Source organism: Schistocerca americana, chromosome 3, assembly GCF_021461395.2.
Source record: "Schistocerca americana isolate TAMUIC-IGC-003095 chromosome 3, iqSchAmer2.1, whole genome shotgun sequence".
Taxonomy (NCBI): Eukaryota; Metazoa; Arthropoda; class Insecta; order Orthoptera; family Acrididae; genus Schistocerca; species Schistocerca americana.
The window spans coordinates 733,460,480-733,604,658 of NC_060121.1; positions in this window are offsets into that span (position 1 = coordinate 733,460,480).

The window sequence follows — 144,179 nt, forward strand, 5'->3', positions numbered from 1 at the left end:
CGTATGTCGTTCACTAATATCAGACCGGTTGTTAAGAGCGACGAGAGCAGGTAATAGTGAAGCTGCCTTTTTTTTAAATACCCAACCGACTTTAGTTTTGTACCTTTTTCTTTTTTGAGATATAAATCATACCACACACCTTAAAAGTGTCCCTACCGATGGGATTTCCTTCCTGCAAAATTACCATTTCCACCGATCATTTTCCTCTTCACAGCGGTGATATGACATTTGAGATGAGCAACATTAATGTTGCTACGGAATCTGGGAACTGTGCATTTAGAAATATGTTAATAGAAGCTGTTTATCCGTCCTACTCACTGTGACGCACTCAGAGCATTCGTGCTCGGCAGCCAGCCAAAAGCACGACCCGTCTCTTCGATGACGCCAACGCGTTTCTAACACAGAAAGCTAACACGGCAGCCCATGGTGTTTCAAAATCTAGCTGCTAATATCTCAAATTAATAGCTGTAATATCTGCGGCTCTCAGCTACAAGATGCTGCGATACAAAGAGTAGACAATGGTAGTTGTGTAGAGGCACCGGTATATAGGCCAATTAGAATCAGAGCAGCTAATGAGACCACTTGAACATTTAATGAAGCACCTTTGATACCTTGGTGGGCGTTTGCTTCCGTGATTCTTTATGGATCAATCACACATAGCCGATATACATGAGTCAGCAATTTACTGGAATCCGAGAGTTCAAGTGAGCTCTCGATAATTTCAGATTCACAGGCTTTGCGTGGAAACGAGGCCTCTTCAACGCTCATTACCAGGAGAGCATCACGCTCCTGTTTCTGTGGAGTTCTCTAATTGCAGAGCAAATGACACTGTCACGGAGTAGGTGGGCAAATCTATACATGATACAAATTTTACTAATTTACAGACCGTTACTAATGTACATTTCGGTGAAACGGTGATTAACACGTTTTTCAGTAATTCGCTTCAGAGACTACTTCTGATTTTTCGCGTTAAACTCTTTCACGTTGAAAAAGCACTCCACAGTATTATTTTTGGTTTTTAATTATTTCGGTGCATTTCATTTACTTATTTTATGAATGTTATTAATTTTACCTCGTTCGAAGTTGTTGTTTTGGTGGTCGCCTTTTATTTATTTATTTATTTATTAAACTATTTCACATTGCAAGATTAGAGCTTGTAAGACCTCTTGCATTTAATCGGACGTCCTTAGTGAGCCAATATTACAATGTTTATAGCGCATATGCTGTATAATAATAATAATAATAATGGTGGTGGTTAGTGTTTAACGTCCCGTCGACAACGAGGTCATTAGAGACGGAGCGCAAGCTCGGGTTAGGGAAGGATTGGGAAGGAAATCGGCCGTGCCCTTTCAAAGGAACCATCTCGCCATTCGCCTGAAACGATTTAGGGAAATCACGGAAAACCTAAATCAGGATGGCCGGAGACGGGATTGAACCGTCGTCCTCCCGAATGCGAGTCCAGTATGCTAACCACTGCGCCACCTCGCTCGGTAATAATAATAATAATAATAATAATAATAATAATAATAATAATAATAGTAATACCACAACAGATAAATGCAGACTTTGGAAACAACAAATAGAAACAGTAGATCACATCACAAGTGGATGTACAATACTAGCAAATACAGAATACCCCAGAAGACATGACAATGTAGCAAAAATAATACATCAACAACTTGCCATACATCATAAACCAATAAAACAACACGTTCCCACATACAAGTATGCACCACAAAATGTACTGGAGAATGATGAATACAAATTATACTGGAACAGAACCATTATAACAGATAAAACAACACCACATAACAAACCTGACATCATACTCACCAATAAAAAGAAGAAATTAACACAACTAATCGAAATATCCATACCCAATACAACAAATCGAAATATCCATACCCAATACAACAAATATGCAGAAGAAAAGAGGAGAAAAAATTGAAAAATACATCCAACTGGCTGAGGAAGTCAAAGACATGTGGCATCAGGATAAAGTTGACATTGTACCAATTATACCATCAACTACAGGAGTCATACCACACAATATCCACCAGTACATCAACGCAATACAGCTACATCCAAACGTATATGTACAACTACAGAAATCTGTAATTATTGATACATGTTGAATTACCCGAAAGTTCCTAAATGCAATGTAACATACACCGCATAGTTAAAAGGAAGTCACGCTTGATCAAGGTCCGCGTCAATTTCCATTTTTAACCAGACATAACGTCTGAGACAGGAAAGAGAAATAATAATAATAATAATAATAATTGTAGTATTGAATATGTTGGACAGAAATAAACCAGATTGAATATCCCGAGAAGGAAGTTACGCCGGTGATAAAGGATTCAGCTTTAATCTTCTCTTGGCTGCAGAGTGGAAATTTTGTGGTAAGGTCTTATGGGAGCAAACTGCTGAGGTCATCAGTCCATAAGCCTTCACACTACTTAATATAACTTGAAATAACTTACGCTATAGATAACACACACACACACACACACACACACACACACATGCCCAAGGGAGGACTCGAACGACCGATGGGGGGAGCCGCACGGACCGTGACAAGACGCCACAGACAGCGCGGCAACCTCGCTCGGCGCAGAGTGGTTTTGTACAATATGCAATGAAAGAGTCGACTGGAGAGGGGAACGGTGTTCTCTTGTCTTCAGTGATCGGAGTAGGTTCTGTCTGCACGCAAGTGATGGGCGTACACGTGTATGGCGTAGAATTCGTGAGCTGCCTATTGTCGAGTGCATTCGCCAACGACATAACTATCCCGTCTCAGGTTTCATAGTGTAGGAGGCTATCAGTTACAACTCGTGGTGCTAATTTGTGTTTTTTCAGGGTTAAGTAACCAGTGCCCGCTACATTGAGCAGGCTGTTATCTCCGTAGTACTACCACTTCTTCGGCAGGAAAGTGAAGTGTTCTCCCAGCACGACATTTCACATCCACATACGGCTGTTGCGATGCACAGTGGTCTTCGTAGTGTACTACAACCAATGACCTGACCAGCCAGGTCAACAGCTCTCGCACCAATTTAACACACAAGGAACGTAATGTAGCAGGAATTTAATAGTTCACCAGGGCCTACAAGGACAACTGCCGAAGGGCAACAAAAGCCTTAAAATGCTTGGGACAGTCCATCGCAGGATGCTATTCGGCACTTTTATGAATGTTTGCATTTGAGAATACAAGTTTGCGTTTCCATAAGCTGGGGATACACTGTATATTGATTCGACTCCATAATGAGATTTTCACTCTGCAGTGGAGTGTGTGCTGATATGACACTTCCTGGCAGGTTAAAATTGTGTGCCGGAGCTAGACTCGAACTCGGGACTTTTGCCTTTCGCGGGAAAATGCTCTACCACCTGAGCTACCCAAGCACGACACAAGCCATTTTCTCACAGCTTCACTCCTCCCAGTACATCGTCTCCTACCTTCCAAAGTTCGCAGAAGCTCTTCTGCGAACCTTGCAGTACTAGCATCATCCAGGCTGTGGCTAAGCCATGTCTCCACAATATCCTTTCTTCCAGGAGAGCTAATTGTGCAAGGTTCGCGAAAGAGCTTCTGTGAAGTTTGGAAGGTAGCAGGTGAGGTACTGCCAGAAGTGAAGCTGTGAGGACGGGGCGTGAGTCGTGCTTGGCTAGGTCACACGGTAGAGCACTTGCCTGCAAAAGGCAAAGGTGCCGAGTTAGACTCTCGGCCCGGCACACAGTTTTAATCTGCCAGGAAGTTTCATAGCAGCGCACACTCTGCTGCATAGTCTAAATCTCATTCTGGAAACATCCCCCAGGTTGTGGCCTTGCCATGTTTTCGGAATATCCTTTCTTCCAGGAGTGCTAGTTTGCAAGATTCCCAGGAGAGCTTCTGTGAAGTCTGGAAGGTAGGAGACGAGGTACTGGCCGAAGTGGACTGTGAGGAGGGGGCGTGAGTTGTGCTTGGGTAGCTCAGACGATAGGGCACTTCCCCGCAAAAGACAAAGGTCCCGAGTGTAAGTCTCGGTCCGGCACAAAGTTTGCATCTGCCAGGAAGTTTCATTGATGCGAATGTTTGGGCATCCTTTACTCTAATATGCGTCTTTCATTTGGTCTGAATTTGTTTTCATGTACTCCTACAACGACGAACTATCTGTCACATTTCTTTCCAGAGGTGTATGATGCTAAGTTTCGCGCAAGTTACAGCTTTTAGTGAGATACAAATAACCTTAAATCTAGTTAACGTGTGAAAACTGTGTAAGAATCTGAATGGGACACACATTTCAAAGGACTGAAATCTCAGGAAGTACAGTTCAACGTGACTTTGTGCCTCGGCACAACATTACTTGTGACTAATAGTGTGTTCTTAGTCACTCATTAGCTACTTCGAATGTGTAGACTATGAACGCAACATTGAAACCAACCGTTTCTTGAGTACGTGCTCGTGATTTTTGATATTTTTTTCTGTTCGTCACTCGCTCGATATATTACGGATGCAGCTCCACTAGTCCCCTGCGGCTATTCTGGATTGTTTCCTTGGTTTAAAAAGCAGCCACTGTACTTCCTCACCCTTCTCAGTTCACAGCTTAAGTTCCGTCTCTGACTGACGTCGCCGTCAACGTGACTTCAGACCGCAAACTTCCTTTGTCAACTTCGGAATACGACCGCCGACGTTCCTGTTTTAAATTAACGATCTGGTAACTTTTCCGCAATGTTCCAGTCACTTGTGGCTAAATGACATTCGTGAAAACTGCGTGTATACGGACGGAATCCATCCACAACATGAATTCATAATGATTGCACGTTACCGTAAATGAGGTTTTCCGAAACTCATTCACCAAAGAAGACGAAGTAAATATTCCTTAATTCCAATCAAGAACAAGATGAAAAACATTGAAGTAGATGTCCTCGGTGTAGAAAAGCAGCTTAAATCACTTAATAAAGATTGTACACCAGTCAGGTTCCTTTCAGAGTACGCTATTATATACAACCGCTCGCTCACAGAAAGATCTGTACCTAAAGACTGGAAAATTGATCGAGTCACACCAACACAAAAAATGGAAGTAGGAGTAATCCGCTGAATTACAGGCCCTTGTGACTAACGACGATTTGCAGTAGGGTTTTGGAACATATACTGTGTTCGAACATTATGAAGTACTTCGAAGAAAACGATTTATTGACACATAGAACGGATTCAGAAAATATCGTTCTTGTGAAACACAACTTTATACTCATGAAGTAATGAGCGCTATTGGCAGGGGATGTCAAATTGACTCCATATTTTTAGATTTTGTGAAGGCTTTCATAACCGTTCCTCACAAGCATCTTCTAACCGAACTGTGTGCCAATGGAATATCGCCTCAGTTATGCGACTGGATTCGTGATTTCCTGTCAGGAAGGTCACAGTCCGTAGTAATAGACAGAAAGTAATCGAGTAAAACGGAAGTAATATCCGGCGTTCACCAGGGATGTGTTTTAGGCCCTCTATTGTTCCTGATCTACATTGACGACATAGGTGACAATCTGACTAGCCGTCTTAGATTGTTTGCAGATAATGCTGTCATTTACCGTATTGTAAAGTCATCTGATGACCAAACCGAATTGCAAAATGATTTAGATAAGATCTGTATGGTGCGAAGAGTGGAAATTGATCCTGAATAAAGAAAGGTGTGAAGTTATTCACATGAGTACTAAAAGAAATCCGCTAAATTTCGATTACGTGATAAGTCATACAAATCTGAAGGCTGTAAATTCAACTAAATACTTCGGGACTACAATTACAAGTACCCTAAATTGGAATGATCACACAGGTAATGTTGTGGGTAGAGCAAACGAAAGACTGCGATTCATTGGCAGAACACTTAGAAGGCCCAACAGCTCTACTAAAGAGACTGCTTACACCACGCTTGTCCGCCCTATTCTTGAGTACTGCTGTGCGGTGTGGTATCCGCATCAGGTGGGACTGATGGATCACATCGAAAAAGTTCAAAGAAGAAGAGCTCGTTTTGTATTATCATGAAATAGGGGACATAGTGCCACGAACATGACACGTGAATTGGAATGGCAATCATTAAAACAAAGGCGTTTTTCGTTTTGACGGGATCTTCTCATGAAATTTAAATCACCAGTTTTCTCCTAAGATTCCGAAAAAATTCTGTTGGCACCCAAATACATAGGGAGAAATGATTATCACGATAAAATAATAGAACTCATAAGTCGCACAGAAAAATTTAAGTGCTCCTTTTTCCCGCGCGACGTTCGAGAGTGGAACGGTAGGGAGACAGTTTGAAGATGGTTCATTGAATCCTCTGCCAGTCACTTTTTTGTGAATAGCAGAGTAATCATGTAAATGTTGATGTGGGTGGTCACTGAGACTAAGACTATTAACAATCCAAGTTATGGATCTTCTGCAAAAAACAAAGTGCGTCAGTGTGTGTGAATTTGAAATCTTACAAACGTGTATTTTCGGTCCTCTATGCAGCAAGTAATGGGGTTCCATTTATTTGGGGGTGTGGGTAATTATGGTTGTAATTTACAGCGGATATCCAATTGTAACTGTACAGAAAACGCATATGACGTGAGAGATATATAATGTGTTGCAGTCAAAGACAGCGAACATGTGAAAATTATGATCTGTGGATGGTCTCAGATTTGTTCATCTGACATAAAACGTAAATATGAACACTCTGCAAAACCACACTCTCGAAATTCAAAAAATGGTTCAAATGGCTCTTGGCACTATGGGACTTAACATCTGAGGTCATCAGAACTTAGAACTACCTAAACCTAATTAACCGAAGGACATCACACACATCCATGCCCGAGGCAGGATTCGATCCTGTGACCGTAGCAGCAGTGCGGTTCCGGACTAAAGCACCTACAACCCCTCGGCCACAGCGGCCGGCACTCTCGAAGTTGTACATCTCACGAAAACCTCAAGAAACTGTTTCCTGTGAATCATTCCGTAACGACCACCAGGGCACTGCACACAGTACTTTCGTATGCAGTAACAGTGTATAGTCATATTAATGTGACCACCTCGTAAAAGTTTATTATCAACTTCTGCAGCGCGGCCCCCTGCGAGACGTGGAGGAAGAGAGTCAGTGAGGTTCTGGAAGGTACCGACTGGCATGTTTAGCCATGCCAACTCCATTGCCGTGGCCGGCTGGGCTAAGTTTCTCTGTTGAGGATCGATGGCGCTAACTGCTCGATCGAGCTAGTCCCACAGATTCACGATTGAGTTGAAGTGCAGGGATTTCAGTGGGCAGGGGAGTACCTTAAAATTATCCTGCTCCTCTTCGAACCACTTACGTACACTGCGAACTGTGTGACACTGCATTGTCCTGCTGGTAGGTGCCTCGTGTCGAGGAAAAACATACGGCATCCATCCCCCAGAGATAGATGCGTACTTGCGTTGATTAACTGTGCCTTCCAGAGTGATCAAATCACCCAGGCAATTCCACGAAAACATTCCTCAGACCGTAACGCTTTCTTCTCCGGCCCTGGCGCTTCCGACTATTGTTGCAGGGTTTTGCTTTCAGACGTTTCACACAGTACACGCCAACGGTCATCTGTCCAGTGGAGTGTGAAACATGATCCATCTGAAAAGGCCACCTGTCGCCACTCTGTCCAGTTGCAGCATTGGAGTGGAAGTTTCAGTCTTCGTCTCCGATGAGCAGCAGTCAACGTAGGTATATGAACCAGGCACCTGCTCTGGAGGCTCATACGCAGCAACGCTCTCTGGGCGGCCAGGTGCTCATCACTTGGACATCCATTCGCCTGTACACATCTGTTCACCCCTATCATCTATGACTCGTGGTGCACGACATTTGCCTCAGCGCCGGCTTTGGATAGTGCCATATTGCCATTCCCGGTATTATTAACACGGCGACATGCGAATAGTTTACAAACTTAACCGTTTCGGAAAAGCTTCCACCGTTAGCCCGAATGCCAATGATGATGATCTTTTCGACGTCCGATAAATCGCTCCGTTTCCGCAAATACGACAACGAGTGCAGTGTTGTCCGCATCCCCCCCAGTAGACTTTATATACCATCCACTGCTAGTGCTGCCACCTGCCGATTGTGAGTGGTTACTATACGTTGACGTCGAATAAAGGCGAAGGTGACATTAAAGTAATTGGACCACGTATTAACGCTGTGTCAGTATCCAATGTCCTCATGTGATCCACATATACTCTCCGCAAGTAGAAAGCACTCCTTGAACCACTACATTTTCCCCTCTTCCCTGTTCGCCGGCTGTTGTGGCCGAGCGGTTCTAGGTGCTTCACTTCGGAACCGCGCGACCGTTGCGGTCGCAGGTTCGAATCCTGCCTCGGGCATGGATGTGTGTGATGTACTTAGGTTAGTTAGGTTTAAGCAGTTCTAAGTTCTAGGGGACAGATGACCTCAGATGTTAAGTCCCATAGTCCTCAGAGCCATTTGAACCATTTGAACCTCTTCCCTGTTCCATTCTCGACAGTCGTATAGAAAATGTGATTGTCTGTAGAGCTCTCCGCGCCATAATTTCTGATTTTATCGTTGTTATCATTTCGCAAGACGCAGGAGGGAAGATGCAAGATGAAGCCCGACTCATCCCGGAATGTGCGTTCTCGGAATGTGTACAGAATACCTTTCCATAACTCTGTTGTGGAGACCGCCACAGGAATTCGTTGAGCGTCTCTGTAACGCTCTCGCGCCGAGTAAATGATCCCGTCACTAATGGAACCACTCTTCGTTGCATCTTCGTTATATCTTCTATTTATTCTACTTGATGGCGGTGCCACACTGGTCAACAGTGCTGAACAATCAGTGACACGAGTATACTGTGTACCACTTCTTTTGTGGATGATTTTCATTTCCATCAGATTCTCCCACTGATTCTGTGCTACTGTTTGTTTTATGTGCTGTCCTCTTTAGGGCCTTTCGAATGGTCACACCTAGTTATGACTATTTCAGATTCGGAATCGGTAACTACCTCTCTAGGTTTTAGTCTAATTAATGCGTCTTCACCACTGGCGCCTAGACCATCCTTGTTACATATATTCCAATCTGAGCTTAGTATTTCGCTGCTGTTCTGTTACTAAGTGGTACTAATTCTGGGCCGGCCGCTGTGGCCGAGCGGTTCTAGGCGCTTCAGTCTGGAACCACGCTGCTGCTACGGTCGCAGGTTCGAATCCTGCCTCGGGCATGGATGTGTGTGATGTCCTTAGGTTATTTAGGTTTTAGTAGTTCTAAGCTAGGTGACTGATAACCTCAGATGTTAAGTCCCATAGTGCTTAGAGCCATTTGGACCATAGTAATTCAGGCCCTGCAGTTTACTAGTGACATATTAATATTTTGTGTTTCTGATGTGCAAGCCTGCTCTGATAGTACTGCGGCTTATCTGGCTTCGATTTCGGCAGATATTTTATCATTGACCCTAAGAAGGGGTTCCTCTAACCTGTGATAACATGAATGTAGTGGATTTTTGGAGTGCAGTGGGAAAAATGACAAGGTTATTCATTTCGTGTTGGATGACTTTATGGGGATGCATCGAATGTTTACTGGATAAAGTCGTTTTCTCGCGACGTGCACTGTGTATTGTTTTCATCCGAACAGATTACAGGTCGCGGTTGCCATCAGCCACATCAAAGGTGTCTGAGGAGGGCACAGATCGAAAACAAAACTGTAGTGATTTGATAGTCGACAGCTGATAATCGGTTGTTTCTCGTTATTCATTTCGCGTAGCTGTGGAACAATGCACCATCACAAACCGTCCAAAGGCAGCGTGGTTTCCGAAACCCACTGACATTCCTTTTGCACTGTAACACTCATGAAATGTAGTTGCACGTGACATACAGCATCACAGGGTGTTTCACAATACCTATTACTGGCTTCTAGGGTTTTTAGGTGGGACTTAGTAGATGAAACGAAACGTATGGCGAGGTCCTCCCGGCGGGTAGACTTGATCACCTGATACAAGTCTTTTGAGGTGACGTCACTTCGACGACTTATGCGTCGATGAGGATGAAATGATGATGATGGAGACGACACAAACACTCAGTGCTTGAGCGGAGAGAATATCTCCAACCCAGCCGGGAATCGAACCCGGGCTCTCCGGCATGACAAGCCGGCGCGCTGTCCATTCAGCTATGGTGGCGGACAGTAGATGTGGTTTTGATGAGGAACTCATGTTCAGAAATGTACCCTTTGGATATGAAATTAGTATGAAGATGAGAACACCTTCAAATCTCTGCTTCAGGAAACGCACACAAATTTGGAAGAAGGCGCCGTCATCAGTCCCAGTTGTAATTACAACATCACATTCCATTTTAGATCGACAACAACAACGGCTGTGAGAAATTTGTACATTCGCAACTATGAGGACTGACTGGTGCTCCACGGACGCGCCACACTCTGGACTTTGAAAAACATGTCCTTCGTTACGTAGAAGAGAACCCAATAGCGAGTACTGGAAACGTTACCCATGCCATGAGCTCATGCACTGGACACAGGTCAGGGCTCATTGTTTCCATCGATTGTGCACCGATAAGTGGGAGATTTGAAAGTGATCTGAACTTCAAAGTTATTCTGGTCTTCAAAGTTACTTATTGGTCGTAAATATACGAGGAGTGTTCAAATAAAGAGTTACGAAACATCGTAAAAATCAAATCGGTTGAGTCTTGCTTATGCCGCTTTAGGATGACGTAGTGAGACATCTAGGCAATTGAAACATGCGTTGTCACCTCCCCTGAAAAATTCAGAGCTATGCCTTCAGTAAGGAAGATGATGCTCGCCGTCTTTTTCGTCGTCCGAAGTCCGAAACTCATCGAATTCCTCGAGCACGGGAAAGCCATTAACGGTGACGTGTACTGTGCAACATACCGTATCCTACGCAAGTCCATCAAGAAGAAACGGCCTGGGGTGCTCACGGAGGGCGTGATTCTGCTCGACGACAATACCGAGCTGGGAAGTTCAGTAGTATGCACACTGGACTCGTATTCGGGAGGACGACGGCTCAAACCCGCGCCCGGCCATCCAAATTAAGGTTTTCCGTTATTTCCCTAAAACCCTTAGGGCAAATGTCGGCCGTTTTCCTTCTCCATCCTTCCCTCATTTCAACTTGCGCTTTGTCACTAATGACCTCGCTGGACGTTAAACACTAATCTCCTCTTCCTCCACGATAGCTCACGGCCACAATTCCCCCAGGTCACACAAAGCGTGAAACGTCTCCTTAGAAAAATTAATCAATTAGTGTTTTGATAAACCTCTATGTTATTTGATTTTCAAACAGTTGAGCAAAACTGAACGTAGTCAGACATTACTCTCTTTACTTATTCTGATCAACACTAAAGTGACACACAATATTTTTAGCGCAACGCAATCTGACTTTCAAAAATCCCTACAAAATAATGGCCCTGACTAACAATAACCTATACCTTTCGTGAATCACTTACCTCACAAAAATCTTCGTAACTCCAACTACTAATATACAGCGCGCGCCAATACTGCCAGCTATATATATATATATATATATATATATATATATATATATATATATATATCAGTTCATGATATTCAGTATTACAAATTTAGTCGGACACACGTCCAGATCGTCCTCTCTCAAAATTCTGCCATCTCTCTCCCCACATCAAAAAATGGCTCTGAGCACTATGCGACTTAACTTCTGAGGTCATCAGTGGCCTACAACTTAGAACTAAATAAAACTAACCTAAGAACATCACACACATCCAAGCCCGAGGCAAGATTCGAACCTGCGACCGTAGCGGTCGCTCGGTTCCAGACTGTAGCGCCTAGAACCGCACGTCCACTCCGGCCGGCTCCCTCCCCACATCCACCACTGCTGGCGGCTCACCTCCAACTGGGCAACGCTAAGCGCTGTTCACATCCAACTGCCCAACACTACAATAGCATATACTCGAACAATGCAAACCAACCACAGCCTTCACACAGCACAGTCACTGATTTTCATATAGAGCGCTATGTGGTGTTACCAACATAAAAACCTAAACAGCCTACTTACAAGCGTAATTCATAGTTCAAGTGGGGTCACCGGCACAATGAGCATCTGCCATACAGACCGGCCTTGATGACCTATGTTTGGTCCGCTGGTCCGCAAAAAAAAAAGAAGGGAAGCGTTTCATCTCGGACGACGACCTGAAGGACCGTGGTGAGCTGAGTGTCACAGGCACAGGAGTTCTGGAATAGGGAGACCTTCGGCTCTTCAAAAATTAAAAAAGGCATAAATTGTGACAACTTGTCTCGATCGCCTCTGCGTTCAAAAATAGCATCCCTCGTGGACTCGACGGGGACGGTGAATGTGTTGAAGTAGGTCAGGGCTGCACTCCCAGCAGAGCCTCAGCCTGTAGGAAGCTCGGTGGGAAAGTGCGTGTGCCGCGGCGGTACGTGTAGGAGTGCGTGGGGCCACACAACCAGGAAGTGCGGCGCGCGGCGCGCGGCCCGCGGCTCGGCCTTGCATCCTTGGCTGCACTGCGCCCGCCGCCCGGTCCCGGCGGACGGCCCAAGGCTGGCCGCCCGTTGCGACACCGGCTCGTACTTCTGCCGCCGACACTGCTGGAACGCACGTTTCGCTCCGCGGCGCTGGGACGCCGGCCGCCGTCGCCGTCTTCTGTGCCCAAGTGGTGCAATTTCACAGGCTTCAACCAAGTTTTCCCTCGGAGCGACAGGTTCGCGTTTTGGAGATATACACTCGACCTAAGTCGAAACAAGGCCCCGGGAGTAGACAACATTCCATTAGAACTACTGACAGCCTTGTGAGAGCCAGTCCTAACGAAACTCAACCGTCTGGTGAGTAAGATGTATGAGACACGCGAAATTCCCTCAGACTTCAAGAAGAATATAATAATTCCAATCCCACAGAAAGCAGGTGTTGACAGATGTGAAAATTACCCAACAATCAGTTTAATAAGCCACTGCTGCAAAATACTAACACGAATTCTTTACAGACGAATGGAAAAACTGGTAGAAGCCGACCTCGGGGAAGATCAGTTTGGATTCCGTAGAAATGTTGGAACACGTGAGGCAATACTGACCCTACGACTTATCTTAGAAAATAGAGTAAGGAAAGGCAAACCTACCTTTCTAGCATTTGTAGACTTAGAGAAAGCTTTTGACAATGTTGACTGGAATACATCTACATCTACATCTACATCTATACTCCGCGAGCCACCTTACGGTGTGTGGCGGAGGGTACTTATTGTACCACTATCTGATCCCCCCTTCCCTGTTCCATTCACGAATTGTGCGTGGGAAGAACGACTGCTTGTAAGTCTCCGTATTTGCTCTAATTTCTCGGATCTTTTCGTTGTGATCATTACGCGAGATATATGTGGGCGGTAGTAATATGTTGCCCATCTCTTCCCGGAATGTGCTCTCTCGTAATTTCGATAATAAACCTCTCCGTATTGCGTAACGCCTTTCTTGAAGTGTCCGCCACTGGAGCTTGTTCAGCATCTCCGTAACGCTCTCGCGCTGACTAAATGTCCCCATGACGAATCGCGCTGCTTTTCGCTGGATCATGTCTATCTCTTCTATTAATCCAACCTGGTAATGGTCCCATAGTGATGAGCAATACTCAAGAATCGGACGAACAAGCGTTTTGTAAGCTACTTCTTTCGTCGATGAGTCACATTTTCTTAGAATTCTTCCTATGAATCTCAACCTGGCGCCTGCTTTTCCCACTATTTGTTTTATGTGATCATTCCACTTCAGATCGCTCCGGATAGTAACTTCTAAGTATTTTACGGTCGTTACCGCTTCCAATGATTTACCACCTATGGCATAATCGTACTGGAATGGATTTCTGCCCCTATGTATGCGCATTATATTACATTTATCTACGTTTAGGGAAAGCTGCCAGCTGTCGCACCATGCATTAATCCTCTGCAGGTCCTCCTGGAGTACGTACGAGTCTTCTGATGTTGCTACTTTCTTGTAGACAACCGTGTCATCTGCAAATAGCCTCACGGAGCTACCGATGTTGTCAACTAAGTCATTTATGTATATTGTAAACAATAAAGGTCCTATCACGCTTCCCTGCGGTACTCCCGAAATTACCTCTACATCTGCAGATTTTGAACCGTTAAGAATGACATGTTGTGTTCTTTCTTCTAGAAAATCCTGAATCCAATCACAAACCTGGTCCGATATTCCGTAAGCTCGTATTTTTTTCACTAAACGTAAGTGCGGAACCGTATCAAATGCCTTCCTGAAGTCCAGGAATACGGCATCAATCTGCTCGCCAGTGTCTACGGCACTGTGAATTTCTTGGGCAAATAGGGCGAGCTGAGTTTCACATGATCTCTGTTTGCGGAATCCATGTTGGTTATGATGAAGGAGATTTGTATTATCTAAGAACGTCATAATACGAGAACACAAAACATGTTCCATTATTCTACAACAGATTGACGTAAGCGAAATAGGCCTATAATTATTCGCATCTGATTTATGACCCTTCTTGAAAATGGGAACGACCTGCGCTTTCTTCCAGTCGCTAGGTACTTTACGTTCTTCCAGCGATCTACGATAAATTGCTGATAGAAAGGGGGCAAGTTCTTTAGCATAATCACTGTAGAATCTTAAGGGTATCTCGTCTGGTCCGGATGCTTTTCCGCTACTAAGTGATAGCAGTTGTTTTTCAATTCCGATATCGTTTATTTCAATATTTTCCATTTTGGCGTCCGTGCGACGGCTGAAGTCAGGGACCGTGTTACGATTTTCCGCAGTGAAACAGTTTCGGAACACTGAATTCAGTATTTCTGCCTTTCTTCGGTCGTCCTCTGTTTCGGTGCCATCGTAGTCAACGAGTGACTGAATAGGGGATTTAGATCCGCTTACCGATTTTACATATGACCAAAACTTTTTAGGGTTCTTGTTTAGATTGTTTGCCAATGTTTTATGTTCGAATTCGTTGAATGCTTCTCTCATTGCTCTCTTTACGCTCTTTTTCGCTTCGTTCAGCTTTTCCTTATCAGCTATGATTCGACTACTCTTAAACCTATGATGAAGCTTTCTTTGTTTCCGTAGTACCTTTCGTACATGATTGTTATACCACGGTGGATCTTTCCCCTCGCTTTGGACCTTAGTCGGTACGAACTTATCTAAGGCGTACTGGACGATGTTTCTGAATTTTTTCCATTTTTGTTCCACATCCTCTTCCTCAGAAATGAACGTTTGATGGTGGTCACTCAGATATTCTGCGATTTGTGCCCTATCACTCTTGTTAAGCAAATATATTTTCCTTCCTTTCTTGGCATTTCTTATTACACTTGTAGTCATTGATGCAACCACTGACTTATGATCACTGATACCCTCTTCTACACTCACGGAGTCGAAAAGTTCCGGTCTATTTGTTGCTATGAGGTCTAAAACGTTAGCTTCACGAGTTGGTTCTCTAACTATCTGCTCGAAGTAATTCTCGGACAAGGCAGTCAGGATAATGTCACAAGAGTCTCTGTCCCTGGCTCCAGTTCTGATTGTGTGACTATCCCATTCTATACCTGGTAGACTGAAGTCTCCCCCTATTACAATAGTATGATCGCGAAACTTCTTCACGACGTTCTGCAGGTTCTCTCTGAGGCGCTCAACTACTACGGTTGCTGATGCAGGTGGTCTATAGAAGCATCCGACTATCATATCTGACCCACCTTTGATACTTAACTTAACCCAGATTATTTCACATTCGCATTCGCTAATAACTTCACTGGATATTATTGAATTCTTTACTGCTATAAATACTCCTCCACCATTGGCGTTTATCCTATCCTTGCGGTATATATTCCATTCTGTGTCTAGGATTTCGTTACTGTTCACTTCCGGTTTTAACCAACTTTCCGTTCCTAATACTATATGCGCACTATTTCCTTCAATAAGAGATACTAATTCAGGAACCTTGCCCTGGATACTCCTGCAGTTTACCAATATTACGTTAACTTTTCCTGTTTTTGGTCTCTGAGGACGGACGTTCTTTATCAACGATGATAATGTCCTCTCTGGTAAGCCGTCAGGTATTTTATCGTTTCGCCCAAGGGGGGGTCCCTCTAACCTAAAAAAACCCCGTGTGCACGCCACACGTACTCTGCTACCCTAGTAGCTGCTTCCGGTGTGTAGTGCACGCCTGACCTGTCTAGGGGGGCCCTACAGTTCTCCACCCAATAACGGAGGTCGATGAATTTTCAACCATTATAGTCGCAGAGTCGTCTGAGCCTCTGGTTTAGACCCTTCACACGGCTCCAAACCAGAGGACCGCGATCGACTCTGGGCACTATGCTGCAGATATTAAGCTCAGCTTGCACTCCGCGTGCGATGCTGGTTGTCTTCACCAAATCAGCCAGCCGCCGGAAGGAACCAAGGATGGCCTCAGAACCCAAGCGGCAGGCGTCATTCGTTCCGACATGTGCTACTATCTGCAGCCGGTCACACCCAGTGCGTTCAATAGCTGCCGGAAGGGCCTCCTCCACATTACGGACGAGACCCCCCGGCAAGCACACCGAGTGCACACTGGCATTCTTCCCCGACCTACCCGCTATTTTCCTGAGGGGCTCCATAACCCGCCTAACGTTGGAGCTCCCTATAACTAATACTCTCTTTCAAATTCTAAAGGTGGCAGGGGTAAAATACAGGGAGCGAAAGGCTATTTACAATTTGTACAGAAACCAGATGGCAGTTATAAGAGTCGAGGGGCATGAAAGGGAAGCAGTGGCTGGGAAGGGAGTGAGACAGGGTTGTAACCTCTCCCCGATGTTATTCAATCTGTATATCGAGCAAGTGGTGACCCGTGGTCTAGCGGTAGCGTCTTTGATTCACAATCAAAAACGTCTTCGGTCCCGGGGTCGATCCCCGCCACTGCCTAAATATTGATAAATAATCAGCATTGGCGGCCGAAGACTTCCGGCATAAGAAGTCAGCCTCATTCTGTCAACGGCCTTGTCAAAGAGGGCGGAGGAGCGGATAGAGGTTCAGGGCACTCTCTTGTCCTAGGGGTGGGAAATTGCCCCTAAAGGCGGAAGAATCAGCAATGATCAACGACATGAGGATGCAGAAGGCAATGGAAACCACCGCATCAAAGACACGTAACGTGTATCCACAGGACATGTGGCCTGTAATTGAAGAAGTGTCATGATGATCTCTCCATTGGCAAAAGATTCCGGAATAGTCCACCATTCGGATCTCCGGGAGGGGACTGCCAAGGGGGAGGTTACCATGAGAAAAAGATTGAATAATCAACGAAAGGATAACGTTCTACGAGTCGGGGCGTGGAATGTCAGAAGCATGAACGTGGTAGGGAAACTAGAAAATCTGAAAAGGGAAATGCAAAGGCTCAATATAGATACAGTAGGGGTCAGTGAAGTGAAGTGGAAGGAAGACAAGGATTTCTGATCAGATGAGTATCGGGTAATATCAACAGCAGCAGAAAATGGTATAACAGGTGTAGGATTCGTTATGAATAGGAAGGTGGGGCAGAGGGTGTGTTACTGTGAACAGTTCAGTGACCGGGTTGTTCTAATCAGAATCGACAGCAGACCAACACCGACAACGATAGTTCAGGTATACATGCCGACGTCGCAAGCTGAAGATGAACAGATAGAGAAAGTGTATGAGGATATTGAAAGGGTAATGCAGTATGTAAAGGGGGACGAAAATCTAATAGTCATGGGCGACTGGAATGCAGTTGTAGGGGAAGGAGTAGAAGAAAAGGTTACAGGAGAATATGGGCTTGGGACAAGGAATGAAAGAGGAGAAAGACTAATTGAGTTCTGTAACAAGTTTCAGCTAGTAATAGCGAATACCCTGTTCAAGAATCGCAAGAGGAAGAGGTATACTTGGAAAAGGCATGGTCAGACAGAGATTCCGAAATCAGATACTGGATTGTAAGGCGTACCCAGGAGCAGATATAGACTCAGATCACAATATAGTAGTGATGAAGAGTAGGCTGAAGTTCAAGACATTAGCCAGGAAGAATCAATACGGAAAGAAGTGGGATACGAAAGTACTAAGGAATGACGAGATACGTTTGAAGTTATCTAACGCTATAGATACAACAATAAGGAACAGCGCAGTAGGCAGTACAGTTGAAGAGGAATGGACATCTCTAAAAAGGGCCATCACAGAAGTTGGGAAGGAAAACATAGGTACAAAGAAGGTAGCTGCGAAGAAACCATGGGTAACAGAAGAAATACTTCAGTTGATTGATGAAAGGAGGAAGTACAAACATGTTCCGGGAAAATCAGGAATACAGATGTACAAGTCGCTGAGGAATGAAATAAATAGGAAGTGCAAGGAAGCTAAGACGAAATGGCTGCAGGAAAAATGTGAAGACATCGAAAAAGATATTATTGTCGGAAGGACGGACTCAGCATACAGGAAAGTCAAAACAACCTTTGGTGACATTAAAAGCAACGGTGGTAACATTAAGAGTGCAACGGGAACTCCACTGTTAAATACAGAGGAGAGAGCAGATAGGTGGAAAGAATACATTGAAAGCCTCTATGAGGGTGAAGATTTGTCTGATGTGATAGAAGAAGAAACAGGAGTCGATTTAGAAGAGATAGGGGACCCAGTATTAGAATCGAAATTTAAAAGAGCTTTGGAGGACTTACGGTCAAATAAGGCAGAAGGGATAGATAACATTCCATCAGAATTTCTAAAATCATTGGGAGAAGTGGCAACAAAACGACTATTCACGTTGGTGTGTAGAATATATGAGTCTGGCGACATACCATCTGACTTTCGGAAAAACATCATCCACACAATTCCGAAGACGGCAAGAGCTGACAAGTGCGAGAATTATCGCACAATCAGCTTAACAGCTCATGCATCGAAGCTGCTTACAAGAATAATATACAGAAGAATGGAAAAGAAAATTGAGAATGCGCTAGGTGACGATCAGTTTGGCTTTAGGAAAAGTAAAGGGACGAGAGAGGCAATTCTGACGTTACGGCTAATAATGGAAGCAAGGCTAAAGAAAAATCAAGACACTTTCATAGGATTTGTCGACCTGGAAAAAGCGTTCGACAATATAAAATGGTGCAAGCTGTCCGAGATTCTGAAAAAAGTAGGGATAAGCTATAGGGACAGACGGGTCATATACAATATGTGCAACAACCAAGAGGGTATAATAAGAGTGGACGATCAGGAACGAAGTGCTCGTATTAAGAAGGGTGTAAGACAAGGCTGTAGCCTTTCGCCCCTACTCTTCAATCTGTACATCGAGGAAGCAATAATGGAAATAAAAGAAAGGTTCAGGAGTGGAATTAAAATACAAGGTGAAAGGATATCAATGATACGATTCGCTGATGACATTGCTATCCTGAGTGAAAGTGAAGAAGAATTAAATGATCTGCTGAACGGAATGAACAGTCTAATGAGTACACAGTATGGTTTGAGACTAAATCGGAGAAAGACGAAGGTAATGAGTAGTAGTAGAAATGAGAACAGCGAGAAACTTAACAACAGGATTGATGGTTACGAAGTCAATGAAGTTAAGGAATTCTGCTACCTAGGCAGTAAAATAACCAATGACGGACGGAGCAAGGAGGACATCAAAAGCAGACGCGCTATGGCAAAAAAGGCATTTCTGGCCAAGAGAAGTCTACTAATATCAAATACCGGCCTTAGTTTAAGGAAGAAATTTCTGAGGATGTACGTCTGGAGTACAGCATTGTATGGTAGTGAAACATGGACTGTGGGAATACCGGAGCAGAAGAGAATCGAAGCATTTGAGATGTGGTGCTATAGACGAATGTTGAAAATTAGATGGACTGATAAGGTAAGGATGAGGAGGTTCTACACAGAATCGGAGAGGAAAGGAATATGTGGAAAATACTGATAAGGAGAATGGACAGGATGATAGGACATCTGCTAAGACATGAGGGAATGACTTCCATGGTACTAGAGGGAGCTGTAGAGGGCAAAAACTGTAAAGGAAGACAGAGATTGGAATACGTCAAGCAAATAATTGAGGACGTAGGTTGCAAGTGCTACTCTGAGATGAAGAGGCTAGCACAAGAAAGGAATTCGTGGCGGGCCGCATCAAACCAGTCAGTAGACTGATGACAAAAAAAAAAAAAAAAAAAAAAAAAAAAAAAAAAAAAGCCTTCCAATTCCCCTTTTCTGAAGGTTTTCCCAGATTTAGCTTATTTTTACACTATCACACACCTTCTCAGATTCCAAGAATACCAGATGCGTCTTCGGCATGGAATCTCGTTGATTGGAGTAGAATGGTCTTTATTTATGAGCCCCTCTTCGAAGTAAGCCCGATGACGAGCGACGACGTGTCTGGAGACTCCCCACAGAACTGTGAGATACGAGCCTGACTGTCACGTATCATACATCCTGGCAACCAGGGGTGATGGTCTGGAGTGCTATTTTTTTTCACAGCAGGTCATCGTTGGTTATCACCTATGGCACCCTTACAGTACACAGGTATGCCTACGATATTCTACGCCCCGTTTTGTTGCCCTGCATGGCATGCCACCTTGGGCTTACATTTCAGAGACATAATGCTCGGTCGGCCGATGTGACCGAGCGGTTGTAGGCGTTTCAGTCTGGAACCGCGCGACCGCTAGGGTCGCAGGTTCGAATCCTGCCTCGGGCATGGATGTGTGCGATGTCCTTAGGTTAGTTAGGTTTAAGTAGTTCTAAGTTCTACGGGACTGATGACGTCAGAAGTTAAGTCCCATAGTGCTCAGAGCCATTTGAACCATAATGCTCGCTCGCATACGGCGAGAATTTCTACGGTTTGTTTTCGTGTTTGCCAAACTCTACCGTGGCCAACAAGGTCGCTCGGTTTATCCCTGAATTGAGAACATTCGGATCGTTACGGGTAGGACCCTCCAAACAGCTCGGTATTTTGATGATCTGGTGTGCCAACTGGACAGAATTTGGTACGATATCCCTCTGGAGGAATATAGCAATGCCAAGCCGAATAACTGGTTGCGTAGAGGCCAGTTCTGGATCAACTTGTTATCGTCTTGCTCAATTGGTGAAGTTCTTAATCTTGTATAAATCATCCAATTTTTCTTAGACTTTAATCATTTGTTTGTCTTTACGTGAACGTCACATCTACGGATTTCCGTCCCGTTCGGATAACTCCTTCGTGGTGTGTCGTTATTTTTTCCTTAATGTATCTCCGACACCGAAATCTTTGGTATAAACTTGCGCATAACTCGCTGTGAACACCAGCACCTGTTGCAATTGCAGTCCGTGATTATCTGTTCTCGTGTGGAAGAAAGATTTTCTGTAGTGACACAAGATCGATAGTTGTGGGCAGGTACGCTGTAATCTGGACAAGTGGCTGCTCGAAACATGCACGATTGCCACGAACGCAGGTTAATTGGGGCACTGTTGTGCTACGAGGGACATTCATTTGAGCTTCCAAGTGACCTTTCGTAGTAATCGAGGTTACCATGACATATAAGGACTATGTGAGCCTTATTACGGGACACACGTGTCTCCCTTGTTATTCGATGTCTTCCTCGACGGCGATGGCATCTTATAGCGGATGATAGCACCACAAGGTCAGAATCGTGCCACATTAGTTTGAGGAACGTTGACGTCTTGGCTGGCAAATTCGTCTGTTCTGCACGCGATGGAACATATCTGGGACGCTATCGGGCGCTAGCTCCGCGTACACAAACCGTCAGCAGGTAGCTTGAGGGAAATGCGTGACCTGTGTCCAGACATCTGGTGCCACATACCTCCGAAAACTTACCACGGAGTTGTCGAATCTGTACCTCGCAAAATCGCTGCTACAGTGCGTTCCGGAAATGGAACAACACGCTATTAAGTATGTGGTCATAACGTTCAATCTTTCGATGTAAAAATGAGAGCCTCATCAGGCCGCAAAGAACCAAGGGACGTCTACCGGCTGCCGTGTTATCCTCTGCCTTGCGAAGTCATGCAGACGCGATACAGATGGGGGCACATGGTCAGCACATCGCTCTCCCACCTATTGTACAGACTATCCAGACCGTGGAGCTTTTACTCGGTCAAATAGCTTCTCAACTGACATCACAAGGTTGAGTGCACTCCGTAACAGTCCCCAACCTAGGAAAAATCCGTGGCAGTACCGGGAATCGAAGCCGGGTCCTCCGTACGGCAGGCATTTACTCTTACCATCCAGCTTCGGAGGCGTGTCGATCAGTGTAGTTTAGTCATAATAACAGCGAAGATAGTAAACGACCTTTTCGTGAGTGTTTAACTGGCTTTGTATAAAAAAGCCCACAACTGATCCTGTAAAGACATAGGTTACCAAATTTTTACTCTCAAAAATACATGTCGCTATTTATAAGTGCAATGGCTGAACAAGAATTGGTAAACACTGCAGAAGTTTTTGACTTACGTATCGATGAAAACTTAAACTATAATGTTGCATTGCACTGTGCTAAGATTCATGCAGGCCTGCTTACAAAAAAAACTTGCTGATAATATGGTGTTGGTCAGTTACTTATTTATCAGAACTTTTTTTATTAGACGGGAAAAATAATTAATGCCGTCTGTCATACAAAATCAGTTACTTTATGAAAAGCCGGCCGCTGTGGCAGAGCGGTTCTAGGCGCTTCAGTCCGGAACAGCGCTGCTGCTGCGGTCTCAGGTTCGAATCCTGCCTCGGGCATGGATGTGTGTGAAGTCCTTACGTTAGTTAGGCTTAAGTACCTCTAAGTCTAGGGGACTGATGACTTCAGATGTTAAGTCCCATAGTGCTTAGAGCCAATTAAACCAATTGAATTATGAAAATGTTTTTAAAAGTGTACATACAGTATATAAATCATAATACTAATTTTACCCTACTCAGGATATTGGTCTTTTCTTTCAAGAGCAAAAAACAAGAGTTATTACGTGAATCCTTCCGTAGGTAAGTAACATGAAGTTGTCTGTGGGGGGAAAATGGCGATGTCCCACTTCACTGCACTTTGCAGTCTGAGACTACGAAGTGTTGATGGCGATAGAGAACACGAGTGTCAGTAGAAATGAAACTTAAAAGAGTCATTGGAACGATTCTATCCGTCGAACAAAACTGTGTCATTCTCTTCCTTTGCTGTTTAGTAAATCGCTTCAGTTACGTCGCCTATCATCTGCTTTACACACGGCATTATGTCATTGGTAAGTTTCGGCAGCTCATATAGTAAAATAAATTGAAACCTTTCTGTTAAAGTATGGTGATTGTGCCCAATCTTTCACGTTTAGCGCTCTAGAAGGTCATATACCGTTCTATTCATTTCTAAAAAGAAATTCCAGAAAATTCTACAGAGTTCTTTTCGCTCTAGTATACACCTACAATCGTGAACACTGTATACACGACACTGATATCAGTTGTTTTGGATTAATGTTGCATGTTGCATTCTTGCAATTCAACTTTCGCCCAATAAGTGCTACATTTGTCTTACCGTCGCTGTATTTGATTCCAAATAGGAAATTTCATGTTAGTCAAATCTGGATGTGTCTACTTGGAGTGTACTTGTAAATTGCTCTTGAAATGAACTGAAAATAGCTGTGGCGCATGGAGGGAACTTGATCTATCTAGAGACTAACCATTAAATGGCAGGGTTTATCTTTAAATACAAAGGATCTTAAATTCTCCTTTTTATAAAGAAAGAACGCAGAATGGAACTATACGCTATATTAGGGACAGAAGCCACAAAATAAATTAAGTTCGTTTGACAACTATCACATAGAGCAAAGCGCTCCAGCTGATAAAAGTAAAGGTGCTCTTATTTTAAGGAAAACTTGAAAACTCTTGTTAATGAAGAACTATTGATCAAGTTGACCATGAACAAAAGAACTAGTTACTCAACCTTCAATGCATCACAAATCAATGAGAGAGGTTTCGAAGTGAAGTATCAAAATTTTCTTGTTGTAATAAAGTGGTAGTGAATAATTTTCAATAAAGTTACGAGGAGCGTTAAAAAATGATCCAACACATTTTTTTCTGAAAATCGGTTGATTTTATTGAGGATTCCAATACACCATATCATGCCCCACTCTTTTGGTTACAGAACTCTATTTTAATGCGAAGCCATTACGCCGACTGAATGGAAGGGTCTATGTGCCCGCATAGTACCAGGCTATTGGTCGAAGTCGGAAACAACGTCTTGCTGCATCAGTAACTGTTATGCATGAGGCGGAGCTATGGGCCTCATGGAAAAGGGGTGACCCGACTGAGTCACCCAATTTGACTCTTAGTATGATCACGAGGTGTGGCCATTAATTGCGCGCGTTGATGATGTAGGCTGACGTGGGGATCAATCAACAATACTTGACTGGAGGTATCTGGAACATCTTAGGTGATTAGAAATTTTATAGACTGTAATACAATTAAATACTTTGCTTTAATTCAGCATAAGCGGTGAACGTCGATCTTGACTCTGTAAAATAATCTTTACAAGTGCAGTTATAGACTGAAATCCGAATATTTCTTTATAATTTTGATTGCTTCACACATATAAATCAGTGGTCAATGTATAAACTGTATGTGGCGCCTGGCTAGGTCGTAGCTACTGACTTAGCTGAAGGCTATGCTAACTAGCGTCTCTGCAAATGAGATTCTCTGAAGCTATAACAAGCGAACCGTTCCTATTAAAGTCGGCTGTAGAACTGGGCAGTGCGCTAGCTTGTTTCGTAAGACCAGCCAAGTGTCGGCGCTCGGTCTCCTAGCGTTGACAGTGGCGACTCGCGGGTCCGATGTGTACTGACGGACCGCGGCTGATTTCAAGCCTACAACGTAGCCAGTGTGGTGCCTTGCGGTTACACCACAGCAACCTCCCCGTCATCCACGCACTGCTTCTCTCAGAATGAATCGTTCATTGGACAAAACAGACGGAAAACGGAAGGTGCGAGATCAGGGCTGTGGGGTGGATGAGGAAGAACAGTCCAATGACGTCTTATGAGCTTTTCTCGGGTGCGCTGGCTTATGGGAGTCCTTGAGTTGTCATGGTGAAAGAGAAGTTTGTTTCTCTTTTTGTGCCGACGAACACATTGAAATCCAACATTGGAGGAGTCATAGCTGTATGCGGGCGGTCGGCACGCAAGAGGTTGAGCATGTTTACGCGGCCTTGTTACGGCAATGACAGGCGCTTCGCCCAACGACTCACCGTGCTTTTGTTCACCGCCAGGGATCTGTAGACATTCTACAAGCGCCTGCGCATATCTGCGATGCGCTGGTTTTCCACGAAAAGAAACTCAATGACAGCTGTCTGCTTGGAACGCACCTCTGTCAAAGACGCCATTTTGAACCTAAAAAAATGTTCAAATGTGTGTGAAATCTTATGGGACTTAACTGCTAAGGTCATCAGTCCCTAAGCTTACACACTACTTAACCTAAATTATCCTAAGGACAAACACACACCCCCGAGCCCGAGGGAGGACTCGAACCTCCGCCGGGACCAGCCGAACAGTCATGACTGCAGTACCCTAGACCGCTCGGCTAATCCCGCGCGGCTTTTGAACTTAAGTGTAGGCCGCCAACCACCAAAATTTCATGAAACTCAGTGCAGCGCTCCGTCAGGAATGGGCTGCCATTCCCCAAGAAACCATCCAGCATTTGATTGAACGTATGCCTGCGAGAGTGGAAGCAGTCATCTAGGCTAAGGGCGGGCGAACACCATGTTGAATTCCAGCATTACCTATGGAGGGCGCCACGAACTTGAAAGTCATTTTCGGCCAGGTGTCTATGTACTTTTGATCACATAGTGTATGTGTGTATACAGGGTGAACGTTAATAAACCCGACAAACTGCAGGGGCAGATTCCTGACTATAAATGGAGGGAAAAAGGTCCTATGAAAATTTGTCCAGAAATGCAGCGTTGCTACAGTAATTGGCGCTGATGGATAAAAAGTTCCTCTGACCATGTACTGTGTGTTCCTCGTGTGTTGCAGGCTGTATGATTGATGCAGAGTACTGTAAGCAGCAGGATGATCCTGTATTCATGTCGGGAACAAGCCGGGATGGTGTTTGTGCACGGCCAAGCAGACGAAAAAGGTCGAGAGGCGGAACCCGGTCCTCCAAATCTGGTGTACGCGAAGGCCTGACGCCTCCCCGCATGTTCGTCTGTCGGAAAGGACCCACAATCACACAAAATCCCAAAAGGGCCTCAAATGTTGTGTAATGCTGTTCGTGTCTGTGAGGGTACCTGTTTTGGTACTGCCTCTCGACCGTTTTTGTCTGCTTGGCCATTCACAAACACCATCTCCACTTGTTCCCGACGTGAATACAGGACCATTCTGCTGCTTACAGTACGCTGCGTCAATCACACAGCCTGCAACACACAAGGTACGCACAGCACGTGGTCAGAGAAACTTTCATTCGTCAACTCCATGCACCGCGGCAGCGATGCATTTCCGGGCACATGTTTATAGGACCTTTTTTCCTTCATCTTCAGTCAGGAATCCGCCTCTGCAGTTTGTCGGTTTTATTGATGTTCACCCTGTAAATTTACTACCGCTACGCCGGAAAAGTCGTCCGGTCATAGATACTTAATGCTGCTCGTGCGAAGTGATTGCAGATCGCTAGGAACATAGGCAGTTCAATAAGTAACGCAACACATTTTTTTTCTCGGCCAATTTTGGTTGAAAAAACCGGAAATTTCTTGTGGAATATTTTCAAACATTCCCGCTTCGTCTCGTATAGTTTCATTGACTTCCGACAGGTGGCAGCGCTGTACGGAGCTGTTAAAATGGCGTCTGTAACGGATGTGCGTTGCAAACAACGGGCAGTGATCGAGTTTCTTTTGGCGGAAAACCAGGGCATCTCAGATATTCATAGGCGCTTGCAGAATGTCTACGGTGATCTGGCAGTGGACAAAAGCACGGTGAGTCGTTGGGCCAAGTGTGTGTCATCATCGCCGCAAGGTCAAGCAAGACTGTCTGATCTCCCGCGTGCGGGCCAGCCGTGCACAGCTGTGACTCCTGCAATGGCGGAGCGTGCGAACACACTCGTTCGAGATGATCGACGGATCACCATCAAACAACTCAGTGCTCAACTTGACATCTCTGTTGGTGGTGCTGTCACAATTGTTCACCAGTTGGGATATTCAAAGGTTTGTTCACGCTGGGTCCCTCGTTGTCTAACCGAACACCAAAAAGAGCAAAGGAGAACCATGTGTGCGGAATTGCTTGCTCGTCATGTGGCTGAGGGTGACAATTTCTTGTCAAAGATTGTTACAGGCGATGAAACATGGGTTCATCACTTCGAACCTGAAACAAAACGGCAATCAATGGAGTGGCGCCACACCCACTCCCCTACCAAGAAAAAGTTTAAAGCCATACCCTCAGCCGGTAAAGTCATGGTTACAGTCTTCTGGGACGCTGAAGGGGTTATTCTGTTCGATGTCCTTCCCCATGGTCAAACGATCGACTCTGAAGTGTATTGTGCTACTCTTCAGAAATTGAAGAAACGACTTCAGCGTGTTCGTAGGCAGAAAAATCTGAACGAACTTCTCCTTCTTCATGACAAAGCAAGACCTCACACAAGTCTTCGCACCCGAGAGGAGCTCACAAAACTTCAGTGGACTGTTCTTCCTCATGCACCCTACAGCCCCGATCTCGCACCGTCGGATTTCCATATGTTTGGCCCAATGAAGGACGCAATCCGTGGGAGGCACTACGCGGATGATGAAGAAGTTATTGATGCAGTACGACGTTGGCTCCGACATCGACCAGTGGAATGGTACCGTGCAGGCATACAGGCCCTCATTTCAAGATGGCGTAAGGCCGTAGCATTGAATGGAGATTACGTTGAAAAATAGTGTTGTGTAGCTAAAAGATTGGGGAACAACCTGGTGTATTTTAATGCTGAATAAAACAACCCCTGTTTCAGAAAAAAAATGTGTTGCATTACTTATTGAACTGCCCTCATATATAAACCTTTTTTATCTCACAAAGATGTCGCCTGGTTGCAGTTATTTCTGAAAACTTTCAATAACATGTGTGGCTTTGCTGGGAGCTAAGTATTAACGTTGTGAATCTTTATTATATTATGTTGTGTTGAGCTATGTAACAAAAGCTGTGTTTGCTGTAGATGCAAAATCGTTGCTATACTCGTACTTTAGAGATGAACTATATCCTCTGCATTCGTGAAGTTTTAATATCCTGTCACATATTCCTTTACACAAGGAAAGACCCTTTGTGTCATTAAATATCAAAGATTTGTTCGGGAAAAGTGTTTCCTTGTGATAACAACGGATATCTCGAATGTCGCAAAGAAACTGTGCATCATACACTTTATCCTGAAATTACTCGTTTTAAATCTGATATTGTATCACAAGTAAATTACGATACTCCATCCAAATATCTCGAAGTTTGCTTATGAGATAGCATGATATTCAAAACTGATAATTTCAGGATAAAATATGTGATACATACTTACTTCGCGACCTTCGACATTTAAAATTTTTTGTTATCATAAAAGCACAGAATACCTTATAAGTGGATCTTTTCATGCTATTGTATCAATGGAGCCTTTCTTTGCGCGTACTCCTTCGCTTCAAATGGATGAAGTCTTTCAGTTACTAGACAATTTCAGGACTGCTTCCCGTTGCTACGACGTATGCTGTACCTACTAAAAATGTTTTCTTATTTATTTTAGTAACATATTTCAACTAAATGTGTGTCTGTCCACCAATACTACAAGGTAGAAATTATTTGCACGTCGTTTACAAGACATGTTTTTGCAGAATTTTTTAGTACGAAGAACGAAGCCGCATTTCTTGGATAAAAAAATAAAACTCTCTAAAATAAATTTACGAGAGAATTATCACTGACACTACTCTAAGTCTACTGCCGGAGGTAACTGTGAATGTCTGTATCAACGTTTCTGATGTTTTTACAGTAATGTTTGTAAACAGTGTAACACGGAAGTCCTCGTATGAACTGCACTGGTACAAAAATACGATTAGTTATTTATACTTATTCATGGTAAAGATGTTCGAATGCAAAGTACAGAACTAGATATCAAGAAATTAGTTACATAAAAAAGGATGCGAAACACGAAAGAAATAAAAATATTGCACTTATAGCGCACATATAGATTGAAAAATGTATAAACGTAAGAACATCGAAAACATTTTAAAAATTCGGAGTTATCTATTCTTCACGACTCACGCATGAACTATTTCTATCTTTGGAAAGGACCGTATGTACCTCAGAAAACTTTTCATGTCCATCTCGTTGCGTAAATAAGTTAATGATAATATGTAGAAAGATATAACACATTATTACTGGCGAAAAACAATCAGTACTCGCGGAGTTGATTTGCGCTGGGTTACAAGCTTCTAACCGTCGCAGCAATACTGAGTGTATTCCTGAGAAATGTTTTTGTTTGTAACTACTATCCGATTCTAAACTAAAACTGTTTAGAATACCACGAGTGATGAGCCTATCGACAAGACCTCAGATTTTTTCAGCAGACAGCTTCTCAAGCGATTGGCCATTCAGGAAAGAGGCGCCGTTTCTCTTCTGAAAGGTGCCTCACCCTATAGTAGTTTCATCATATGGTGAATCATATTCGCCTCCATTGATATACCGTAATATAGTGCCTAGGCATAGGAGGTGCATTGTCAAATTCCATGCTGTGTTCATCGCTGCCTTTCAACGGTATGAGTTGCACAATCCTTCTGTAACACCCAGTTTTCTACGCCTAACACGGGACTTCAGAGATTCTTGCTCAGCTCACGCATGTGCTATCATTTCATACCTTGCCTTTATCGTAGTACTGTAAGTACCACATTATTTTCCTCGCATGAAATCAGAAGTATTTGCTGTCTGTGGCTTCCACTTCTAGCTGAAATATGGTTCTGCCTCGTGTCATCTTGTGACATCTACAGTAATGCAAGTAAAAAGATGAGCAGTGCCGACACGTGGAGAGATATGTCATTACGTGTGCTCGTAACTGTAAGAATGAGCTACGACCAACACACTATACCAGGCAGTTGTTAGGGCTTAGCCGATTAGTCATGGGCTTTGTCACAAATCGTACATATTTCTGTGGTATTATAAAGAGTGCAGATAATTGTACTGGTGAGTTAGGACAATATACTGAACAACTTCAGTATTTATGTCATTTGCAGGCTAATAATTATTGATATTACAAGTCGTATGTTTTTAGGGTGGTTAGCACCTCCAAGTACTTGCTTATTTTCCCCTCGACAGCAGGTCAGGGGTTAAAGTGTGGACGCGAGGACACAAAACGGTGGGTCTATACTGACAGGCATAGTCCACTTAGCAATGCAGTTACGACCGTGCAACAAACAACAGGTAGTAAATTATAAAATGCGTTTGCGGGAAGACTTTTCGACGCAAAGAAAAATAACAAACACATGACGTGTGTACGTATTAAGGCAACACATATAAAAATATCTGAACATATATCATAAAAATATCTGCAATTATATCCGTCACACCTTGTACGTGCCCTTTTTAATTTGCTTGCCTGAGAGAGTGATCGTAGATATTTATTTTTCGTGTAGCAGGAGCAACATGGTACATTGACACGGTTTTTCAAAGGATTTTTTTTCTATATAGATTCTCTGCAAATTACTTCGATGTGCAACAATATATGCAAGATATGTGTATTGAGGTGGATGTAACAAATTCACGTGACCCGATGAACTACTTACAGATGACACAAATAGAAATCGTGTCTGACCGCACAAGTGTTGAAGGTATTTCGTACAGCCACATTGCCAAATGCCACATTTAACCTCTAGGTACCTTTTCTCTCTTATGGCGCAGACCTTTATGACACAGTATTATGTATATCGTTTTGCCGCTCTTACTATTGTCAGACAATAGCGCTTCCTCCCATTGGTGAAGACCGCGATGACGGATTTGTCTCTCCAGGAGCTGTGGGTAATCCTTGCATTGGCGGTGTCTCACTGTGGAGCCTTATGGGGCTCAGAATAAATATGGGATACAATAGGCTTCACCGTATTTGGGGAGTGAGGAAGCATACGAAGTGCCACAACTTCTCACTCTATTGGTAACGAAGAGATGGGCGACTGAAGTGGTTAATTGATTACGTTAGTCTTCCGGCATTGGACGTTGTAAGTATCTCAAGCACGTGATTATTCACCACCGCGTTTTGCAAATATACAGTGGCGCAGCGCAGTGCTTGTTCCATGAAAATTTTGAAACGATTAATGACTAATGCCCACAGTCATCATGAATTTTCTGGTATTCGTTGTTCATTCCGAGTAAGCGATTGCGTGTCGGGAACACGTTTCTGAAGTGCACTATCCACGACTTTGCTACTTCTAAGTCTCACGTCGTCGAAGCAGGTATACTGCCTTTGTTACAGGAGCGCCGGAATGTTGCATCTATGTGTATACTGGTGTAACGTCGTGATCTGTTCCCATGATCCTCGCTGGCTAGGTGTCTTGCCGCAATGCTTCCCGGTATCGTTGCGTAATGTTATTCACTCATCTCGTTTAACGTCAGTCTTCCATGAACACATTCTAGCCGTTGACGAAAATTTCGCCATTGGATCTATCCCCCACAAATTGCCGCCTATATAGCTCTCTTGTTACACCTGTCTAACTCGTATAAAGTTTGAGAACAGTTTTATCTGCATGTTACGAACCAGTGTATTCTTACTCAAGTACTTTTAGTTTATCAGTAACACCCGCTTGGCTTTTGACATCTTATTGTGAGAGTGATGTTTAACGAAGACCTTCAGATTGCAAGTTGTGACATTCACTGAATATGAACGTTCTTACTACGTCAATCTATAGAAGGCGTATGCAGTAGGGTGATTCCTCCCATTCTTTTCAACTTATTGACATTGCACAGGATTAATACTTTCTGTTCGCTGCAGCGTGTATTCTAATCAATAAATAGTAATCGCTTTCGTTTAAGCTTGAAATGTAAACCGTCTGTCTAGAAACTTTTGAGACTAATTTTGTTCCAATGCGTATGAGCGGAGTCAGCGCAGTCTATTGTGATCCAGACGGAGTTTATTCGAAACATCCTACCATTTTCGACGCGAAAAAGGGCCATCTTCAGACCCGAAACGTAATCTCCCATCAACCTACAAACCACAATGACTCTGTTGGTCTATGTCATTGTGGTTCGTACGTTGATGGCAGATTATGCTTGGGACCTCAAGATGATTGTTTTTCGGGTTGAAACTAGTAGCTTGTTTTGAATAGACGACATTTGAATTACTATATGAGCTGTTGGTTTCAGTTTCCATTATTCACGTATCCTCATTAGGTTCTCCGCAATTTCCCCAAATCTGTCCTGGGAAATGCAGCGATGGTTCCTTTGAAAGGTGCTCCATTTTCAATGACCTCGATGCCTACGGTCGTTAAACCCTAATTTTACTTCCTTCAGCGTTGTTGTGTCACAAATCGTAATGGAACAACATCGCTAAATAAAGTGTTCGAGAGAATTTCCGGAATGTTTTGAAGACGAGAAAAGTGAGTGCAAAGTTTATCCCGCACCTCTTCACTCCTGAACAAGAAGCACGACACCTGGATGCCTGCCGGAACTGGATTGAATGCAGAACTCGAATTGATTTTTTCTGGAAAAATCCATCACGCATGACGAGACTTTGTGTCATGATACGACCCAACCACAAAACGACAACGCGCAGAAATTCACATGAAGGGTAAACGCTTTGACGACTTTACCGGCATTGAACCCAATGTGACGCGCACGCTGAACAAAGTCCCACAAAAGACTTTCCTGGCAGTTTAATATGGCTGTATGAACGTTCTGTGTGTTGCACTCAGGTGAAGGGGAGCGGAGAGGCACACTACGTAGAACACCTGAAACATTAAAATCACCATTTTAACGTTTCTCTATTTTTTTGTTAACCCAGTTTCGAAACTTTGTGGACCGACTTGGCATGTGAATTGTACAACATCTCAGTTTGTTCTCAATTTAGACTCATTCGTATATGAAGACATGGTAATAAAGTAAGTGAATAACCACAGCACTCGATAACAGATCTTGCATCTTTGCTGTGTCACAGTGTTATCACGACATGAATGTAGCATCTGCAGTTCGTTTAGAACGACGTATTTCACGTCGAGGGAGTAAAAGCATGGGACTTGCATCCGGTACGAGCGAGATTCGAATCCCGTTCGATAATTCGGGCTCTATTACCACTACTGCCGCGGCGTTTCTTGTTTTTTATACGATACGAAGCAGGTACAGTATGTACCGGGTGCTTACAGGCAATTGAAGTGCAGCTACACACGGAAGTCCAGTTGGGCTGTAATTATCGTTTGGCAGTGAAATTTGACAGATATGATAAAGCGCTGATGCGGAACCTATTTACGCTGGACAAAAGTTAGTTCCAGTTTTGGCCAGCAGGTGCAAGTTTGGCGCTGTCTATTTGTATGACATCTGGCCCTTTGCTATTAGCGAAACTGTGTTATGTGAAAAGCAGCACCTAGAGTGCCGCAGTGAAAAGTATGAGAAGAGGTCCGATATGATTAAATGGTTTAAAGATGAAGATGAACTTCGAAAACACAGGTGAGGTGGGTGATGCAGATGGAAAAGGAAGACGTCCCATCCCCGAGGTTCCTCTTGCTGTAGCTGACCACGCAGCACGTGCTACGAGTAGTGCTAGTCTCGTGCAGTGTCACGAGAATTGTCCATTCCATGGTAAACAGTACAGAAAGTTTTTCCGTCCGTATTACACTGCTTCCCGTACAAGATCCAGACCGTGCAGAAACTGAAACCTCATGGACCGCAGCAACGTTCTGAATTTTCTCTTCGGTTTCTGGCACGGATCAAAGTTGACGACATGTGTCCGGGCAATATTCTACGGAGTAACGAGGCACATTTTACACTACAGAGTGCAGCGACTACTCAGGAGTGCCGAAGTTGCGGTAATGTTCAGCTGGTTGTTGTGTACCATATGATAATTACAGCCCACACTGAACCTCCTGACAAGCTGCAGTTTCATTGTAACCATGCGGTATTAGGGAAGCATACCGTAAAAATAGTGGAGCTCCTCGTGCATTTGATGTCTGAGGGGAGCATATGCTGAGTATGAACGCCAATCTACAAGGGCAGTCAGTTCGTATCTTTCGCAATAATGCGGTGTACGACACTGCTTACGGCCAGGCATCGCCGAAGACTATTTGAATTTTTTCCACAGGGTCGGAACGGAGCAGCTGTTAACTGGTAAGTGGTGTTCTCTATAGATGCCTTACAGGCCTAATGGACGTCGGTAGCTCACAATTCAACATCACCAGATTGACCTCATATTTTAAGAAGGAAAAAAAAATCGCTCTGAGCACTATGGGACTCAACTTCTGAGGTCATTAGTCCCCTAGAACTTAGAACTAGTTAAACCTAACTAACCTAAGGACATCACACACGTCCATGCCCGAGGCAGGATTCGAACCTGCGACCGTAGCGGTCTCGCGGTTCCAGACTGCAGCGCCTAGAACCGCACGGCCACTTCGGCCGGCTAAGAAGGAAAAAGCACACTTACAAGATATCTGCCCCAGTAACCACTCACGTGCCAAAAATTAGGACCATAATTTGCTAGTATGTAGTTATGTCTTCCTGAAGGTACAGCTTTTAAACAAGTGCGCAGATCGGTTGTTTGTCAGGTGCTCCGCCCACTACAACCGCCTAATGTCCGAGCGTGAGGTACTGTACAGAGGAATGACAACCAGAAGGAAGGAAGATAAGAGGTTAATGTCCCATCGTCAATAGGATCATTAGAGACGGAGCACAAGCTCAGATTGCCGAAGGATGGGGAAGGAAACCGGCCGTGCCCATTTCAAAGGAATCATTCCGGCATTGGCCTGGAGCAGTTTAGGGAAATATTGGAAAATCTAAATCTGGATGCCGGAACGGGGATGTGAACCGTCATCCTCCAGTCTGGGAGTCCCGTGTGTTGGTTTGGTTCAAATGGTTCTCATCATTATGGGACTTAATTTCTCAGGTCATCAGTCCCCTAGAACTTAGAACTACTTAAACCTAACTAACCTAAGGACATCACACACATCCATGCCCGAGGCAGGATTCGAACCTGCGACTGCAGCGGCGGCGCGGTTCCAGACTGTAGCGCCTAGAACCGCTCGGCCACTCCGGCCGGCCCCGTGTGTTGACCACTGTTTAGTGACAACCAGAGTTCTCCTACTCGATGGATGTTGAAAGTTTGAGAAGAGGGAGGGTCATGTCCGTCGAACATGTTTTGAAATCTCGTTCTTGAACATATATTATTTTACACGTTTACTGCGTTATTTTACTGCATACTGTTTGCATTATGGCCCACATTTCAGGTGGGGCTGATATCTTGTAAGCGTGAGCTTTTCTCCTTAAAATATGAGGTCGGGTTCGTAATGTTCGCTTGTCAGTGAAGAATAAACACGTTTCTGCTGCTGCTGGAAGGACAATACTCGGTAGAGGTTGTATATTTACCTCACGAACATATTCGTTTATTAATATCCTGTAATCTGAGGAACTGAAGAATTCTTATGAAATGATGTTATCGATTTTCGATATACTATTTAATCATACCAATCACGTTGAAGAATAACAGATTCCTGAAAATCTACTTCACTTTCACAGTGTCGCTTTTACAGACCAAAGAAATAACGCAAAATAGCTGTTTTAATAATTAAATAGTGCTACGCTTCTTTCTTAACGATACACCCATTCATTTCATTAATATACATTACATTTGTGATTCACGACACGAAAGTGTTCTCAGCAAAGACATCTCTGGCACCAGCTCCAGGTTGGGAACCGCCCACTTTGACGCAATGAACAAAGGATTAATGCTTCTTCTTTCACCGACATTATCTAGTCAAACCTCTTACTCCACTCGCGCTCGGGCATTAGGTGGTCGACAGTGGGTGGGAGCCAGTAGCAACTGGTGCACGAAAAAGTTTAAAAAACTGCGAATTCAGAACTGCTTACGTCAGAATTATGGCCCAAATTTTCGCTCAGTATCGATTACTGTGTTTGATACCTTGTAAGTGTGATATTTCTCCTTAAAATATGAGGGCAGTTTGATTATGTTCCCCTGTCAGTGTAGAACAAACACGGTGTAGTCGTTGCTGGAAGGGCACCATTCGATAGAGGCTGTGTTATCTACTGAGGAACATTTTCCTTTCGTGCTGTTTAGCAGTTCATAAATCAGTTAAGCTGTCGTACACTAGTTGTTTTTAAATCTGCCCTATGCTATCATGTACTTCTATACATGACGTTGTAGTCGTAGGTCACTACGGTACTACATTATAGATAACTACATCATCGGCAAAAATTTTGAAGTTGTTATCAGTATTACCTGCTATGGTCTTTAATACGAAACATGAACAGCGGAAGTCACACTTCACAGGGGCACGCCTGAATGTACTTCTTTCTCGATAACTTTCGAAGATAAACTCATTAATAACGTTGGTACGTACCGAGTTAAATGCTTTTCGGAAGACACCACATTATGCAAGCACTTGGTTGCCTCAATCCGTAGCATTCTGTACATCAAGTGACAAAAGTGCAAGTTAGATTGCTCATGACTAATGACTTTTGTACCCATGTTGGTTAACTTGTAGGAAAGCAATTCTGTTGGAGATACCTCATTTACGTTTGAGCTGAGAATATGTTCTAACATTCTATTGCACATTGATGTCGATGTTATTGGGCGTAAATTTTTGTGAATAACTTTGGCTAGCTTTCTTTTACAAGGGTGTGAGCGTCATTCACACTAATAATCCATCAACTAATAATCAACTTTACTTATGTTCGTAGAGCAATGAAATTTTAACTGGTGCACTACTCCTGATTTCAGTATGCAAAGGAACATTTGTAAACGGTGTGGAGAAGCTATTCTCTCGCTTTGGTATTCTCAGTGTCAGTTCCATGGTCATCCACGATTGTGTGGAGTAACACTGAGACCCTTTACGTACGAACAGATTTCATTTGGAGTCTGTGAGGCTTGCTTCGGTAAGTATCTGCTCCGGCATTCGTTGAAGTCTTCATGCATTGTTCTTTTGTCAGCTAAATGCGCTTCATGCAGCATCGCTCTGTCTATAGATTTTGCTTTGTTTAATACCTATTAGGCAGTATAGGGAAGTTCTTTAAATGTTCTTTTACAATGGTTATACACTATGCAGGTCGCTCTCATCGCAAACAGTTCTACTATGTACATATATATCCAGCACTTGGTCATTTACTGTTCTAAACTAGAGTCACAGTTCCCGTACGCGCTTTGCCCAGAGAATAATGTTTAGTGTACTTCCTTAAGATGTGACACTGCTGCCTCTTTATGTAGTTCACTGAACAAGTAGGTCTTTCTACTTACAGTGGTTTGTTGTGACCAGGCGAAACTACAATCGTCTGGCCACAAGTGTGGGTTCTTTGTTTGCTCTGGGAGAAGGCTCATCAAATAAGAACACATGAAATATTACTTCACTTTATTACATTAATGCATAAAATATTTTAATACTTTTGACACACTTCTTTGTCACAGGAGTAGTGGACAATTTACAACTGTCATTGACTAATGAAGCATCACTTCATGCAGTAACTAAAAAACTGTTTTCTTGAGGCACAATGTTCAACATTAACTAAATATATTTCATCAGAAACCTGTACTCCTTGATGTTGACTAGTGTAGCTGAAATCTTGAGCTGGGACTAGGCACTCAGATGCTCAGCACTATATTGACCTCAGTGTGAGGGCACCGCTGGTGCTCCGAGGAGAGCTGTGGTCTTCAGGAGTGTCTCCCATGCGTCGTTCAACGTGAACGTCCTCAGAGAGGATGGGTCTATTTCCTGCCATTAGATATAATATGTAGCGGCAAATAGTGAGCTTTCAAACTACCTTCTTCTCCTTCTTCTTGCGTTACGGCCTCTGTAGGACCACGGGTAGCCCCTTAGTGGACTGCATTTTCCTCTTCTTCTCCCAGAACCTCTTCATTCTTTCTCTTCTTCTGTCCCGCTCTTCTCCCGAGATCTTCAGTGTCCGTTTCTCCTGTCAGCTCCACTGGTGACACTCTAATCTTTTCCTGTATTCTTCTCTGTCATTAATCTCCGGCATATTGGTCGGTGTATATTTGTTCCTCCAATTTTCCTTTCCTTCGACCTTGATCCCCAATTCCAACCAGTCTTTCCGAAGTTCAACACCCCACTTGGTTCCTGCCTTTCCCCTTGTCCTCCCTGATGTTTCCCACACTCTCTTCGTCGTTCTGTCCATACTCACCCTAACTACATGTCCAGCAAACCTTGTCCTTTTGAGTCTGATTTCCTCGAATATTGTTCTCATGTTCCGGTACAATTCTTCCCTAGGTCTTCACATCCACCTCCCTCCACCTCTTTTCGGACCTAGTATTTTTCTCAGTATTTTTCTCTCTTCTTTCTCTAGTTGTTCTGCCCCATTTCTTCCTAGTTTCATCGTCTCAGCAGCATATAATACTGCATTCCTCACCGTTGCCTTGTAGTGGCTTATCTTTGCCTCTGTGGATATATTCTTTTTATTTTATATCTCTCTCGTCATGCAGAAGGCTGACCTCATCTTCTTTCTCCTCTCTGTTATACCCTCCTTGCTCAGGTTAGGAAATCCTCATATCCAGGTAGGACTACCATTACAAAGCCGCTATTTGCGGAAAATGTAGTTCAGAGTGGTTATCTTTTGTTGGCTCCTGGGTACTTCCAAACTACCTGTTCAAGAGCAAACATTTCCTTAGTATTGTTTTGTAGCTCTGGCCCATTTCATTTGTCATCAGTCTTCTGGTGATGTGAAGCGGTCCACCGCGAATGGCTTTCAGCCAATGCCTTCAATTATTTATTGTGTGTATTTCAATCTCTGTACCTCTCTGCAGTTTTTGCCATCTACCTCATCACTTAAAAAGCAGTAATTTTCACAAATGGATGTTGGATGATTAAAGTGTCCTCGATTGACGGCTGTATAACTAATAATCTGGTGTGAGTCTGGGGGTCGACAAAAGGACCCATTTACACGTCTGTCGGTACCCTTGATGCTGAGTCTTTCGCAAACCTCTAGCAAAGAGCTTCAGTTTGTATCTCGATGGATTTGTTTCTTATGTATTGCGCAAAATACACCAATTCCGTTTCCTAATAGCCTATCCTCTTTGCTTCACCTTGTAATTTTCTTACATATTGTGTTTATATTTGACATGGGCGGGAAACTTAATTTCGCTAAAACACCTGACAGTGATGCAAAATTCCTAAAAATTTTCCTCACTCTTTGTAACCTCTCTCAGTTCCCTGTCTTTTGTTTTACTCGTAATGCAAACGTACGCCAATTCAAACTGACTTTTTGCAAGTTTCTGCAAAAAAAAAAAAAAAAAAAAGAAGAAGAAGAAAACGTGGCTTCAACGGCAAATGTGCACTGAGTCCCAGCAGCGTTGGACGTTGTGTATTATTGAAGGGGTGGGGGGAAAGGCCAGGTCGATAGCTCGACCGTCCCGTCGCTCAGCGCGCAGGTCGGGGTTCGTATCCAGCCGCGTGCAGTCGTGGCTAACATGCTGACCGCTTCGTTGCTCAACCACGGCCATATTCTTCTCCTGAGTCTCCAGAACGGTGCTTGACAAGCAAGAAACTTAACATGGCTATCTACTGACTACTAGTAGCTTGCAGCTCCGTTGCAAAATCGCGTTGTGCTAATATTCTCGCTGACCGGCCCCGTAACTCGACGTATACGGGCGGGGCGCGAGCTCCAGAGAATTCCAGACACACCGTCTGTGTCCATACGCAGGGTGTCTCAGCAGGAAAGATTAATAATGCGGAAGGGAACTGAAATGGTCATTCGAAGCAACACAACTAATTTGCTTTTCAGCGGTTTGATCCTGAAGTACACCTGAAAACATAATTCTGCCAATGCGTTGCTTTCTTATTTATTTTTACGTCCTGGCGTCTATCGTGTTACAGATTTACAACAATTTTAATACATTTGAACAGTTGACGGTAAATTATCAAGTGGTTCAAATGGCTCTGAGCACTATCGTACTTAACTTCTGAGGTCATCAGTCCCCTAGAACTTAGAACTACTTAAACCTAACTAACCTAAGGACATCACACACATCCATGCCAGAGGCAGGGTTCGAACCTGTGACCGTAGCCGTCGCATCACTTATCATAATGCATCTTTACGTTTTATTGAGGCTAACCGTACTTTTGTTCATCCACATTTTTTACGTAATCTTGTGACTCCAACTAATACTGTAAACCACAATGTAACGCTATCAGGTTAAGAAATCCTCATATCCAGGTAGGACTACCACGACAAAGCCGCTATTTACAGAAAATATAGTTCAGAGTGGTTATCTTTTGTTGGCTTCTGGATACTGGCAATGCCAAATTAATGAACTCTTTGTCCAGTCCTTGAAGACCTGAGCGATGTCGATCGGCCGCTGCCTCATCGTCTGCTTGGCGATATCATGTGGATGCGGTATGGGCGGTCATGTGATCGGCACACCGCTCTCGTGGCCGTTTTGCCTGTTTTTCAGACCCTCGTGCCGCTGATCGTCATTCAGTTACATCCTCAGTTAGCATCACTAGGTTGAGTTCACCCCGCACCAGTTCTCTTACCAAGGATCGAACCCGAGATGTCCGCATGGCATCCATTTACGTTGATCACTCAGCTCTGAATTAAATAATAATAATAATAATAATAATAATAATAATATGGTTACTACAAATATTGGAAATATACAAAGTAGATCCTAAATTGATACAGTTCCTAAACATAGTAATGAAAAATAGGAAAACCACACTTAATATCCAAACAAATTCAAATAATATCACATCACAGCCAATACAGATTAAGCGTGGAATATACCAAGGAGACTCATTAAGTCCTTTCTGGTTCTGCCTTGCTCTGAACCCACTATCCAACATGCTAAATAATACAAATTATGGATACAATATTACTGGAACATACCAACAAAAAATCGCACATTTGCTATACATGGATGATCTAAAACTACTGGCAGCAACAAATCAACAACTCAGCCAATTACTAAAGATAACAGAAGTATTCAGCAGTGATATAAATATGGCTTTTGGAACAGACAAATGTAAGAAAAATAGCATAGTCAAGGGAAAACACACTAAACAAGAAGATTACATATTGGATAACCACAGTGACTGCATAGAAGCGATGGAAAAAACAGATGCCTATAAATATCTAGGATACGGACAAAAACTAGGAATACATAATACAAATATTAAAGAAGATCTAAAAGGAAAATACAGACAAAGACTAACAAAAATACTGAAAACAGAACTGACAGCCAGAAATAAGACAAAAGCTATTAATACCTATGCTATACCAATATTGACCTACTCATTTGGAGTAGTGAAATGGAGTAACACAGACCTAGAAGCACTCAATACACTTACACGATCACAATGCCACAAATATAGAACACATCACATACATTCAGCAACAGAAAGATTCACATTAAGCAGAAAGGCAGGAGGAAGGGGATTTATCGACATAAAAAACCTACATTATGGACAGGTAGACAATTAAAGAAAATTCTTTCTAGAACGAGCAGAAACTAGCAAAATACACAAAGCAATCACTGATATAAATACATCGGCTACACCACTGCAATTTCATAACCACTTCTACAACCCTTTAGATCACATAACATCGACAGATACGAAGAAAATAAATTGGAAAAAGAAAACACTACATGGCAAGGACCCGTATCATCTAACACAGCCACACATCGATCAAGACGCACCCAACACATGGCTAAGAAAAGGCAATATATACAGTGAAACGGAAGGATTCATGATTGCAATACAGGATCAAAAAATAAACACCAGATATTACAGCAAGCATATTATTAAAGATCCCAATACCACAACAGATAAATGCAGACTTTGCAAACAACAAATAGAAACAGTAGACCACATCACAAGCGGATGTACGATACTAGCAAATACAGAATACCCCAGAAGGCATGACAATGTAGCAAAAATAATACATCAACAACTTGCCATACAACATAAACTAATAAAACAACACGTTCCCAAATACAAGTATACACCACAAAATGTACTGGAGAATGATGAATACAAATTATACTGGAACAGAACCATTATAACAGATAAAACAACACCACATAACAAAACTGACATCATACTCACCAATAAAAAGAAGAAATTAACCCAACTAATCGAAATATCCATACCCAATACAACAAATATACAGAAGAAAACAGGAGAAAAAATTGAAAAATACATCCAACTGGCTGAGGAAGTCAAGGACATGTGGCATCAGGATAAAGTTGACATTGTACCAATTGTACTATCAACTACAGGAGTCATACCACACAATATCCACCAGTACATCAATGCAATACAGCTACACCCAAACTTATATATACAACTACAGAAATCCGTAATTATTGATACAAGTTCAATTACCCGAAAGTTCCTAAATGCAATGTAACATATACCGTACAGTTAAAAGGAAGTCACGCTTGATCAAAGTCCGCGTCACTTTCCATTTTTGACCAGACATAACGTCTGAGAAAAGAAAGAATAATAATAATGATAATGATAATATTTGAAAACTAAATACGGAGAAATTGAGAGAACTTACGCGTTCAGGTATCTACGAGAAGTAACTGAACAAGACATTTCGGAGAAAGAAGCCTTTACGGCAAGAATTAGTCAGATGAAAACAGCATAGTGCATCACTAAGGACATATACAGCAAGAAATAAATATACATCAATACTAAACTTACACAACAGTCTACAGCAATTCGTGCAGAAGCACTTTATGCGGCAGTGTTTCACTCTCAACAAGAAGGCGATGATGGAAGCACTGGAAATCACATAAAGAGAAATATTAAGGAAAATTTTGGGACCAGTCAAAGAGCAACATAATGCAGAAAACGTCATAATAGTGATCTTTATATACTTATTGAAAGAAATGCAGACATGATTAGGAACAGGAGAGTAGCTTTCAACGGCCGTGTTCAACTGATAAATCCCAACAGATCAAGAAAAAAAAATATTCACTTATCTCCACGTATGCCACTGAATGTACCTACACAATCATATCATTGTATGACGTATAGGAGATAGGTCGTCATAAACACTGATGTGCATCAAAAACTGCCGCAGCATGCATGACGTTTAAATTTATTACTTCTTTGATACTAACTCTGTTCGCAACGCAATTCGCAGACAGTATCCACATAAGCCGCTGAATGTATCTACACAAATATATCATTGCACGACACATAGTTCAAGAGATGTGACGTCATAAACCCTGAGACAATTCCACATCATACATGAAGTTTTAATACATTTATTCGTTATTATTAAGACATTTCTACAGTAGAGTCAGCTTAAGGAAATCCCTGCACGTGGCAACACATTTGACAGCTCTCAACTGCGAAAACAATAGTCATCGTTAGAGCTATGGAAAGGCGTTGCCATAGAGAAGTTTACAAAATCGTGATATTTACAAATGGAGCCACTGTACTTACACATTTGTACATGATGCATATCTCTTTGTACAGCTGTTTCATAATTTCAAAGGTGTTTTCACGAATGAACTTTTTTGATATTTTGCTCCAAACACAGTTCATGTTTTTCTTTTTAACACAAAATTGGAAGAATGAACAGCCGGGGAGGGCCAGGTCTGTCAGCTAGTATTAAATATAGACGTATCACCACACTCCTACATATATCACCCACTCTTTACCACCTGCAGTCAGTTCAGGTTCACCTCTACCATCTCCTCCCAGTTCCTTTCCCTATAACCACTATCCCCCCCCCCCCCCCCGCCTCAACAGCCCCCCCCCTCCAAAATTCGAACCACTACTCTCAGTCCCCCTCCGCTCACATCTCTGCTGAGCATATAAGACATCTGCACTAATTTTCATTCATTGACACCCAAAAAACCACACTTACACACAAACACAAACACACACACACAAACACACACACACACACACACACACACACACACACACACACAAATACAAAAAAGAATGCATTCGAAGGTTGGCGACGCTTACAACCTGCACAGAAAAACAAATTAATAAACATAAATACTGTACTGAGTGCGGAACTCATGTAACTGCAGCTCTATGTCGGTTGAGAAGTTATGTGAAGTGATGGCTCAAATGGTTCAAATGACTCTGAGCACTATGGGACTCAACTTCTGAGGTCATCAGTCCCCTAGAACTTAGAACTACTTAAACCTAACTAACCTAAGGACATCACACACATCCATGCCCGAGGCAGGATTCGAACCTGCGACCGTAGCGGTTTCGCGGTTCCAGACTGTAGCGGCTAGAACCGCACGGCCAGTCCGGCCGCCGTGAAGTGATGAGAAGTGTAAATAACATAAATGCAGCGTACGAAATTGTGGTCTCAAAAAAGGCGAAAAACTGCCAAGAGTAAATGTACAACCAAGTTTCTTTCGACCCCAGCCTCGAGTAACAACAAAACGAGAGTCAGAAACACAACAAGTATATTGCACGCCAACTTTATAAAGAAATACTTTTTTTAATGTGTAAAACCAAAATGTACAAACATATCATGTATCTATATTTCCAAAATGACTACAGAATATGCTTTGTAAAGAAAAGCGAAAATGTCTGGTGTAAAGTACTCTTTAATTAAGTGCATTAAACTTAAGACGAAAAACCAATAATCACTGGTTGTAATATTTACGTCTGTTACCTGGAGCAGTGACGTAAACATCACGGAATACTGGCGGAGCGCTATAGCTACTCACGTTTGAGTCATCCGTATTTCTCGTATTCAGACTGACCGAGGTGACTTGGTGGGTAGCTAACAGGGATCTACTTCGAACGGCGCGTGTCTCGTATCCCCGACGTGCTATTTAGTTTCAGCTTCACCATGGCTTCCTGAAATCGATAAAAGGCAAAGGCCTGGGTGTCTCTTTTGAAATATAAGCAGCCGATTTCCTTCCCTACCCTTCTCTAGTCCGAAACTGCGATCTAAGGACCTCGTCATCGAAGGGGCGCTAAACCATCACCTTTCCCTCTTTTTCCCCGAATGGCAGAGGCGTCTGCAGTCCGAACCTTTTGAAGGCTTTGAAGGCTAAAAGTATTCTGTCCAGCCCACTGCAGTTTGTAATGAAACATTCGGAGAAATGAAATGTGTGTAGCAGGCTGCTTCTCGGAACCGCGTGTTCATGTTCAGTGGGCAAAGTTTGAACTGACTGAGCCACCCGAACGCGCCATACGACTGTGTCAAAACCTAGGTCTCCCAGTGACACTTCCCCTGATTCTTCAAACTCGACGGAGCTTCTCCTGGGCTCCGAGACGAGGAATATCGGACCTGCTTTGTAACAGGATCCAAGAACTGTGATAAATCAACAGTGATGATTTGTTGAACGTTACGGTCGTTTGGTGCCCCTGAACAGTTTCATGGATGATGGCCGTTTTGACCTGACGTACCACGCACTTCTCCCTCATCCCCGGCGCCGTAACATGGCCCTTCCTAAGCGACGGCACCAGTATGCAATAAAAAACGAGCAGTAACGCTCGTTCACAGTTTTTAATTGGGCGATTTTCAAATGATTGACTAAATTGACAATGTCTCTAAGTGTGACGTTCGTACTGTTCAAATGGCTCCTAGCACTATGGGACTTAACTGCTGATGTCATCAGTCCCCTAGAACTTAGAACTACTTAAACCTAACTAACCTAAGGACATCACACACATCCATGCCCGAGGCAGGATTCGAACCTGCGACCGTAGCGGTCGCGCGGTTCCGGGCTGAAGCGCCTGGAACCGCTCGGCCACACTGGCCGGCGGTTTCCTTCTTGTTCCAAGTATTAATGTGGGTCATAAATTTACAGATAACCAACGTTTATGGAAATGTGAACACTCAAGCTTCAGTTAGAAATTTGTACATTATGTATAACGGCGAATGAAAGAATATTCATGATGAAGAACTATCAGGCCGACTTCAGTCCGGAACCAAGCGGCTGCTACGGTCGCAGGTTCGAATCCTGCCTCGAGTATGGATGTGTGTGATGTCCTTAGGTTCAAATGGTTCAAATAGCTCTGAGCACTATGGGACTTACCATCTGAGGTCATCAGACCCCCTAGAACTTAGAACTACTTAAACCTAACTAGCCTAAGGACATCACACACATCCATGCCCGAGGCAGGATTCGAACCTGCGACCATAGCGGTCGCGCTGTTCCAGACTGTAGCGTCTAGAACCGCTTTGCCACTTCGGCCGGCTGTCCTTAGGTTAGTTAGATTTAAGTAGTTATAAGTCTAGGGGACTGATGACCTCAGACGTCAAGTCCCATAGTGCTTAGAGCCATTTGAACCATTTTTATCACGCCATCATTCAATTGTGACAGACGAACTGAAATCAGGGACTTACGAAAAAATTCAGTAGAGTAGACGTTTCACTATTGACGGACTGAGCTTGTGCTGTTCTGAAATTTCGTGATCAGGATGGGGAGTGGTAATTTGGAATATACTGTAGAAAACCTTTTGCGCGGCGGATTTCTCGACTGTTGACAGTGGACCACAAAAAATAGCAAATTGGAGGTGCACTGACTTCTCTCAGTCGGTACGACAATGATGGAGAGGACTTTTGATAATACTTAGCAGAGAGGTCATAAATGCTGCGGCCTACTGTCAGACCGTTCATCGAGCCTGCCACGACGTTAAAAAGAAACGGCGTGTATCGGTGTCCAACGGCATTGTACTTTTTCAGCCCTCTTCTCATCCTCGTACTGCGCCACTGGGGAAGGACTTGCGGCAAGTTTTTGAACACCCGCCTTATGGGCCCGACTTGGCGCCGAGCGACTACTTCTCTTAACCCAAATTGAAGGATTTTTTTTCTTTCTGTGGAAAGCTCTATGGAAGTGACAACGGATTGAAAGAGTTCATTACTGATTGGTTCAACAAATATATGACGGCTGAGTATACAGAAGGAAAAGAAAAGCTTGTCAAGCGCTAGCAACAAATATTTTAAATTTGAGCGGTGACAACGTAGAAAAATTGCTGAGACATCAAAATATCTTGTCAAATAAGTGTTCTTTCATTATATTGAACAAACATATATGGAGAAACAAAGTAAGTTTCTTTACTTTTAGAATGCCTCGTATATTGCCAAGCATACTCAGCACTAACTTCCTTCATCACAGCCGGCCAGAGTGGCCGAGCGGTTCTAGGCGCTGCAGTCTGGAACCGCGCGACCGTTACGTCGCAGGTTCGAATCCTGCCTCGGGCATGGGTGTGTGTGATGTCCTTAGGTTAGTTAGGTTGAAGTAGTTCTAAGTTCTAGGGGACTAATGACGTCAGAAATTAAGTCCCATAGTGTTCAAAGCCATTTGAACCATTTGAACCTTCATCACAATACGTCAGTAACTAAGCGTGCATCCTTAGGCATAAAGATTCAGTGAACTTGCGACGTAATGTTTCATTTCTTTGTTAAATTTTTGAAACACCAAGATTACGGTCGCCACCGGAGACTGTATATGTGGGTTTAGCTTCTCATCATCTGCCGACTGACTCCGATCGAGAACTGGAATGGGTATTTGGACTGGGTGACTATAAGCAGGTCTACTGAAGTAAGAATTACTGTTGGTTCTGTTTAGTTTTGATTATTTTAACCATGTAGATAGCTGTTACTATTCACTTAAAATTTTGCAGATGTACCTGAAGATGGGACATACGACCTGAAACAAAGTAGTGATTTCCTTTTTAGAAATAAATAATTTTGATAGCTGTAGCGGGTTTTACCACTAACAATGATTAACAGTTGTGGATGTCCCGTCAAGAGAAACGTGTGCCACTGATCTGCGTTAGTAATCAGTAAGTTCTCCGCACATCAGTATCGACATATAATCGTTAAAACTAATATACCAGATGGCATATCGTTTTTGGTGCCCCGTTTATATTTGAACCTTTGAATTACTGTTTATCTTAAGCACTTGTTGCTTGCAATACTTCACGAAAGTCTCTCACGTTTGTAATTGCAAGATGGTAGAGGTAAAATAGAGGATCTGACTCTGTAGTAGCCTAATTAAATGTACGTGCGCACATGCGCATCTCTCTCTCTCTCTCTCTTTCTCTCTCTCACACTCGCGCGCGCCCGCATGCGCATGTGTGTATGTGTGTGTGTGTTTGTGTGTGTGTGCCAAGAAAGAGAGAGACAGCGAGACGATGCAGAGCGTAGAATCGGGAGAATCCACTTACATGTCAGCTGTACGACAAAGCCGTCGTTAGAAATGCAAATGAGGAACTACAAATCCTCTCCTAAGCTCTAATGAATCTTTAGCCTTGGCAGCCATGTGCGAAGCGTTCCTCACTGGCTCGCAGGATTCTGCTGCTTCTTTTTTTATCTAAATTTTAACGACGTATCTTTTTTAAAGAACGACTAGATCTCAATTTTTCGTTAAGAAAGCGCATCACTTCTACATCTGCTCCTACCTCTGCTGCTTCTGCTAATATTTACCCAAATCGTGCACTAAAACAGATAAAAATACAAATAATTACATCTCTGTGTTATATATATGTGAGAAGTGGTACAGTATTTGGCTTTAGCTCTTGTAGTTTGCTATAGGACGAGATTTAGACTCTCATTGGTGTTTATGACTGTAATCTGTTAAAAAACGTTGCGTAGTACTACGTACATCATCTTATTAATGACCGTGTGAACTCATGGAAAGTTTGTATAACTCGGCCTAATTTCTCATTCTGCTCGCGTGACTTTCATTATTTGTATAAAGGAAGTTTTAGAACTTTCCTTATGCTTACTCCAGTGTTCTTCGACATTTCCACTTCGTGTCCTAGATCTGGTACAGACATGGGGAAACATTTTCCTGCCTGTGATATGCAGAGGTATTACCTCAAAGCCAACAGATGAATATCTCATTATCCATAACATTTTATTGCCTTATTTCTAACTTTCTGTTCTAACTGAAGCAAAAATACCTGCAGAATTTATCACGAGTGCTCCAATTAAAGCAAAATTCCTGCAGAATTTATCACGATTGCTCTAATTAAAGCAAAAATACCTGCAGGATCTATCAAGATTGTTATCTCACCGCTGTTTGTAAAGTATCTTCTCAGAAATTAGAACGAAGAAACGTTTCGATTAAAGGATAGTTTTGATTAAACGATAGTTGGTTTGTAGAGCTAGTATTGAGAAAATGCCACGTACAAATTTTAAGCAGGACATTCTTCTAGTGTTCAGGATCCCCACCAAATCAGAAGAGATTGGAAACATTAGTAAGTGGACTGCTATACTGGCAGGACGGTCAATATAATACAGCCCCGAAATGAGTTGGTACAATGTAAATGAAACAATAAAAACATCGCTTGAACATAATTCGACTCGAGCGCTGACCCAAACCACCGCTCAGATGAAAAGTTTCGCAAGATCATGACGCAACGGAGAATTTAAAGATCAACGTCTGACAAAACTATCAAAATGAACCTATATCATTATTACAGACATTTTCTGTTGTTCAAGAATTATGGCATTCCAACAACACTGTTGTGTTCAGTTCTGAATGAAGCACTATCGACAAATAGTTTTTGTCTATTCATATGAGGCCTGGTTTAGTTCTACCAGGTGTATGAACTCTCAGAACATGAGCCATTAAGCAAAAAAATTTTTAATCTGTACTTTGATTAGCCGCTGTATAACGTTAAAAACAGGTGTTCAGTGCACAATTTCAGAGTTTTTATGTTTTGATCACCCTATAAAACTTTTTAGTTTGAGTAATTTGAAAATGTTACGTAGACTGAAAGTACGCCTGAAGTGCGGGAAAGATTGTTTTGGAAATTAAAAGAACGGGAACGGATGTACCGATTCTATTCTGGATCTCGTGTATGACGCATAACAACAGCGTAAGGGAGATTTGCGAGCGTAGAGAGTTATATAGCCACTTGACTCTTGACCCATTCCGAATACTATTCGACCTGCGAAGTAATATTGGCAGATCATATAATACGGTTTATAGAGGAAAAAACAGCCATCCGCAAGGCTCGTGCTCAAGTCCTCCATATAGTTTATAAACTGGCTGTGATTACTTTCGCCCGTATGAAGGAAAACAATAATTCACTAAAAATATTAGAAGAAATTGTCAAATCAACTGAAACTTCCATTGTAGTTTTGATGGTGTTTGAATTACAGCTGTGTAAATATCCAATTCCGTCATTTGTGTTTATTTTATCGTACTGCACTGAAGGAGTCGTTTCGGGTAAGTTAACTTGTATATGGTCTTTCGGTCATCTTATTTCGCACTTCCTCCACTTCGTCTGTTTTTTACAGCTTCGTTGAGTGTGTCCGAAACAAGACAAAAATTTGTTTAAGAGATATTGATGAAATTGAAACCTCCTGATGACAGAGTATTACTCCGCGGAAAATGATTTTAGAAGAGGAAGAAAAGCCAAATAATTACTGAAGACGAAATTAGCAGTGTGGTCCAGCTGTAAGGATTCAGTCAGTGATAATTTTTTGAACAACAGACGAGATTCGCGATGAGTGGAAACATTTCATATGAAATTATATGATTTCTTATGTCAACATTCGGGAATGGTGTAGTATCTACAGGGCGAGTGACATGACAGTTCACTGCTGCCCGAAACAAAAATTGTGTAACAGTATTCCGTCGACTTGCGTATGTTCTATGATAATCCAAATGAGTTTGAGGCAGCAATTAATTAAAGCACTACACATTAACCCCCATTCCCACGAACCATGCACGCTGCGTTTCTGAGGTTTTTGCTTGCCTTAAACGATACGAACAGACGTACCATAGGAGCAACCGTATCGGAGGAGTATGGAGAGGCCATAGTGACGTGTTGTTCCTGAATAGGGGGAGCAACCTTTTCACTACCATCAGCGACAAAGCTCTGGATTATTAACCGATCGGATCCTGTGACACTGGCCATAGCGCTGCTAAGTTGTTGGGATGCAAACAACTGAAAACAAGATGAAAATATAGGCGTTTAATTTCCTGAGGGCATGCAGCTCTCCTGTGTGGTTTAATGATGGCAGCAACCTCTTGGGTAAAATATTCAGAGCTGAAAAAGCACACAGTCGGATCTCTGGGTCAGGTCTACTACGGACGATGTTGTCATAAGATAATACAAATCTGTGTTTCACTGTTCAGAGGGTGGAATGCTAAAATCCTTCCACATCTACATCTACATGGATACTCCGCAAATCACACTTGAGTGCCTGGCAGAGGGTTCATCGAACCACCTACACAATAATTTTCTATTATTTCATTCTCGAACAGCGCGCAGAAAAGACGAACAACTATATCTTTCCGTCGGAGCTATGCTTTCCCTTACTTTATTATGATGATCGTTTCTCCCTATGTAAGTCGGCGTCAACAAAATACTTGGGCTTGGTGATTGAAATTTCGTGAGTAGATTCCGCCGCAACGAAAAAGCCTTTGTTTTAATGATGTCCAACCCAAATCCTGTATCATGTCAGTGATACTCTCTCCCCTATTTCGCTATAATACAAAATGTGCTACTCTTCTTTGAATTTCCTCGATGTATTCCGTTAATTTTATCTGGTAAGTATCCCAGACCGGGCAGCAGCACTCTTAAAGAAGATGGACAAGCGTAGTGTAGGCATTCTCTTTGGTAGATCTCTTACATTTTCTAAATTCTGCCAATAAAACGCAGTCTTTGGTTTGTATACCCCAAAACATTATATTGTAAGCAGGCTGTTTAGGTTTTCATGTTGGTAACGCCACGTAGCGCTCTGTATGAAAATCACTGACTGTGCTGTGTGCAGTCTGTGGCTGGTTTGCATTGTTGGTCGCTATTGTAGTGTTGGGCAGTTCGCTGTAAACAGCGCGTAGCGTTGCGCAGTTGGAGGTGAGCCGCCAGCAGTGGTGGATGTGGGGAGAGAAATGGCAGAATTTTGAGAGCGGACGATCTGGACGTATGGCCATCAGAAAGAGTAAATTTGTAATATTGGATATCATGATGACTTTGGAACATTATTAAAGTAAATACATTGTTTGTTCTCTATCAAAATCTTTCATTTGCTAACCATGCCTATGAGTAGTTAGTGCCTTCAGTAGTTAGAATCCTGTATTTAGCTGGCAGTATTGCCGCTGGCTGTATTGCTGTAGTTCGAGTAACGAAGATTTTTGTGAGGTAAGTGATTCATGAAAGTTATAGGTTATTGTTGGTCAGGGCCATTCTTTTGTAGGGATTTTTGAAAATCAGATTGCGTTGCGCTAAAAATATTGTGTGTCAGTGTAGTGTTGATCAGAATAAGTAAAGAGAGTAATGTCTGAGTACGTTCAGTTTTGCTCAGCTGTTTGAAAAGCAAATAATGTAAGAGGTCTATCAGCACAGTAATTCATTAATTTTTCTAAGGGGACGTTTCAATATAGGTGTTTTTTTTTTAATTTAAATCGTTCGTAATTGTAATTCTTAGGTATTTAGTTGAATTTACGGTTTTTAGATTTGGCTGATTTATCGTGTAACCGAAGTTTAACGGATTCATTTTAGCACTCATGTGGGTGATCTCACAGTTTTATTATCTAGAATCAATTGCCAATTCTAGCACCATATAGATATCTTTTATAAGTCGTTTTGCAATTTGTTTTGATCTTCTGTTGACTTTACTAGACATTAAACGACAGCACCAACTGCAAAACGGCTGCTCAGATTCTCTCCTAAAGCCTTTAGGTAGATAAGGAACCGCAGAGGGCCTACAACACTACCTTGGGGAACGCCATAGATCACTTCTGTTTTACTCGATGACTTTCCGTCAGTTATTACGAACTGTGACCTCTCTGACAGGAAACCACGAATCCACCCACGTAACTGAGACGATGTTCCATAAGCACGCAATTTCGCTCTGAGTCGCTTGTATGGTACAGTGTCAAAAGCCTCCTGGAAATCTAGAAATACGGAATCAATTTGAAATCCCTTGTCAATACCACTCAACACTTCGTGTTTGTAAAGAGCTAGTTGTGTTTCACAAGAAAGATGTTTTCTTAAATCCGTGTTGACTATGTGTCAATAGACCGTTCTCTTCGAGGTAATTTCATAATGTTCGAACACAATTTATACTCCAAAATCCTGCTGCATAGCGACGTTAATTGTAAGGGCCTGTAATTTAGTGTATTACTCCTGCTACATTTCTTGGTGTGACGTGTGCAACTTTCCAGTCTTTGGGTACGGATCTTTCGTCGAGCGAGCGGTTGTGTATAGTTATTAAGTATGGGCCTATCTTGCATCAGCATAATCTGAAAGGAACGTAACTGGCATACAGTCTGAACCGGAAGACTTGTTTTTACAAAGCGATGTAAGTTGCTTCACTACCCTGTGGATATCTACTTTTAAGTTACTCATATTGGCAGCTGTTCTTGATTCGAATTCTGAAACATTTACTCCGTTTTCTTTGGTGAAGGAGTTTGGGAAGGCTGTGTTAAGTAATTTGATTTGGTAGCGCTGTCATCGAAAGTATTTCCATTGCAAGAATGCAGAGGGGGCACTGATTGTGTCTTGCCGCAAGCACGTTTTACATACGACCATTTTCTGCCATGTTTTGAGACCAAGTTTCGTTGTGGAAAGAATTATAAGCGTCTCCGCGCTAAATTTCGAGCCTCTTTGTAAGATCGCCAGTCTTGGAGATTTTGCGTTCGTTTGAATTTGGCATGCTTTTTTTCGCTGTTTCTGCAACATGTTCTGACACATTTTGTGTACCATGGAGGATCAGCTCAGTCGTTTGTTACTTTATTTGGTATAAATGTCTCAATTGCTGTCGATACTATCTCTTTGTATTCATGCCAAATCTGGTCTACACTTACACTGCTAATTTGGAGCCGGCCAGTGTGGCCGAGTGGTTCTAGGCGCTTCAGTCTGGAACCGCACGACCGCAACGGTCGCAGGTTCGAATCCTGCCTCGGGCATGGATGTGTGTGATGTCCTTAGGTTAGTTAGGTTTAAATAGTTCTAAGTTCTAGGGGACTGATGACCTTAGATGTTAAGTCCCATAGTGCTCAGAGCCATTTGAACCATTTGTTAATTTGGAAGGAGTGAAGATGGTCTCTCAGGAAGGTGTCAAATGAATTTTTATCTGATTTTTTGTGTAGGTACATTTCTCGTTTATTTTTGGAGAATTTGGGGTTACAATATTCAATCTCGCTACAATAACTATGTGTTCAGCAATCCCTGTATCCGTTTTGATGCTCGTTATTAGCTCAGGACTATTTGTTGCTAAAAGGTCAAATGTGTGTTCAGAACCGTTTACTATTCACGTGGGCCCATGAACTAACTGCTCGAAATAATTTTCAGAGAATGCGTTTAGCACAATCTCGGGTGATGTTATATGTGTACCTCCGGATTTAAACTTGTATTTTCACCAATATATCGAGGGAAAATTAAAGCCACTGCCAACTGTAATTGTATGAGTCGGGTATCTGCTTGAAATTAAACTTAAATTTTCTTTGAACCTTTCAGGAATTATATCATCTGAGTTGGGAGGTCGGTAAAAGGATCTAATTGTTTTGTTCCAATTTTTTTTATTCCGGTTGCCAAGAATGACCTCTGCACATACTAACTCACAGGAACTATTTACTTCAGTTTCGCTACAAGATGAACTACTTCTAATAGCAACAAACACGCCACCGCCCACTGTGTTTAGCCTATCCTTTCGGAACATTGTTAGGTTTTCGCAAAAAATTTGGCTGAACTTATCTCCTGACTGAGCCAGCTTTCAGTGAGTATAACGATTTGATCATCAGTGCTTTCTATTAGCGCTTGTAGCTCTGGTACTTTCCCAACCCAGCTACGAAACTTTATAACTGTTATACCTAGGCTTCCTGTATCTCCGTTCTTCCTTTTGACTGAAACCCTTTTTTAGTATTTTTAGCTAGGTGGGTAAGGTAGAGAATTTAAAAATATGAATAAATAGTTCATGAAATTTATTCGCAATTTCAGAATCTTTGACAGCTGCATTAGGTTAGAATGTATTACCTATTGGTGACACGAAAGTTTATGACGGATTTCTCGTTTGTCGTGAACGGTCAGTTTAGTCACTTTGGCTACCTGAATAAGCTTCTAGGTCCGCCCCAAACTTCCATATGTTATGAAAGCTCACTGTTGACCAAAACCAAAACCGATTGTTTGTAAATGGGTGGGTTGAAATTAGGTATAATGTAAAATAGTGAAGTTCTGTGATAGGAAAAACAGGATTTGCGGTCAGATGCACTCACGGTAATCAATATAAACAAAATATGAGTAGCACAGGAGTAGGACTAACAATGAATAAAAAAATAGGAATGCGGGCAAGGTAGTATGAACAGCACAGTGAACGCATTATCATAGCCAAGATAGACATGAAGCCACACCAAACGGCCAGCTCCGCAGATGAAGAAAAGATTGAAAGAATGAATAATGGAGTTGACGAAATTATTTAGATAGTTAAAGATGACAAACATGAATTGTGAGAGTGACTGGAATTCGACAGTTGAACAAAGAAGAAAAGGAAAAATGGTCGGACAACATGGACTGGATGAAAGGAATGAAAGGGGAGCATAGAGCACAATTTAATCATCACTAACACTTGCTTTAAGTATCATGAAAAAGGGTTATAGTTACAGTTATAAAATATGGTTACAATACACTCCTGGAAATGGAAAAAAGAACACATTGACACCGGTGTGTCAGACCCACCATACTTGCTCCGGACACTGCGAGAGGGCTGTACAAGCAATGATCACACGCACGGCACAGCGGACACACCAGGAACCGCGGTGTTGGTCGTCGAATGACGCTAGCTGCGCAGCATTTGTGCACCGCCGCCGTCAGTGTCAGCCAGTTTGCCGTGGCATACGGAGCTCCATCGCAGTCTTTAACACTGGTAGCATGCCGCGACAGCGTGGACGTGAACCGTATGTGCAGTTGACGGACTTTGAGCGAGGGCGTATAGTGGGCATGCGGGAGGCTGGGTGGACGTACCGCCGAATTGCTCAACACGTGGGGCGTGAGGTCTCCACAGTACATCGATGTTGTCGCCAGTGGTCGGCGGAAGGTGCACGTGCCCGTCGACCTGGGACCGGACCGCAGCGACGCACGGATGCACGCCAAGACCGTAGGATCCTACGCAGTGCCGTAGGGGACCGCACCGCCACTACCCAGCAAATTAGGGACACTGTTGCTCCTGGGGTATCGGCGAGGACCATTCGCAACCGTCTCCATGAAGCTGGGCTACGGTCCCGCACACCGTTAGGCCGTCTTCCGCTCACGCCCCAACATCGTGCAGCCCGCCTCCAGTGGTGTCGCGACAGGCGTGAATGGAGGGACGAATGGAGACGTGTCGTCTTCAGCGATGAGAGTCGCTTCTGCCTTGGTGCCAATGATGGTCGTATGCGTGTTTGGCGCCGTGCAGGTGAGCGCCACAATCAGGACTGCATACGACCGAGGCACACAGGGCCAACACCCGGCATCATGGTGTGGGGAGCGATCTCCTACACTGGCCGTACACCACTGGTGATCGTCGAGGGGACACTGAATAGTGCACGGTACATCCAAACCGTCATCGAACCCATCGTTCTACCATTCCTAGACCGGCAAGGGAACTTGCTGTTCCAACAGGACAATGCACGTCCGCATGTATCCCGTGCCACCCAACGTGCTCTAGAAGGTGTAAGTCAACTACCCTGGCCAGCAAGATCTCCGGAACTGTCCCCCATTGAGCATGTTTGGGACTGGATGAAGCGTCGTCTCACGCGGTCTGCACGTCCAGCACGAACGCTGGTCCAACTGAGGCGCCAGGTGGAAATGGCATGGCAAGCCGTTCCACAGGACTACATCCAGCATCTCTACGATCGTCTCCATGGGAGAATAGCAGCCTGCATTGCTGCGAAAGGTGGATATACACTGTACTAGTGCCGACACTGTGCATGCTCTGTTGCCTGTGTCTATGTGCCTGTGGTTCTGTCAGTGTGATCATGTGATGTATCTGACCCCAGGAATGTGTCAATAAAGTTTCCCCTTCCTGGGACAATGAATTCACGGTGTTCTTATTTCAATTTCCAGGAGTGTATATGTCTACACTTAAAGTGCAGCTACTCCCAGAGGTCTAGTGTGGGCTGTAATTATCGTATGGCAGAGAAAACCTGATAGATCTTCTAATGCGTTAATGTGGAACCGTTTTATATTGGAAAAAATTCATTCCAGTTTTGGCCACCAGGTGCAAATCTGGCGCTCTGAATGAACGAAATACATATAGAAACGTTTCCAAATATAATGGATTAGGAATGATATATGGGCAGAAAAGGACAAACAAGTAAGAAAGGCATAATGTTGTTTTTATCACTAACCACCCCTTACATAATTTTTTCAGAATGAGCACTGGAGACCTCGACGAGATGTTGCACGGCACCAGATTTTCGCTTCGTGGCCAAACTTGTGGCTAATTTTTTTCCATAGTAAATCGGTTCCCTATTAACGCATTAGCATATTGACCAAGTTTCGCTGCCGAACATCGGTGAGGAGCAGCACTTTCATTATAACCGTCAGGCACGTGGAAAATAATTGCTTAGACGAGGAGGTTTCAGACCGTTAATAGTAAGAGAGATTTTTCGAAACCATATTTGAAACTGCAAAACAGTCAGGGGCAGATGCTAACGCTCACCGTAATTTATTTGTTGTGGACTGCAGCATAGAAATGAAAAAATCTCTGAAAGGATGAAATTAAGGAAAACGGAGGTGGATAAGTTGTGAATTTCAGAGGAAACATTAGACAACAACTGGATGAAACGGATGAAGGTAATATAACAGAAGATAAATCAGTAACCTTAAAAAAAGGAAATAGTGAAGGCAAAGAGGAAGAACTAGGTAAAAACACAAGTAGCAGTGTAAATCTTTCAGTAGCAAACGAGATATCGACAAATGGGGAAACTGTAATAATACAGAAAATGAAACTGGCCGGATGCAGAGCGTGTTCCACTGTTTCCGTGACCAGCACGTTGCCCACATTTCTCAACTATTCAGAACATCCGGCCTTGTTCAAATGGTTCAAATGGCTCTGAGCACTATGCGACTTAACTTCTGAGATCATCAGTCACTTAGAACTTAGAACTAACTAAACCTAACTAACCTAAGGACATCACAGACGTCCATGCCCGAGGCAGGATTCGAACCTGCGACCGTAGCGGTCGTTCGGTTCCAGACTGTAGCTCCTAGAACCGCACGGCCACTCCGGCCGGCCTCTGGCCATGTGTTGCTGAGAGACTGTGACGCCACCATTCACCAGCCACTATTGTTGATGAATCGTGGCGCCGAGTTGAAGCAGCGTGGAATAACTTTGTGTAAGCGAAGCTCAGCTCCATTCGGTGCTGAGCCATCTTAGAGTCATTGTTGCTGCTAGAGGTGATAGCTCTGGGTACATTTCGCTCCCTTTATCCCTACCACATAATGCTATAATACTATACTCGCAGAGTAAGACAAATTTCGTTACTGGTATCGTGATACACCCAAACCTCGATAGAACAATATTCGTGGTGCCATTAAATGATACCGTAATGCATTTTTATGATATTGTTATAAAGAGATTCTGTTAATAATGACAGCTGTAGTACTGTTCCTTTAAGGTCAGTACTGTTGTACTTTTCTGACGAGAAATAACATTAACGATACCCTTGCACATATTCCCTTTATCTCCTCTAAGGCAACCAATTGTTGCGCTGACGCACTGGGGATTGAAGGTGCTACTTGCTGAATAGTTTCCAACTGACCTATTAACTTCGTCAGAGGAGGAGGATCCGCACTTATCACATCACTGTCATCATAAGAATTTTTGTCTCTGACTTATCAGTTTCCGAGTTCCAGTCGTTGTCCGAATGTTTTAGTCAAGTTTTAAGCGCATTTACGTACACAGACAGCAAAATCGGGAAAATAAACCGCGTATGAGCCCAACACCGTACTTATGACTGCAACTAAAACTCAGCAATGAACAGACTAAAACAGTTACTGCTGGCTCAAACACCTGATCTCTATGACTCTTTCTGCTAGCCATTTAGTACAGTTCAAGTGCGGCTAAACGCTATTCGCTACCTGCTTACCGTCAGCACAGTATGTAGCGAACCCTCTGAAAATGCATCGCTAAAGGTCAAAAATGCATCGCTAATGGTCAAGAGGTTTAACAAACAGTACGTACCATTATGGTCAGATTCTTAGAAACAGAAAATAATAAGATTCCAGAAGCTTCGCCTTCGTTATAGCAGGGTGTTGCTAAAATAACTTCATCGTTGTAATCAGTGTTAATTAACATAGTAAATATATATTGAAGAGCCAGAGAAACTAGTACACCTGCATAATACCATGTGGAGCCTCCTCGAGCACGCAGAAGTACAGCAACACGACGTGACATGGACTCGACTGATGTCTGTAGTAGTGCTGGAGGGAACTGACACCATGAATCCTGCAGGGCTGTCCACAAATCCGTAAGAGTACTAGGAGGCGGAGATCTTCTGAACAGCACGTTGCAAGGCATCCCGGATATGCTCAATAATGTTCATTCCTGAGGAGTTTGATGGCCAGCGGAAGTGTCTAAACTCAGAAGAGTGTTCCTGAAGCCACTCTTTATCAGTTATAGACGTCGGAATGCACAATGGACATGATGGATGCGGATGATCAGACAGGATGCTCACGCATGTGTCACCTGTCAGAGTCGTATCTAGACGTATCAGGGGTCGCATATCACACCAACTGCACACGCCCCACACCACTACAGAGCCTCCACCAGCTTGAACAGTCCCCTGCTGACACGCAGGGTCCACGGATTCATGAGATTGTCTCCACACCCGTACATGTCCATCTGCTCGATATAACTTGAAACGAGATTCGTCCGACCAGGCAACATGTTTACAGTCATCAACAGTCCGAAAGCCCATATCGATGATGTTTCGTTGAATTGTTCACATGCTAATGCTTGTTGATGGCCCAGCATTGAAATCTGCAGCAATTTGCGGAAGCGTTGCATTTCTATCACGTAGAACAATTCTCTTCAGTCGGCGATGGTGCCGTTCTTGCAGGATCCTTTTCCCGGCAGCAGCGATGTCGGAGATTTGATGTTTTAGCCGATTCATGATATTTACGGTACACTCGTAAAATGGTCGTAAGGAAAGATCCTTAGTTCATCGCTACCTCGCAGATGCTGTGTCCCATCGCTCGTGCGCCGACTATAAAACAACGTTCAAACTCTGTTAAACCTTGATAACCTGCCATTGTAGCAGCAGTAACTGATCTAACAACTGCGCCAGACACTTGCTGTCTAAGACAGGCGATGGCAGGCAGCGCCGTATTGTGCCTGTTTTTACAACTCTGTATTTGAATACGTATGCCTGCACCAGTTTCTCTGTCGCTTCAGTGTAGGAAATCAGCAGGGTCCATATAAATCTGTCGCTGTACCCGAGTTGATCGTTGTATCGCTAATCGGTGCACGAAGATTTGACTGTATTGAAATTTTTGCTACTGGCAGTGTATTTCATAAAAAATTATCGGTCCTGTTACGGAACCCTGAGGAAATCCGAACGTTGGAATACGCGAGTCTTGACGAGGCCGTAGAATTTCCTCTCTGACAAAACAGAAAGTTGTCTCGTGTTTTATGGGTAAACTTCAGACAGAGTGAGACAGTGATTTTAGATATGCACTGGTAGGCTGGCGGCCCTTGGAGCTATCGAGGCGCGAGATGCGGCAGGAGGCGGCCGAGCCCCCTGCTAACGACGGCGGCCGTTAGACAAACGGGGGCCGCGGTTTGGCTGCCGCACCACGTCCCACTTGCCGAATATCGAACCCGTGACCCGCAGCGTAACGGGAAGAGCCGGTCGTCGTCCTGGCGACGCCCCCGACTTCCGCCGCGCGCACTCTCTCCTACCACGTCATGACGCGTCGCAAACAAAGCCCCGCGGACAACACCGGAGGAACCTCTCCAGCTACAGAGCAGCCAAAATTAAGCAAAGATCCATCTTATATACCCCTGCCGTGGTATTGTCCTTGAAAGTATCACATCTCACACTCTTACCGCCATCGGTCGTGTGTTTACAACTGTTCATTTTCTTCTGTAGTCTAAGTAATACTTTTGGTAATAAAAATAACTTTATTTTTTCCTTCCTTTCCTAATAAGACAAGTGTGCTATGTGTTTGTGTTTGTGTGTGTGTGTGTGTGTGTGTGTGTGTGTGTGTGTGTTGTGATGAAATTAGTTAAAGGCTTTTATTTTAGAGGATAAAATTTACGGACATACAACTGAACACATTGAATACTCACTTCAGAATTTATATATGTGAACGTCGTTGTTTTCGGGCCGTTGACGTGTCTTTTTAGAATGTTGTGAGCAATGATATCGGTAAATATAGACTATAAAGCTTTTAGGGAGCTTTCTAACTGCAAACTGCTGTTATGTAGACGGCTTTCGGTAGGCCTGTCTCATTTGTCACAATAGCAAAAACTGACAAACAGTAATACGCATTTCACTGTCTCTCCTAAAATGGTGATTGGAAACTACTTAAAAACGCTGAAATATATAATTTGAGGGTGTGTTAGACAAAGTTTGGGAACGGATTCTTGCTACCAAAACAAAGAAGATCTTTGACTGTTGTGTATCGGGAAGTCACCCTTCACTAGTTATTATTTAAAACAACATATCATATCGTATTACTGACAGAAGCTGACCTGCCGATACACGCTTCCTGACCTTCTGTAGAAAAGCAACAAGAAGACTAAAGTGATTCATGCATGATTTAGCTTCTGTGTGTGAGTCACATCGTATGAAATGCAGTACGGATGTCCACTATGGAGGATGGATGAAGCGGACTAGACATACCGTCTGCATTTTCGCACGGCTTCACTGATTTACTTTTTAACTTTAGTGACACGTAAGAGGAGCAGTTAATTAAAGGAACTATAAAAATGCACAAAAGATCTATCAACGAATGATGGAAATCAACGAAATATTTTATCACTGTATGGAGTCTTGTCTTTCAAATGTCATGAATGAGTAGAAATATGTGTCCTCAAAGAGTTGATGATACTGTGAAAATTCCTAAAATTTGGAATAGTATGATTTCATTTCCGTAGCAACCCAGAATTGAATCATATCTGCATAATTAACTGATTTCCGACAATTGTTCGAGATGGAAATCAAAGCTATTCTTCTCTTTTGTTTTCTCTGACAGCACCACTTTCTGTCTTACCCATCACTTATTATATTTACGCTGAGCATCATTGCTTTGAATACTTTTGCTATCAGAAAACTTGTGTGAAATCTGCGGTTGTTTGCAGTAGTATCAGTGCGAGTGCAACAGAATATGAAGTTCAGGGTATTATTTCATTGTGCAAGTGCCCATTTTAAAGGCCACAATGTTTTTAGGTCTAATTTCGTTTGTCATGTTTTTTCCGGTTGTCAACACATTTTGCTAACGCAGTATGTTACGCAGCGAAGAGTTACCAAATTACTCCGGAGCCCTGAAGTTTTTAACCCGAGAAGCAAGCAAAAACAGACAGTAAAATAAAATCATTAGTAATTATGATATGTGCAAGCGTTTATGCCGAGAAAAAATATCCGATATAGTTAATATGTCTAGTTGACATTTTTTTGAATTTTTCCTGGGAGCCGAATATTAATTCATTGTAAAAGAGATGAAAACAAAAGTTTAGACAGTAGTTGTATTTGCGTCAGTTTGATGCTTCCCTTCACCATGGTTCCTAATAGTCACCGAAACAGTTAGATTAGTAATCGGTGACAGAAGAATCTTAGTTTCAATACCACTCCAGTGCGCAGATGTCATTTTTGATATGTGTGTCCTTCGCATGTGTGATATGCTTTGAATTTGCATTTATTCCTTCAATTGCTATTTGTTAACAAAATCTGTGCCATTAACTGCTATTGATGCACAACTTATTGTAGTCCCACTGGTATCTGCTGGTAACACTACAAAGAGATGTGATACTGAAGGAGCAACTGAATATGTCGCAATAAATTCGGTGTTCACCTTGTGATCGCCACAACTGTAAAAAGATGGAAGCAGACAATATAATATTCCCATATCATTCTAGACCTTAAATAAAAAAAAAAACTGATATTTTTAACAAGAAATTTGAAAATCAGATTTATGGGATTATAGGTCTTGTGCGTAACTTTAAACTTACAATTAGATTTGGGACCTAGCTCACGCTTATTTAACGTAGAAAAATAAATATTAGGCGTTTCTATTCAAGCCCGCAGAAAGTGCTGAATGGAATAGCGGTATTAATATTATGATTTTTTTCTATTTATTGGTATTCGAGGTAAACAAGAACACGTCAAGGCCTGTTTTGGAGCTAGGAGAGTAAGAAACAAAATTTATCGGTTTAAAAATATCGTATTCAATAGAAAAGTTAAAAATGTTGCATGAATTGTAGTTTTTTATTCTGTTTTCCAAGTAAAAATTGTTGACCCCACAAATTCCGAAAACAAAACCCTTCATTTTCGATTAGCCGCAACACAAGTAAACGTAATCTAAATTTTAAAACTGAACTTTTCGTAAATGAAACGGGATTTAAAATTTGCTCACTATGTAAATTAAAACAACAGAATTTGGATTAGTACTATAAAGAAAATTCGAAGTAAGAAAATTCAGCACTACATATGATGTTTGTTGTAGCCACTGAGTGAACAAAACATCAATTGACAGTCACCAACTTGGAAATTAATAATTTCCCTGTCAGACTGGTTTACTACTAGATTAACAAATCTTAGACATATTCCCATTTGTCTTCCTACACGATAGCATAGAACTTTTTTGGAAGTTGACCCGATTGTTTCCATTAACTCAATTTTACGGTACATGTAGTCAGAAGAAAGTTCTCTCTGCCAAAACATGCCTACATAAATTTTTAGAACCACTTTTCAAGATCAGTATAAATTAATATTTGCCTGTAGTTTATCTATCGCAGTGAATGTCGGAAATTACAGGCCGTATGCTGATATGAGAATAGCCGTCTTGCCTACACCAGTGCGAATAGTTCAGGGAAGTTAGCGAGTTCTACATATAAGGGATGGCGTTCGCCTCTACACAGCAGATTACAAAGCATATACATAGAAGTTAATTGAGTCTATCGATTACTCCGTCTCTTGCCGCCATCCTTGGTCTCCCGATACCGTTGTCGCCCGTAAACAGAGGTCGGCGATTTGTGTATGTATGCGGAGTATAAAGTAGCCTTTATGGTGTGTGTCCTAATCCGTCACCACGATTTAGAGCTCAGGCAGCCACGCCATGTTCCAAGGAGGAGGATTACGGTGCCTCCGACGGATGTTGACGTTCACACAATATAAACGAAGTCTTTAAAAATTGTGTACTACATTAACACTTCTCTAACATTCGTCTCTCGTGACGTTATTAACTCACTGTACTAGATTTGCTGGGTGCATAATATTAGATACATTAATTTTTGTGTTAACTCGTATGCAGTAGATCTTGTAAAGGGGTGCGACTGGCCGGACGCTGTGGCCGAGCGGTTCTAGGCGCTTCAGTATGGAACCGCGCGACCGCTACGGTCGCAGGTTCGAATCCTGCCTCGGGCATGGATGTGTGTGATGTCCTTAGGTTAGTTAGGTTTGAGTAGCTCTAAGTTCTAGGGGACTGATGACCTCAGATGTTAAGTCCTAATAGTGCTCAGATCCAATTGAACCATTTCTCTCTTGGGACGTAAACTCGGACAGAAGCTGGAATCAATGTGGAACGAGACTCATCCGATCAGGTGACTTTCTTCCACAGCTGCATAGTCTAGGTTTTAGGGCTTCGGCACCATGTTTTCCTATTTTGGGCATCTGGATCACGTATGAGTGGTTTTGGAATTCCAGCTGGCTCTGCAGTTCCCTGTAATGAACTCCACTTCGTGTTATTTTGGTGCTGGTAGGGTTCACAGTGACTTTTGTAGCTGTGGTCCTCGTATTTTTCGCCACGTTCTTCTTCAATGACCGTCTGTCACGATCACTCAACACTGGCTTTTGTTAGCGTTGCGACTTAACGGATAATTTTTTCCGTTTTCTCTGTATGCGGTATAAATCTTGGATGTGGTGCCTCCTGAAACACCAGGCGCTTTGGCAATCTTGGGACCGGAGGCACCCACCATAATAACGCCAACATTTTGCTCTCGTTCGAACTGACTTATTCCCGACATGAAGCACTCACAAGTACAGAGAAGACTGTTCTCACCACGACTGACGCTTGCAGCGCACTGAGGACACTGAAGGACAGGCGTCGTTCGTCGTCAAACATGCCACCGTAACTGCAGACGAGGCTGGCATCTGCGTTTACCTTCAAACATACATTTCTCGCAGTATTTGCATAATTTTGTCCAACTCCTGCATATACTCCGCAAGCCAATCTGTACCGTATTGCAATATTGTAAGCTTTCGTTCCTGTTTCTTTCTCGTATTTTACGAGGGAAAAATAACTGTCTGTGTACGTATGTTATCTCACCTGCTTTATTCTAATGATCCCTTTGCGAGACACCATGCAGGCGGATTAATAGTTGCGTATTTTTCTACAAATTCAATTTCTTTAAATTTAATCAACAGTGTCTTCCGAGAACTACATCGTCTTCCTCCCTAGGATTCCACATCTACATCTACATCTATACTCCGCAAGCCAGGTCACTGTGCGCTTTGCTGGAGGGTATTTTGTGTACCAGTGTCATTTCCGTCTTTTCCGGTTCACGCAGCGTATGATTGGTGGCAAGAACGATTGCTGGCAAACGTCTGTGTGGGCTCGGATTTCTCAATTTTACCCTCGTCGTCTTTTCGCGAGATATGCGTAGGAGGAAGCAATATATTGGTTGACCTTCCTATGACTCTACTTTCACTGAACTTTAATTGTAGGACATAACGTGATGGAGAACACCTCTCTTGCAGCGCCTGCCGCTGGAGATTGCTGAGAATCTCCGTGGCGCTTTCGCGCTTATAAATGAACTTGTAACGAAACGTGCTGTTCTTCTATGGATCTTCTGTATTTTCTCTATTAGTCCTATTTGGTTCGGAACCCATGTCGACGAGCAATATGCATTTGTTGGTCGAAGACTGTTTTGTAAGCTGCTTCCTCTGTTGATGGGCTACATTTCTTGAGTATTCTTTCCATGAATCTCAGTCTGGCATCTGCCTTACCCGCGATTAATTTTATGTGGTCATTCTATTTCAAATCGTTCAGTAATCATGCTCCTAGATGTACACTACTGGCCATTAAAATTGCTATACCAAGAAGAAATGCAGATGATAAACTGGTATCCATTGGACAAATATATTATACTAGAACTGACATTTGATTACATTTTCACGCAGTTTGGGTGCATAGATCCTGAGAAATCAGTACCCAGAACAACCACCTCTGGACGTAATAACGGCCTTGATACGCCTGGGCATTGAGTCAAACAGAGCTTGGATGGCGTGTACAGGTACAGCTGCCCATGCAGCTACAACACGATACCACATTCCATCAAGAGTAGTGACTGGCGTATTGTGACGAGCCAGTTGCTCGGCCACCCCATTGACCAGACGTTTCAGTTCGTGAGAGATCTCGAGAATGTGCTGGCCAGGACAGCAGTCGAACATTTTCTGTATCCAGAAAGGCCCGTACAGGACCTGCAACATGCGGTCGTGCATTATCCTGCTGAAATGTAGGGTTTCACAGGGATCGAATGAAGGGTAGAGCCACGGGTCGTAACACATCTGAAATGTAACGTCCACTGTTCAAAGTGCTGGCAATGCGAACAAGAGGTGACCGAGGTGTGTAACCAATGGCATCCCATACCACCATGCCGGGTGATACGCCAGCATGGCGATGACCAATACACGTTTCCAATGTGCGTTCACCGCGATGTCGCCAAACACGGATGCGACCATCATGATGTTGTAAACAGAACTTGGATTCATCCTAAAAAATGACGTTTTGCCATTCGTGTACCCAGGTTCGTCGTTGAGTACACCATCGCAGGCGCTCCTACCCGTGATGCAGCGTCAAGGGTAACCGCAGCCATGGTCTCCGAGCTGATAGTCCCATGCCGCTGCAAACGTCGTCGAACTGTTCGTGCAGATGGTTGTTGTCTTGCAAACGTCCCTATCTGTTGACTCAGGGATGGAGATGTGGCTGCACGATCCGTTGCAGCCACGCGGATAAGATGCCTGTCATCTCGACTGCCTCTGATACGAGGCCGTTGGTATCGAGCACGGCGTTCCGTATTACCCTCCTGAACCCAACGGTTCCATATTCTGCTAACAGTCACTGGATCTCGACCAACGCGAGCAGCAATGTCGCGATACAATCAACCGCAATCGCGATAGGCTACAATCCGACCCTTATCAAAGTCGGAAACGCGATGGTACGCATTTCTCCTCCTTACCCGAGGCATCACAGCAACGTTTCACCAGGCAACGCCGGTCAACTGCTGTTTGTGTATGAGAAATCGGTTGGAAACTTTCCTCATATCAGCAAGTTCTAGGTGTCGCCACCGGCGCCAACCTTGTGTGATTGCTCTAAAAAGCTAATCATTTGGATATCACAGCATCTTCTTCGTATCGGTTGAATTTCGCGTCTGTAGCACGTCATCTTCGTGGTGCAGTAATTTTAATGGCCAGTAGTGTATATTTCAGTGATTGTTCTGCAATTGTGTAATTATACAAGAAAGGGTCTCTGTGTTTTTTTCTTCGCAGTAAGTGACAGCCGCGCGGGGTAGCCGCGCGGCCTATGCGTCTTGCCACGTTCCGCGCGTCTCCCTCCGTCGGAGGTTCGAGTCCCCCCTCGGGCATGTGTGTGTGTGTGTGTGTGTGTGTGTGTGTTCTCCTTAGCGTAAATTAGTGTAAGTTAGATTAAGTAGTGTTTAAGCTTAGGGACCGATGACCTCAGAAGTTTGGTCCCGTAAGATCTTACCACAAATCTCCAAAACACGTGACATTGGTTTATGTTGTCCATTGTTATTCTCTGCGTCTTCCTGGATTTCGATACAGCTTTCTAGCGTCGCTTTGTTTACAAACATCATCCACGAAATGCCTCATGAAACTTCTGACGTTACTTATTAAGTCATTTATATATGATATGAAAAGTAATAGCGCTTTAACACTGCCCTGGGCCACGCTCGAAATTACTTTTATGTCTGAGTACTTCTCTCCGCTCAGAATGACATGCTGTGCTTGTTTGCTACAAAATCTTCAGTTCAGTCACAGAGCTGGTTTCATATTCCATACGTTCGTATTTTGTTCATTACGCAGCAGTGCAGAAATGACACTATCGTACATCGACGCATTACGAAGCCAGAAGTGTGTTTCTGAATGCATTCGATGGCTGTTGGTATGCCAACTTAAAGGGGATTCAAAACACCGGAATAAAACTCTTAAATTGGTCTCATTAGTATCTTGTGTGGGATTTCCGTTACAGATGGATTTCTTTTATCCAGAATCCTTGTGACAAATCTAAATCTTTCACTGAACTTCCATAATACTGAATTTACGAGATCGTCACAACATCTCATATCGCTCCGTAATACTACCTCTGAGCACTTACACAACGTGATGCACTTAAGACGTTCTTAGTCTTGGGCATTCCCTTTCATTTGTCCATATTTAAGGAGAGCTGCCTATTCATTACTGAAAGTGAAAATTATATTGAAATTTTTATGGAATTCGCCATGATCGCCCTGCAACGACACTCTCCAGCACACAGCAGCATCTCCAGGTAACAGTCTTACACACGGTCCAGTCACAGTTATGTGCCCACCACCTATGTTCGACGTGCAATAACCACTCACAGACGCCAGGCGGCAGGTTGCAGATGACAGCACTAGCAGTAAAGGAAGCGTTTAGAGGGGGGGGGGGGGGGGGGCTCGGAAGAAACAGTGCAGTCGTTGCCGTAGTGCTGAAACGGAGTGATTTATCTGACGTCCAAAATGGCTTGATCATTGGCTTTCAGGCCAAATGTAGAAACATTTCCACAACGGGTAAGTCTGTAAACTGTTCATGTGTTGCCGTAGTTAAAGTATAACGTGCATTTCGAAATGGAGCTGGCGCGGAGGCAACTGTGATGCACCACGGGCCTTAGACGTCATGTTCAAACAACGACTGCGGAGCGAATGTGTAGGCCAATTAACGTGCAACCATTGAGCAACTGACCCCCGATATGAACTAAGTGGCTACCAGCAGCGTCTCTTCAACGACCGTTCAGTGAATGTTGCTGCGTACGGGCCTCTTAGCAGGCGCCGCTTTTAATCCTCCATCAGACAGATGGCTATTGGTGTGTATCTCTTGAAACGTCTGAAAGCAAAGGGGTCCAGGTCGAAGGACGGTGCCTTGTGGTTTGGGGGATGTTTTCGTGGCATACCCTGCGTGATCTCGTCCTTCTGAAATGCACAATAGATCAACACAAATATTCGTGCATCCTTGGGGACCGTGTCCACCACTACATGCAACTTGTTTTTCTTCGGCACGATAGCATCTACTAGCAGGACAATGCAAAGTGTCACTCAGCTCGCAGACTACGTGCGCGGTTCGAACAGCGCCAGAATGAGGTTACCGAATTCCTCTGGCCATCAAACTCCTGTGATTGAAGCCCGGTCGAGAATCTGTGGGGCCACTTTGATCGGGCTGTTCGCGTCGTGGATCCGCAACCGAGAAATCCAGTGCAGCTGACCAGGACACTGGAGACCCCAAGGCTCCACATCCCCTGTCGGCACCTTCCAGAATCCCACTGTGTCTCTTACTACACGTCCGCGTTGCAGAAGGCTTCTGACTGGTGGTCACATTAATGTGACTGAACAATGTGGTCCTGCAGATCCTATCTAATAGACCGCTTACGTCTTTTCTGTCAAACATTCCTCGAGCTAGTCTTATATCATGGTTAGCTGTTGACGATTAGGTAGGGTGTTGAACATCTTTCCGAAATCTATAAAAATGAAGTCCACATTCTCAGCTGCGTCTATTGACTGAATGACGCCGTGTCTGACTAAAGAAATCCGTTTCACGCAAGTGTCTTTTACTGATGTGACGGATCGTCCATATCACACGTCAGGTTTGGAGTTGTTGGTGAGTACGCGGCTTAATTACAAGGATTTTTGTGTGAAATATTGCTGAGAGATTAATGGGCTGCCGGTATGTGGGAATTTCTTAGATGCTTTTATGTATGAAAAATGTTATGCTGTCCTTATCGCAACCTATGGACTGGCAGTAACCGTACACTGGTGACGAGTCCACGGCAGAGTCGCAGTAACGGGGCGGCCGCCAAGAAGCCCCCAATTGCCTTAAGCAGGAACGAAATATGATTTTAATGTTGAAATATCACAGTATTGTACAAAGTTTTGTAGGAAGACTAGTATTACGTACGCGCCAAGACAGATTGCTTGATATGATCTTGATTGCAATTAAAATTACTAACAGTGGCCAGTAAATTATGGTGTAATCGCTGAATGAGAAAAGGGGTAAGTTTTGTCTTTTTCCACCAGTGTTCACATTGGTTGAGGCGGCCGGCTACGAGTTTTCCCCGTGCATTAACCTCTTCATATCAGAGTAGCACTTGCACTCTACATTGTGTGTTATTTGTTGCTTGTATTCAAATAACTCTCACCCCCTACAGTTCTTACCATCTACAGTTCCGTGAAGTCTATTCACTGATGCTTTAACACATTTCCTATCATCCTGTTCCTTTTTGTTTTCAGTGTTTTCCACTATGTTCCTTCCTTAGCCGAGTCTGCAAACAATCATCGTATTCTTTACCATATCAGACCACTTGATTTTCAACATTCTTGTGCAGTACTACACCTCAGAGGCTTCGATTCTCTTCTGTTCCGGTTTTCCCACACTGTCCATGATTTGCTACCGTACAGTGATGTGGTCCAAACATACGTTCTCAGAAATTTCTTCCTCAAATTGGACTTCTCATGGCCAGGAATACCTCCTTTTTCAGTGCTAGTCTATTGTCAATGTACTCTTTGCTTCGCTCGTCGTGGGTAATTTTACTTTGAAGGTAGCAGAGTTCCTTAATTTGGTCTCCTTTGTGATTCCCATTTTAAGTTTCTCATTGCTCTCATTTCTCCCACATCTCACCACTTTCATTCTTTTCCGGTTCATATTCGGTCAATATTCTGTTCTCACCGGACTGTTAATTCCACCCAAGAGATCTGTGTAATTCTTCTTCACATAGTAAGTAATTCTTGACTAGTCATTGGTAGTACGATCTGCTGAGGCGAACTTATCAGTTTGTTAGATGGATAGGAATTTAATATTGATCAGTTTATTTTTACTGCGCGTGAAAATGACAGTCCATATACTCCCCGAAACAGCTATATATTAGTGCGAGCTGCAAATTTTAGCAATTCTGATAGTGACGATTTCTCTGTATCGTTATTTTACGAAGTCAGATATTTGAAATATTTCAGGGCTTATTAATTATCGATGTAGCTATTACTGGAATATTTAATATAAAGCATCTCTCGTGTGGCATTTGCCCTGCGGCGATAACAAGAGTTAGTGAATTCAGGTTCGTGTAGGCTGATTGTGGACTACGTATCTATAAACTAGAATAATATAGAGTCACGCAGTAGCAGGTTCGCCACAATTTGTAGTGCTGATGTTTGTAAGCAGGAGATACAGTGTAGTAATATATATATATATTTTGAATCATCAGTCTTCTAACTGGTTTGATGCGGCTCGCCACAAATTCCTGTCCTGTGGCATCCTCGTCATCTCAGGATAGCACTTGCATTGCAACATACGTCCTCAACTATTTGCTGGATGTATTCCAATTTCTGTCTTCCTCTACAGCTTTTGCCCTCTACGGTTCCCTCTACTACCATGGAGGTCATTCCCTGATGTCTTGACGGGTCCTATCATCCTCTCCCGTCTCTTTGTCAGTGTTTCCCACACACTCTTTTCGTCTCAGACTCTGCGCAGAACTTCCTCATTCCATACCTTATCAGTCCACCAAATTTTCAACATTCGTCTGTAGCACCAGATCTCAAATGATTCGATTCACTTCTGTTTCGGTTTCCTCACAGTCCATGTTTCACTACCAGTGCTGTGCTTCAAACGTACATTCTCAGAAATTTCTTCCTCAAATTAAGGCCTATGTTTAATACTAGTAGACTTCTCTTAGCCAATAATACCCTTTTTGCCAGTGCTACTCTTCTTTTGATGTACTCCTTGCTCCGTCCGTCATTGGTTATTTTGCTGCCTAGGCAGTAGAATTCGTAACTTCATCTACTTTCTGACCATCAATACTGGTGTTTAGTTTCTCGCTGTTCTCGTTTCTGCTACTTCTCAAAACTTTCGTCTTTACTCTCAGTTGATATTCTGTACTCATTAGGCTGTTCATTCCATTCAGCAGATCACGTGATTCTTCTTCACTTTCACTTAGGATAGCAATTTCATCAGCGGATCCTATCATTGATATCCTTTCATCTTAAATTTTAATTCCACTCCGAAACCTTTCCTTTATTGCCATAATTGCTTCTTCGATGTGCAGATTGAACAGTAGGGGTGAAAGACTACAACCGTGTCTTACACCTTTTTTAATCCGAGCATTTCGTTCTTGGTCGTCCACTCTTATTATTCCTTCTTGGTTCTTATACATATTATATATTACCCGCCCCTTCCTGTGGCTTACCCCTATTTTTCTCAAAATTTCGAACATCCTGCACCATTTTGCATTGTCGAACGCTTTTTGCAGGTCGACGAATCCTATGAACGCGTCTTGATTTTTTTTAGTCTTGCTCCCATTATCAGCCGCAACGACAGAACTGCCTCTCTGGTGCCTTTACCTTTCCTAAAGCCAACAGATCGTCATCTAACACACTTAGTGCTGTTAGCAGACTGGATTTATGTAAGAAATGGAGGCTGTTATGCTCAGCGTGCTCTGCTACGTGCGCAAATTATTTGGTGAATAGCTGTTGCCTCTCTCTCTCTCTCTCTGTTTGTGTGTGTGTGTGAGTGTGTGTGTGTGTTTGTGTGGTTGTGTGTGTGTGAGTGTGTGTGTGGGTGTGCATGCGTATACAGACCTGCTGCGCGCTGCAAGCCCGATGTGGCAGCGCTGAATCCAACAACACACGATACACCTGCAGTTCGGAGGGCGGTGCTCTCTACAGATCACCAGATCGTAAACTTCCTGTCCTGTGTGAGAGTAGGCGGAAATGCCGCTGAAGAGATAACGTGAGATACATCTCCGGACGGTCGTATTTCTGCCTTGTGCTGGATTCCGGGCAGGTCAGATGGGCGAGCGAAACTGAACTCTTGCATAGTAACAACACGTTTTGTCAGCACCGTTTGAGCTTACGCGAAAGCTTCACAAGCCGTTGTATTCTGCCAAAACGACAGGGTGTTTAACCTGGCAGGAAAATATCCTGTCAAGATTTTAGAAGAAGATTTCTGGGAAATTTCCTCTTCTAATAGCTGTTACGCATCTCGGCTTACGTCTTTTCTCTTCGGCTCTACCTCATAATCGTCATCAAATTAGTGGTCTATACTGTAAGATTCCGGTTTCCTGCCCCCATCCATGGAGTCAGATGGGGCAATGGTTGACGTACTGTACTCTCATATGGACGGAGAGAGCTTCACCATCTCCCGGCAATCATCATGTTTAGTTTCCCTACATCGTTTTAAGCGAATATCACGTTGATTTCTCGAAATCTTTTACGCCGCTTTCTTACTTCACTCTTACGCACAACAACTAATGTTTCGTCTGTAACGACTTCGCTGTCGAATGGAACTTAAACTAACTCAGACATTCGTTCCTTTGCGCCTTCATGGTCAAAGTAACCTTTGGCGATAACGTCTCTTCTCTGGATAATGGGCTACGGCTAATGCTAAACGCTACGTTTTGTGACTTACTCAAATATTTTCTCCTCATTGCTTGTTATCACTTGCAGCTACTACTCATTCTCTCCAAGCATAACATCTTTGATGTCATAATATGATTTTGTGTATTAAATATAATGCGAGAAATGAACATTTCTGCTAGGAGGGCCTCCATCTTTATTCCTTATTTATTACCTTAACCATTAGGCCACCTGAACACCTTAATTCTTTCTGATGTTTCCAATTACCATTTTCGAACCATCTGGCACAACTTTCCATTTGTCATTACATATTCAGCATGTCTGAACGGCTTTAATTGACATTATTTCATGTAATTGCGTCTTCAGTGATTTGATTCCCAGCGATCCATTCATTTCAGCGCATTTAATCATTCAGTTATTATATTATATGTGTAAATATGTTAAGCTGCTGTTGGTGATGCCCATTGCTTTTATACAAACAAAAACTAGTATTGTATATTCGGATAAATTTTGTTACGTTCATGACGTTCGGTGATGTAAGGATGTGCGTCGGAGTTTTCCATTTTCTTTCGGATTGCCGATATCAGTAGAAATGATATAAGTTGTATGTAATTTTATACAATAGTGTTGAAAACAATCTTATGAGCATGTGTCAAGTGATTTACCGACAACGACTGGATGCACGTTGAAACTGGAACATACATTTGTATGTAAATCTGTTCTGTTTATGGAAAGCCCTACTTGCGACGAGGGGCATGATTAAAGTTGTAGCTAGAATTCGCGAGTACTGTACCACTCACAAAGTGTAAATAAAATATTAAGACGCCATCTAACTACGCTTTGAATCGAAATGTTCCTTCCAAAGCCATACTTCACATACAACACCATGCTATTTCTCCGAAAGCAAGTAGCGCGTTCAGATCCGTGCAACTCCATTTTTAGTATGACATAGATCTTTGATATATGCTTCGAATGGTATCTCATATAAGAGTTTAACATGTGTGGGACTACGCGTTGGTTATAGTGCTGCTAGAGCTAGAACTTAAAAAGAAGTGGGTCGATTGTCTTTAATGCACTACTTTTCGTCGAAGTGCATTTATTTCACTCACAGATGGCACGAGCCATGTTACTAGGCGTGCACACGCATACTTTTGCCGTGAAAAGGAAAGGAGAGAACACAAATTTTGTGATATAGCTAGCTAGCTACACGGCGTTACCAGGATTTTATTACTTTTCTATGTCATCCCCTCCAGGGCTACACGCACCAGTAAGAGTTAAACAGAAGTCTCTCACCAAACAGCGTTGCGACCACGAACAGTGTTCATTATCTGTTATTTGTACGTGTCACCTTCTATTTACAGCCATTAACGTTCATAGATGTGCTAGCGGTATCTTGCCCTAACGTTAGATTTTTCTACATAGTAAATCATATGTCTACTATGTTTCCTGTAATGTCTCCATTGTTACACAGTCGTGCCTAAATGTCGCTAATTTCTTACCTCCTCAAGTAGGGGATCTTCCTGCAGTGCAATTGTCTCCTATCACTGAGTCGTATGTGCATCATGTTTCGCTGAAATTCCATGATGCACACCAGAGCTATCCTGGAACATACAGTACATTCCCCCAAAATATAGAAAGCACAGCGCCTGCAGTACAAGATATTTGTTCCACAGTATCGAAGATGAAGAACTGATCATACCTGTTACGGTACGCATTCCACCGTTTCCGGTCTTTCTCGCTTCGAATGATCTTTTCCGTCATAGCCCTGAATATGGACATCGCACACGCAAACGCAAACATACATTTATGCAGGTGGTCAGAAACTGTCAGAAGAACTTGTAAAGGTGTTACAAGGTAGTTTGCGCTGAGAGATAATTCTTAAGAAAAAAATTCGACACCTTGCGCAGTTTCTGAGTTAATTAGCATTGAAGGTAGCCGGTCAGGTCGTTGTGGGCGCAAATTCAAGATGCCCGCCAGAGACGGTGTTACAAAACGTGTTGTTCCTTTGGTTTCCTAAAGCCGAACGAGAGAGCGATACAAAAATTGGACATTGGATGGTACTAAGAATGTAACCCGAGGCAAAGGCTGAGCAGTCTCGTACGCTATCATCTACGCTGTGAGAACAACTGACACCAATTTATTGTATCTGACGGGCCGCTTCAATCTGCGCTCGCAAGGACGTGATTGATTGACCGCAATGCTAATGAACTTGGGAACGGCGCAACGTGTCGAATTTTTTTCTTAACGATTGTTTCTTAGCACAACCTATCCTACAGCACTCTTACAATCTTTTCAGACTGTTTCTGACCACCATGTACAGGATGTATCATAATTAATAGCGAAAACTGACATCGGTAAAAGTACACGACTACAGAAGCAAAACCGTTTCAGTAAACATAAGTCCTCAAATGAGCCGTTTGCGAGTGGAAGCTGTTAATGATGAAGAGTTTGAAGAGACTAAACGTCTGAGGACATCAGTCGTTTGCGAGATGATTGCACGTGTATGGTTCGACCCGCTGTTGAGTTTAGTTTGAAATATTGCCTTGGTACAAATTTATTTCAAATGGGCTCAAATTTCGCTCATGACTTACGGGGACCGGCACAGTTTGCTGCCGATGTAAGACAGAATCTAATCCACCAAGATGGTGAAAGAGGGATAGGAGAACCAGGGCTTGTGCACTGGGCTACAAATTCTGACGTCAGTCGTCGGCATATTACTGTCTCATCTGAAAAGTCGCTGTACAGGACTCCAGCTGTTACGACTGAAGAACTGCAGAAGCGAAATGTTCAATCTTGTCAAATTTTACGAGACATTCCGCGGATGTTTGAAAGAATTCGTAACTCACTGCAGAGACAGATGCGGTATTTCATCCAAACATGACGACATTACCTGTAACACAGCCTTTAGGGGATTGAAACGTACTGTAAATTGTAACGCGTAACGTGCTGAGATAGTATTGCACTTCTTGTTAATGTGCGTGAAGTGTGAAATTTGAGCTCAGTTAGATGGAAAATTAATCGAAAAATTTACATTACATATACACTTCTAGGTCCGCAGCTCGTGGTCTCGCGGTAGCGTACTCGCTTCCCGAGCACGGGGTCCCGGGTTCGATTCCCGACGGGGTAAGGGATTTTGACCTGCTTCGAGACGACTGGGTGTTGTAGTGTCGTCTTCATCACCATCATCATTAATCCCCATTACGGTCGGAGAAAGGCAATGGTAAACCACCTCCACGAGGAACTTGCCTAGTACGGCGGGGCGGGTCTCCCGCATCGTTCCCCTACGCTCTGTAAAGGAGTATGGGACTTCATCATCATCATCATACACTTCTACTAAGTGGGACAAAATTTCATACTGAAGCGAATTATTTCGGAAACTGCTCGTTCGCGGACACGTGTTTATTTGAAAGCTTTTGCTTCTACACTTCTGGAAATGGAAAAAAGAACACATACTTGCTCCGGACACTGCGAGAGGGCTGTACAAGCATTGATCACACGCACGGCACAGCGGACACACCAGGAACCGCGGTGTTGGCCGTCGAATGGCGCTAGCTGCGCAGCATTTGTGCACCGCCGCCGTCAGTGTCAGCCAGTTTGCCGTGGCATACGGAGCTCCATCGCAGTCTTTAACACTGGTAGCATGCCGCGACAGCGTGGACGTGAACCGTATGTGCAGTTGACGGACTTTGAGCGAGGGCGTATAGTGGGCATGCGGGAGGCCGGGTGGACGTACCGCCGAATTGCTCAACACGTGGGGCGTGAGGTCTCCACAGTACATCGATGTTGTCGCCAGTGGTCGGCGGAAGGTGCACGTGCCCGTCGACCTGGGACCGGACCGCAGCGACGCACGGATGCACGCCAAGACCGTAGGATCCTACGCAGTGCCGTAGGGGACCGCACCGCCACTTCCCAGCAAATTAGGGACACTGTTGCTCCTGGGGTATCGGCGAGGACCATTCGCAACCGTCTCCATGAAGCTGGGCTACGGTCCCGCACACCGTTAGGCCGTCTTCCGCTCACGCCCCAACATCGTGCAGCCCGCCTCCAGTGGTGTCGCGACAGGCGTGAATGGAGGGACGAATGGAGACGTGTCGTCTTCAGCGATGAGAGTCGCTTCTGCCTTGGTGCCAATGATGGTCGTATGCGTGTTTGGCGCCGTGCAGGTGAGCGCCACAATCAGGACTGCATACGACCGAGGCACACAGGGCCAACACCCGGCATCATGGTGTGGGGAGCGATCTCCTACACTGGCCGTACACCACTGGTGATCGTCGAGGGGACACTGAATAGTGCACGGTACATCCAAACCGTCATCGAACCCATCGTTCTACCATTCCTAGACCGGCAAGGGAACTTGCTGTTCCAACAGGACAATGCACGTCCGCATGTATCCCGTGCCACCCAACGTGCTCTAGAAGGTGAAAGTCAACTACCCTGGCCAGCAAGATCTCCGGATCTGTCCCCCATTGAGCATGTTTGGGACTGGATGAAGCGTCGTCTCACGCGGTCTGCACGTCCAGCACGAACGCTGGTCCAACTGAGGCGCCAGGTGGAGATGGCATGGCAAGACGTTCCACAGGACTACATCCAGCATCTCTACGATCGTCTCCATGGGAGAATAGCAGCCTGCATTGCTGCGAAAGGTGGATATACACTGTACTAGTGCCGACATTGTGCATGCTCTGTTGCCTGTGTCTATGTGCCTGTGGTTCTGTCAGTGTGATCATGTGATGTATCTGACCCCAGGGATGTGTCAATAAAGTTTCCCCTTCCTGGGACAATGAATTCACGGTGTTCTTATTTCAATTTCCAGGAGTGTACATGGAGCAGTCAAATAGAAACGAGATAGATGGAAAAAAGTAAGTGAACTGTTTACTATATCCAAAGTAATCGCCATAACTGTTAATACATTTATCCCACTGTGAGACAACACGGTCAATGCTTTCATGGAAAATATGGAAGTCGCATGGGGAGAAATCGGAACTGTATGAAGGATGTGTAAGGACTTCCCAGTGAAACACCTGCAGCGCAGTCGAAACAAGTTCGGCGGCATGCTGGCCATGCATTGCCATGCAACAGCGTGATGCTGTCCGTCAGCCCGCTGCTCTCTGACTATCTGGAGCACGGCGCCACAGTTACTGCACAGCGCTACACGGACACTTTGCAAAAATTGAAGGGTGCCATTAAGTCAACGCCCAGAAGTGTTAATGGACGGCATCATCCTCTTGCAGAATAATCCCCACCCCTCATTTTTCCAAGGTTGTTGCGACGCTGCAGAAATTTCACTGCGAAGCGCGTACACATCCTTGATACAGTCCCTATCTCTCACGTACGATCTCCATATTTTTGAGGCCCTGAAAACAGACGGTCGTGGCCGTGGATTTGCTTCGGATGAAGAGGCGCACGCCTGAGTACAGACACGGTTCCGTAGGCAACGTCAAACATTTTTGTATGAAAGCAATGGCTATGTTGTCTCACAGTTAGATAAATGTATTAACAGTTATGGCGCCTACTCTTTCCCATCTTTCTCGCTTTCATTTGACTGTCCTATATATCGTCGCATATGAACATCCTTCTTAGTTTTCGCTTTTAATTGTGATACACCCTACACATATTTAGCCATGTGTAAAAATGTTATATTACTGTGTATGGTCTCCGTAACACAGTCTCGAGTGGTTTTCCTCCCTCATCGTTTCCCCTGTAAATCCTGTTTGGTCTCCACAGGGTTCGACATCGACAGACCTTAAATTCTGATCGCTCTTATTAAACGTCACAATGAGGGAGGTTATTTTGAAAGCGAGGGTTGTTGGAGTACGTTACATATAGAGTGGTGTCCAATAAGTTGTTACCACTTGTGCGATATTGATTTTTATTTTATTTTACCACTTATATGGGATTGATGCACATTTTATTTCAGTATTTTTATTATTACTTTATTTTATTTATTTTGATATAAAAACACACACTATATAGATAAACCCAAATGACGTTATTGCACTTCTTCGATCTGTGCCCCTTGATTCCTAAAGTATGTGAGAAGTTTTTCCACCATAGAGGCCATAGCTGGTTCATAAATTTCCGTAGATTTACACCTGACGACTTGCATTATGCTTTCTTTAAGGTCATTGATGTCAGTAGGTCTTACAGCACGCAAACGTTCTTTTACCATTCCCCTTAGCCATAAATCTCATGGAGTCAAATCAGGTGGCCGTGGTGGCCACGTCAAAGTTCCACCTCTTCCAATCCAGCGTCTATCAAACGTTTCATGTAACTAATGTCGAACGTTCAAGAAATAATGTGGTGTTGCACCATGTTGCTGAAAGTTACCTGATGTTACGACACGGAGAGGAAGATTATCAACAACCAAATTCTGCCACATATCTAGGTAAGAATCTCCCGTTACAGTCTGAACATTAAAAAAAAAAAAAAAATGAACCAAGTACTCCACACTTCGAAATACCGCACCGTACGTTAACTTTCGGAGGGCATCGAGAGTGCTTTCTTAGTTCATAGGAACTGTCTGTACGCCAATGACGCAACTGTGAGTATTATTCACGTTGCAGCTACATGGATACTCTGCAAATCACATTTAAGTGCCTGGCAGAGGGTTCATCGAACATGCTGATGTGAAATTTGACTTCGTGTGCGTCTTTCTGATGACACTTCTGCAGTTCGTACACGAGCACTTTTATCACCGTCAGACAGATCCTGTATCATTTGAATGTGGTACGGCTAAAATCCCAGATCAAGGTGGAGACTTCTTAAGACACTTGTTCGCGCGATTCCGGCTTCCGATGCTAACCTCGTAGTTGACTCTTTTAGTCTCCTAAACATTGTGCCTTTCACGTTTATCTACTGTTCTTACATATCTCGGACGTTCACTGTTTCCTGTACATTCATTAGTCACAGACCTGCTGCGCACAAATTTCTCACGCAGTAGACACATAATCACACTGCTTGCACGATCCTTAAGAAAACATTGCTTAATTTTTTCTTCTTCTTACAATTAAAGGTGACCCAAACACTTCCATCAAAGCTGTTACCTTCCTTCTTTCTTCCAAAGTGAGTCCGGTAGCCATCTGTAGTCTACAACGAAAGAATATTTAATATTTTGTACACTACTGGCCATTAAAATTGCTACACCAAGAAGAAATGCAGATGATAAACGGGTATTCATTGGACAGATATATTATACTAGAACTGACATTTGATTACATTTTCACGCAATTTGGATGCATAGATCCTGAGAAATCAGTACCCAGAACAACCACCTCTGGCCGTAATAGCGGCCTTGATACGCGTGGGCATTAAGTCAAACAGAGCTTAGATGGCGTGTACAGGTACAGCTGCCCATGTAGGTTCAGCACGATACCACAGTTCATCCAGAGTAGTGACTGGCATATTGTGACGAGCCAGTTGCTCGGCCACCATTGACCGGTCGTTTTCAATTGGTGAGAGATCTGGGGAATGTGCTGGCCAGGGCAGCAATCCAAAATTTTCTGTATCCAGAAAGGCCCGTACAGGACCTGCAACATGCGGTCGTGCATTATCCTGCTGAAATGTAGGGTTTCGCAGGAATCGAATGAAAGGTAGAGCCACGGGTCGTAACACATCTGAAATGTAACCTCCAGGGATCAAAGTGCCGTCAATGCGAACAAGAGGTGACCAAGACGTGTAACCCCAATGGCACCCCATAGCATCACGCCGGGTGATACGCCAGTACGGCGATGACGAATACCCGCATCCAATGTGCGTTCACGTCGATGTCGCTAAACACGGATGCGACCATCATGCTGCTGTAAACAAAACCTGGATTCATCCGAAAAAATGACGTTTTGCCATTCGTGCACCCAGGTTCGTCGTTGAGTACACCATCGTAGGCGCTCGTGTCTGTGGTGCAGCGTCAAGGGTAACCGCAGCCATGGTCTCCGAGCTGATAGTCCACGCTGCTGCAAACGTCGTCGAACTGTTCGTGCAGGTGGTTGTTGTCTTGCAAACGTCCCCATCTGTTGACTCAGGGATCGAGACGTGGCTGCACGATCCGCTACAGCCATGGGGATAAGATGCCTGCCATCTCGACTGCTAGTGATACGAGGCCGTTGGGATCCAGCACGGCGTTCCGTATTACCCTCCTGAACCCATCGATTCCATATTCTGCTAACAGTCATTGGATCTCGACCAACGCGAGCAGCAACGTCCCGATACGATAAACCGCAATCGCGATAGGCTACAATCCGACCTTTATCAAAGTCGCAAACGTGATGACACGCATTCCTCTTCCTTACACGAGGCATCACAACAACGTTTCACCAGGCAACGCCGGTAAACTGCTGTTTGTGTATGAGAAATCGGTTGGAAACTTTCCTCGTGGCAGCACGTTGTAGGTGTCGCCACCGGCGCCAACCTTGTGTGAATGCTCTGAAAAGCTAATCATTTGGATATCACAGCATCTTCTTCGTGTCGGTTAAATTTCGCGTCTGTAGCACGTCATCTTCGTGGTGTAGCAATTTTAATGGCGAGTAGTGTAGTGTGATATGACTGGTGATATGTTTTTGATCAACCCTATATTATAAACAGGACATTTCTCATTCGTGGAAGATTGCTCCGAGAGTAAAAAAGTGGTTACCTTAGTCCCGTTGGAGCTACTGAAACGAAACACGGAGTTACCGGTCTCAGCAACGGAAGCAAGGCCGCAACAGGGGAGTGAAATGACAGTAGGGCGCGAACGTCCTCGTCGAAATTCACGGTAGAGGTGGCGACTCATTTCCGCAGGCTATTGGCGGGCCTGGCCGGGCCGCGTTGTGTTGCTCGGCACGTTGCGCTGGCTGTGCAGTGTTTAGCGGCCGGTCCCACGGCGCCTCAGCTTACGCGCATGAGGCGAGCAGAGGTGAGGCGCCGCGCCGCGCCGGTCCGATACCCGACTCGCTTCCGGCGGCGCTGCTGACCGCCGCTACCGCACAGCCCAATATTAGACGCCGGCTCGCCACGCCACACGAGGCGCCGCTGCCGCTGCCGCTGATAAGCGCGCAGCCCCTACCAGCCGCAGACATCACGGCTCGCGTACACTCTGCGCCCCAGGAGCGACAAACTGCACGTTGTCTGGGTCCCTAGGAAACTTGCGAGAAGTGACATGCTGTGTGATGATCTCTCTCTCCCTTTTTTTTTCCTGGTTTGATGTATCGGACGAATTCTTCTCATGAGTCGTGAGTCTTCATCTCAGAGTAGCACCTGCAATCTACATCCTCAATAATTTGCAGGATATATTCCAATCTGTCTTCCACTACAGTTTTTATCCTCTACAGCTCCCTCGGAAGTTATTCCTGATGTCTTAAGGGGCTCCGGAACGCCCTATACTTGCAATGTTAAAATAACGCTTATAAATTACATCTTTCCTCACAAAGTATTTGAGGTAGGAAGTTGAACTTTTTACAGATTATTTATTGGAATATAGGCTACAACTTAACACAGGGATTTTACAAAATTTTAGTTCAGTTATTAAAAATGATTTTTTTTCAATTGTAATGAAAATTCACAACATTTTTTTGCAATTTTTTATTTATATATTCAAAAATATACAGTTTTTTGGAAAAAGGCTGTCTTAAATTATGCAGAAGGTACTGTGTAACATTTACTGAAAGTTTGAAACAAATATGTTTGGAAGATTCTTAGAAAACATGTAATTAGTATGAGAAAATAAAGGTTTTGGGAATCGAGTGACAAAGATTGGATTAACGTTTTAGTGCATTCCAGGTCCATAGGGTGGATTATCTTCATCCTCTGCAAACTCCTCCTCCAGCTTCCTCTTGTTCCTCCTCCTGTTTACTTTTGCTTGTATTTCTAGACTCTTTACAGCCCTGTCTGCAGCCCGAAAGCGTTCCTTGTCTAAAGCAAGCATCGCTCGTTGTTGTGTTCGTAGATTTTGCTACCATTTTCTTCAGTTGCAGTTACTGCAACACTGTTCCAAAAGGTGGTCATGTATGAACACTTATCACATTTCAGTTGTATTTCACTAGCAAGTCCTACGTGCTTTATTATGGAGAGTTCCAGACCAACTTCACTACAATGAATACATCTTACACAGTTTGAAAAAATTCCTTTGAGAACCGACATATCAAATATTTCATTCACATCCGATTCGCCCATAAAACATTCGTAGTTTTCACTCAGTGAACCAAGCTTCTTCTGTGAAGTATTTTCTTTCCCACTTTGACTGCTATGGGCAGGTGTACTTGAGAGGTTAGGTTCACTCACTTGGTTATCGTCTTTATTGTTTACAGTAATAACACATACCTTTGGCTTTCCAACATTTCTCCTTTTCTTATAAGCCTTCAGAGGATTTCTAATAACTTTACTTTTACTCATTATTATACTTCAACAAAACAGAGACTCAAGTAACAGAATTAATTACGAATATTTTCGAGATAACGACAGAGTAAATAAACATGAAACAATCGACAATCACACCAGCGATATATATTGAACCATCACAGGTTAGCCACAACACATACTTTATCTCACATCACTAAAATGTACCTGATGAACACGGACGTTAATAATAACACCATTTGACAGCAGTTTAACAGCGCCACAGTGGGTCACGCCCATGTAGAACACATTTCAAAAAAAATTTAAAAATAGTTGTAGTCTTCGGAATTGAATAAATTATATATCTATTAAAAGGTAATAGTCTGCAGATTCAGAAAACTCAAAAAAGTAAAAATTGAACTTTTCATGATTTTGAGCCTTTCCGGAGCCCATTAACAGTTTTTGTATCATCCTATCCCTTCTTGTTGCCGGAAACTCTCCCCAATCCTTACGTTATAAGCCCACCTAGTTTTCAACATTCTTCTGTAGCACCACATCTACATCTACATCCATACTCCGCAAGCCACCCGACGGTGTGTGGCGGAGCGTACTTTGAGTACCTGTATCGGTTCTCCCTTCTATTCCAGTCTCGTATTGTTCGTGGAAAGAAAGATTGTCGGTATGTCTATGTGTGGGCTCTAATCTCTCTAATTTTATCCCCATGGTCTCTTCGCGAAATATACGTAGGAGGGAGCAATATACTGCTTGACTCCTCGGTGAAGGTATGTTCTCGAAACGTCAACAAAAGCCCGTACCGAGCTACTGAGCGTCTCTCTTGCAGACTCTTCCACTGGACTTTATCTGTCATCTCCGTAACGCTTTCGCGATTACTAAATGATCCTATAACGAAGCGCGCTGCTCTCCGTTGGATCTTCTCTATCTCCTCTATCAACCCCACCTGGTACGGATCCTACACTGGTGAACAATAGTCAAGCAGTGGGCGAACAAGTGTACTGTAAGCTACATCCATTGTTTTCGGACTGCATTTCCTTAGGATTCTTCCAATGAATCTCAGTCTGGCTTCTTCTTTACCGACGATCAACTTTATATGATCATTCCATTTTAAATCACTCCTAATGCCTACTCCCAGATAATTTATGGAATTAACTGCTTCCAGTTGCTGACCTGCTATATTATAGCTAAATGATAAAGGATTTTTCTTTCTATGTATTCGCAACACATTACACTTGTCTACATTGAGATTCCATTGTTACAACCTCTCGATATACTACAGCATCATCCGCAAAAAAGCCTCAGTGAACTTCCGATGTCATCCACAAGGTCATTTATGTATATTGTGAATAGCAACGGTCCTACGACACTCCACTGCGGCACACACAAAATCACTCTTACTTCGAAGACTTCTCTCCATTGAGAATGACATGCCGCGTTTTGTTATCTAGAAACTCTTCAATCCAATCACACGATTGGTTTGATAGTCCATATGCTCTTACTTTGTTCATTAAACGACTGTTTTCGAAACCCATGCTGATTCCTACGGAGTAGATTTCTAATCCTTTGTAACGCTACGCTCTTCTAGAGACCTACAGCACACCGCTGCAAGAAGAGGGGGGGGGGGGGGGGGGGCAAGTTCCTTAGCGTGCTCTGTGTAAAATCGAACTGGTATCCCATCAGGTCCAGCGGCCTTTCCTCTTTTGAGCGATTTTAATTGTTTTTCTATCCCTCTGTCATCTATTTCGATATCTACCATTTTATCATCTAAGATGCTTCGACTTTTTTCTGTTCCGGTTTCTCCACAGTCCATGTTTCACTAGAATACAATACTGTGCTCCAAACGTACATTCTCAAAAATTTCTTCCTCAACCTAAGGCCTATGTTTGATACTAGTAGACTTCTCTTAGCCAGGAGTGCCGTTTTTGCCAGTGCTTGTCTGCGCCTTTTATTTCCTCTTTGCTCCGTCCTTCATGTCTTGTTTTGCTCGCCTAGGTTGCAGAATTCCTTAGCTTCGTCTACTCCGTCATGGCCAAGTATCGCGTTGTTCTCATTTCTAGTACCTCTAATTACTTTTATTTTTCTTCGTTTTATTCTCAGTTCATATTCTGCAATCATTAGACTTTTCATTCCATTCAACAGACCCTCTAATTCTTCTTCACTTTCACTGAGGATAGCCAAGTCATCAGGGAATCTTGTCTCACCTTGAATTTTAATCCCTATCTTGAACCTCTCTTTTAGATCCGTCATTGCTTGTTCGATGTTAGGATTGAACTGAAGGGGGAAAGACCATATCTCTGTCTTACACGCTTTTTAATTCTAGCACTTTGTTCTTGATCTTCTAGTCTTACTGTTACCCATTGGTTCTTGTACCTACTGTATATTATCCATTTTTCCTTATAGGTTACCCCAATTTCTCTTAGAGAGTTTCCAACATCTTGCACCATTTCACACTGTCGACTGATCCTACGATCGTGTCTTGACTTTTGTACAGTGTTGCTTCCATTATCAACAGAAACGTCAGAAATGTATCTCTGGTGCCTTTACCATCCGTAAAGCCAAACTTATGATTCGTCTAAAAGTAAGAAACATTTGACGCACCACATTGCCGTACATGATTTCGAGCCTAATTCAAAGGTGCGGCAAATCTTTCTCCAATCTGTTTTGTTCATTACTTTTAGATGAATCACTTCGCAAAATATTTGACCGATTTTCCAATTTTTTTAGTTTTTATTTTCAGATGTTATTCGGAACGGATGACCTTATTGACACTTTATTTGTTTTTCTAGTGTCTTCTTTTCTCTAAATGTCCTAAATTTAGTAACTGGTTAAAAATATGTTTTACACGCTTAAATATCACACCAACGTAACTTTCATACGCAAAAAAGATAACCCTTGAGGGGATGAAGTCCTTGATACTTCATTTACAATTGTTCGACAAATAACCTAAAAATAAATACAAACCAAGAAACAAATTATAGGAATGCGACTGAAATCGGTAGATATGATGTACATGTGCAGACAAACAGATGATTACAATTTCAGAAAAACTGGGCGGTTTATTCAAGAGAAAGTCCTTTACAAATTCAGCAAGTCAGTAACATCATCGTCCACATCTAGCGCTTACGAAAGCAGTTATTCGCCATGGCATTTATTAACAGTTGTTCGATTCCTCCTGAGGGATTTCATGCAAAATTCTGTCCGGTTGGCGGGATAGATAACCAAAATTTCGAGCTGGTTGGAGAGACCGGCCTGCAATGCTCCAAACGTTCTCACAAATTATTTATTTGCTTCTTTAGCCTGACGAGATTATGGCCTTAAGGCCCTCTCTTACACCTGACCGGGAACAACACATACAGATATATTACCAAAACATTCATGAAAATGATAACAATCGTAGAGATAATAATAAGCATAATAATAGTAATAATAATAATAATAATAAACTATTATTATTATTATTACTATTATTAGTTAGGATAAAAGGCAATAATAACAGTAATAATAAAACAAAGTGCATTAAAAATAATATAGACTAGCTTAGAACAACTTAAATCATATTTAGTATTATCAGAAAAAGAAAGGATGAAGAACAAGAAAATTGGAAAGACAGTAACAGTGGCTGTTAGGAGAGGACTTGATTTAAATAAATACCCTGTAAGCGAGGAGAAGGGAAAAGTTGTAGGGGAAGGGGGGGGGGGGGATTGAAGAGTGTAGGCTACAGACCAGTATGTGGGAGAGATAGCTTTTGCGAGAGAAGGTGAGCCATTAGCTGCTTTTTGGGGAAGATTGTTTTAAAGTCGGGTTCCGGATACAGAAAATGATTTAGAAAACATGACGGTATTGTGTGGTGGTACTGAGGGGATCTCACTTTGTTGAGAACGAGTATTTCTTCTGTGCTGTTTAGATAGTAATGTAATGGCTGAAGATAAATAAGAGGAAGTCCGATGATTGAGAAGACGATGGAGTAAACATAAAGTATGGTAGTCCCTACGTTTATCAGCACGTAGCCACGACAATTGTTCATAGGCTGGAGTGATATGATCGTAATAACGAACGTCACAAATATATCGTACGCAAACATTCATCGCCAGTTCAAGCCTGCAACAGTTTTCTTACGAAAGTCCTTGAAGAATAGCATCGCCACAGTCGAGAATAGGGAGTATTAGAGATTCTTCTTAAGCTCGAATGGAAATACTTTTTTGTATTCCTGTAAACAATGAAGGGATTCAGAAACGTTCTTACAGACTGCAGTAGTGTGTTCAGTCCAGTCTAAGTGATTGTCCAGGTTTATCCCCAAGTTCCTTGCAGAAGGTGAAAAGGTTGTTTCGGTGCCATTTAAAATTAAGCACGGAAGAGATTCTGTGTGTGTGTTGTAATAAGTATTTTGCGGGCGACTAAGATTGCTTGCGTTTTGGAAGGGTTTAGTTTCAGACCTAAGTTCCGCGATCATTCTGATAAAGCAAGTAGGTCAGCATTTACATGATAGGTCTCTGTGTGCAGGTTTGCTGAACTTGCACTGAGATATAACTGAAGGACCTAGTAGATAGTGTCGGAAGTTCCATGCGGCTTTTCGCGGATGATGCTGTAGTATACAGAGAAGTTGCAGCATTAGAAAATTGCAGCGAAATGCAGCAAGATCTGTAGCGGATAGGCACTTGGTGCAGGGAGTGGCAACTGACTCTTAACAGAGACGAATGTAATGTATTGCGAATACATAGAAAGAAGGATCCTTTATTGTATGATTATATGATAGCGGAACAAACACTGGTAGCAGTTACTTCTCTAAAATATCTGGGAGTATGCGTGCGGAACAATTTGAAGTAGAATGATCATATAAAATTATTTGTTGGTAAGGCGGGTGGCAAGTTAAGATTAATTGGGAGAGTCCTTAGGAAATGTAGTCCATCAACAAAGGAGGTGACTTACAAAACACACGTTCGACCTATACTTGAGTATTGCTCATCAGTGTCGGATCCGTACCAGGTCGGGTTGACAGAGGAGATAGAGAGGATCCAAAGAAGAGCGGCGCGTTTCGTCACAAGGTTATTTGGTAAGCGTGATAGCGTTACGGAGATGTTTAGCAAACTCAAGTGGCAGACTCTGCAAGAGAGGCGCTCTGCATCGCGGTGTAGCTTGCTGTCCAGGTTTCGAGAGGGTGCGTTTCTGGATGAGATATCGAATATATTGCTTCCCCCTACTTATACCTCCCGAGGAGATCACGAATGTAAAATTAGAGAGATTGGAGCGCGCACGGAGGCTTTCCGGCAGTCGTTCTTCCCGCGAACCACACGCGACTGGAATAGGAAAGGGAGGTAATGACAGTGGTACGTAAAGTGCCCTCCGCCACACACCGTTGGGTGGCTTGCGGAGTATAAATGTAGATGTAGATGTAGATGAAGGTCATCAGCGTATAGGTGGTATCTGCAGTGGGAGAGAATAGTTGACACATCATTAACATATAATGAGAAAAGTAATGGGCCCAATACTGATCCTTGTGGGACTCTTGGTACAACATCCTTCCATTGCGATCTTTTAGCACCAACCATTACACACTGCTGGCGGGATGCTAGATATGAGTGGAACCACTGTTCATCGCTTGAAGAAAAATTTTGACGATTCATTTTAGTAAGCAGACTGTCAAAGTCAACAGTCTCGAAAGCTTTGCTGAAGTCGAGCCTGATGTTTGTCCATGGCATGTTTTAATTCGTCAGTCCCTTTTATAAGAGCAGTCGTTGTACTGCGATTTTGCCGGGAACCAGATTGGTATTCGTCTAAGAGGTTATTCAGTAGTTAATAATCGGTAACCTGTTCGTGGACTATGTATTCTAACGCCTTGGACAGTGCTGGCAGAATGCGAATGGGCCTGTAATCAGAAGGTTGTTTGGCAGATTCCTTCTTTGGTAAAGGTTTTATGGCTTGGAGAGCACAAAAACAACTAGTAGAAACTCTCCCTGTGTGCGGGAGAGCTTGCTGAAATATAAGCCCACGATGGCTTTCCATGAAGGGCAACAAAACGAGGCGTAGAATGTAATCGGCGTACCGCTGGGCTATAAGGGTGCCGCGGATGACAATCGTAGGGGTCCTGCTACGAATAGCAATTACACCCCAGGCCATAACTCCTGATTGTCGGACCGTATGGCGGGCGTCAGTCGGGTTGATATCTCATTATCGTACGGTGTGTATCACACACACGCGTCTTGGGCCTGATATCTTATTGACTGAAGTATAATTGTCTTCTGTGATGAGTACCGCTTCGAATTAAGCCTCGATGACCAGCGAAGACGAGTCTGGAGACACCCCGGACAGTGGTGGGATACCAACCTGACCGTCGCTCACCATACGGCCCGACAACCAGGGGTGAGTGTCTGGGGGGCCATGTCATTTCATAGCAGCACCCCTTCGGTTGTCATTCGCAGCACACTTACAGCACAGCGATGCGTTGACGATATCCTGCGGTTCGTTTTGTTGCCCTTCATGCAAGCCACTTGGACTTACGTTTCAGAAAGATAATGGTGTTGCTGTTGACAGCCCTCCCAGACCTGCGTGACGTTGAGCACCTCTTTGGAAGGAATGTCATTGCATCGTATCGATCTCATAGATTCAGTCTTTAGCAGCGCCACACACTGCTATGCACTGCAGGTTGCTGATCCACCTGATGATCTCCGTTTTCTCCAAATGAAAACCTTGTCCGTTACGGGCTGTACGTGCTGCATTTGCTACGACATGTTACATAGAGTAATATGAATATTCGTTGTTAATTACCTTTTTTTGAGTCATCAGTCTCCTGATGCGGCCCGCCACAAATTCCTCTCCAGTGACAACCTCTTCATCTCAGTGGAGCTCTTTAGCTGTTGCGTCCATCGATGGATGTATCCCAGCCTCTGTCTTCCTCCACAGTTTCCACCCTCTACAGCTCCCAGTCAGTACCATAATGACTGAAAGCTGAAACTGGACTACAGCAAATAAATTTGAACATTGTACAGTCCATAGGGGACAATCCTTTTATTTGACAAATGTGTGGAGGCTGCGGACTCGTGTGTAAACAGAAAACCTTTTTGTTATAGCCTATGATTTACCAAACTGATACATCCATTTTATACAATTGATATGTGAGCCGCGTTGACCCGTCTGATACTTCGAAGGCGACATCACGGTGATGCAGCGCGCGACATCGTAAGTGCGTAAACAGAGCCAGAAGAGAACATTGCCATTGTATATTTTGTTTATGTATTACACTGTCCAGTCACAATAACGTGACCACCTGTCAAAATCCTGAATAGCCATCTTCTACAGCACGAACGTGCAGGAAGAGAATCCGTGATGTTCTGGAAGGTAGCAATAGCCGCGCCGACTCCAGCGCCGTCGCTAGCTGCACTAGGTTTCTCAGTTGTGGATCCATTGTGCGAGCAACGTAATCGAGCTGGTCCCAAAGATTCTCGACTGGGTTTGAATCCGGGTAGTTTGGTGGCCATGGTAGTACGCTAAAGTCATCCTCGTGCTCTTAGAACCACGCACGTCCACTGTGAGCTGTGTGACACGTTGCTTTGTCCTGCTGGTAGATTCCATCGTGCCGAGGATAAAGCAAACTGCATATAGGGGTGGACATGGTCCCGAAGGATAGATGCGAACTTGTGTTAATGCACAGTGGCTTCCAGAATGACAAGTTCACACACGGAATGCCACGAAAACATTTTCCAGACCGTAAACTCCCTCCTCCGGCCTGGATCATTCCAGCAGTTGTTGTAAGGCTGTGACACACCAAGGGCAATGTCTCCGATGGAGCACAAAGTATGATTATCTACAAACGCCACTTCTCGCTACATAGCAGATGTCCACCCGCAATATCGGTGTGCAAATTACAGCCTTTGTCACCGATGAACTGCGGTCAGTATGTTCATGAGCCAGGCGTCTACTGCAGATCCCCATACGCAGCAACCTTTGCTGAATGGTCGTTGAGGAGAAAATGTTGGTAGCCTCTTGGTTCATTTGGGGGTTCAGTTGATCTACAGTTGCACATCTATTCGCCTGTACGCGTTGCCGCAGCCGTCATTCACCCTTGTCATCTGTCGTTCTTAGTGAAACACAGTTGCACCGGCGCCATGGTAGTAGCGCCATTTTGTCATACGTGGTATTCTTTAACCACGGCGGTATGCAAACAGTTTACAAAGTTAGCCATTTTGGAAATGCTTCCACCCTTGATCTGACAGCTGGTTTTCCTGCCCTTTTGGATGTCAGATAAATCGCTCCACATTACAACGAGTGCACTGTTTTTCGGGTCCCCTCGACGCGGTTTGTATACCCTCAACTGCTGCTGCTACTACCTTCGGTCTGTGAGTGGTTATTGGACATTGACGTCGGATGTTGGGGATGGTCACGTTAATGTTTCTGGACGTTGCAGTGACGGACTCATCTGTAGAATAGCCTGAGGCCTAGGCTAGGTGGAAGGTGACAGTTTGGTTGTAAGTGGTGAAACCAATTAATTTGATTCTATGAGACTAACTGCAAATCTTGCTATGGCACTTGCTTTACGCATATTGGACCTCGGTGAGCGGTTTACGCCTGCCAATTTGATGACGGGAACAAAGCATACAGATGGTATCGGTAAGTTTAGTATTTCTGAAATATGTTTCAACTACAAACTTAACTTCTCTGTTTGAACAGTGGTTTCATGTTCAAATTAAGCCATGTCACTTACTTTGCAGATTATCTAACTGGCACTATGTTTGATTACAACTTTTCACTTGTTAACTTTTTGAGATTTTCTTTGATTACTGTAAACTATCGCACTGGTACATCTGCTATTCTGTAGTCTCTTACAAGGAGACCGAACTAACTAGATTCTCTAGCTGTGCATTTGCAGAGTTCCTTGGCTAGGTCAGTCTCTTTATGGATCTCGCCCGACAAAGAACCTAATTTGTGATGCTCGCCATTTGGAGAGTGATCGGGCGCTGCATGCACACGGTTTCTCCTCCTGCTGCGTGCGGCAGCAAAGTCGTGCCGTATGTTCCGCCGGCTTTCGCTCGTACCACGGTCGCGACCGCCCGCTCCTAACTCTGCCGTTTGGCGGAGAAAGTTGTCAGCACTGGGTGGCCCGGTGCTAACGCTAACGTTTGCTGCAGAAATGTTGTTGCTCAATCGAATCATCGGCAGCATCTCACTCAATGCCGGCACGGATTGTTTCTGAAGCCAATTTTTCAAACAGTCTGCCTTCATATCTACATCTACATGGTTACTCTGCAATTCACACTTAAGTGCCCGGCAGAGGGTTCATCGAACCATTTTCATACTACTTCTCTACCATTCCCCTCTCGAATAGCGCGTGGGCAAAAGGAGCAAGGAACACCTAAATCTTTCCGTTCGAGCTCTGATTTCTCGTATTTTATTATGATGATCATTTCTCCCTACGTAGATGGGTGTCAACAAAATATTTACGCATTCGGAAGAGAAAGTTGGTGATTGAAATTTCCTAAATAGATCTCGCCGCAAAGAAAACCGCCTTTGTTTCGGTGACTGCCACCCCAACTCGCGTATCATATCAGTGACACTCTCACCCCTATTGCACGAGAACACGAAACGAGCTGCCCTTCTCTGCACTTTTTCAATGTCCTCCGTCAATCCTACCTGGTAAGGATCCCATACCGTGCAGCAATATTCCAGCAGAGGACGGACAAGTGTAATGTAGGCTGTCTCTTTAGTGTGTTTGTCGCATCTTCTAAGTGTTCTGCCAACAAAGCGCAGTCTTTGTTTCGCCTCCCCCACAGTATTATCTATGTGGTCTTTCCAACTTAAGCTGCTCGTAATTGTAATTCCCAGGTATTTAATCGAATTGGCAGCCCTTAGATTTGTGCGGTTTATCGTATACCCAAAATTTATCGGATTTCTTTTAGTACCCATGTGGATGGCCTCGCACTTTTCTTTGTTTGGTGCTAATTGCCATTTTTCGCACCATACACAAATTCTCTCTAGATCATTTTGATGACTGATACATTATATACGACATAAAATAATGAGACATAAACCTACTGTTGTTGGTTGTTGCTGTAATTTGTTAGTAAGAAACATGAAAACGGAGGTCATGATAATATGTTGGATAGCTTTTCCTACTGGAAGTGTTACAAATTCAGAAAATGAGAAGGGTCAGATTTTAAACCAGAAATGTATATTTCTGAAGAGTGACTATATTGTTGATATGGATAAATAAAAGTCCAGTGGAATGAAGATAATGTTATCTGCAAACGTATAGTATCCTGAGAAAATTTAGGTAAAGTAAGTAGTCCGTCTTCAAAGAAGAGTTTGATTAAATGTTAGCAGGCATTTTTGTCTGTTGCTGGCATTTAATGAGAGAAGCTATTTCGTTAAAACAATCGCGAGATATAGAATCTACGAACGGACTTCTACGCTTCTTCAAATAAAGAGAACTCTAGTCTTTCTTCGTCAGTACAGTGTAGGATTACAAGCTAGTTGCACCACAGTCACAGACTCACCATCGTTCTAACAGGACATCCACACGGACTCAGTCACATTAAAGTGACTATCGCCCATGTTCGATGTCAATCTGCCGTAAATACTCACAGGCGGTAGAACTAGCGGAGGAGGATATATAAGGCTTTTGAACTATCCGTTCGGTCGGATACCGGAGAACTGTTCAAATTGGAAATACGCCTGGAAAACTTCAGATCGCATATATAAGGCTTGTCGGCAGGACATGCAAAACAGTGCAGTCGTTGTCGTAAAGCGTGAACGGAGCGATTTATCTGACGTCCAAAAGGACATGATCACTGGCTTTCGTACCAAGGGTGGAAGCATTTCCGTAAGGGCTAAGTTTGTTAACTGTCTTCTTGCCGCAATGATTAAAGTTTGCTATCCAAAACGGCCATCGAGGCAACTGTGGTGCACCAAGGACCATAGATCACAGGAACGAACGACAGTTGCGGAGATGTGTACGGGCGAACTGTTGAGAAACTGATGAACTAAGGTACTACCAACCGTTCAGCGAACGTTGCTGTGTATGGGCCTTCGCAGCTGGCACCTGGTTCATGCACTCATGCGGACTGCTGTTCACTGGCGACGAAGGCTTCAATTTGCACGCCAGTAACGCAACTGGACGCCATCTGGTGACAGGTAGCCTTTTCAGATGTATCAGGTTTTATGCTCCATCGGAAAGATGGCCTTTAGGTGCTTCGGCTGGAAATGTCTGAAAGCAAATACCTTGCAACAATCTTCAGAAGCGTCCAGGCATGCGTTATGGTCTGGGGAATGTTTTCGTGGCATTTACTGGATGATCTGGTCGTTCTGGAAGACACAGTGGATCGACAAAGCTATGCATGTATCCTAGGGGACCAGTAAGATGCTGTCTTGCCAGCAGGACAGTGCAACACGTCACACAGCTCGCACTGTACGTGCGTGCTTCTAAGAGCACCAAGATGAGTTTACCCTGTAAGTTGGCTGTTTTAAGTTTTTATGTTGGTAACGCCACGTAGCGCTCTGTATGAAAATTACTGACTGTGCTGTGTGCAGTCTGTGGCTGGTTGGCATTGTTGGAATATTCTCTATTGTAGTGTTGGGCAGTTGGCAGTGGTGTATGTGGGGAGAGAGATGGTAGAGTTTTGAGAGTGGACGATCTGGACGTGTGTCCGTCAGAAAAAGGAAATTGGTAAGACTGGAAGTCATGAACTGATATATATATATATATATATATATATATATATATATATATATATAATGACTTTTGAACACTATTAAGGTAAATACATTGTTTGTTCTCCATCAAAATCTTTCATTTACTAACTATGCCTATCAATAGTTAGTGCCTTCAGTAGTCAGAATCTTTTATTTAGTTGGCAGTATTAGCAACGCTGTATTGCAGTAGTTTGAGTAACGAAGATTTTTGTGAGGTAAGTGATTCCTGAAAGGTGTAGGTTATTGTTAGTCAGGGCTATTCTTCTGTAGGGACTATTGAAAGTCAGATTGCGCTACGCTAAAAATATTGTGTGTCAGTTTAGTGTTGATCAGAATAAGTAAAGAGAGAAATATCTGAGTACGTTCAGTTTTGCTCAGCTGTTTGAAAATCAAACAACGTAGAGGTTTACCAGCACAGACATTCATCATTTTTCTAAGGGGACGTTTCAGCCCTGCTCCCCCGGTTACCAACAACCCCCTAATTAAGCCCAATCAGAGATCCGTGGGACCACCTCAATCGGTCTGTTCGCGCCATGAATCCTCAACCGAGTAACCTAGCGCAGCTGACCAAGGCACCGAAATCGGCATGACTCCACACCCCTATCGGTACCTTCCAGACATCAGTTAATCTCTTCCTGCGTGTCCGCGCTGCAACTGGTCGTTAATCATGCTTTTCAAAGATGGCCACATTAATACGACTGTACGGTGTAGAATTAATTTCTGTCATATACCACAAAGGTTTGCTTCAAGTTCAATTTGCAACCAAGTGTTACAACTGTTACATTAGATTGAGTTGTCTTTCACTCAAGAGTCTGAAGATTCACAAGAGGGAGGAGTTGCTGTATGAGACTGGCTTCTCGTCGTTGACGCCTCCTTCTACAGCTGACTGTTCCACACAGCAGTCGACAGAACGTCCGAAGTTTCAGGGAAAGTTAGATACCACAGCTGAGACCATCTGAATCATCTGTTTTATGGAGATCAGCTCCAATTAAATCATTATACGGTTTACTGGATGGAGACCGATGGCCGGTACCTTCTCCTAAAATAATATTAAATTTATCTTTTCTTTTTATTTTATTTTTCCATGCAAATAAATGGTTCAAATGGCTCTGAGCTCTGTGAGACTTAACATCTGAGGTCATCAGTCTCCTATAACTTACAACTACTTAAACCTAACTGACCTAAGGACATCACATACATCCACGCCCGAGACGGGATTCGAACCTGCGACCGTAGCGATTGCGCGGTTCCAGACTGAAGCGCCTAGAACCGCTCGACCACAGCGGCCAGCTTTTCCCATGCAGTAAGCGGACCACCCTTGGTGCTAGGGATTCTGCTGCTGTCTTATAAGTTAACCTGCGGAAAGCTTAGTTTGCCAGGCTGCAGGCTTTATAATATATGGAGCGTGTTTCCTGTTGCTAACACAGGAATCTCTTACTGCAGGCAATTTAACACAACACCTGTGTAGTCAGTAGCGTAACGAAAAGCACTTCATCATCACTTTCCGTAAGAGGGAACAGACTACCTTCTTTAAATTCGAAATAATGCTTATGTCTTTCTTTTTAGTTTCTGGATACAACTACCTTCATTAGATCGTTTTTAGTTGTTCATTGAGGCATTTATTCTCAACATGCTGCTGAGCTTTTTATTACGAATACCACAGAGAGATTACTTTTGCCATTTTGTCTAAAACCCATTGTTGTCGAGGGAATGGAATGGAATGTCGTGTGGCGAGTCCCTCCCGGCGGGTAGACCTGATAGCCTGGTGTAAGTCTTTTGAGGTGACGCCACTTCGTCGACTTGCGCGTCAATGAGGATGAAGTGATGATGATAAAGACGACACAAACACCCAGTTCCTGAGCGGAGAAAATCTCCAACCCAGCCAGCATCCCGGCATGACAAGCCAGCGCGCTGTCCACTCAGCTACGATGGCGGACATTGTTGTCGAGATTATCATAGACCGCCTACAGTGTAGGTTCTACAAAGGAGTTGGATAGAATCAGCTGTCTCGTTGAACGAATTATCCTACCCATCATATAAAATGATTTAAGAAAAATGCAAAAGTCCTACAACATCGTATTTGGACCGCAATTTGAAGTTGTTCATTCTGAATAGCGGTCCAGTCTAGCATGTATTGTCACCATTGTTTCAACTTGCATTACATTTCAATTCTATTCACTGCATACGTTCTCTGTGCCTTCCTTAATCGGTCATAGCTAGACTACCTTGCGGTATGTAGAGCCCTGTGGCTAACGAATCTTCTTCTTCGAAAGCTCTTATGTTTCCATGTAGACGGGACACATACAAATATAGCCAACGGCCTTGCTGCAGTGGTACACCAGTCCCCGTTGGATCACCGAAGTTCGGCGCTGTCGGGTGGGCTAGCACTTGGATGGGTGACCATCCGATCTACCGAGCGCTGTTGGCAATCGGGGTGCACTCAGCCCTTACTAGACAAACTGAAGAGCTACTTGCTTGACAAGCAGCGGCTCCGGTCTCGTAAACAGACATACGGCCGGGAGAGTGGTATGCTGACCACATGTCCCTCCATATCCGCATCCAGTGACGCCTGTGGGCTGAGGATGACACGGCGGCTTGTCGGCACCGTTGGGTCTTCATGGCCTGTTCGGACGAAGTTTACATGTAAAAAAAGATGCAGCATTCATTTGATGCGATTGCGTATCATCAGTGTTACTTGATCCTACTAGTGTCACGATGCTTTGATTCTTTTGATAGTAAAAAATGCCACCTAAAATGACTGTCCGCGGACAGTAAAGAAAACGAAAAACTGTAAACATACGGTATATGAAAGATTGTCTTGACACCAAAAACCACAGAAAAGGAACCCTTTGATTCTATATTAGATTTGTGTCACAACCAAGATTGTCATAACAGTGCCTCTTGAAAAATATACTCATTCTGACTGTTAAATAGGAGTGCGGGTAAGCTACTACAAACAGCATAGTGAACGCATTATTGTGGACAAGATAGACACGAAGCCCACGCTGACCACAGCAGTACAAGTTTATATGCCAACTAACTCCGCAGCTGATGAAGAGATTAGTGAAATGTATGATGAGATAAAAGAAATTATTCAGATAGTGAAGGGAGGCGAAAATTTAATAATCGTGGGGGACTGAAATTCGATAATAGGAAAAGGAAGAGAAGGAAAAGTAGTAGGTGAATGTGGAATGAAAGAGGAAGACGCCTGGTAGAATTTTGCACAGAGCCTAACTTTATCATAGCTAAAGCTTGGTTTAAGAATCATGAAAGAAGGTTGTATACATGGAACAGGCCTGAAGATACTGGAAGGTATCAGATAGATTATATAATGGTAAGACAGAGATTTAGGAACCAGGTTTTAAACTGTAAGACATTTCCAGGCGCAGATGTGGACTCTGACCACAATCTATTGGTTATGAACTGTAGATTAAAACTGAAGAAATGCAAAAAGGTGGCCGGCCGTTGTGGCCGAGCGGTTGTAGGCGCGTCAGTCCGGAACTGCGCTGCTGCCACGGTCGCAAGTTCGAATCCTGTCTAGGGCATGGATGCGTGTGGTGCCCTTAGGTTGGTTAGGTTTAAGTAGTTCTAAGTCTAGGGGACTGATGACCTCAGATTTTGAGTCCCATAGTGCTCCGAGCCATTTCAACCATTTTGTAAAAAGGGGGGAATTTAAGGAGATGAGATCTGGATAAACTGGCAGAACCAGAGGTTGTAGAGAGTTTCAGGGAGAGCATTAGGGAACGATTGACAAGAATGGGGGAAAGAAATACAGTAGAGGAAGAGATGAAATAGTGAAGGCAGCAGAGGATCAAGTAGGTAAAAAGACGAGAGATAGTAGAAATCCTGGATAACAGAAGAGATATTGAATTTAATTCATGAAAGGAGAAAATATAAAAATGCAGTAAATGAAAGAGGCAAAAATGAATACTAACGTCTCAAAAATGAGATCGACAGGAAATGCAAAATGGCTAATCAGGGATGGCTAGAGGACAAATATAAGGATGTAGAGCCATATAACACTAGGGGTAAGATAGATACTGCCTATAAGAAAATTAACGAGACCTTTGGAGAAAAGAGACCCACGTGTATGAATATCAATAGCTCAGATTGAAAACCAATTCTAAGAAAAGAAGGGAAAGCAGAAGGGTGGAAGGAGTATATAGAGGGTCTATACAAGGGCGATGTACTTGAGGACAATATTATGGAAATGGAAGAGGATGTAGATGAAGATGAAATGGGAATATGATACTGCGTGACGAGTTTGAAAGAGCACTAAAAGTCCTGAGTCGAAACAAGGCCCCGGGAATAGACAACATTCCATCAGAACTACTGATAGCCTTGGGAGAGCCAGTCCTGACAAAACTCTACCATCTGGTGAGCAAGTTGTATGAGACAGGCGATATACCCTCAGACTTCAAGAAGTATATAATAATTCCAATCCCAAAGAAAGCAGGTGTTGACAGGTATCAAAATTACCGAACTATCAGTTTAATAAGTCACAGCTGCAAAATACTAACGCGAATTCTTTACAGATGAATGGAAAAACTGGTAGGAGCCGACCTCGGGGAAGATCAGTTTGGATTCCGTAGAGATGTTGGAATACATGAGGCAACACTGATCCTACGACTTATCTTAGAAAATAGATTAAGGAAAGACAAACCTACAATTCTAGCATTTGTAGACTTAGAGAAAGCTTTTGACAATGTTGACTGGAATACTCTCTTTCAAATTCTGAAGGTGGCAGGGGTAAAATACAGGGAGCGGAAGGCTATTTACAATTTGTGTAGAAATCAGATGGCAGTTATTGGCAGTTATAAAGAGTCGAAGGCATGAGAAGGAAGCAGTCGTTGAGAAGGGAGTGAGACAGGGTTGCAGCCTATATCCCATGTTATTCAATCTCTATACTGAGCAAAATAAAGAGTTTGAGGTTCGCCGATGACAGTTTAATTCTGTCAGAGAAACGAGGATAATGGAATATAGTCGAATTAAATCGGGTGATGCCGAGGGAATCAGATTAGGAAATGAGACACTTAAAGTAGTAACTTCACAGGAGCTGTGTATGCAGGAGAGCTTCTGTGAAGTTTGTAAGGTAGCAGACGAGGTACTGGCGGAATTAAGGCTTTGAGGACGGGTCGTGAGTCGTGTTGGGTAGCTCAGATGGTAGAGCACTTGCCCGCGAAAGGCAAAAGGTCCCGAGTTCGAGTCTCGGTCCGGCACACAGTTTTAATCTGCCAGGAAGTTTATCAATTTTTTCAGTTTAAATTTTAAAAAAATGTTGAGACTGGGAAGGATGGGCACGACACCAGCAGAGCGGAGCACAACAAAGTCAGCACCGGCACACTCATAATTTTTCGTTCGAGATCGTTTATTGAAGATCTCTTCCCTTGTTTTCTTTTGTTGGTGATGGAAGACTTGGTCTTTGAATGGCGACTCGATCACTCCTGTGAACGACGCTTGGTGATTTTTAGGGCGGCGACGATTTGGAGTACTCTGACTTTTGCGAGTGACTGTCGATTTTACAGCGGAGACTTGTAATTATTTGAGGTCTATACGGTCACAGACATTGGACGAATTAAAACTCATCTGGAATTACGAGCCTTTATTTGCGATAATTGGATTTAAAAAATCTGTTTGCCCGTATCGGTGATTATTAAAAATGAAAAACAGTAATATTTGATCGTATACGATCGTAGATATTGATTTATTTTTGAATTATAAGGCCATCATTTGTCAATGCGAGGGTTGACTGATTGAATACATAGTTAAGTCATTCTTATAACTAGGTAATGTTGACGACAGCATATCCTGTCATCACAGTTTTAGTAGCCAGCCTTGAGTGGCCGAGCGGTTCTAGGCGCTACAGTCTGGATCCGCGCGACCGCCACGGTCGCAGGTTCTAATCCTGCCCCGGGCATGGATGTGTATGATGTCCTTAGGTTAGTTAGGTTTAAGTAGTTCTAAGTTCTAGGGGACTGATGACCTCAGAAGTTAAGTCCCATAGTGCTCAGAGCCATTTGAACTATTTTGAAGAATTTACGAATCTTCTCTACGACTAGACAGAGAAGATAGCGCATTAGCAGTGCTGTATAGTAGCGTGAACTTCACGCTTCCATGCTGATTGGGTTAATTTACAGTTTGGCTGGTCTTCTACAGGAATCATTGAATCATTGCACCACTGAACGGTGACCTTAACAGTGTACCAACTGGTGATATGCTTTTCTATCAAGTATTTTTATTTCCTCTTCGTATTTATGACTGTGATCTGAATGTGACTCGACATATAATTTTTATAGAGAGGAAGTATTGGTCATTATACCTGTGAACTGTTTCGGATAGACTCAGGACACTAAGTTATACATTGCCAACTTCTGTCTACATAATTGTACTAAACAACCACGTGTAAGTGTACCTAAACTTATTTATCCTCATGGACAGTTTTTGTTGTAAATGTCACTAAGTTCAATCCTTAATTCTTACTTACATACCGAAGGACTTCATTTAGCACGGGTTTCGGACATACATGTAAAAACGTGTGATCGCACCTTGTGAAAATTAATGATAACCCGCTCGAAACAGCTATAATTTGTAAATGAGCAATAAGAAAAATAAAAGTGAATGTAACTAGTACATTTGTACATAGAATTCTACCTTTTGCCGTAAATTTTCGAGTGTCATGGTGTGAACGCTACAGTCTGTGGCATCTGGCCTGGTATTGTGAATCTTGATTGCCTGCGGCTGCCGCCACAACCACGGGGATGATCCGCGCGGATCAGACGTATCTGTGCCACTGATCCCAGGGCCAGCGGGCTGCGGGATTGCACATCAATGTTGCATCGCAGCTTAGCATCCGTTTGACGCGTGTCTCCGGTCCCTGCCACTATCTGTGATTGGTAGACGTGGATGCCGAAATCACGCCTAGCGGCATCTGCCACGTATTGTGTGTGCATCCCTTTTAACAAGTAGTAGATCTGTAAATCACCAGAATAGATATTCACGCAACGCATTTTTAAGCACATATGATGGTCGCTTCGTGGGCATTACGAGTCACATAAAAACTGACAGACTGCGAAATGACAATACTGCCGTCAGATCTCTGGTTATACTTGATCAGTGCGCAAAAAGGTAGTATTGATACCAGGCTCCGGGATTCGAGAGGATTCAAGCCTCGCCTGAGACAACTTTGTCAGGTATAGTCCTATACGTGTGTCTCGTAACGAGGAAAAAATTCTTTTAAAAAGTTTATATCAATACTATCGCCCGTCATGCTCATACTCAAGTGGATAATTTTTCCAATTTTAAGAACGTTTTGATCGGAAACAAGTCGTCCACTCCTCCACTGTACAAGAATGTTTCAATATTTGGCGTCAATTTGTATGTAGTTTTTGTTGTAAAGACATCCTAATGTCCCTGCATTTGATAAGGTATCAGGTGAAAAAATTTTATGCATTTACACATGATCCGGTTCGCAGCGCATTTTCTTGCATTGGTCCTCATCCTTTTTGAGGACGATGCACCAATAGTTGCAATACGAACAGCACACGTATTGTAAATAAATCACTGTGTCGCACTGTTTCACTTTCTGTCTGGTCAACACAGACCTGCATGCGATTTCTGTCAATACAGCGTATAAAGTGATGCTAAATATTTAAATATTCTTGTGCAGATTTGGAGAGGTTGACATGCTGCCAAAGAAAACATTAACTTAATTGGAAAAAAATTAGCCATCTAAAGATGGGGTGATTACCCGTAACTGGTTATGATATTCAAATTAAACTTTTTAAAAGTATTTGTGGCTGGATGCATTCATCACAAGTGACATTAAATGTTTTGTACTGAAGAAAAATTATCTTCCAAAGTTATTTTCAGAATCTCAGCGAAAGAAGACAGTTCCTTGCAGCCAGAATACGTTTTGATTTTTCTGTTCCGTAAGAAAGGATACAAGGAAGAAATAAAAACTACGGGCCTGCTACCCTCATGTCCGTAATTTACAAGACACTCGCTAACAAAATCGTTATCACCTGCGGAGAGAAACGGGCACTGGATTATAATCAAGCAAAATAATAATAATAATAAATTTTAAAAAATCTTCTGTTTTGAAATGGATAATGCGCAGTGGCCGATTTGCAAGTAGTAAACGAAAAAGGAGCAGAGTAATCAGTACGGTATACCATTTTGCATAGGACTCATGGATTTGTAACTCAATTGTAACTAATCTCTACTAACGCACGTTGAGAAACAAGGCACCTCAACTATGCTAGTTTACCGAAGAGGACGCACTCGTACAATAATATTACAGACCCAAGGACGGTGGAAAATTACATATCACCAAAAATATCCTCGGCGTTCCAGAGGAAGCTCTCAAACTCCTAAACTGCGAAAATGCTAACTAATACCTGTTAGTGTCATATGTCGGAACGGGCTTCGTTTGGCTGACGACGTTGTGATGCTTGCCTCTTGCGCTGAACTTCAACAAGGAATGAGATAAGTTAACAGAGCAAGTTTGAAACAAGACTTCAAAATCAGTTGCCATAAGGCTAAATTTCTGTATAATCAATTTAAGATCAGAAAACTGAACAAAAGAGCAATAAAATGAAAAGATCTTGAAAATAAACGTTGAAAACTATTCAGTAAATTCTGAATAGATGTTAACATTTTCCAAACTAAAAACAAGTAACAATAAAATCTAAGAACTATCTAGTGAGCATATTTTTGACAGTTGATAACAACTTAATGGACCAGAAATGAACTAAATAGAAGAAAAAAAAACAAAATGGAGTACCATCGATTAACTAAATAGTATTTCCAGAGCTCAGTTCCCTATGCAGCAAAACTGGAAACTTTATAGCTAGTTTGTTCTATCATTTTTGACTTAACAGTACTTAGACGTGGCCTTTCAATGCGAAAACTAGGTATCAATGGAGGTTACCCCACGAGAAATGCAAAAGATTTATGATGAAAATCCAGTAAGGGACAGGAAAATGAAAAAAGTGGAAGTAACTGGAGTGAGAGGTTTAATTATGATTCTAATCAAAATGAAATTACATTGAACAAGATATGTAGTCACGCAAATGAATGGTAGATGTATAACACCCGCCTTTAAACAACACTGTGCAAGTTACCTGAGTTGTTATTTTACTGAAAGTTTGACTGTGGTCTGTGTTGCCAATGTTTAATTTAGCCAACCAGATTTAAAATTAATTTTTGTGCTCCAAAATATACTATAATTTGTTAGACTAGAAAACTACATGGATAACAAATCGTTGTTGTTATGTCACACAAATCTGTAGTAACATGTCGCGTAGCAAGGTAGAATTTCGATTGCCGGTCCATAATTTCAGTGACTAGTGAACTGTCTGCATTGCTTATTTCATGAGAAATCTGTTGAACAAACCTTTATGTGTAATATGTTAGTTTAATAATACTGCCGGAGTTAGGCTACTTTTAGATTACTGGTTGACTCCTCATGAAAATATTATTCTAAAATTATGAGCTAACCAGGCGAACTCGGGTACTCGTCATCAACGATTTCGTCCAAATTCATGGTATATACAGCACTTGGCCAGGAATGAAAGTGATACAAGTGGGAAATCCTGATGACCAAGAGCTTAGAAAAAACATTTTTGAATTTTTGACGCGGATCGGCTGCGCATTAGAGCTACCGGTATTAGCGTTGTTCAGAGACAACGGCTGCCGTAGCGGAAAGAATACAGAGCATTAATTCGAGGGTCGTGAGTTCGAAACCCTAAACAGAACTCTTTTTTTTTTATTTTCCAGTTTTACATCACTTACATTGCAAATAAACTAAAATAATGTTCAATTCGAGTATATTGGATTTATTTACATTTTCATAAAAGGCACGAAAAGAAAGGCAATGGAAAATTACCAATAAATTTACAGGAAGGGATAGTCTGGGGTTAAAGAGTCATTCTTATATAATATTACTTTCGTTATTTTACAATTCATGATTAACTTATAATGGTGTGATATTCATCGTTAAAACAGGGAAAGCAGTAATTTTCTTGGCATCTTGCATACGTTTTAAACGCCGTATGATCACATGCGTAGGTTAATTACAATCCCTCCGCGGAAGATTACGTGCAGCGTTCTCGTGGACGTCATAAGTACGATACTATCTTTGAATGTCTTTTATAAAATTATTAATAAATATGGTACACTGGGTATTACTTCGATTTAATTGCAGTGTAAATAGCGTAAAAACTGAGGACAAAAAATAAGTGTCCGTATAGAGGCTCAACCCAGTGACCCCCTCAATTACCATCCCGTACTCTTTCCGATGCACCAACTGCTGCTTGGGAACTGCCTTACCATAAATGGCTCATGATTCGACGGAACCGCTCCAAAAGTGATATTTTTTATAAACGTTTGACCGTCTGAAGCTCCCGCTAGTGTCACTTTTAATTCTAGCCTATCTCTGCGTATACCACAAACTTGAACTAAATCGGTACTGACGAGTAGGCGCGGTCCGCTAGTAAGGCTACGGCCACACGAGCGTTTTTTTCACGCGCGTTTCTGCCGGCGTTCTCGCCGACTTTAGGCTACAGCCACACGAGCGTTTTTTTCCACGCGCGTTTCTGCCAGAATTCACGCAACACGCGCGGCCACATGGCCGCCTCTCTCACGCGGCGTGAAGCCCAGCGAAACGCCAGTAGTGCTTTGGTGCAAGCTGTGACAAAATCTAGTGTGCGCAGTTTAGTATCGACTATGAGCGGAAATACATCAAACAAGAACGCGGTTCTTGCAGTATGTGCTGCGTTAGTTGTACATAGACGTCGGAAACGACGGCAGGAAAAAAAAAAAAACTGGATTCATCCCATATTAAGCGGCAGATCAACTACTTCTGTTCCCCTGAAGGATCTGTACCATGGCAAGATCATTATGCAAACTTCTTCGGATGAAGACTAATTTTTGTACTGGCTTCTTAACATTTTATTCATGTATAAATTTCATTGTACACTGTTTATAGCAATTAATAAAATATTTACTGTCTGTAATTACCTAGATCTGATTTTTGCTTGTATCCATTCCATCCCATTTATCTCCCAGAACGGCCGCTGTAACTGCTCGCCACGATTCTCTTTTTCTTTCTCTAATTTTGTATTCCGGATCCCTTGTATTGTACAGCCATGGATGTTTCCTCACTTCCATAAAAATGATTTCACTGTTCAGACGCTCCATTCTGGCACTTTATAAAATACAAGAAGACTGCTACAGTGACAACGAAGCGAGGACGGCAAAGTCTGTCCGTAAACTGAAAAGCGAGATGCCGAGCAGGGTTGCCAACCATAGAACTTTCTTTTTCGTACATAAACAACTAAAATCTCGTACTTTGGCTTTCAAACCACGTACATTTATCATGCATTTGACATGTTGTTGTTGTTGTTGAGGTCTTCAATCCTCAGACTGGTTTGATGCAGCTCTCCATGCTGCTCTATCCTGTGCAAGCTTCTTCATCCCCCAGTACCTACTGCAACCTACCTCCTTCTGAATCTGCTTAGTGTATTTATCTCTTGGTCTCCCTCTACGATTTTTACCCTCCACGCTGCCCTCTAATACTAAATTGGTGATCCCTTGATGCCTCAGAACATGTCCTACCAACCGATCCTTTCTTCCGGTCAAGTTGTGCCACAAACTTCTCTTCTCCCCAATCCTATTCAATACTTCCTCATTAGTTATGTGATCTACCCATCTAATCTTCAACATTCTTCTGTAGCACCACATTTCGAAAGCTTCCATTCTCTTCTTGTCCAAACTATTTATCGTCTATGTTTCACTTCCATACATGGCTACACTCCATACAAATACTTTCAGAAATGACTTCCTGACACTTAAATCTATACTCGATGTTAACAAATTTCTCTTCTTCGGAAACGCTTTCCTTGCCATTGCCAGTCTACATTTTATATCCTCTCTACTTCGACCATCACCAGTTATTTTGCTCCCCAAATAGCAAAACTCCTTCACTACTTTCAGTGTCTCATTTCCTAATCTAATTCCCTCAGCATCACCCGACTTAATTCGACTACATTCCGTTATCCTCGTTTTGCTTTTGTTGATGTTCATCTTGTACCCTCCTTTCAAGACACTGACCATTCCGTTCAACTGCTCTTCCAAGTCCTTTGCTGTCTCCGACAGAATTACAATGTCATCGGCGAACCTCAAAGTTTTTATTTCTTCTCCATGGATTTTAATACCTACTCCGAATTTTTCTTTTGTTTCCTTTACAGCTTGCTCAATATACAGAGTGAGCAACATCGGGAGAGGCTACAACCCTGTCTTACTCCCTTCCCAACCACTGCTTCCCTTTCATACCCCTCGACTCTTATAACTGCCATCTGGTTTCTGTACAAATTGTAAATAACCTTTCGCTCCCTGTATTTTACCCCTGCCACCTTTAGAATTTGAAAGAGAGTATTCCAGTCAACATTGTCAAAAGCTTTCTCTAAGTCTACAAATGCTAGAAACGTAGGTTTGCCTTTCCTTAATCTTTCTTCTAAGATAAGTCGTAAGGTCAGTATTGCCTCACGTGTTCCAGTGTTTCTACGGAATCCATACTGATCTTCCCCGAGGTCGGCTTCTACTAGTTTTTCCATTCGTCTGTAAAGAATTCGTGTTAGTATTTTGCAGCTGTGGCTTATTAAACTGATTGTTCGGTAATTTTCACATCTGTCAACACCTGTTTTCTTTGGGATTGGAATTATTATATTCTTCTTGAAGTCTGAGGGTATTTCGCCTGTTTCATACATCTTGCTCACCAGATGGTAAAGGTTTGTCAGGACTGGCTCTCCCAAGGCCGTCAGTAGTTCCAATGGAATGTTGTCTACTCCAGGGGCCTTGTTTCGACTCAGGTCTTTCAGTTCTCTGTCAAACTCTTCACGCAGTATCGTCTCTCCCATTTCATCTTCATCTACATCCTCTTCCATTTCCATAATATTGTCCTCAAGTACATCGCCCATGTATAGACCCTCTATATACTCCTTCCACCTTTCTGCTTTCCCTTCTTTGCTTAGTACTGGGTTTCCATCTGAGCTCTTGATATTCATACAAGTCGTTCTCTTATCTCCAAAGGTCTCTTTAATTTTCCTGTAGGCAGTATCTATCTTACCCCTAGTGAGATAAGCCTCTATATCCTTACATTTGTCCTCTAGCCATCCCTGCTTAGCCATTTTGCACTTCCTGTCGATCTCATTTTTGAGACGTTTGTATTCCTTTTTGCCTGCTTCATTTACTGCATTTTTATATTTTCTCCTTTCATCAATTAAATTCAATATTTCTTCTGTTACCCAAGGATTTCTACTAGCCCTCGTCTTTTTTACCTACTTGATCCTCTGCTGCCTTCACTACTGCATCTCTCAAAGCTACCCATTCTTCTTCTACTGTATTTCTTTCCCCCATTCCTGTCTATTGTTCCCTAATGTTCTCCGTGAAACTCTGTACAACCTCTGGTTTAGTCAGTTTATCCAGGTCCCATCTCCTTAAATTCCCACCTTTTTGCAGTTTCTTCAGTTTTAATTTACAGGTCATAACCAATAGATAGAGTCCACATCTGCCCCTGGAAATGTCTTACAGTTTAAAACCTGGTTCCTAAATCTCTGTCTTACCATTATATAATCTATCTGATACCTTTTAGTATCTCCAGGGTTCTTCCATGTATACAACCTTCTTTCATGATTTTTAAACCAAGTGTTAGCTATGGTTATGTTGTGCTCTGTGCAAAATTCTACCAGGCGGCTTCCTCTTTCATTTCTTAGCCCCAATCCATATTCACCTACTTCGTTTCCTTCCCTCCCTTTTCCTACACTCGAATTCCAGTCACCCATGACTACTAAATTTTCGTCTCCCATCACTATCTGAATAATTTCTTTTACTTCATCATACATTTCTTCAATTTCTTCGTCATCTGCAGAGCTAGTTGCCATATAAACTTGTACTACTGTAGTTAGTGTGGGCTTCGTGTCTATCTTAGCTATAATAATGCGTTCACTATGCTATTTGTAGTAGCTTACCCGCACTCCTATTTTTTTATTCATTATTAAACCTACTCCTGCATTACCTCTATTTGATTTTGTATTTATAACCCTGTAGTCACCTGACCAGAAGTCTTGTTCCTCTTGCCACCGAACTTCACTAATTCCCACTATATCTAACTTTAACCTATCCATTTCGCTTTTTAAATTTTCTAACCTAACTGCCCGATTAAGGGATCTGACATTCCACGCTCCGATCCGTAGAACGCCAGTTTTCTTTCTCCTGATAACGACATCCTCTTGAGTAGTCCCCGCCCGGAGATCCGAATGGGGGACTATTTTACCTCCGGAATATTTTACCCAAGAGGACGCCATCATCATGTAATCATACAGTAAAGCTGCATGCCCTCGGGTAAATTACGGCTGTAGTTTCCCCTTGCTTTCAGCCGTTCGCAGTACCAGCACAGCAAGGCCGTTTTGGTTATTGTTACAAGGCCACATCAGTCAATCATCCAGACTGTTGCCCTTGCAACTACTGAAAAGGCTGCTGCCCCTCTTCAGGAACCACACGTTTGTCTGGCCTCTCAACAGATACCTCTCCGTTGTGGTTGCACCTACGGTACGGCTATCTGTATCGCTGAGGCACGCAAGCCTCCCCACCAACGGCAGGGTTCATGCTGCATGGGGGGGTTTGACATGTTATAAAACCAAAAATAAGACATGTGTGGCTACTTCATTATGAAATACCTACTTTTTATAATATCGCACCACGCATTGTTAGGCTGCATATGTTCTTTATTATGAAATACCTATTGAAATAATACCGCTCCACGCATTGTTGCATATGTTGGCATCGCTACGATTTCAGTTCGGTAATTGTCGGTAAGCGTCGGAGGAAAGGGCAGCGTGTCTCCCGCCCGTGTGGCCAGCGCCCCGCGTGGAAAACACGCAGAACGAATGCACCCGAGAGCGTTCGCTCAGCGTGGACGCCGAAGTCTGCGGGCCCGCGGCGTGCGAAAACGCCTCGTGTGGCCAGCCCCACTCAACACGCAGTGGTCTATAATGTCGGCGTGAACGCCGGCAGAAACGCGCGTGAAAAGAACGCTCGTATGGCCGTAGCTTAAGACAAGGTTTGGTGCTAGGGCCAGGAATCTATTCCAGGTAACATGACTTGGGCCAAAACCAGTGTGTACGCAACATAAAATAAACTATATAGGTGAAAGAACGCACAATAAATACCGGCACAGGTGTTTTACCATACAACAAGGAAAACTGTGTATTTCCTAGAGACGTCGATGCAAGCACTACTTCATCGCTGTCGTCGAATATTGCGCAGTTTCAACCTCAGCATTTACAAGGCTCACAAACAGCAAACGCGCCCATACATGCCCCTCCCCCTAGCCCTCAGGGAAAGGTAAACATTTATTGCAGTCAGGTGGTTTTCTTTCAAGAAAATGATTTAAGAGTCGGTATTACGGACGTTTTTAAGCAGCTCGGAACTGGAACTTGTTTATGGCTACTTACAAGTCGCCATTCGTCTTCTGAAATGAGAATGAGAAACGTACACTACACCCCACGCCTACCTCCCCCCCCCCCCCCCCCCCCACCTCCCGCTTTCCACAAACTATAGTACGGTCATCCTCGCACACAGCTCTTCTTCTAATTATCGGTTGCCATGAGACACTTTGTAAAAAGTTTATACCGTATTTTTACTATCGGAGCCAATAACCATACCTCACCGTACTATTACAGCCTCGTACACGTTCCGAGAATGTGCTCACTGCCCTCAGTTGACGCTGTCTCCACGCGTCTTGCAGTTTTTCCAATGGCGCGCTGTCGCATCTGTAACACAGGGAGACTTCACTCCAGATTTACCTAACCCTAGCCTTACAATTCTGTCGACCCTATACATGGACCAGTAAACCGCACAGTATTTTCACAGCTTACATTGTATAGTTCATATTTGGTACAAAATCAGAAATAAACATAAATAGTAACGGATTATACATAAAACGCAGGCAAACATATTCTATAAAGGACTGAAAATTATGACTAACGTGAATTGATTGTGTTACGCGTAGAACCAGGAAGTTGTATGTTGGTTTCGAGAGACGTACAGTCTTACGTCAAGACTTCCATGATCTAAACTAGATATTTTGTACGTCCGTAGCAAAACTATAGCCCGTTTTATTTTTTATTTTTATTTAATTGTCTTGATCACCTATCTTTTAGAATAGAACCACCGGTTTCGGCTGTGCAATAACCATCTTCAGACTTTACAACAGAAGTGAAAGAAGGCACATTACTAACTGTTGCATTAAGAGACTAAGAACAACACATTATGCCTCTCCTTCTGCTGCACTGCAGCAATTGATATCATGTAAAAGTAACACGAGCCAAAAACTGCCGAGCATGCTTCAACCAGTTATATATAGGACACAAAGCGATCCTAGAAGCCGTTAGTGCGTGAATAACGTAAATAAATGTACGAAGTACATAAAAGGAAATTCATTGAAAAGAACAGTTCTTTAATATATTCACAGTTGTATATAAGAACGTTTCATTTTCATATTTATTACTTACTGCAGTAATAAAAAAAACTGGAAAATGAGAAATATGACAGTTTGCATGCTCTTGAAGTTTAATTCCATCTTTTTGCTGTTACCAGTCACTGTTTATTTATATCCACGACGCGTTTCAAAGGTTTAAATCTCCATCATTAGGTGGATTTACATTTGTTGGTATGACATTTGTGTGTGTGTTCTGTTAGACTGTTTGGAGTAACTTGTGGCACTGTCTCCAGTGGTCACAGGTTCCTTTCACTGTCGTAACACATCACATGTGTACCGTCATATTTTGTAAACAAATTTGGCAAAATATTTGTTTACAAAATAACAATACAACACACACACACACACAAATGTCATATTAACAAATGTAAATCCACCTGATGATGGAGGTTTAAACCTTTGAAAACGCGTCGTGGATATAAATAAACAGTTACTGGTAGCAGCAAATTTGTTGTTTCATTTAATGTCAATAACAGTCACGGTAAAGCCTAACCTAAAATGTTCGCATTTAAAGTCTATCTTTTTCCTTGATATGTCTAAAGCCCTCACAATGTATTCAATTTTAGAACGATTTCTGTAATCAGTTTTTAGTTTTTGAACATTTTGTTAAACTCTGACAAATTTAAACTGTCAGAAGACGAATACATTTGTCCCGTAGTTAGACATTTTTTAAAATCTTGCTTTCTTAAATGCAGCTGAGAATATTTTAAAGGACTGTGCTTTTAAATGAATTTCTTTTTATTTAATCTGTACATTTCTTTATACGCTGTGCATGGATCAACGACCTCGACGATCGCTTTGCATCCTATATAGCCATAACTGGTTGAAACATGCATGGCAGTTCTGACTCGTGTTATTTTTACATGTCACAACGTGTAGGAGCGCAGCGGAATGAGAGGTATGTTGTGTTACTGTTACACCTTCTGTCATTCGTTTTTAATCTCCCTGATGTAGTATCTAGTAATGTAGTTCCTTTCACTTCCATTGTAGAGTCTGAATATGAGAATTGCACTGCCAAAACAGGTAAATCTATTCAAAAAGCTGCGCGATCAAGACAAATAAAAATTGTGTACGTCATGATCGCTCTACAGACTGTCGTTTCCTGATAAATTATGTTCTAGTTTCATTTCTTATAAGTGAAACCTATATCCGAAGTTACTTACTAGATAACAAGTTCAAAGAGTATCCATTTCATTAGTTACATATCTGTCTCTGTTACAAATAAAGAAAAATGAAATAACACGACAGCTGCCTCATCCACTCAGAAAAAACGATGTGCAAGAGGTTTTAATTTAAGGTTTCGTCGATATAGAGGTCATGAGAGCAAGGACAGAGAAGAAAACTAGCGACGGTCATTCAAAGAATGTGTCTCATCATTTCTTGCAGGGATTTAGGGACGGTAGGGAGAATATAAAGCTGCGCGGTATTAGCCGAGCGGTCTGGGGCGCTGCAGTAATGGACTGTGGGGCTGGTCCCGGCGGAGGTTCGAGTCCTCCCTCGGGCATGGGTGTGTGTGTGTTTGTTCCTAGGATAATTTATATTAAGTAGTGTGTAAGATTAGGAACTGATGACCTTAGCAGTTAAGTCCCATAAGATTTCACACACATTTGAACATTTTTTGAAAATATAAACGTAGTTCTCAAGGCTGGTATTTGAAAGATGCTTCTTCTGGATGGAAGTTCTTTGCTTCAGCTGTTGTCGTCCCACCTTTCTACGTCATCTCTGTACAGATTTGTTGCTCAGTCAGTCACTTTAGCTTTGTTTTCTCAAGATCACTAGATCCTCATTGTGTGGACTTTCTCTCTAGTGGCTAAAATACATTTTAGTCAGGTAAAGACCAAAATATCGATAGAGGGACCGTCAAAGACACTTACGTATGATGAAACTCGAGCGTCAGGCAAGCTTTATTAGAAAACAAAGCTACAAATTTCAAACTGGCACGCTGCCAGTGCTCGTGCTATTCGTCTGCAGGTGTTTACACAAGAATTCCATGAGCGAGGTATGCAGGAAAAATCAACAGGCATAAACCTGTGCGCACGCGGCCAACTGCGTTCGCACTAAAACAGGTACTGGTTAACTGGGCTCCGATTGATCGTATTGGAGAGCGTTTTTAACCGGAGTACGTCATTCCTAATCTCGTTTTACATCCTAGAACCGTGAACGCCAAAGTGCGTCAAGCAACTGTCTTACGTACTTCTTAGTTTCTAAGGCCGGCTGGAGTGGCCGTGCGGTTCGGGGCGCTACAGTCTGGAGCCGAGCGACCGCTACGGTCGCAGGTTCGAATCCTGCCTCGGACATGGGTGTGTGTGATGTCCTTAGGTTAGTTAGGTTTAATTAGTTCTAAGTTCTAGGCCACTGATGACCTCAGAAGTTAAGTCGCGTAGTGCTCAGAGCCATTTTTTAGTTTCTAATTTGTCTACTTTCTCTTCCGCATAGTGGAGTGTTACCCGCCGAATCCTCAGGTAGTTTTAATGCTTTTCGTATCAAACTTATTTAGCAGATATAGCCCTCAGCTGCTTTTAACTTTCAATTCGACACGATTGATTAAAGATGCTATAATACACTTATGGTCACTGATTTCTATCTCTGCGATCACTGAATCGATATGTTCACTATTTTCCATTTCCATTAGGTTCACTAAGTTTCCCTATCGGGTGGGCTGTCCCACCAACAACTCAAAATAAACAGTGACAGTAACTCTGTGATTTTTCTCTGAACGCTTCTACAGTTAACTAATACTAGGTACAAATTTCTACATAACGAATACAGATGACCCGTACACGGTTTCTCGTTGTATAAATGAAAATATTTACAAGACAGACGTGGAACTGATCCATATTAATGAACAGAACGCCCAAATCACAGTTAGTGCTGTAAACCGTCAATTAAATCGACCAAACGAACTTTCAAGTAATTGTCAATATCAGGGAAATTCTCCAACAGCCGTTTAGATAAGATGTTATTTTATTTTACTTTGAAGGCCAATAGCTTCGGCATTTCGATATGCCATCTTCAGGACTCATATGCATCTCTCCAAATTAAAGGCAATGTCATATAGTGCCATAAATCCATGGACGCCGTGAATTCTATCGTTTCACTAGTCTTCATTCGAATACTTCGAATGAACTCACGGCATCCAGGGATTTATGGCACTATATGACATTATCGTTTATCTGAAGAGACTCATACGGGGCCTGAATGTGGCATGGTGGAATGCCGAAACTGGTGGCCTTCAAAATAAAATAAAATAACATCATAGCTACAAGGTTGTTGGAGAATTTCATTGATATTGACAATTACTTTATCAGCCCATGTCCCCTGTCCATGAAGCATCAACGGAAAATGAAAAGTGGTTGCTGAGTAGAGTGGAATCAGTACCTTAGGGTCTTGATTTTTCTTTTTTTCATTTCTTTAGACACGGCCTCGTTCAGATTGTCAAGGTGTATCAACTCACAAACCATGCGCTATTACGTATCAGAAAATCTCCATATGTCCTCTGAAGAGCAGTTGCATAATCGCACGACCTAATGACTGATATCCGTTTGTAATACGATTCATTTGCTGAACTGTTGATGCTAAACGGTATGTCTAGAAACCATTTAACCCATGCGTGGATCAACTGCTAGAAGACGTGCGACTGGTATGAGTATTTTTAGCAAGACAAGGCAACAGCACGCGCCGCAATCACAACCTTGTCACCGTGCGTGAGAGTAAATCAGCAGAGACAGTGCAGTGCCCTGGCCGCCACGTTCGACGGATATCTCTCCCTGTAATCTTTACCTGTGGGGCGAATTGTAGGATCAGGTGTACTCAAGAAATGCTCGCATTGGAAGAGTACAGTAGAACATTGAAAACGCAGTTGCTGCTATCTCTCGGACAGAGCTGCTACGCGTGTCCCACAGATAAATCGAGCACAGATCGCCATCGACGTCAGCGGTGGCATTTCCAGCATCTTCTGTAATGTACATTAATAACGGCCAATCTGTCAGTTTTACTGTAAGTATTTTCTGGACCAGTCATCTTTAGGGCACACTGTGTTACGCCTGACTACCCGTCCGATGTAAGGAGGGGTTTCTCTAACATAAAATCAGCCATGTACACGCCACATCCTGTCCGAGTGCCTCTTTGTGGAATGTAGATCACGCCTGGTGTATTAAGGCTTACATTATAATTCTCCAGCCGATTTCGCAAGTCAAGAATTCCGCACCCGATATCGCTGCAGAATTGACGGGACACCTGTTTTATGTCGGTTTCAGACCAGAGATCTGCAGTCAGTCCTAGGGGCGAGGCTACAAACTGTGCTTTCACACCCGCGAGCGACGATAATGGTCTTCGCCACTTCAGGCCGTACGAGGCGGCGCGGTAGTTAGTACACTGGACTCGCATTAGGGAGAGCAACGGTTCAAATCCCTGCTGAGCCATTCGTGCTGTCCGAGATTAACTCAAATCATTTAAGGCAAATGCTGGGGTGGTTCCTTTGAAAGGGCACGGCCGATTTCCGTCCCAATCCATCCTTAATACGAGTTTATGCTTCGTCTCTAATGACTTAGTTGTCGATGTGACGTTAAACTCTGATCTCCCTTTCTTTTCACCACTTCACGGACCGACGACACAGGCATCATTTCTGCGGAAAGCAACGACCACTTCCATCCGGCTCCACACAGTGTTTTCGTCAATGTATGCACATTATTCTATTTTACTTATGTTTGGATTTACCTGCCAGTTATGCACCAAGAGCTAATCATTTGCAGATGTCCCTGCATTTCATTTTAAATTGCCCAACTACGTCACTTCCCTGTACGCTCTTGTGTCATCTATGAACAGCCTTGCTGGACTACAAATGTACGTGGACAGTACCATGTGCTGTTGATGTGGTTATTGCGTCGGACACCCGAGAGGATCTTTAAACTCAAGTCAAAAAATGATATGATCGTCTACAAAGATTTGACCTCCGTTTGAACATCCATAACGTTGAATACTTCGAACTTATTCCACCTCTTGGAACTTGCAAATAAATGGAGCTCATCTTATCAACAAGTTCCGATAGGTATTTAGTTTCTCGACTACAAAGTGACAGCTATGTGAATAAAGGATGTACGAGCAAGTGTCAAAGCGACCTGGATCCGATTCAGGGACATCCCTAGTATTCACATAAAAATAAAGAAATACAGCACAGTGAAGAGGCCAGTTGCATTATATGATACCAAGTGTTGGCCTACATCTAGAAGTGCTGAGCACTCACTACATGTAACGGCAATGCGGATAGTGAGAAAATCGGTAGTCACTTCCTTGCTCTACCACATCAACAGTACAACGACCCAATAATTAGCTGGAGTGCCTCCAATCATGAAAAGATGCAATAATGGGTATTTCGGTGCTATGGACACATCATACGGCCACCACCTACTTAAGTCATCACCTCAGCCTATCATCTCACTGTCGAAGGCCAGAGACAACGTAGAAGATCTCAATTACAGTGGCTAGACACTATAAGCGTAGCTGTATTATCAAGAAACCAAAATCTACAGGAAGCGTTAGCCCGTAAGGAATGGCGTGCATTGACCCAAAAAGCGGACCGTGCTCCAACTGGACGGCGCTAAGAGGTGATGATGTATACATCGCGAAAGAAAGCAGTACTGTCTCACTCCTTTAAAGCGCGTCTTTGGTAGTAGGGACTAGTATCAGCCAGACCGTTCGTACAACTTCAGTTGTCAAAGATCACACAAGGTGGATCGACTGTGGAAATTATGTGCACAAATGGCATGGATTAGACAGTTTTTCTTACTGTAAGTAATATGTTTACAAGACACTGAGCGAATTCTGGCTTCGACATCCAGTTTGACATATTGTTCCCGTTTTGGCTGAATGCTTTGTTCTTTTTTTAATGAAAATGAGGAAGTCCCCTGTGTTATTATACACACGGAATATTTAAAGTCGACTGACAGGAGGACATCGCCCCTTGAAAAGAACAATGCACTAACGCACTTCATAGTGAGATGGAATGAGAGAAAATTTTTTTCCCTTTTTTTTAAGGTTCTGTGCCTCAGTCTGTAAAAATCGAACCCTTATAAAACGGCTTTGTTGTCTGTCGGTCTGTCTGTGTGTCTGTCCTACTGTTAAGAAACATTTTTCTCGGGAACCAATGGACATATCAAGTTCAAATTTAAGTGACACATTAAAGCTTGTAGTCCCTTGTGGGCGTAAAAATTTTAAACTTCTATGTCAGTTTAGACAAAAGATACGGCCATTTACGTCACATATTTTGATACTCGAATACTCACTTTTAAAAAAACTAGACCTATAATTACGAAACCTAGCAAGAAGCGAGGTTTCATAGTCAAAGTAAAGGAAAAACTCCGAAAAATGTTAATTTGTAGGTATATAACCAAAAAAAAAAAAATTTATAATTTTTAATCTTGTCTGTCTGTACTTCTGTTAAGACCCTTTTTCTCTGGAACAAGTTGTCTTATTAAGCTCAAATTTATGCCACATACGAATGTCTATGGTTCCTTGGCGGTGTCAAAATTGTAAGTTACTAGGTCAATGCAATCAAAAGCTACGGTCATTTATATAAGATAATTTGAAACTAGAAAACTCACTCATCAAAATCTGTAGGATGCTTCCCGTTGACCTACAATCAGGAAATTTGGTAAGAAGCAACTTTTCACAGTTCAGGTAAAGGAAAAAATCCGAAATTGTTAATTTGTTATTATATAACACTAAAAAATACTTCTTTTATCATTTATTGTCAAACATGAAATTAAAACATTCTCGAAAGTCTTGGAATCACTGGCACCGATATCTTTCCAGTGTCAAAGTCTATAACAGGCAAGAATCATCAGTATCGTCGATTCTGTACAGGAACATAATTACGTTTGCACAGAATCCTCAGTGCGCGAATCCTACTCGCACCTGGCATATTTTTTGAAAAATATAGTTGCAACAATGTTTCCCTAATGGAACGGATCTTCTAGCATTTGCTACAGTTGTCATTTGAAAATTGCGTAATAAGCCGCAATCGCGATCGTTGTGAGTAAATAAATTTACTGGAACTTAAGGCGGAAATATCCTTTATCTATCGTTGCGGTCGGATACACTTCCTGTCGTCGTAATCGTCAGTTACCTAAGGGAAAAGAGTGCGGGGTGGGGGAAGGAGGAGGCGAAGGTCGTGTGTTCTACCTGTCTGTGAATTGTGCAACCTTTTTCTGTGTGCTACCGTGATTTAACTGTTTGTGTGGCATATTTTCTGAGGCGGAAAGTGGGAATCATTCCAGCATTTTCCTAAACAGGCTTCGGAAAGCACCTGAAAACCACAGTCAGGCTGGTCGGCCTATTATAACAGTGGTGATACTTGTTTGCACATTTAACTTGAAGCAAACCTTTGTGGCATAAGACAGAAATGAATTTTACACGGTACAGTCATATTAAAGTAACTGCCTATGAAAAGCCTGATCAACGACCTGTTGCACCGCGGACGTTCAGGAAGAGAGTCAGTGATGAAACTTCCTGGCTGATTAAAACTGTGTGCCGGACCGAGACTCGAACTCGGGACCTTTGCCTTTCGAGGGCAAGTGGTCTACCATCTGAGCTACCCAAGCACGACTCATGCCCCGTCCTCACAACTTAGGAGGCGAGGTACTGGCAGAAGTAAAACTGTGAGGACGGGGCGTGAGTCGTGCTTGGGTAGCTCAGATGCTAGGGCACTTGCCCGCAAAAGGCAAAGGTCCCGAGTTCGAGTCTCGGACCGACACACAGTTTTAATCTTCCAGAAAGTTTCGTATCAGCGCACACTCCGCTGCAGAATGAAAATCTCATTCTGGAGAGTCAGTGATGTTTGGAAGGTACCGACAGGGGTGTGGAGTCATGCCGACTCTAGTCCCTTGGCCAGCTGCATTAGGATCCTCGACTGAGGATGCGTGGCGCGAACAGCACGATCAGAGTGGCTCCACAGATTCTCGACTTGGTTTAAATCCTGCACTCACCCTCGTGCTCTTACAACCACACACGTACACTGCGAGCTGGGTGGGAGTTGCATTGTCCTGCTGGTAGATGCCATCGTGCCAAGGAAAAACAAATTCCGTGTAAGGGTAGATATGCTGCCTAAGGATAGTCATACTTGCGTTGGTCAGAATGACAAGCTCACCCACGGATTGCCGCAAAACATTCCGCAGACAACCTCCCTTCTCTGGCCTGGACTCTTCCGACGTTAGTTGCAGGGCGACTGCTTGCAACGTTTCGCGCCGATGAGGCATAAGACGCGTTTTATCTGAAAAGGCCTCTTATCACCACTCAATGGACTTCCATTTGCGTGTGCAAATTCCAGCCTTCGTCTCCTGTGAGCATCAGTCAGTAGGGCTGCATGAACCAGGCACCTGCTACGAAGGCGCAACACAGCAACGTTTACCTAACGGCCTTTGAGGAGACACTGTTGGTAGCCCCTTGGCTGGGCGGTCGGCTGCTCAACAGTTACACGTCTGTTTGCCCGTGCACGTCTCCGGAGACGCCATTCACTACTGTCATCAATGGCCCGTGGTGCACCACAGTTGCCTGGGCACCGGTTTTGGATAGCACTATTTTCCCATTCAAGATATACACTACTGGCCATTAAAATTGCTACACCAAGAAGAAATGCAGATGATAAACGGGTATTCATTGGACAAATATATTACACTAGAGCTGACATGTGGCTACATTTTCACGCAATTTGGGTGCATAGATCCTGAGAAATCAGTACCCAGAACAACCACCTCAGACCTTAATAACGGCATTGATACCCCTGGGCATTGAGTCAAACAGAGCTTGGATGGCGTGAACAGCTTCAACACGATACCACAGTTCATCAAGAGTAGTGACTGGCGTATTGTGACGAGCCAGTTGCTCGGCCACCATTGACCAGACGTTTTCAATTGGTGAGAGATCTGGAGAATGTGCTCGCTAGGGCAGCCGTCGAACATTTTCTGTATCCAGAAAGGCCCGTATAGGACCTGCAATATGCGGTCGTGCATTATCCTGCTGAAATGTAGGGTTTCGCAAGGATCGAATGTAGAGCCACGGGTGGTTACACATCTGAAATGTAACGTCCACTGTTCAAAGTGCCGTCAATGTGAACAAGAGGTGACCGAGACGTGTAACCAATGGCACCCCATACCATCACGCCGGGTGATACGCCAGTATGGCGATGACGACTACACGCTTCCAATGTGCGTTCACCGCGGTGTCGCCAAACACGGATGCGACCATCAGGATGCTGTAAACAGAACCTGGATTCATCCGAAAAAATGACGTTTTGCCATTCGTGCACCCAGATTCGTCGTTGAGTACACCATCGCAGGCGCTCCTGTCTGTGATGCAGCGTCAAGGGTAGCCGCAGCCATGGTCTCCGAGCTGATAGTCCATGCTGCTGCAAACGTCGTCGAACTGTTCGTGCAGATGGTTGTTGTCTTGCAAACGTCCCCATCTGCTGACTCAGGGTTCGAGGCGTGGCTGCACGATCCGTCACAGCCATGCGGATAAGATGCCTGTCATCTCGACCGCTAGTGAAACGAGGCCGTTGGGATCCAGCACGGCTTTCCGTATTACCCTCCTGAACCCACCGATTCCATACTCTGCTATCAGTCGTTGGGTCTCGACCAATGCAAGGAGCAATGTCGCGATACGATAAACCGCAATCGCGATAGGCTACAATCCGACCTTTCTCAAAGTCGGAAACGTGATGGTACACATTTCTCCTCCTTACACGAGGCATCACAACAACGTTTCACCAGGCAACGCCGGTCAACTGCTGTTTGTGTATGAGAAATCGGTTGGAAACTTTCCTCATGTCAGCACGTTGTAGGTGTCGCCACAGGCGCCAACCTTGTGTGAATGCGCTGAAAAGCTAATAATTTGCATATCACAGCATCTTCTTCCCATCGGTTAAATTTTGCGTCTGTAGCACGTCATCTTCGTGGTGTAGCAAATTTAATGGCAAATAGTGTACTTCAACAACGGTAGCACACAAACAGTTTAGAGACTTAGCCATTTCAGAAATGCTTCCACCGTTGGCTCGCAAGCCAATGAGCGTGTCCTTTATGTCGTCAGATAAATTGCTTTGTTTCTGCAATACGAAAACGAAAGCACTCTCATCCCCCCCCCCCCCCCGCCCCGCTCTTTCCCAACAAATCCAATGCTAGTGCTGCTACTTGCCGTCTGTGATTGGCTATTGCCTATTGACGTCGAACATTGGCGGTGGTTACATTAATGTGACAGGACCGTGTAGTAAAGAACGAAATAATTCTTTCAAGAAACGTCACTCTAAATTTAACGAAAGCGGAGGCGAAGACGTCCTGGATGATTAAGACTATACGTGAGCTAGTGGATGAAACAAGAACATTTGAGAACCTTAAAAATCAGTTAGGAACGTGGCAGTGTATGTTACTTAGCTGCGAAATTAACAGTTAGTGAAAACAGGGTAAACTAGAATGGGTGAAAGAAACTTGTATAGATATTCAGAAAGATATGATTGTACGAAAAATCGACGCGGATTACAGTAAGATCTAACAAAATTTGTATGAGTAAAATGTAGATATGTTAAGCTACAACGTGATGGCCCCTATTACATTCAGAAGAACGACAGACAAGTGGCAAGAATACATCAGCCTGTAATGTGATAGAAGAGGAGGAAGAAGTCGACGCGGAAGAAACAAGTTATTCAGTAATGTGCTGATTGACAGTGCACTGAATGATCTGAGCTCACGCAAGTCAGCTGGATCCGGTGATATACTTTCAAAGTTACTCAAATCCGTGGGAGGTGTAGAAACTAGAAGCGTTTTTGAGATTCTATCAAAAATCTATGATGTAGATGACTTGCCATCAGATTTACAGAGCAGCATTGTCATTACATTATCAGAGAAAGTAAATGGAGAGAAATGTGAAAATAATCGGTCCATGTTACAAGTCCTGCCGGTAAACTAATGAGGAGAATAGTATATAGGAGAACAGAAAAAATACGAGATTTACTGTACGCAGATTAGTTTGGTGAACATCATTTTTCGCAATGTAACCTAGAATAATCTGTTCCCGGTCTTTAGAGGATTGGGCTTAAAGTACAGAGACAGAACATCGATAGCGCACAAGAGTGATAATTACCACCAATGAACACAATTTCGTGTTAAGAGCGAAGAATGGTTGCAACTTATCGCCAACTTTCCAGATCAAAGAATCAATGAAGAAAGTGGTAGAACATTTCGGAAGAACAATAAAATTCCAAGGGCAGTAGATACCAGTATTAAGATTCGGAGTTGACTTAGACCTTCTCCTGGTTGGTAAGGAAGCCCTAGAAGACAAGTGGAAAGGAAGAGACATGGGTCGGTTCCATATTCCTAGATTTACGAAAAGCGTTTGACGCAGTGTCTCGCAGCAGACTATGAATGAAGGTCCGAGCATGTGGAATAGATTCTCAGATAAGTGAGTGGTTCTAAGACTAACTGACAGAACTCAGTAGGGTGTATTCGACGGCGAGTGTTCGTCAGAGATATCGTCAGCAGTGCACCAGGGAATTGTGATATGACCGCACTCGATCTCTGCATGCAAAACGACCTGACGTACAGGGTGAGGAGCAAAATGCGGCTGTTTTGCTATTGACGCTGTGGAGCACGGGACGGTGTTGTCGTCGAGTTATTGTAGAAGGATTCAAGATGACTTAGACAAAATTTCTAGTTGATGTGACGCATTACATCTTGTTCTAAATACAGAAAAATGTAAGTTGTTGGTTATAAAAATAAACCTAATGTTTCAATACATAATTGTTTGTGCGTTGCTTAACACATTAAAGTCTATTAAATATCTAAGCGTAACGTCGCAAAGCGATTTGAAACGGAACGAGCTCGTGGGGACGGTAGTAGAGAAGGAGAATGGCCGACTTCGAGTTTTTAGGAGAATTTTAGGAAATTGTAGCTCATCTATAAAGAAGGCCGCATATATGAAATAAGTGCGACCTATTCTTGAGTATCCCCACAAGATAAGATTAAAGTAGGGTTCGCACGGAAGCATATGAACATTCGTTTAACCTTTGGCTTGCAAGTTATGTACGTATTGCAGTAAAAAATGAAGAATACGTATAGTACAGTATATGGCTAAAACAAGCAAAGACGAAGGTATTCAAAAGCGGTAGAGAAGTGTATAATACCTTACTTAGCATCGAAACTGAGAACGACCCAGTAGTGGAAGAATTAGCCTATCAGGGAAGTACGAGAAGGCCGAAGCAAGAAAGACAACAAAAGTATATTGATACAGGCAAAGGTAAACTATACCGGTAAACTATACTGATATGGAAATGAAGAGGACGTTCCTTGAAGTGTCATCTAGAGCGCAACAATGCATGTAGTAAAGCGTAGGAACATCGGAAAACTGGAGAAGAAGAAACTGGAAGCGTTTGGGAGTGGTGCTGTCATAGAAAGTGGAAAGAAAAAACAAGTGAAAAAAATAAACTACGAGATAATGAAGTCCTAAAATTTACCGGACGAAGGGACAGGTCAGTGGGACATCTGCAACGGCATTCAGGAATGGTTAACGTTCCACTGCATGGAATAGTAGACGAGTTAAGCAGTAGAGCAGACGAAGAGGATAATATGCAATACAGGTTATAAAGGAGGTGTGAGGTGAAGAAGTTACGCCAGCCGGAGTGGCCGTGCGGTTCTAGGCGCTACAGTCTGGAACCGAGCGACCGCTACGGTCGCAGGTTCGAATCCTGCCTCGGGCATGGATGTCTGTGATGTCCTTAGGTTAGTTAGGTTTAATTAGTTCTAAGTTCTAGGCGACTGATGACCTCAGAAGTTAAGTCGCGTAGTGTTCAGAGCCATTTTTTTGAAGAAGAAAGACACAGAGGTGAAAAGATTAGCCCAAAATAAGAAAAAACATACAAACGCTGTCAGACCAGTCGAAAGACTGATAATTTAAAAAAAATATCTACAGTAAGGAAGTTTCTTTTCCAACAGCAAGTAAGGAAGCTATTTTGTTACATTCTACATGCCAAAGTTGTGAAGACGTTAAAGATGTGTCAATTTAATAGGAGTTGTTAAGAAAAACGAAACGTTATCGAGTACTGTGAAGCTACGAAGAGTTCGAGGATGACGGCAAAGCCACATAATGAGCGACGCAGAAGGGAGTGATTCATCATCCGGGTTGGGAGCATAAATACGTTCCAATGAAGTGGCGTAAAGGACAGTTGCTACCCAGTCAAATGAAACACAAATAATATGACACATTACATAAAGTTAATGACTTAGGAAAAAGAAGTATTAACAGATTTCACATCAGACCGCAACAGTACGAACGTTTGATACTGGAGAAAAAAATTTGGTGAGTCAAAGGAAAGCAATGTGCGAACATCACAGCGAACTGGTGCAAAGCGTAACTGGAAGTCATTTCGATGAAAACGACAGTCACGAGATACCTAGATAATTGCTGAATCTAGGCGAGACCTCGAATCTTACGTAAACCAGCTCGCTGCAACTTTCTGTGAAGAATTCGTTTCCAAAGCCAGCCGGCCAATATACGTAGCTTAGAAGTTAAGACGAGGTATGTGAGTATTTCCAAGCAGCAGTAGAGTCTGGCCAATCGGTGGGTTCAGGAGAGTAATACGGAACGCCGTGCTGGATCCCAACGGCTTCGTATCACTCACTAGCAGTCAAGATGACAGGCATTTTATCCGCATGGCTGTAACGGATCGTGCAGCCACGTCTCGATCTCTAAGTCAACAGATGGGGACGTTTGCAAGACAACAACCATCTTCACGAACAGTTCGACGACGTTTGCAGCAGCATGAACCATCAGCTCGGAGACCGTGGCTGCGGCTACCCTTGACGCTGCACCACAGACAGGAGCGCCTGCGATGGTGTACTCAACGACGAACCTGGGTGCACGAATGTCAAAACGTCATTTTTTCGGATGAATCCGGGTTCTGTTTACAGCATCATGATGGTCGCATCCGTGTTTGGTGACATCGTGGTGAACGCACATTGGAAGCGATTAGTCGTCATCGCCATACTGGCGTATCACCTGGCGTGATGGTGTGGAGTGCCATTGGTTACACGTCTCGGTCACGTCTTGTTCGCATTGACAGCACTTTGAACAGTGGACGTTACATTTCAGATGTGTAACCACCCGTGGCTCTACACTTCATTCGACCCCTGCGAAACCCTACATTTCAGCAGGATAATGCACGACCGCATATTGCAGGTCCTATACGGGCCTTTCTGGATACAGAAAATGTTCGACTGCTGCCCGGGTCAGAACATTCTCTAGATCTCTCACCAACTGAAAACGTCTGGTCAATGGTGGCCGAGCAACTGGCTCGTCACAATACGCCAGTCACTACTCTTGATGAAATGTGGTATCGTGTTGATGTACCTATACACGCCATCCATTGACTCAATGCCCAGGCGTATCAAGTCTGCTGTTCCGGCCAGAGGTGGTTGTTCTGGGTACTGATTTCTCAGGATCTATGCACCCAAATTGCGTGAAAATGTAATCACATGTCAGTTATAGTATAATATTCTTGTCCAATGAATACCTGTTTGCATTTCTTCTTGGTGTAGCAATTTTAATGGCCAGTAGTGTATATTTTATTAATGAAAATCTCTATTTCTTTAGGTTTTTATTTCCGATACGTATTTAGGAACGAAAGCTCGATCGTCAGGGTATTCGAGATCCACATGATGATATTCATCACGACCAGGTGTGCCTCCATAGCCGAATTGTTGGCGTCACTGTCTCAGGTGTGATGGTTCCCGATTCGATTTCCGGTATTTCCTCAGATCAGGGGTGCAGTCAGCAGTTTTGAGGCAACCGAAGAGCTGCTTGAATAAAGAAGCTGCGGCGTCATCAGGCAATAGCGGCTGGAGCGATTGCCGACTTGATGATCACATGCCCCATGTTTATAGACACGCCTCGTGCAGCCTTGTAGATTGCTGTCGGGCACTCGGAACAGGCCTAATCCTTGAGTGATGTTTACGTTTACGTGTTTTGAAGAAAACCTATCACTGGAGATACTAAAGAGACCAGATAACACAAACCAACTTGCTCATTCGGGAGTATATAAGATCAAATACCAAAACTGCCAAGGTTTTACAGAAAAGTTTTGTATGTCCATCCTTGTGACTGATGGCCTGAGGGACTTCGGCCGTTTAATTACGTGATAATATGAAACACCTACAGCCGTCGTTTTTATGTTATTTTATTATACTGCAACCAGTTTCAGTGACTCGTATACACGATCCCATTCGTAGCAAGCATCTGTGAACTGGCTTATGTAGAATACTGCAAATGCGATGTTTGCAGACGCAGATTTTACGGAGCGCAACAACTTTAGGCGAATATCTCTGGTTATACAGCATATTTGTTCTCAATGTTTTCGTATTTAAGATAATTAATGATATGCAATGAAAACAAAAGATCTTGCAATTAGAACAGTTTCTCCTTGGGCCACCATGAAGCAGGTTCTCGCAATAAGGCAGGTATTTAATAGCAATGTAGTGTTTTTCCGTTAATATAAAAACGTAACATCCCAAGGTATGACTGCTTCATCAGATCGCGACGAAAAGCCTCAAATGAATCTTGGGAACACAGACTGTGGAATGAATACATTTGTGCAGTTTTGTCACCAGACATTGAATGCCAGCACCCCTCCCCCTAATACAGGGTGATTCGGCTACCCGCACCACTGTCGTTTTATGCAGTCTGCAATTTTATAGCTGACCATCATAAACCACGCGCGAGATTTTCATATTCTCTCGCTTGCTACGCGCAAAGTTTTAGCCCTTCAGAAAAAATGAACAGGATGTTATTGTAGGAAGTTTAATGTAGATAAATTTTGTACTGCTATACGTTTTCGCTACAGATCTTAGTTGTCGAGATATCCATGAAAAATGTACAAAAGGGCCTTCAAACGCACACCAATTCCCACCGGTCAAGATTTCTAGTATTTTGTTCATTACACTCGCTTCTACCACTATACAAATATTTGCGCACGAATAATTTTCCACATTCGACGTAATCAGTTTTAGTTCAACGTAAACAAAAATCGGTTTTCGTTCGTTGCCCTAACGGGCACGCTTGTAACGTCCCCTCAGAAAAATTATAAATGACAGTCCTGATAAACCTCCTACGTTATTTGATTTCCTAACAGCTGAGCAAAACTGAATGTACTCAGACATTTTTCTCTTTACTTGTTCTGATCATCACTAAACTGTCACACAATAGCGCAACGCATTGTGACTTTCAATAATCCCTACAAAAGAATGGCCCTGACTAACAATAACCTATACCTTTCATGAATACCTTACCTCACAAAAATCTTCGTAACTCGAACTCCTGCAATACAGCGAGCGCCAACACTGCCAGCTAAATGAAAGATTCTAACTACTGAAGGCACTAACTACTGATAGGCATAGTTAGGAAGAACAAACAATGCATTTACCTTAATAGTGTTCAAAAGTCATATATATATATATATATATATATATATATATATATATATATATATATCCGTTTTCTGACGGAGACGCTTCCAGATCGTCCGCTCCCAAAACTCCGCCATCTCTCTCCCCACATCCACAACTGGTAGCGGCCCACCTCCAACTGCGCAACGCTACGCGCTGTTCACATCCAACTGCCCAACACTACAATAGCGAATATTCCAACAATGCCAACGAGCCACAGGCTGCACACAGCACAGTCAGTGATTTTGATACAGAGCGCTACGTCGCGTTACCAACATAAAAACCTAAAAAACCTACTTACACGCTTAAAGTAATAATGTTAACTGAGTAGCCGACTATGCTGGTGGACCAAAAAGGTCGAATATCAGGGTAGATCGTGTAGTCGGAAATTTACGTACAATGGTAGGAGGGAGTGCCACGGACATCATCGTGACGTGAGGGACAAGTGGGAGGGTGGAGGAGCTTTGAAGGTCGCTTTTCGTACATTTTCCTTTAGTAATTCATATGTGGTCTCCAATGAAAACGTATACCAGTATAAAACGTAACTGCGTTAAATTTTATACAAAAAGGTACCGCTCTTTTTTTTCTGTAGCAGCAATAGTTCGCGCGTAGCGAGCGACAGAATATGAAATTCTCGCACACGCTTTATGAAGGCCAGCTATAACACTGCGGGTTGTATAAAACGACAACAGTAGGGGCAGCAGATTCACACTGTGTAATCTAAATACTGACGATCATTTTTTTTTTTTTTTACAGCAAAATGGTGTCGTTGAAGATCATTCAAGAATCAAAAGCAACCACTTCAACGTGCCCCAGTGACCTCTGCTGAGGTGGATATTGTGAGCCAATAGTCACTGATTCTCGCCACTCCTAGTGGTGTTCCTCGGCGAGTCACTGTACCTGTCGCCTGGAAGGCGGCCTTGGCCCCTACTAATCTGCCTCGCCGCCTACATGGCAGGAAGCGACGGGCGACGGCGCCAGAGACGGCGACCGAAGTTCGTCCGGTAGGCGGACGCGACCGGCGGCCACCACGCATCCTGCCACGCGCTCCAGGAATTTCCTAAATGCGTCACGGTTTCCGTTCCGTGAACCGCTTCCGAAATCTTTCCAGTGCTTATTGAGTTTCGTACCGCATACTGCAATTTCAGTACACTTGCACTAAAACGCTCGCTTCTCTTTCCCATCTCACTCTATACTGTTGTCAGTATGGAACGGGACCTCTATACCAAACAGCCTCAGACTAATTTTATGTACTAATTTCAGTATTTTTTTCTTTATACAGGAATAGGAAACAGCTCAGAAGTACTATGAAAGAAAAAGAGAAAACAATAAATATATATTTTATTTATTTGCTTATCCTGGTAAAATCATAATCATCAGACACTCTTTTACGTCTGATCAGGCGTTCTACATATTTTACATTATTTTCACTAAGACTCACATGTTATAAGAAGTCTTCATTTAGTCTGAAGTCCACTGCTTCGAATTAACTGTGATAGTGGTAACAGTCGTAGAGTTTTGCACAGAGTATAACTTAATCATAGCTAACACTTGGTTCAAGAATCATGAAAGAAGGTTGTATACATGGAAGAATCCTGGAGATACTAGAAGGTATCAGATAGATTATATAATGGTAAGACAGAGATTTAGGAACCAGGTTTTAAATTGTAAGACATTTCCAGGGGCTGATGTGGACTCTGACCACAATCTATTGGTTAAGAACTGTAGATTAAAGCTGAAAAAACTGCAAAAAGGTGAGAATTCAAGAAGATGGGACCTGGATAAACTGAAAGAACCAGAGGTTGTACAGGGTTTCAGGGAGAGCATAAGGGAACAATTGACAGGAATGGGGGAAAGAAGTACAGTAGAAGAAGAATGGGTAGCTCTGAGGGATGAAGTAGTGAAGGCAGCAGAGGATCAAGTAGGTAAAAAGTCGAGGGCTAGTAGAACTCCTTGGGTAACAGAAGAAATATTGAACTTAATTGACGAAAGGAGAATATATAAAAACGCAGTAAATGAAGCAGGCAAAAAGGAATACAGACGTCTCAAAAACGAGATCGACAGGAAGTGCAAAATGGCTAAGCAGGACAAATGTAAGGATGTAGAGGCTTATCTCACTAGGGGTAAGATAGATACTGCCTACAGGAAAATTAAAGAGACCTTTGCAGAAAAGAGAACCACTTGTATGAATATCAAGAGCTCAGATGGAAACCCAGTTCTAAGCAAAGAAGGGAATGCAGAAATGTGGAAGGAGTATATAGAGGGTCTATACAAGGGCGATGTACTTGAGGACAATATTATGGAAATGGAAGAGGATGTAGATGAAGATGAAATGGGAGATACGACACTGCGTGAAGAGTTTGACAGAGCACTGAAAGACCTGAGTCGAAACAAGGCCTCGGGAATAGACAACATTCCATTAGAACTACCGACGGTCTTGGGGGAGCCAGTCCTGACAAAACTCTACCATCTGGTGAGCAAGATGTATGAGACAGGCGAAATATCCTCAGACTTCAAGAAGAATATAATGATTCCAACTTTTGACAAAGTTGACTGGAATACTCTCTTTCAAATTTTAAAGGTGGCAGGGGTAAAATACAGGGAGCGAAATGCTATTTACAATTTGTACAGAAATCAGATGGCAGTTATAAGAGTCGAGGGACAAGAAAGGGAAGCAGTGGTTGGGAAGGGAGTGAGACAGTGTTCAGCCTCTCCCCGATGCTATTCAATGTGTATATTGAGCAAGCAGTAAAGGAAACAAAAGAAAAATTTGGAGTAGGTATTGAAACCCATGGAGAAGAAATAAAAACTTTGAGGTTCTCCGATCACATTCCAATTCTGTCAGAGACAGCAAAGGTCTTGGAAGAGCAGCTAAACGGAATGGACAGTGTCTTGAAAGGAGGATATAAGATGAACATCAACAAAAGCAAAACGAGGATAATGGAGTGTAATCGAATTAAGTCGGGTGATGCTGAGGGAATTAGTTTAGGAAATGAGACACTTAAAGTAGTAAAGGAGTTTTGCTATTTGGGGAGCAAAATAACTGATGATGGTCGAACTCGAGAAGATATAAAATGTAGACTGGCAATGGCAAGGAAGGCGTTTCTGAAGAAGAGAAATTTGTTAACATCGAGTATAGATTTAAGTGTCAGGAAGTCATTTCTGAAAGTATTTGTGTGGAGTGTAGCCATGTATGGAGGTGAAACATGGACGATAAATAGTTTGGACAAGAAGAGCATAGAAGCTTTCGAAATGTGATGCTACAGAAGAATGTGAAGATTAGATGGGTAGATCACATAACTAGTGATCAAGTATTGAATAGAATTGGGGAGAAGAGGAGTATGTGGCACATCTTGACAAAAAGAAGCGACTGGTTAGTAGGATATGTTCTGAGGCATCAAGGGATCACCAATTTAGCATTGGAGGGCAGCGTGGAGGGTAAAAATCGTAGAGGGAGACCAAGAGATGAATACACTAAGCAGATTCAGAAGGATGTGGGTTGCAGTAAGTACTGGGAGATGAAGAAGCTTTCACAGGATAGGGTAGCATGGAGAGCTGCATCAAACCAGTCTCAGGACTGAAGACCACAACAACAACAGTGGTAACAGTAATAGCTATAGTAGATAAAAACACATCAGGCAAGGAATGACTGTATTGTTCACATGACACGTTTCGGAATTTATCCATCGTCAGATGTCTACAAAAAATCAAATACAGAAATGTAGATAGCTATAGAACTCAAGTTGACTGAAATGACTTGGCTCAAACTGTACTACACCTACCCAGAAGTGACTGCTGCACGTATACTGGGTGATCAAAAAGTCAGTCTAAATTTGAAAACTTAATAAACAACGGAATAATGTAGATAGAGAGGTAAAAATTGACACACATGCTTGGAATGACATGGGGTTTGATTAGAACCAAGAAAACAACCCCATATTGCTAGACGCGTGAAAGATCTCTTGCGCGCGTCGTTTGGTGATGATCGTGTGCTCAGCCGCCACTTTCGTCATGCTTGGCCTCCCAGGTCCCCAGACCGCATTTCGTGCGATAATTGGCTTAGGGGTTACCTGAAATCGCAAGTGTATCGTGATCGACCGACATCTCTAGGGATGCTGAAAGGCAACATCCGACGCCAATGCCTCACCATAACTCCGGACATGCTTTACAGTGCTGTTCACAACATTATTCCTGGACTACAGCTATTGTTGAGGAATGATGGTGGGCATATTGAGCATTTCCTGTAAAGAACATCATCTTTGCTTTGTCTTACTTTGTTATACTAATTATGGCTGTTCTGACCAGATGAAGAGCCATTTGTCGGACATTTTTTGAACGTTTCTATTTTTTTGGTTCTAATAAAACCCCATGTCATTCCAAGCATGTGTGTCAATTTGTACCTCTCTATCTACATTATTCCGTGATTTATTCAGTTTTCAAATTTATACTGACTTTTTGATCACCCGGTATATTGCATTTCAAGTTGTATGGGCAACGAACATTCGCAGATTACGTGCACAAGGGGTATTTGACTGTTTTCTGGAAATCTTCTTAAATGGTTAAGTATGTCATTTTATGCTCATAACATGCTTCTCTTCTTCGTGACTTTCAGTATTGTTTCATAAAAACATAAATAAAATCCAAAAAATTCGAAAGCCCGCTAAAACGCTCCATTCGAGTCATGTAACGCCACTGGCTGGCTCGCTGCTCCTACTGGTATAAAGCTAATTGACAGTGATGTCTTGTTTTGGAAAGTGGATTACAAATGGTATGTAGTGCACTACTGTGCAAATAACATCCATAAAAACTCTTAAAAAATAGTTCTCCGGTGCTTCAGACAACGAGATGGCGCTTAAAAATTGGTTGCATTGTACCAGAAAAATTCCACCACGTCGATGCCCAAGTTCCCTTACTTAATTAAAAAGTCTTGCACTCTGTAAAACTTCACTACACCGATTAGAAACAGAGTGTTATTGTTTTTTCCTTGGCGTTTACATGAGCTTACATTTGCAACAGCTGTTCACACACGTCATGTTAAAAAAAAAAATTCTAGTTAATGTGACCACACACCTTTTAATTTATTAGAGACAACGTTTTTTTATCTTCATAGTGTCCAGCTAGGATCCTTATTTTTTAAGTGTTTGGAGTTTCGTCATCTTACATAACATAAGTCTATTTCAGACACTCATGTTAGTTTACGCTCACCAACAGCAGAGCCCTTACGTTTGTGTTACCTGTTTGTTGTACATGCTTTAAATCTCTCTGCATACAAACCTTCATCGTCCTACACCTCATTGCACTGCGGGAGTATCAAAATATGTTCAATACTAGCAATTCTTTCAACAAAAAAAAAAAGGTTAATTGTTTTTGAGCAAAGTAGACGCATTTATTCTCAGTTGTTCATTTCTCAGATTAAAACTAATTTGAAGCCCATGAACCATGGACCTTGTCGTTGGTGGGGAGGCTTGCGTGCCTCAGCGATACAGATGGACGTACCGTAGGTGCGACAACAACGGAGGGGTATCAGTTGAGAGGCCAGACAAACGTGTGGTTCCTGAAGAGGGGCAGCAGCCTTTTCACTAGTTGCAGAGGCAACAGTATGGATGATTGACTGATCTGGCCTTGTAACACTAACCAAAACGGCCTTGCTGTGCTGGTACTGCGAACGGCTGAAAGGAAGGGGAAACTACAACCGTAATTTTTCCTGAGGGCATGCAGCTTTACTGTATGGTTAAATGATGATGGCGTCCTCTTAGGTAAAATATTCCGGAGATAAAATAGTCCCCCATTCGGATCTCCGGGAGGGGACTACTCAGGTGGATGTCGTTATCAGGAGAAAGAAAACTGGCGTTCTACGGATCGGAGCGTGGAATGTCAGATCCCTTAATCGGGCAGGTAGGTTAGAAAATTTAAAAAGGGAAGTGGATAGGTTAAAGTTAGATATAGTGGGAATTAGTGAAGTTCGGTGGCAGGAGGAACAAGACTTTTGGTCAGGTGAATACAGGGTTATAAATACAAAATCAAATAGGGGTAATGCAGGAGTAGGTTTAATAATGAATAAAAAATAGGAGTGCGGGTAAGCTACTACAAACAGCATAGTGAACGCATTATTGTGGCCAAGATAGACACGAAGCCCATGCCTAATACAATAGCACAAATTTAAATGTCAACTAGCTCTGCAGATGATGAAGAAATTGATGAAATATATGATGAAATAAAAGAAATTATACAGATAGTGAAGGGAGACGAAAATTTAATAGTCGTGGGTGACTGGAAATCGAGAGCAGGGAAAGGGAGAGAAAGAAACATAGTAGGTGAATATGGATTGGGGGTAAGAAATGAAGGAGGAAGCCGTCTGGCAGAATTTTGCACAGAGAATAACTTAATCATAGCTAACGCTTGGTTCAAGAACCATAAAAGAAGGTTCTATACACGGAAGAATCCTGGAGATACTAGGAGGTTTCAGATTGATTATATAATGGTAATACAGAGATTTAAGAACCAGGTTTTAAATTGGAAGGCATTTCCAGGGCCAGATGTGGACTCTGACCACAATCTATTTGTTATGAACTGAAGATTAAAACTGAAGAAACTGCAAGAAGGTGGGAATTTTAGGAGATGGGACCTGGATAAACTGACTAAACCAGAGGTTGTACAGAGTTTCAGGGAGAGCATAAGGGAACAATTGACAGGACTGGGGGAACGAAATACAGTAGAAGAAGAATGGGTTGCTCTGAGGGATGAAGTAGTGAAAGCAGCAGAGGATCAAGTAGGCAAAAAGACGAGGGCTAGTAGAAATACTTGGGTAACAGAAGAAACACTGAATTTAATTGATGAAAGGAGAAAATATAAAAACGCAGTAAATGAAGCAGGCAAAGAGGAATACAAACGTCTCAAAAATGAGATCGGCAGGAAGTGCAAAATGCCTAAGGAGAGGTGGCTAGAGGACAAATGTAATGATGTAGAGGCTTATCTCACTAGGGGTAAGATAGATACTGCCTACAGGAAAATTAAAGAGACGTTTGGAGAAAAGAGAGCCACTTGTATGAAGATCAAGAGCTCAGATGGAAATCCAGTTCCAAGCAAAGAAGGAAAAGCAGAAAGGTGGGAGTATATAGAGGGTCCATAGAAGGGCGATGTACTTGAGGACAATATTATGGAAATGGAAGAGGATGTAGATGAAGTTGAAATGGGAGATACGATACTGCGTGAAGAGTTTAATAGAGCACTGAAAGACCTGACTCGAAACAAAGCCCCTGGAGTAGACAACATTCCATTGGAACTACTGACGGCCTTGGGAGAGCCAGTCCTGACAAAACTCTACCATCTGGTGAGCAAGATGTATGAGACAGGCGAAATACCCTCAGACTTCAAGAAGAATATAATGATTCCAATCCCAAAGAAAACAGGTGTTGACAGATGTGAAAATTACCGAGCTATCAGTTTAATAAGTCGCAGCTGCAAAATACTAACGCGAAATCTGGTAGAAGCCGACCTCGGCGAAGATCAATTCGGATTCCGTAGCAATGTTGGAACACGTGAGGCAATACTGACCCTAAGACTTATCTTAGGAAATAGATTAAGGAAAGGCAAACCTACGTTTCTAGCATTTGTAGACTTAGAGAAAGCTTTTCACAATGTTGACTGGAATACTCTCTTTCAAATTCTAAAGATGGCAGGGGTAAAATACAGGGAGCGAAAGGTTATTTACAATTTGTACAGAAACCAGATCGCAGTTATAAGGGTCGGGGGGTATGAAAAGGAAGCAGTGGTTGGGAAGGGAGTGAGACAGGGCAGTAGTCTCTCCCCGATATTATTCAATCTGTATACTGAGCAAGCGGTGAAGGAAACAAAAGAAAAATTCGGAGTAGGTATTGAAATCCATGGAGAAGAAATAAAAACTATGAGTTTCGCCGATGACATTGTAATTCTGTCGGAGACAGCAGAGGACTTGGAAGAGTAGTTGAACGGAATGGACAGTGTCTTGAAAGGGGGATATAAGATGAACACCAAGAAAAGCAAAACGAGGATAATGGAATGTAGTCGATTTAAGTCGAGTGATGCTGCGGGAGTTAGATTAGGAAATGAGACACTTAAAGTAGTAAAGGAGTTTTGCTATTTGGGGAGAAAAATAACTGATGATTGTCGAAGTAGAGAGGATATAAAATATAGACTGGCAATGGCAAGGAAGGCGTTTCTGAAGAAGAGAAATTTGTTAACATCGGGTATAGATTTCGGTGTCAGGAAGTCCTTTATTAAAGTATTTGTATGTAGCCATGTATGGAAGTGAAACATGGACGATAAATAGTTTGGACAAGAAGATAATAGAAGCTTTCGAAATGTGGTGCTAAAGAAGAATGCTGAAGATTAGATGGGTAGATCACATAACTAATGAGGAGGTATTGAATAGAATTGGGGAGAAGAGGAGTTTGTGGCACAACTTGACACGAAGAAGGGACCGGTTGGTAGAATATGTTCTGAAGCATCAAGGAATCACAAATTTAGCATTGGAGGGCAGCGTGGAGAGTAAAAATCGTAGAGGGAGACTAAGAGATGAATACACTAAGGAGATTAAGAAGGATTTAGGTTGGAGTAAGTACTGGGAGATGAAGAAGCTTGTACAGGATAGAGTAGCATGGAGAGCTGCATCAAATTAATCTCAGGACTGAAGACCACAACAACAACATAGACTACAACCCACCATCGATACATCTGCTGCAATGAGTTCTTGCTAATGCTATTTTCAAAATTTCGTGTACAATTTTTAAAAGTTTATAACAGTTCCAGGATGTCAACGTGTGTTGTTATTGTTGCGCCACAGAATCCGTGTTTCTCGCGGTGCCTCTGCTGAATTTCTCGTACATCGGAAAGAAGCACTAAGATTTTCCAAGAATTATTTTGTGGTACTTTGGGTCGTACTTCAGGAGTGATAGTCGACAATCTAGAAATAAGATACGGGCGTATTTGCAAAAGTTCCACAATTCCGTAGTCTTGAGCGGGTTTAATGATGTTGCAGGGAGCTAGGAAAAGAATGTCCTTCGTTGCACATTTCGCCGCTGTAAATGAGTAGAACATAAACGCATTAATTTTCGTAAGGTTTCCGCTATCAGTGTTCACAAAATTAAATTCTGTTGTTACTTGAAAGATGTACTTGAAAGTTGTAAATACGTTTTCCATCGTTGAATAGCTAAATTAGTTGCAGAAAAAGTACGTAAAAACCTAGTAACTGCTGCCAACACTCCTGTGTCACACACATCGCTTTTTCTTGCTCCTACTCTGTTATAAAGACGCCTCAAATTAAATTTTCTGAAGTATCTCTTAAGTACAGACATCGGCATGTTACAGTTTAATTACATGTATGTAGAATATAGAACACAGATGGACTGCGCCATTTCATTTTGGTCGTCTAGCCGCGTCGATGTCACTCCAGCGTGGTGATTCCTGTGTGTAAGCAGGACTGTAAACGTGTACCTGCAAGCAGAGTAAAATTAATTACGTTATTTCATTTTTTCGCAGTGATAAAACTTTATATGACAACCCCCCTTGTAACATCCACAACGTGCAGGATGTAACAAACAAGTATCACCAAACTTTCAGGAACCATTCCCCGCTCGTGGAGGAAGAAAATACACTCATACTCATAAATTAAGGATACTTGCAGAATGTGGCGTCACACAACGTGGCACTACACAAAAGTGGCGCTTATAGCATAGACACATAGGGAACACACACGACACAGATCTGTAAGTCCACGGTATTGGTGATAAGTTGAGAAAACCGTCCTGAAACACATGTGCTACAGAACGCCACTGTTCCCTACGCATGTACCCCAATATCAGTATCGGATATGATCACCATGCACACCACGTACACAGGCCGCACAACGTGTTGGCATACTCTGGATCAAGTGGTCGAGCAGCTGCTTGGGGTATAGCCTCCCATTCTTGCACCAGTGCCTGTCGGAGCCCCTGAAGTGTCGTAGGGGTTTGAAGAAGTGCAGCGATACGTTGACCGAGACTATTCCAGACGTGGTCGGTGGGGTTTAGATCTGGAGAACAGGCAGGCCACTCCATTCGCCTGATATATTCTGTTTCAAAGTACTCCACCACGATGTCAGTTCGATGGGGCCTTGCGTTATCATCTATCAGGAGGATGGTGGGACCCACAGCACCCCTGAAAAGGCGGACATACTGGTGCAAAATGACGTCCCGATACGTCTGACCTCTTACAGTTCCTCTGTCAAAGACATGCAGGGGTGTACGTGCACCAGTCATAATCCCATCCCACACCATCAAAACACGACCGCCATACAGGTCCCTTACAGGGACATTAAGGATTGGTATCTGCTTCCTGGTTCACGCCAGATGAATCACTGATCAGACTATACCTGGACTCGTCCGTGGACATAACATGGGACCACTGTTCCAATGACCATGTACTGTGTTCTTGACGCCAGGCTTTACGGGCTCTCCTGTGACCAGGGGTCAGTGGAATGCACCTTGAAGGTCTCCGGATGGATAAACCATATCTGTTCAGTCGTCTGTAGACTGTGTGTCTGGAGACAACTGTTCCAGTGGCTGCGGTAAGGTCCCGAGCAAGGCTACCTACAATACTCCGTGGCCGTCTGGGGGCACTGATGGTGAGGTATCGGTGTTCTTGTGGTGTTGTACAGTGTGGACGTCCCGTATTGTAGCGCCTGGACACGTTTCCAGTCTGCTGGAATCGTTGCCATAATCTTGAGATCACACTTTGTGGCACACGGAGGGCCCATGCTACGACCTGCTGTGTTTGACCAGCCTCCAGTCGCTCTGGTATTCTACCCCTCTTAACGTCATCAGTATGTGTTCTTTGAGCCATTTTCAACACACAGTTAGCAGTAGCACGTCTGAAAAGGTCTGCACACTTACTCGCTGCACCGGACTCTGACATGCACCAACACACCTCTCCGTATTTGGACTGCTGCCAGCGCCACCGTGCAAGGACCGCAGGTCAAATGCACGGCATGGTCATACTCCGAGGGGATTTAAACCCGCAAACCGCCCACCAGAGCGTTCTTTCACCATGTATCAGCACTATCCTTAATTCATGAGCATGTGTGTATGTTAAATGGGCGCTGGTCCGGAAACGCTTTATTTCGACGTTACAGCTCAGTTTCTGCAACTCTTCAGTCCATTAATGACCTACTATGAAACGGAACCTCATCTGTGGACAGCACGTTTGCACTAAAGTGAGGGTTAACACATCGTTGAATGAATCATACAGTGCCTGCACACGCTGTACGTGATACGGATACAGTAGGTTTTCATGCAGCACTCTCCGGACTGTCATGTGGTCAACATTACTTGTTGCAATTACTCGTAATAATCTTACGCTGACGCTAGGGTCCTCGTCAGCTGGAGGAAGAAGGTCCTCCTCCAGTTGAAGTGTCCTGTCCTTCCAGGCCTCCTCCAGTCGCGAGTACTAGGCTTACACGTCCCGCTCTCTCAAAGATGACGACCCGTTGCTTAAAACATCATCCAATCGGAGCACTGTCGTTCTGGACATCTCTCCCGATACAAACCATGTGCGCCACCCCAGTACCGTCTACTAATCGATACAGCAAATGAGCATCTGCCGTCTCGGCATTCGAGTAGACTTCCAATGCACTGTACCGGAAACTGATTAACACCAAACGTGACGAAATTTTAATTCCGACGTTAGCCGCAATTCGGCACTGAAAGAACTTCAGTGGCGACAAGTAAAAATTTGTGCCGGACCGGTAATCGAACCTGGATTTTCCGTTTTACGTGAGCGGTCTCTTAACCGCATAGGATATTCCAGCAGTCTTCACGTCCAACAAAAATTCACAACTTGTCTCACGCTACGTGCGCCATTGCCCTTATTTCTCGCAGCCTAACGCTGATTCCCGCAAAGGGTTCAAAATGTTCAAATGCGTGTGAAATCTTTTGGGACTTAACTGCTAAGGTCATCAGTCCCTAAGGTTACACACTACTTAACCTAAATTATCATAAGGGCAAACACACTCACCCATGCCCGAGGGAGGCCTCCAACTTCCGCCGGGACCAGCCGCACAGTCCATGACTGCAGCGCCCGAGACCGCTCGGGTAATCCCGCGCGGCCCGCAAGAGGTCGGACGAAGAATACATCAGCATTAAATGATCTTTAACTGCCGTCAAGAGGCATATATTTGTTTGCGTCGATTCTCTGGACACCACAAATATGTATAGTAAACAGCTGATGTTACGTGAGCCGGCCGTTGTGGCCAAGCGGTTCTAGGCGCTTCAGTCTGGAACCGCGCAGCTGCTACGGTCGTAGGTTCGAATCCTGCCTCGGGTATGGACGTGTGTGATGTCCTTAGGTTAGTTAGGTTTAAGTAGTTCTAAGTCTAGGGGACTGATGACCTGAGATATTAAGTCCCATTGTGCTTAGAGCCATTTGAACCATTTTTGATGCTACGTACTTGATGCTCCTAAGGCAGTGGAATTAGTCAGATGTAACCACAAGTAGTGAAGTGAGTAACATGAAACAATGGGACAACAAACACTGGCGGTGAACCTAAGAATTACAAGTTAATGTACATTCTAGCCAGAAGTAACCAAGAGGGTATTTTGAACATTGCATGAAAGAAATCGTTTCGTTTAAGGCTGGGGTACGTTCTGTATCTTTGTATTTCTCACGATTAATGTGGTTATAAACAGAACCGGAAAATGAGCTCTAACTTGGAAATACTGGGTGGTTATAATTAAACTTTCCCTATTTAACACGTTATAAAACTGAAACTAATTGCCGCTCTAGTACCAAACTTGGTATCAGTAATGTCCAGAGTATGGGCCGCATGATATCCATGCATCACAGCGCCACCGTCCGGTTCCAACTGTGGCCACCAGGTACCGTGATCAGTCATCGTGATTCATACTCTCAGACTCCAGACCAGTCGCAGTGTACTTGTTGACGTGTCAACATGAGCTTGGACAAAAGGAGAAGGACATTATTGTCGAAGCTCTGTTATCAAAACAACAGTATAGCTGCAATTGCACTTCTAGAATATCGCCGGCTGAAAGGATTATGGAAGGATCCTCCTCCTCCATCTGCTGTGCGGAGCATGATGAAAAGTTCGGATCAACTGGAGAACTGGGCGTCGCTCCGGGAAGAGGTTGACGACCGGTTGACCTCAGGTGGTTGATGAAATCGCTGTTGCTATCGGAGACAACGCTGCTCACAGTTCCCGATCGTCAGGCAGTGCGCGTGCTGTGTCACGACAGTTGAGCATCCCGTGGTCTACTGTGCGGAAGATGCTCCGAACCGTTCACAAATGGTATTCGTACAAGATCCATATCGTATAGCAGCTTGCCCCATAGGACGCACAGCGACGTGTTGACTTCGCTCTACGTAAGGATTGAAGTTGACGAGGTCTGGCCCTGGACCATCCTGTGGACAGACGAAGCTCGTTTTTCTCTGACAGGTGAGGCGAACACACAGAACTTCTCAAAGTGGGGACCTTCACCTCCAGTCACTGCGCATGAAGTTCCTCTGTATGGTGAACGTGTCACCGTAAGGTGTGGCTTCGCGGCTACGTTCATCATAAGCCCATACTTTTTTGAACAGGTTGATCCTCAAGGACGAAAGACGTGCAGTGCAACTGGCCAACGTTACTGCGATATGGCTCTGAGCACTATGGGACTTAACATCTATGGTCATCAGTCCCCTAGAACTTAGAACTACTTAAACCTAACTAACCTAAGGACAGCACACAACACCCAGCCATCACGAGGCAGAGAAAATCCCTGACCCCGCCGGGAATCGAACCCGGGCGTGGGAAGCGAGAACGCTACCGCACGACCACGAGATGCGGGCTTACTGCGATATGCTTCTCCAGCGCGTCATACCGCCCTACAGGACAGAGGCGCACTGAACTCAACTGTTTTCACGAAAGATGGGGCCCCACCGCACATCGATCGTGAAGTTCTCCTGCTTCTCCGAAACACATTTGGAAACGATCGAATTATCAGCGATCATTTCCAAATTCTTGGCAGTGACGATCACCTGATCTCACTCCCTGTGATTCCTGATTGTGGGGCTACCTGAAGGGCAGGTGTTATGTCCGCACTATAACACAACAAATATTCCGTGATAACCAAATTTATTTGACCTTCTGTCACTCAAAACAAAACTTAAGTTCGACTACACAACACTTCGCTGGCTGTAGCGCCAAGGAGAAATCAGAGTCACTAGCAGAGAATACAAGTACAAACCACTGCCAAACAGTCGATACCGACGCGTCGCAAGTTTTCAGCCAGGGAGGTCACAGTACGGTTCGGTCGTCGTGAATCCAGCAGCCGGGATGTAACACAGTCATCGGCGAAGATTGAACTGGTTAAACGGACTCAGGGAGCTCGCTTAAATCCGCAGGTCCGGCCAATCAGAGTGTTGGTAGATGGCGCCCTTATACGGTTGCTCACTCTGGTGGCAAGGGCAGCGCCGGCAGGGTAATCCGTATCGATAGTGGTGTGTACGCTGGCGCTAACCCCGCGACGACGCGTTCACTGGAGCCAGTTGTTGACATCGTGTGCGGCGCCAGCGGTACTTGCTGTGTGCCGCGCGTGTTGTAACACGTCGCGCCGAGTTGACGGCTGCTGTGCGGCGACCGATACGACAGCAGGGTTTACCTGGGGGCCATTCACACATGTTCTGGTATGAAGCGCAGCATATCAGGAGAGGTAGGCAGCACACCTACGGACATGCTTCGCATTGCTGTGCAAAACGCAATCCTGCCGTTTCAGACTCTTCTGGACACTGAACGGCGCTGTATTGAGCCCCTTTTGTAGTGCTAGTGGTATCAGTATGTAATGCTATGGCCGGCCGCGGTGGACGAGTGGTTCTAGGCGCTTCAGTCCGCAATCGCCCGACTGCTACGGTCGCAGGTTCGAATCCTGCCTCGGGCGTGGATGTGTGTGATGTCCTTAGGTTAGTTAGGTTCAAGTAGCTCTAAGTTCTAGGGGACTGATGACCTCAGATGTTAATTCCCATAGTGCTCAGAGCCATTTGAACCATTTGTAATGCTATGACGTACCGTAGCAGAACATTAAAAGTGTTTCAATTGAATTGATTTGCATAATTTCTCATCCCCGTGTGGTTGACATTAATGCTACCGAGTTTGGTCCTCGTACGGTAATTATTATCCGTGTTGTAACTTGTCAAATGGGGAAAGTTTATTTATAACCACTCGGTAAAGCGTTTCCGGACCTATGCCCATGTAACACATTTTATTCCTCTGTGTATGAGAAATTTTTCCTGAAAGTTAGGCAATAATTTTTTTACCCCCAGTGTAAGCAGCACAGTGACGCCGAAGAGCAAATAAATTAAATAAACAAACTATCTAGCAGCCGCAATAAA